Source organism: Triticum aestivum, chromosome 3D (assembly GCF_018294505.1).
Source record: "Triticum aestivum cultivar Chinese Spring chromosome 3D, IWGSC CS RefSeq v2.1, whole genome shotgun sequence".
Classification (NCBI taxonomy): Eukaryota; Viridiplantae; Streptophyta; class Magnoliopsida; order Poales; family Poaceae; genus Triticum; species Triticum aestivum.
Window position 1 is genome coordinate 313099909 of NC_057802.1, and position 144179 is coordinate 313244087.

The 144179-nt window shown below is 44.5% G+C and overlaps 3 protein-coding genes across 5 annotated transcripts; 1 reads left to right on the top strand and 2 right to left on the bottom strand.

The window, feature by feature from the left end:
- The first annotated feature begins 44852 nt into the window (after positions 1–44852).
- On the top strand, positions 44853–50511 carry LOC123078598 (uncharacterized). Of its 3 annotated transcripts, none has more exons than XM_044501158.1 (3): positions 44853–45123; positions 47079–47145; positions 48065–50511. In XM_044501158.1, the coding sequence occupies exon 3, from the start codon at positions 48328–48330 to the stop codon at positions 50218–50220; it is 1893 nt and encodes a 630-aa protein (XP_044357093.1). In that variant the 5' UTR covers positions 44853–45123; positions 47079–47145; positions 48065–48327; the 3' UTR covers positions 50221–50511. The 3 variants fall into 3 exon arrangements, with proteins under 3 accessions (XP_044357093.1, XP_044357092.1, XP_044357091.1); XM_044501157.1 differs by having other exon boundaries at positions 44856–45123; positions 47079–47183; positions 48068–50511; XM_044501156.1 differs by having other exon boundaries at positions 44856–45123; positions 48068–50511.
- A 1389-nt stretch (positions 50512–51900) lies between these two features.
- On the bottom strand, positions 51901–59822 carry LOC123078600 (uncharacterized). The gene is made up of 14 exons (XM_044501159.1): positions 59170–59822; positions 59002–59088; positions 57528–57637; positions 57327–57377; positions 57032–57203; positions 56600–56920; positions 56293–56493; positions 55705–56187; positions 55405–55614; positions 54589–54777; positions 54153–54316; positions 53508–53666; positions 52896–52974; positions 51901–52668 (listed from the first exon to the last, which is right to left on the bottom strand). The coding sequence occupies exons 1-14, from the start codon at positions 59644–59646 to the stop codon at positions 52228–52230; spliced, it is 3144 nt and encodes a 1047-aa protein (XP_044357094.1). The 5' UTR covers positions 59647–59822; the 3' UTR covers positions 51901–52227.
- A 13632-nt stretch (positions 59823–73454) lies between these two features.
- On the bottom strand, positions 73455–77689 carry LOC123078601 (uroporphyrinogen decarboxylase 1, chloroplastic). Its single transcript, XM_044501160.1, has 5 exons — positions 77438–77689; positions 76966–77354; positions 75444–75728; positions 74586–74821; positions 73455–73860 (listed from the first exon to the last, which is right to left on the bottom strand). Exons 1-5 carry the CDS (start codon positions 77568–77570, stop codon positions 73692–73694), a joined length of 1212 nt encoding a protein of 403 aa, XP_044357095.1. The 5' UTR covers positions 77571–77689; the 3' UTR covers positions 73455–73691.
- Between the last annotated feature and the right edge of the window lie 66490 nt (positions 77690–144179).

Below are 144179 nucleotides of genomic sequence, written 5' to 3' on the forward strand. Positions count from 1 at the left end.
TACACACAATTTACCAAACTAGGTGGGACCGATTCATAGAACTCGGTCGGACCGATTTGGTTCATAATGTGACCGTTAGCGTTATCGGTGGGACCGACATGTCAACTCGGTGTGACCGATGTCACTAGGGTTAGGGCATAACGTAATCTCGGTGAGACCGATTACTCAAACTCGATGGGACCGATTTTGGTAATAGACAAACAGAGAGTTGGTCAGGCAAACTCGGTGGGACCGATTCGCTCATCTCAGTTGGACCAAAATGTTACGAAAGGGTGACAGAGAGTTTGCATTGCAATCTCTGTGGGACCGATTGGATATTTCGGTTAGACCAAAATTATTGCAATAGGCACCAGAGAGTTTGCAATCCCATCTCGGTGAGACCGAGATCCCTATCGGTGAGACCGAAATGATTAGGGTTTGTGGCAGTGGCTATGTCAAGTGAACTCGATGCGCCGGATAGATCAAATCGGTGGGGCCGAGTTTGACTTTTTGTTTGGGACATATGTGGATGTGAGAAAGTGGTTGAGGGATTTGGAGCATATCATTAAGCATTTTGAGCAAGAACCTCATTAAGCAACACCTCACCCCCTCTTAATAGTATTGGCTTTTCCTATGGACTCAATGTGATCTTGGATCACTAAAAATGAAATGTAGAGTCTTGTGCTTTGAGCTTGAGCCAATCCTTTTGTTCTTAGCATTTAGAAGGGGTTCCACATCTTCTTGTCCATGCCACTCCATTGTTGAACTTATCTGAAATATACTAGGTGAAAACATTAGTCCAACAAGAGATATGTTGACATTAATTACCAAAATCACCCAGGGAGCACTTGTGCTTTCAATCTCCCCCTTTTTGGTAATTGATGACAACATACATCAAAGCTTTAGATAAAGATATAGAGAATAACAAGTAAAGCTTTGGAAAGACATGTAACATGCATAGGCACCCCCTACATGTATGCAATCATGTGAATATGGAACATAAGAGCATATGAGTGCATAATAATGACAGAGCAAGCAATGAGTTACATGTATCTTGGCTATATGCATCAGAGCAAATGGTGTGAATATAGGAAATGTACCTTCATGCTCATGAGTCCTTCTTGCAAACAGTATGTACATCAGGAACATATCCTCATGCACATGCGTGTGATGCATATACTTACCTTGTGGTCTTGAGTTGGCTTAGAAAGGGATGAACCTGAGTAAACAAGGTTAGATAACACAGATACATCTACTAGCCAGAGCAAACAAAAGGAACCACAAGAGTACCAAGATTGGGATGACATGTAGAGTGTGAGCACTGGATACTCTATTAGATATAGACATGTCCCCAAAGGTAAAGATATGCAATGAATTCGAAGATTTTCTTCCCTTAGATGTCTTGCTCCCCCTGAATCTTATATGGGATACTGGGAGAAGATAGGGAACAGAAAATCAGAGCAAAGAAAATACACAAACAACATGAACATGTCTGTCCCCTCTAAAGACATGCGACTTCTCTCCTCTTGAACACCAAGCATCTGGGGTATGTAATTCTTCTCTCCCCTTGTTTGAAGCATTATCTCCCCTTTTTGAAGGATTAAGCTTTGATGTGAACTCTCTCTCCCCCTTTGACATCAATTTCCACGAAGGGATCCTCTGGAGTGTGAGTCAAAATAGGTTTGGTCCTTGAGTCACAGAGCAAAGCAGCGTATAAAATTTGATGCTGGTAGAGGACAAGAATCATTGAGTGGAGCTGGAGCAAAAAGGAATGCAGGATCAAGTGGCAAGTTGTTTTGTCTGCAGTGAAATCGGTGGCACCGAGTTGTGTGCTTCGGTTACACCGAAAGGATTCGGTTGGACCGAAAGCAACAGATCGGTGTGACCGAGTTCATCACAGAGAAAGCACTTGTCACCTCAGCTCAATAGGCAAATAAGATCTCACAAAGATTTGCAATGAATTAACTGAAAAATTGCAAGGAATTGGATGCAGGGAATCCAAAACATAATAGAGAAAATAAAATCTAGATGAAGTTTTTTTTGAAAGGGGAAACAAACATGCATGAGACAAATGCAAGAACACGGAGAAACACAAGGGAACTTCATCTAGAAATGGGCGGTGACAAAGTCACCTATGTTAGAGTATATTGACTTAGGAGTCAAGTGAGGGCACTTGATCATGGGTCATACTCATCGTTTAAGCTCAAAATGGGGTTACCATTTTTCGTTTAAGCATTTTGATGTATTCACATCTTGTTGAGTTGCTTTGACCTATGACTTGAGGTAAAGCTTCTCTAAGATGGAATGACATACCTTGGGTGGTGGTGTTGATCTTAGTCATGTAGTGGAACTTGTGTGGGTTGCTCGAGGTTGATGTAGCTCATCAAGAGTTGGGAGCACCACTTGGAAGTGAGTTCATCTACCTACATGGGTTAGTTTTGCAAGGAAGAGCACTTGTGTATCCAAAATGACAATCATGAAATTTGATACCAAAAGAAATTTGATATATAGAATTTGTCAAAGGATATGTTGAAGGGTTTCGTGCTTCCTTGTCATCAACCACCGTTTTGTAGAGACTTGGTGATGTAGAGATTGCTCAAGATGTGAGTGAGTTGCAATCTCATAGATTTAGATTCATCCAAGTACCTACAAGGGTTAGATAACATGCAAGGGTGCAAATATATCCAAGACATATGAATATCATCATAAGAGAAATATCAAGGATTAGTCATAGATTCATGCCTTGCATGTATCCAAAATGGAGTTCCTACTCCAAGTTTGAAGCATCAATGATGTTCAATTCACCTCTCAACCGGCAAAATACTTTCTCATCAAGCAGTTTGGTGAATATATCCGCCAATTGCTTATCGGTAGGAACATGCTTAAGATCAATGTCTCCTTTAGCAACATGATCTCGAATGAAATGATGACGAACTTCAATATGCTTAGTTCGAGAATGTTGCACGGGATTGTGAGCAATCTTAATAGCACTCTCATTGTCACAAAGCAATGGAACATGTTTCACATATATCCCATAATCCTTAAGAGTTTGGGTCATCCAAAGTAATTGAGCACAACATGAACCAGTGGCAATGTATTCTGCTTCGGCGGTGGATAAGGATACTGAGTTTTGTTTCTTGGAGGACCAAGACACAAGAGATCTACCAAGAAATTGACAAGTACCCGAAGTGGACTTTCTATCAACCTTGTCTCTGGCATAGTCCGAATCGGAGTAGCCGACAAGATTGAAAGAAGACCTCTTAGGATACCAAATGCCAAAATTTGGTGTATGTATTAAATATCTCACTATCCTTTTCACAGCCTTAAGATGACATTCTTTGGGGGGCGCTTGATATCGTGCACACATGCACACACTTAGCATATGTCGGGACGAGAGGCACATAGATATAACAATGAACCGATCATAGAGCGGTAAACTTTTTGATCAACCGGTTCACCATCCTTAGTCAAGTCAAGATGTCCACTAGTAGGCATGGGTGTACTCATACCTTTGCATTCTTGCATATTAAACTTCTTGAATAAGTCCTTGTACTTTGTTTGAGAAACAAAGGTACCTTCCTTAGTTTTCTTGATTTGCAAACCAACAAAGAATTTGAGTTCACTCATCATAGACATCTCAAACTTCTTCGACATTAGCTTTCCAAACTTCTCACTAAAATGAGGGTTAGTCGAACCAAATATAATATCATCAACATAAATTTGGCACACAAATAGTTCTCCATTAACCCTTTTAGTAAAAAGAGTAGAATCTATTTTTCCAATTTCAACCCCTTTTTAATAAGGAACTTGGTCAAGCATTTATACCACGCTCTAGGAGCTTGTTTAAGACCATAAAGAGCTTTGTGAAGTTTGTAAACATGATTAGGTTTCTTAGGATTGACAAAGCCGGGAGGTTGCTTAACATAAACTTCCTCCTCAATTCACCATTTAGAAAAGCACTTTTAATGTCCATTTGGTACAAGGTGATATCATGGTGATTATCATAAGCAAGTAAGATGCGAATGGACTCAAGTCTAGCAACGGGGGCATATGTCTCACCATAGTCCATACCTTAGACTTGAGCATAGCCTTGGGCGACTAGACAAGCTTTGTTGCGGACGACTTGACCATCTTCATCTTGCTTGTTGCGAAACACCCATTTGGTACCGATGATGTTGTGGTTGTTGTCGGGCTTTTCAACCAATGTCCACACTTGATTTCCCTCAAAAGTTGTGTAGCTCTTCATGCATGGCATTTATCCAATCCGGATCTTCCAATGCTTCTTCAACCTTCATAGGTTAAATGCTAGAGATGAATGAATAATGTTCACAAAAGTTAGCCAAACGAGTTTTAGAGCAAGTGATTCTACCGGTTTGGATATCATTGTAGATTTGTTCGACGGGATGGTCTCTGGTGACTCTTGCTCGAACTCGTGGGAGCTTTTGCTTTGTTCGGGGTGGAACATCTTCTTCATCTTGTTCTTCTTCTTGGCCTTCTTCATTGTTGACATTGTCGTTCTCTTGTCGTGGTGGAGAGGGAGGTTGATGAGGTTCATCTTGGTGTACGTCCTCGTTTTCTTTGTTTTGGTGTGTCCCACTCGTGGATGCTTCCATGTCAACTCTCGGTTCACCTTGTCGTGAGGTAGAGGCTTCCACTTGGACGGACGAGGTACTCTCCTTCACCTCCGTTGGACGAACCTTGCCAATAGACAAGTCTTGGATTGCTTCCGAAGGGTCTTTGTCTCCTACATCAATTGGCAATTGCTCTACTTGCGAGCCGTTAGATTCATCAAACTTCACATCTACCGTCTCTTCAACCTTTCGGGTGAAATTGTTGTAGACACGGTAAGTGTGAGAGTTTGAGCCATAACCAAGTAGGAAACCTTCATGAGATTTAGGAGCAAATTTAGAACGATGATGCTTATCAAGAATGTAGCACTTTGAGCCGAATACTCGAAAGTATCCAACTTGGGGTTTGTTACCGGTGAGGAGCTCGTAAGCCGTCTTGCCGAGTAGCTTGTGAAGATACAAGCGATTTGTTGCATGACAAGCTGTCTCAACCGCTTCCGCCCAAAAGTGTTTTGGAGTCTTGTACTCATCAAGCATCATTCTCGCCATCTCAATAAGAGTTTGGTTCTTCCTCTCAATGACACCATTTTGTTGAGGCGTGTACGTAGCCTAGAACTCATGTGAAATCCCTTCTTCGTCAAGAAAGGTATCCACATTTGCGTTCTTGAACTCCGTTCCGTTGTCGCTCCGAACCTTCTTGATCTTCACTTCAAATTGGTTTTGGGCCTTCCTAGCGAAATTTTGAAGATCTTTTGGACCTGCGATTTATCATCAAGAAAGAACACCCACGTAAATCTTGAAAAATCATCAACTATGACTAGACCAAATGAGTTACCACCGAGACTCTTGTAGGCATTGGGACCAAAGAGATCCATATGAAGTAGCTCGAGCGGTCTTCTTGTGGTCATAATGTTCTTCACGGGGTGGCTTCCTCCAACTTGTTTTCCTGCTTGACAAGCACTACAAAGTCTATCCTTGCCAAATATAACATCTTTTACTCCAAGGATATGATCACCCTTAATAAGCTTATCAAGATTTCGCATGCCCACATGACCTAGCCTTCTATGCCACAACCAGCCTTTAGAAGATTTAGCAATTAAGCAAGTTCTAGGTTGAGCCTTTTTAGTGAAATCAACAATGTAAAGATCACCTCTACGGATACCGGTAAAGACCATTTTATGATTATCTCTACGAAACACTTGGCAATCTACTTTAGTAAATAGGACGTTGAAACCAAAGTCAGCAAGTCTAGATACGGAAAGTAAATTGTACCAAGCGATTCAACGAGCATAACATTTTGTATGGAGCTGTCATGTGAGATGGCCACCTTACCAAGGCCAACCACCTTACCCTTTGAGTTATCACCGAAAGTGACATACTTTCGAGGGCCGCCATTTTCAGCAATCTCACGAAACATATCTTTGTCTCTGGTCATATGATCGGTACATCCACTATCAAGGACCCATTCCTTTCCTCCAGCCATGTAGCCGCGAAGATTAGCCATAAGACCAAAGTGTCTCATCGCATCATCAAGATCATAGTCACTATCATCATCCCATCATAGTATCCATGTTCAACATCATCTTGTATTTGATCAATTCCTAGAGAGGGTAATTCATTAGATGAATGATCATCACAATGGTCATCTTTATGAATTCTGATAGCTTCGGAGATGATATTGCTAATGATTCCAACATATCCTTTGGCACGCATGAGATTGGTAAGCTCAAATAGACAATCACCAAACATAGGATCACTGGAATTCATCTTACTCAAGGCAATAGACTTATGGAGAATTTCGTCTAAGTTTTGCAAGGAATAGTTTGGAAATCTTTCCTCAAGAAATCTCCATATAGTGTAGGCACAATCAAGAGTAGGCAAACATCCAATCAAGTTTCTAGGCAAGCCTCTACTGATAAGATCGATAGTTCTAAGATTGCGAATCATGTCAAGATCCTCATCGGGTGTGGGATGCAAAGGATCAATATGAGGTGCACAAGGGCTAGTAATGTACTTGTTCAAATGATATTCATTGAAAATCTCAAGCATCTCATTTTTTCACTCATGAAAGAACTCTCCATCAAGAATAGGCACTCTATGTCTAAGACTCCCCAACGTAGACTCATCCATCTTCCTCCAATGGTGATTAAACCAAAGTAATGGAGACCAAAGCTCTAATACCAATTGAAAGGATCGAGAAGAGGTGTCTAGAGGGGGGTGAATAGACTCTTAACAATAAAAGTTACAGTTTTTAAATTCCTTAAGTTGGAGTGGAATTTTAGCACAGGTTCACACATTTACAATACATGTCAAGCAAGCATGATAAGAGTATAAGAGCAGCGGAAAGTAAAGCATGCAAGTTACAAGAATGTAAAGGGATGGGATTGGAGTGTGCAAACGCAATTTGGAGACACGGAGATTTTTTTATCCGTGGTTCCGATAGGTGGTGCTATCGTACATCCACGTTGTTGGAGACTTCAACCCACGAAGGGTAACGGTTGCACGAGTCCATGGAGGGCTCCACCCACGAAGGGTCCACGAAGAATCAACCTTGTCTATCCCACCATGGTCGTCGCCCACGAAGGGCTTACCTCACTCGGGTAGATCTTCACGAAGTAGGCGATCTCCTTGCCCTTACAAACTCCTTGGTTCAACTCCACAATCTTGACGGAGGCTCCCAAGTGACACATAACCAATCTAGGAGACACCACTCTCCAAGAGGTAATAGATGGTGTGTTGATGATGAATTCCTTGCTGCTGTGCTTCAAATGATAGTCTCCCCAACACTCAACTCTCTCTCATAGGATAGGATTTGGTGGAAAGATGATTTGAGTGGAAAGCAACTTGGGGAAGGCTAGAGATCAAGATTTATGTGGTTGGAATGGAATATCTTGACCTCAACACAAGTGTAGGTGGTTCTCTCTCAGAAAATGTATGTTGGAAGTGCAGGCATGTTCTGATGGCTCTCTCCACGAATGAAGAGTGGGTGGAGGGGTATATATAGCCTCCACACAAAATCTAACCGTTACACACAATTTACCAAACTAGGTGGGACCGATTCATAGAACTCGGTCGGACCGATTTGGTTCATAATGTGACCGTTAGCGTTATCGGTGGGACCGACATGTCAACTCGGTGTGACCGATGTCATTAGGGTTAGGGCATAACGTAATCTCGGTGAGACCGATTACTCAAACTCGGTGGGACCGATTTTGGTAATAGACAAACAGAGAGTTGGTCAGGCAAACTCGGTGGGACCGATTCGCTCATCTCAGTTGGACCAAAATGTTACGAAAGGGTGACAGAGAGTTTGCATTGCAATCTCTGTGGGACCGATTGCATATTTCGGTTAGACCAAAATTATTGCAATAGGCACCAGAGAATTTGCAGTCCCATCTCGGTGAGACCGAGATCCCTATCGGTGAGACCGAAATGATTAGGGTTTGTGGCAGTGGCTATGTCAAGTGAACTCGGTGCGCCGGATAGATCAAATCGGTGGGGCCGAGTTTGACTTTTTGTTTGGGACATATGTGGATGTGAGAAAGTGGTTGAGGGATTTGGAGCATATCATTAAGCATTTTGAGCAAGAACCTCATTAAGCAACACCTCACCCCCTCTTAATAGTATTGGCTTTTCCTATGGACTCAATGTGATCTTGGATCACTAAAAATGAAATGTAGAGTCTTGTGCTTTGAGCTTGAGCCAATCCTTTTGTTCTTAGCATTTAGAAGGGGTTCCACATCTTCTTGTCCATGCCACTCCATTGTTGAACTTATCTGAAATATACTAGGTGAAAACATTAGTCCAACAAGAGATATGTTGACATTAATTACCAAAATCACCCAGGGAGCACTTGTGCTTTCACCACGGTCTACATCTCCTGCTCGACTATGTGATGGTGTCCTCATTAGGGGGTCTCTCACCATGTCGTTTCCCGGCCAGGTGATTAATTCCTTTGGTGATCCGGAAATGGAGTAGGAAGGATTATCGCCTTTTTCCCCATAGGTGATACTGAATTATCAAACCCACTAGAGGAAGGTGCCCTTTAAGTTAGGGTCTCAAACAAACTTTTGCTAGAGAATTAAATGCCAGCTTTTGACCGGATCGTAAATCAAGCTCACATAAAACACATATAATAAAAATAGGCATGAGTATGAGGGCTTATGCTTACAACCATATATTTGTGTCGGGACCACCATGATCTTAATTTGTGCTCTGGAAGTCATCCATCAAGATGTGCTTACTACATATCGAAGTGGGGGATGTGTCCAAATTTCGTCTTGACCGACACACGTCCTGCATCAAGAGTCAGTTGTCCAACCGAAGGTCCTATCCATCGCGCGGGTTTGCCCCGGTAATTAAGATTGCAGTAATTAGACAAAAACATTGGGCATTTAATTGCTACACCTCTTCAATCCCAAAGGATAGGATCCGTGTTACTGTCCTAAACCTTTATGTCACCAGTGTTTAGAATAACACTTCGTGGTCTCCTTGTCCTTAGCCTCTTCGTGACTCGCCCTCCATGATACTCGGCACCCGCAGGAGTGAAGATGCGAACGAGACAACAGACAACTATGGAACAATTTTACATTACACATATGAGACATTAATTCAAAGTACTTCCATTGATCCCTCCAACAAATACATCGGATTGCAAGGACCTTGCCTCAACCCATGACCTTAATGATGTAAGTGCATCAAGTGCCCCCTTAGTGGTTTTGGAGTATTGAAGACAAATTGGTTAAGGGACTAATGTGTTTGTGAGTGTACACAGGAGATATAGTCCCTGGAGATTTGGTTTAACCGAAGAAAGACGACCCCTAAAAATGTATTTCTTCAAGTGAAGAATTTGATGGCCTGTGAGGAAATTGACGTGAAGACTTGGAAGCTTGACGACTTTGTTTTTGTAGTTCATTTTTCTTCTTATTTGAGTCATGGAAAAACCCGTACTATTAAAGGAGGTATAGGTGATACATATATCATATTTCCAATGTGATGCTCAACCCTATACACACTCTTGCCGCTTCAAGTGAAGCATTTGGAAATCTTTGGCAGGGCTAACGAATTTGCTAGCGACAGTGACATAGTTCATCTGGCCGCTCATGAATTTGGTCAGACTGAGGAGTTAGGATTTCGCCAGTGCAATCTTCCAATCGTGAGGAAATTGAGTGCCTCGACGAAACTGAGAGTTTAATCTTCCGACTGTTGCTGCGCCGCATGCCAGCTGTCGAGTGGATCCTTATCCTGACAACGGTCATGTCCGAGGGGCACTTGTGACAATTCATGTCGGGTTGCCCTGGCTATAAATAGCCTCCCCCTACAACCACTTGTTGGTTGGCTACTCTAGAGAGAACTTGACAATTGTAATTTGAGAGCAACCCTTCCTTTGACGACTTCGGGAGAAACCCAAGTGAGGAAAAACCCAACAAGAAGCTCTTTATCACTTGCCGAAGGCGTTACAGACCCGACAACATTGGAGGCACTCGCTTGCTGATACGTCTCCGTCGTATCTATAATTTTTGATAGTTTCATGCCAATATTATACCACTTTCACATACTTTTGGCAACTTTTTACATGATTTATTGGACTAACCTATTGATCCAGTGCCCAGTGCCAGTTCCTGTTTTCTGCATGTTTTTTGTATCGAAGAGTATACATATCAAACGAAGTCCAAATGCAATAAAAAAATATGGAGATTTATTTTGGAATATTTGTGATTTTTGGGAGTTGGAATCACTGCAAATGGAGGCCCACACAGGGCACGATACACCAGCGCACGGGCCAGGTGCCTGGCACGCGGTGGTGGGTTGTACCCACCTTGTACATCGGTTGGAGCTGTACTTCGGGCGCAAGGAAGCTTATATCCGGAAAAAATCATGTTAAAATCTCAGCTCAATCGGAGTTACGGATCTCCGGGAATATAAGAAATGGTTTTCGGCTAGATCTGGGGGCTCGAAACATAAGAGAACAGAGAGGGAGATCCGCCGCCATGGAGACCATGGACCAGAGGGGGAACCCTCCTCCCATCTAGTGGGGAGTCCAAGGAAGAAGAAGAAGGAGGGGGCTCTCTCCCCCTCGCTTCCGGTGGCGCCGGAGTGCCGCCGGGGCAACAATTGTGACGGCAATCTACATCAACAACCTTGCTACCGTCAACACCAACTTTCTCCCCCTCTATGCAGCGGTGTAACACCTCTTCTCCCTGCTGTAATCTCTACTTAAACATGGTGCTCAACACCATATATTATTTCCCAATGATCTATGGTTATCCTATGATGTTTGAGTAGATCTATTTTGTCCTGTGGGTTAATCGTGATCTTGGTTGGTATGATTGTATATTTTATTTATGGTGTTGTCCTACGGTGCCCTCTGTCTCGCGCAAACATGAGGGGCCCTGCTGTAGGGTGTTGCAATATGTTCATGATTTGCTTATTGTCAGTGTTGCGAGAGTGACAGAAACTTAAACGCGGATAGGTGGGTTATGGCGTATGGGAGTAAAGAGGACTTGATACTTAATGCTATGGTTGGGTTTCACGACCTTAATGATCTTTAGTAGTTGCGGATGCTTGCTAGAGTTCCAATCATAAGTGCATATGATCCAAGTAGAGAAAGTATGCTAGCTCATGCCTCTCCCTCATATAAAATTACAAGAATGATTACCGGTACTTGTTATCGATTGCCTAGGGACAAATGACTTTCTTATTGGCAAAAGCTATCCTCTTTTATTACCTTGCAATTTTTTCCGTAGTTTTATTCTCGTAAAGTACTCGTAGTTTTATTCTTGCCAAATAGTTTCATACTTGTTTCCGGTAAAGCAAACATCAAGCGTGCGTAGAGTTGTATCGGTGGTTGAAAGAACTTGAGGGAATCTTTGTTCTACCTTTAGCTCCTCGTCAGGCGACACTCTTATTTATCGAAAAAGGCTACAAACGATCCCCTATACTTGTGGGTTATCACTTGCCAAGAAGCTCTTTCTCTGGCGTTGGATCTCACTCTGTCACATGTGATAATAGTGTCGAATTGTCAGGAGGTCGTCAAGACAATGCAGGAGGTTTGTATGGAAGTATTATCAAGGAGATCATAGCTACTTCATCTTAGATTACAACATGTCCTTTCATCTTTGAAGGACGTGAGACAAACATTGAGGCTCATAGCCTCGCTAAGCACGCTTTAGGCCTTTCTTTGGCATGCCATCTGTGGCTCCTTCATCCTCCAGACCTCAATTGTATTCCAATGTATTTGGCCTACGATAATTAATAAAGTGTGTTTAGACCCAAAAAACTACATATTGCTAATTACTAGGACCTGGTAAAGGGTTTTCGCGATCGTTGGGGTCTGGCCCTTGCCCATCCCCCTGGCTCCGCCACTGCATGGACCCATAGCTCTAGTCGGGGGGCTATAATCACCCCCTAAGCTCTCTAACCAACTTGTGTTTTGACTACGTGTCTGGATTCCCTAGCTACCACTATTGTCCTACTCCATAGCACCGCTAGCTCAGTTGGGGCCTGACCTCGGAAGCACTCCAACGAAAGCCCTCTTTTGCCAAGGCGGTTGATGCAGTACAATAGAGATAAGTATTTTCCTCAGTTAAGAACCAAGGTTATCAATCAAGTAGGAGAACTGCGCGAAACCTCATTAGCAGCACCTACACACAAAAGAGCAAACACTTGCACCCAACACAATCAAGGGGGTTGTTAATCCTCTTGGCGGTTATTTGCAAGGATCAAATCTGATAGTGATAGATAGATAAATAAAAACACAAAATTAACGATAAATAAATTGCAGCAAGGTATTTTTGGATTTAATATATGATAAAGGTACACCCGGGTCCATAGTTTTTACTCGAGGCTTCTCTCTCGAACAGAAAGAATACAGTGGGTAAACAAATTACTGTTGGGCAATTGATAGAAAAGTGCCTAGTTATGACGATATTCAAGGCAATGATCATGTATATAGGCATCACGTCCAAGACAACTATACCGACTCCTGCCTGCATCTACTACTATTACTCCACCCATCGACCGCTATCCAACATGCATCTAGAGTATTCAATTCATGAAAAACGGAGTAACGCCTTAAGCAAGATGACATGATGTATACAAACTAAATCCAACCAATATAAATAAACCCCGGTGTTTTCCCCTAAATGGCAACAATACAAATACGTGTCTTGTCCTCTTCTGTCACTGGGATATAGATCACCGCAAGATTGAACCCATTACAAAGCACCTCTCCCATTGCAAGATAAATCAATCTAGTTGGCCAAACCAAATGGATGGATCAGAGAGAAATACAAAGCTATAATAATCATGCATAAAAGAATTCAGAGAATACTCAATTAATATTCATCAATAATCTCATCATAAACCCACAATTTATGATCCCAACAAACACACCACAAAAGAAGATTATTATTACGTCTCCATCGTATCTACATTTTTTGATTGTTTCATGCCAATATTCTACAACTTTTATATACTTTTGGCAACATTTTATATTATTTTTTGTACTAACATATTGATCCAGTGCCCAGTGCCAGTTCCTGTTTGTTGCATGTTTTTTGTTTTGCAGAATATCCATATCAAACAAAGTCCAAACACGATAAAAACTTATGGAGATTTATTTTGGAATAGATGTGAATTTTTGGAAGAAGAATCAACGCAAGAAGGTGCTCAAGGGGCCCACTACCTATCAGGGCGTGCCTAGAGGGGCAGGCGCGCCCAAGTGGGTAGTGGGCACCTCGTCAGGCGGTTGCTTCCCTTCTTTCGCCGCAATAAAGATAATTTATGAAATCCCCTCAAAATTTCAGCCCAATCGGAGTTACCGATCTCTGGGAATTTAAGAAACGGTGAACGGCCAGAAAACAAGAAAGCGAAACACAAGAGAACAGAGAGAGAGATCCAATCTTGGAGGGGCTCCTACCCCTCCGCCGCCATGGCGGGCCATGAACCAGAGGCGGAACTCTCCTCCCATCTAGGGGGGGAGGCCATGGACCAGAGGGGAAATCCTCCTCCCATCTAGGTGGGAGGCCAAGGAAGAAGAAGAAGGAGGGGGCTCTCTCCCCTTCTCTCTCCCGGTGGTGCCGGAACGCCGCCGGGGCAATCATCTGTTGGAAATATGCCCTAGAGGCAATAATAAATTGGTTATTATTATATTTCCTTGTTCATGATAATTATCTATTGTTCATACTATTAATTGTATTAACCGGAAACCGTAATACATGTGTGAATACATAGATCGTAATATGTCCCTAGTAAGCCTCTAGTTGACTAGCTCGTTGATCAATAGATGGTCGTGGTTTCCTAACCATGGACATTGGATGTCATTGATAACGGGATCACATCATTGGGAGAATGATGTGATAGACAAGACCCAATCCTAAGCGTAGCACAAGATCGTGTAGTTCGTTTGCTAAAGCTTTTATAATGTCAAGTATCATTTCCTTAGACCATGAGATTGTGCAACTCCCGGATACCGTAGGAATGCTTTGGGTGTACCAAACGTCACAACGTAACTGGGTGGCTATAAAGGTGCACTACAGGTATCTCCAAAAATGTCTGTTGGGTTGGCACGAATCGAGACTGGGATTTGTCACTCCGTATGACAGAGAGCTATCTCTGGGCCCACTCGGTAATGCATCATCATAATGAGCTCAATGTGACTAAGGAGTTAGCCACGAGAACATGCGTTATGGAACGAGTAAAGAGACTTGCCGGTAACGAGATTGAATGAGGTATGGGCATACCGGCGATCGAATCTCGGGCAAGTAACATACCGATAGGCAAAGGGAATTGCATACGGGATTGATTGAATCCCCGACATCGTGGTTCATCCGATAAGATCATCGAGGAACATGTGGGAGCCAACATGGGTATCCAGATCCCGTTGTTGGTTATTGACCGGAGAGATGTCTCGGTCATGTCTACATGTCTCCCGAACCCGTAGGGTCTACACACTTAAGGTTAAATGACGCTAGGGTTATAGGGAAAGTATGTATGTGGTTACCGAATGTTGTTCGGAGTCCCGGATGAGATCCCGGACGTCACAAGGAGTTTCGGAATGGTTTGGACGTAAAGAATGATATATAGGAAGTGAGGATTTGGACACCGAAAGTGTTGCGGGCATCACCGGTAATGTACTGGGACCACCGGAAGGGTTTCGGGGTCCACCGGGAGGGGCCACCAGCCCCGGAGGCTTGCATGGGCCAAGAGTGGGAAGGGACTAGCCCCTGAGTGGGCTGGTGCGCCTCCCACCAAGGCCCAAGGTGCAGCAAAAGGGGAGAAGGGGGAAACCCTAGGCGCAGATGGGCCTAAGGCCCACCCTAGGGCGCGCCCCCCCTCTCTCCCCCTCTTGGCCGCCCCCCTCCATCCCATCTAGGGCTGCCGCCCCTTCTAGGGTGGGAACTCTAGAGGGGGCGCAGCCCCCTCCCCTCCTCCTATATATAGTGGGGGTTTTGGGGCTGCCATACACGAAAGTCTCTCTCTCTCTCTCTCTCGACGCAGCCCTACCTCTCCACCTCCTCATCTTTCGTAGTGCTTGGCGAAGCCCTGCTGGAGAACCACGCTGCTCCACCACCACCACGCCGTCGTGCTTCTGCTGGAGTTGTCTTCCCCAACCTCTCCCTCCTCCTTGCTGGATCAAGGCGCGGGATATGTCACCGGGTTGTACGTGTGTTGAACGCGGAGGCGCCGTCCGTTCGGCGCTAGATCAGATCTTCCGCGATTTGAATCGCCGCGAGTACGACTACATCATCCGCGTTCTTTGTAACGTTTCCGCTTAGCGATCTTCAAGGGTATGAAGATGCTCTCCCTCTCACGCGTTGCTAGCATCTCCTAGATTGATCTTGGTGATTCGTAGGAATTTTTTTGATTTACTACTACGTCCCCCAACAGTGGTATCATGAGCTAGGTCTATGCGTAGATTCTATGCACGAGTAGAACACAAAGTAGTTGTGGGCGATGATTTGTTCAATTTGCTTACCGTTACTAGTCTTATCTTGATTCGGCAGCATTGTGGGATGAACCGGCCCGGACCAACCTTACACGTACGCTTACGTGAGACTGGTTCCACCGACCGACCTGCACTTGATGCATAAGGTGGCTAGCGGGTGTCTGTCTCTCCCACTTTAGTCGGATCAGATTCGATGAAGCGGGTCCTTATGAAGGGTAAATAGCAATTGGTATATCACCGTTGTGGCTTTTGCGTAGGTAAGAAACGTTCTTGCTAGAAACCCATAGCAGCCACGTAAAATCATGCAACAACAATTAGAGGACGTCTAACTTGTTTTTGCAGGGTATGTTATGTGATGTGATATGGACAAAAGGATGTGATGAATTATATATGTGATGTATGAGATTGATCATGTTCTTGTAATAGGAATCACAACTTGCATGCCGATGAGTATGACAACCGGCAGGAGCCATAGGAGTTGTCTTAATTTATTTATGACCTGCGAGTCAACATAAACGCCATGTAATTAATTTACTTTGTTGCTAACCGTTAGCCATAGTAGTAGAAGTAATAATTGGCGAGACAACTTCATGAAGACACGATGATGGAGATCATGGTGTCATGCCGGTGACGATGGTGATCATGCCGTGCCTCGTAGATGGAGATCAAAAAGGCGCAAGATCATATTGGCCATATCATGTCACTTGATGAATTGCATGTGATGTTTATCATGTTTGCATCTTATTTGCTTAGAACGACGGTAGCATAAATAAGATGATACCTCACTAAAATTTCAAGAAATGTGTTCCCCCTAACTGTGCCCCGTTGCGAAGGTTCGTTGTTTCGAAGCACCACGTGATGATCGGGTGTGATAGATTCCAACGTTCGCATACAACGGGTGTAAGCCAGATTTACACATGCGAAACACTTAGGTTGACTTGACGAGCCTAGCATGTACAGACATGGCCTCAGAACACAAGAGACCGAAAGGTCGAACATGAGTCGTATAGTAGATACGATCAACATGGAGATGTTCACCGTTGATGACTAGTCTGTCTCACATGATGATCGGACATGGCCTAGTCGATTTGGATCATGTATCACTTAGATGACTAGAGGGATGTCTATCTGAGTGGGAGTTCATTAAATAATTTGATTAGATGAACTTAATTATCATGAACTTAGTCAAAAATATCTTTACAATATGTCATGTAGATCAAATGGCCCACGCTAATGTTGCCCTCAACTTCAACGCGTTCCTAGAGAAAACCAAGCTGAAAGACGACGGTAGCAACTATACAGATTGGGTCCGTAACTTGAGGATCATCCTCATAGCTGCCAAGAAAGCATATGTCCTTGAAGCACCCATTTTCCCAGCAACTCAAGACGTTATGAACGCCTGGCAGTCGCGTAGTGATGATTACTCCCTGGTTCAGTGCGGCATGCTTTACAGCTTAGAACCGGGACTCCAAAAGCGTTTTGAGCAGCACGGAGCATATGAGATGTTCCAAGAGCTGAAAATGGTTTTGCAAGCTCATGCCCGGGTCGAGAGATATGAAGTCTCCGAAAAGTTCTACAATTGTAAGATGGAGGAAAACAGTTCTATCAGTGAGCATGTACTCAAAATGTCTGGGTTGCACAACTGCTTGTCTCAGCTGGGAGTTAACTCTCGGATGACTCGATCATTGACAGGATCCTCCAGTCGCTTCCACCTAGCTACAAGAGTTTTGTGATGAACTACAATATGCAAGGGATGGAGAAGTCCATTCCTGAGTTATATTCAATGCTGAAATCAGCGGAGGTGGAGATAAAAAGGAACATCAAGTGTTGATGGTGAATAAGGCCACTCGTTTCAAGAAGGGCAAGGGTAAGAAGAACTTCAAGAAGGACGGCAAGGGAGTTGCCGCGCCCGGTAAATCAGTTGCCGGGAAGAAGCCAAAGAATGGGCCCCAAGCCCGAGACTCGGTGCTTTTATTGCAAGGGAAATGGTCACTGGAAGTGGAACTGCCCCAAGTACTTAGCGGATAAGAAGGCCGGCAATACCAAAGGTATATATGATATACATGTTATTGATGTGTACCTTACCAGCACTCGTAGTAGCTCCTGGGTATTTGATACCAGTGCGGTTGCTTATATTTCTAACTCAAAACAGGAGCTGCGGAATAAGCGGAGACTGGCGAAGGATGAGGTGACGATGCGCGTCGGGAATGGTTCCAAGATCGATGTGATCGCCGTCGGCACGCTACCTCTACATTTACCTACGGGATTAGTTTTAAACCTCAATAATTGTTATTTAGTGCCAGCTTTGAGCATGAACATTGTATCTGGATCTCATTTAATGCGAGATGGCTACTCATTTAAATCTGAGAATAATGGTTGTTCTACTTATATGAGAGATATGTTTTATGGTCATGCCCCGCTGGTCAATGGTTTATTTTTGTTAATCTCGAACATGATTTTACACATATTCATAGTGTGAATGCCAAAAGATGTAAGGTTGATAATGATAGTCCCACATACTTGTGGCACTGCCGCCTTGGTCACATTGGTGTCAAATGCATGAAGAAACTCCATGCAGATGAACTTTTGGAGTCTCTTGATTACGAATCATTTGACACGTGCGAACCATGCCTCATGGGCAAAATGACCAAGACTCCGTTCTCCGGAACAATGGAGCGAGCAACCAACTTATTGGAAATCATACATACTAATGTGTGTGGTCCAATGAGCGTCGAGGCTCGCGGTGGCTATCGTTATGTTCTCACCCTCACTGATGAGTTAAGTAGATATGGGTATGTCTACTTAATGAAACACAAGTCTGAGACCTTTGAAAAGTTCAAGGAATTTCAGAGTGAGGTAGAGAATCAATGTGACAGGAAAATAAAGTTCCTACGATCAGATCGTGGAGGAGAATACTTGAGTCATGAGTTTGGCACGCACCTAAAGAAATGTGGAATTGTTTCACAACTCACGCCGCCTGGAACACCTCAGCGTAATGGTGTGTCCGAACGTCGTAATCGCACTCTATTGGATATGGTGCGATCTATGATGTCTCTTACCGATCTACCGCTATCATTTTGGGGTTATGCTTTAGAGACTGCCGCATTCACTTTAAATAGGGCTCCATCAAAATCCGTTGAGACAACACCGCATGAATTATGGTTTGTGAAGAAACCTAAGCTGTCGTTTCTGAAAGTTTGGGGATGCGATGCTTATGTCAAGAAACTTCAACCTGAAAAGCTCGAACCCAAGTCGGAAAAATGCGTCTTCATAGGATACCCTAAAGAAACTATTGGGTATACCTTCTACCTCAGATCCGAAGGCAAGATCTTTGTTGCCAAGAATGGATCCTTTCTAGAGAAAGAGTTTCTCTCGAAAGAAGTATGTGGGAGGAAAGTATAACTTGATGAAGTACTAACTCTTGAACCAGAAAGTAGCGCAGCTCAGGAAGATGTTTTTGTGGTGCCTGCACCGACTAGAGAGGAAGTTAATGATGATGATCATCAAACTTCGGATCAAGGTACTACTGAACTTTGTAGGTCCACGAGGACACGTTCCGCACCAGAGTGGTACGGCAACCCTGTCCTGGAAATCATGTTGTTGGACAACGGTGAACCTTCAAACTATGAAGAAGCGATGGCGGGCCCGGATTCCAACAAATGGCTTGAAGCCATGAAATCCGAGATAGGATCCATGTATGAAAACGAAGTATGGACTTTGACAGACTTGCCCGATGATTAGCAAGCCATAGAGAATAAATGGATCTTTAAGAAAAAGACTGACGCAGATGGTAATGTGACCATCTATAAGGCTCGGCTTGTCGCTAAGGGTTATCGACAAGTTCAAGGGGTTGACTATGATGAGACCTTCTCACCCGTAGTGAAGCTAAAGTCCGTCCGAATCATGTTAGCAATTGTCGCATTCTATGATTATGAGATATGGCAAGTGGACGTCAAAACGGCATTCCTTAATGGTTTCCTTAAGGAAGAATTGTATATGATGCAGCCGGAAGGTTTTGTCGATCCTAAGAATGTTGACAAGGTATGCAAGCTCCAGCACTCAATCTATGGGCTGGTGCAAGCATCTCGGAGTTGGAACATCCGCTTTGATGAGATGATCAAAGCGTTTGGGTTTACGCAGACTTATGGAGAAGCCTGTGTTTACAAGAAAGTGAATGGGATGTAACATCCCAAATTTTCAATTTGGAATGTTATACATAGATCATCATTGCATATCATGTTTTATTGCATTTTGACAAATCCTCGATAAATCCTAAGCAACTCAAGGACCCTCGGAGAGAGTTGGGGATTTTTCTTAAATTTTCATATTTGATTTTCGTCAAATAATAAGACGAGGATTTTGGTTTTAATTATTTTCTCTCCAGAAAAATATTTCATTTTAAATAAACGAGAGGAGAAAACATGACTTCTCCAAAACAATTGAAATACTGGAGGAAAAATGTTAAAATCATTATTTGGAATTTATTTGCAATTTTTATTGCATTAAAAATATTGCATGTTTTCAAAATATTTATTTTGATTTAAAAAAATGTTCACCCTATTCTAGATTTTCTAACTAGACGGGGAAATTTTATTTCATATTTTTCTGATTTTTATTTATTTTTCTACGTATTATTTTCCGCGGAACTTATTTTCAAAAAAAACTGCGCCCGCGCGCCGAATGGGCCAAAGGCCCAGCCCCGCCGCCCCGTCGTCTCCGTCCCGGAGACGGGATCGCCGCCCGGCGCCCCCTTCCCCAAGCCTCGGACCCCCCCTCCTATATATATAGCCCCCCCTCTCTCTCTCCCTCAACCCGCAAGCCGCCGCCGCCGCCCGCATCGCGCCGTTCGCCGCCGCCGCCGCTAGCCGCGCCGCCGCCGCCGGGAGCCGCCGCCCTCGCCGAGCCCCGCACCCCGCCGCCGGAGTCGCCGCCCCGCCGGAGCCCCTCGCCGGAGCCCGACGAGGTACTGCCCGCCGCCTGTTGACTTTGCCGGTTTTCGTTTAAAAAAAACCCTTCGTTAAAAAAAACCCTAGATCGGTTTTTTTTTGTTTTATTATTTTGCGAGCGTTCACCGAACCGTTCGTTTTAACGAACGCGTTCGTCGGTTTTCTCTGATTAACGAACGTCCGTTATTTAACCGTTCGACCGTTTTTCTTTTCGTCGGATTTTCTCGTTATTTTCTCAGATTCGATTTCTGATCAAATCTTCGATTCTGTTTAATTTCTCGCTCGTTTATCGGAATCAGGCGATTCAAGCGCCTAGAGTTTCGTCTCAAAATTCTCTTTCCGTTTAACCTACTCAAACAAGTTTTTGCTACAGTAAAATTTGACCTAGATCCAGATTAGCAAACGAAGTTTCTTTCTTTCGCCGTTTGACTTTCGTTGCTTCTTTCGAGTTGATTCTTTTTGCAAACCGGAGTTCTTAAGTTGAACTTTCTGGTTGGATCTTTCATTCGAGTTTTACCTGTGCATTAGATGAGTACTGATTGTATGCTTGTTTGTTTGCGATAGAGTACCCGGAGTGTGCCGCTTGTTACTTCGACTCGCTAGGTTTTGCGGATCATCAGCAAGGCAAGTAACACTTTGATCATACCCCGTTCATACCCAGTTTTATTGCATTAGATCTGTTTTCCTCAAACACTTGCATGATTAGGATCTAATTAAATTGTGGGAATTGGGAAGTAGTTGAGGTAGTACCTATTACCTGTTTTATCTATCAAACCCTTGGGAGTTACTTCTACGTTGCTATTATATTGCCATGCTATGCTCGTAGACGTGGATTGGGTTTGAGTGATATCCATGACAGATGTGAGATGTTTATTAATGGTTCAACTTAAGGTGGCAACTAAAACTCACATCTGGGTGGATTGAGGCACCTGGAGAACCCAATGTTGTCTGTTTGTATAAGGTCCGCCACCCAGGCTCAAAGGGATCATAAGATTTTTCATGCTAGAAACTTCCGTGTGCAGCCACAAGCTATTATGGGCTCTAGCATAGCTGAGTAGGTTACAGGATCTCTTGAAGAGGTGGACTAGCAGATGTAGGGGAAAGTAGGTGTACCAGTCCATCCAGAGTAAAGAGTGATTGTTTCTGAAAGACTGTGTCTCGGTCATCCGTTTCTCAAACATCATGCAGTGCGAGAATCAAGCGGAGGCGATCGAGTCTTGTGGGGAAAAGTGCGCAAACCTCTGCAGAGTGTACAAACTAATCATGATTAGCCGTGTCCCCGGTTATGGACAACTTGAGTATCTAGTACCTGGATTATCATTTGAATCTCATCACCATGTTACTTATAATTAATTTTGTTGGGTTAACGATGACACTTAATTGGGATTGAGTTGGAGGTACCTTCTCAATGTTTCACAACCACCATGATAGTTAAATAAAATTTATTCCTTTGAAGTAGGATAAAATTGGCTTTTCGCAAAAACTGTAACCATAGAGCTTTCCACCAGCCATATATGCATATAGTATAGCATTATCATTGTTCATTATTCTCTATGTGTTACATTGCCAGCATATCCTATGTGCTGACCCGTTTTCGGGCTGCAACGTTTCATGTTGCAGACTTTTCAGACAACGAGTAAGGTGCTTTAGGTCGTGGTCTTATACTCAGTGATGCCGTTGGAGTGATGGACTCACTTATCTTCCAAGTCTTCCGCTGTTATCGTTGTTAGATGGCCTTAAGCCATGTTTATTATACTTTATCTCTTCAGAGATATTCGATGTAATAAGTGTGTGATTGCTACTCTGTTATAAATCCTCCATTTGTACTGTGCGTGTCAGCATTACTGATCCAGGGATGACACTGGTGCACAGCAGCACAGGCCATTTGAGGTCTGGTCGCTACATGGGAGCTCTGTAGCATTTCTCATATTATGTCTGGATGACATACTATTGATGGGAAATGATATAGAACTTTTGGAAAGCATAAAGGCCTACTTGAATAAGTATTTTTCAATGAAGGACCTTGGAGAAGCTGCTTACATATTGGGCATCAAGATCTATAGAGATAGATCGAGACGCCTCATTGGTCTTTCACAAAGCACATACCTTGACAAGATATTGAAGAAGTTCAATATGGATCAGTCCAAGAAGGGGTTCTTGCCTATATTGCAAGGTGTGAGATTGATCACGGCTCAATGCCCGACCTCGGCAGAAGATAGAGAAAAGATTAGTGTCATCCCCTATGCCTCAGCCATAGGGTCTATTATGTATGCATGTTGTGTACCAGACCTGAAGTGAACCTTGCCATAAGTTTGGTAGGAAGGTACCAAAGTAATCCCGGCATGGAACACTGGACAGCGGTCAAGAATATCCTAAAGTACCTGAAAAGGACTAAGGACATGTTTCTCGTTTATGGAGGTGACGAAGAGCTCGTCGTAAAGGGTTATGTCGATGCTAGCTTCGACACAGATCTGGATGACTCCAAGTCACAAACCGGATACGTGTATATTTTGAATGGTGGGGCAGTCAGCTGGTGCAGTTGCAAGCAAAGCGTTGTGGCGGGATCTACATGTGAAGCGGAGTACATAGCAGCCTCGGAGGCAGCACAAGAAGTAATCTGGATGAAGGAGTTCATCACCGACCTAGGAGTTATTCCCAGTGCGTCGGGCCCGATGACTCTCTTCTGTGACAACAATGGAGCTATTGCCCTTGCCAAGGAGCCCAGGTTTCACAAGAAGACCAGGCATATCAAGCATCGCTTCAACTCCATTCATGAATATATTCAGGATGGAGACATAGATATTTGTAAAGTGCATACGGATCTGAATGTTGCAGATTCGTTGACTAAACCTCTTCCACGAGGAAAACATGATCAACACCAGAACTCTATGGGTGTTCAATTCATCACAATGTAACTTTATTATTGACTCTAGTGCAAGTGGGAGACTGTTGGAAATATGCCCTAGCGGCAATAATAAATTGGTGTTTATTATATTTCCTTATTCATGATAATTGTCTATTGTTCATACCATAATTGTATTAACTGGAAACCGTAATACAGGTGTGAATACATAGATCGTAATATGTCCCTAGTAAGCGTCTAGTTGACTAGCTCGTTGATCAATAGATGGCCGTGGTTTCCTGACCATGGACATTGGATGTCATTGATAACGGGATCACATCATTGGGAGAATGATGTGATGGACAAGACCCAATCCTAAGCGTAGCACAAGATCGTGTAGTTCGTTTGCTAAAGCTTTTCTAATGTCAAGTATCATTTCCTCATACCATGAGATTGTGTAACTCCCGGATACCGTAGGAATGCTTTGGGTGTACCAAACGTCACAACGTAACTGGGTGGCTATAAAGGTGCACTACAGGTATCTCCGAAAGTGTCTGTTGGGTTGGCACGAATCGAGACTGGGATTTGTCACTCCGTATGACAGAGAGGTATCTCTGGGCCCACTCGGTAATGCATCATCATAATGAGCTCAATGTGACTAAGGAGTTAGCCACGAGATCATGCGTTATGGAACGAGTAAAGAGACTTGCCGGTAACGAGATTGAACGAGGTATGGGGATACCGGTGATCGAATCTCGGGCAAGTAACATACCGATAGGCAAAGGGAATTGCATACGGGATTGATTGAATCCCCGACATCGTGGTTCATCTGATAAGATCATCGAGGAACATGTGGGATCCAACATGGGTATCTAAATCCTGCTGTTGGTTAATGACCGGAGAGATGTCTCGGTCATGTCTACATGTCTTCCGAACCCGTAGGGTCTACACACTTAAGGTTCAATGACGCTAGGGTTATAGGGAAAGTATGTACGTGGTTAACGAATGTTGTTCGGAGTCCCGGATGAGATCCTGGACGTCACGAGGAGTTCCGGAATGGTCCGGAGGTAAAGAATGATATATAGGAAGTGAGGATTTGGACACCGAAAGTGTTTCGAGCATCACCGGTAATGTACCGGGACCATCGGAAGGGTTTCGGGGTCCACCGGGAGGGGCCACCAGCCCCGGAGGCTTGCGTGGGCCAAGAGTGGGAAGGGACCAGCCCCTGAGTGGGCTGGTGCGCCTCCCACCAAGGCCCAAGGCGCAGCAAAAGGGGAGAAGGGGGAAACCCTAGGTGCAGATGGGCCTAAGGCCCACCCTAGGGCGCGCCCCCCTCTCTCCCCCTCTTGGCCGCCCCCTTCCATCCCATCTAGGGTTGCCGCCCCTCCTAGGGTGGGAACCCTAGAGGGGGCGCAGCCCCCTCCCCTCCTCCTATATATAGTGGGGGTTTGGGGGCTGCCATACATGAAAGTCTCTCTCTCTCTCGGCGCAGCCCTACCTCTCCACCTCCTCGTCTTTCGTAGTGCTTGGCGAAGCCCTGCTAGAGAACCACGCTGCTCCACCACCACCACGCCGTCGTGCTGCTGCTGGAGTTGTCTTCCCCAACCTCTCCCTCCTCCTTGCTGGATCAAGGTGCGGGAGACGTCACCGGGCTGTACGTGTGTTGAGCGCGGAGGCGCCGTCCGTTCGGCGCTAGATCGGATCTTCCACGATTTGAATCGTCGCGAGTACGACTCCATCATCCGCGTTCTTTGTGACGCTTCCGCTTAGCGATCTTCAAGGGTATGAAGATGCTCTCCCCCTCACTCGTTGCTAGCATCTCCTAGATTGATCTTGGTGATTCATAGGAATTTTTTTGATTTACTACTACGTTCCCCAACATCATCATGACGGCGATCTACACCAACAACTTTGTCGCTGTCATCACCAACTCTCTCCCCCTCTATGCAGTGGTGTAACACCTATTCTCCCTACTATGGAAATCAAGGCAAATGGAGACCAAAGCTCTGATACCACTTGTAGGATCAAAAGTATGTCTAGAGGGGGGTGATTAGACTACTTGACCAAATAAAAGTCCAACCTTTTCCCAATTTAAGTTGTGGACAGATTTTAGCAATTTGCATAAGTCAAGCAATCAACCTACACATGTAATTCTAGGAGTGCATATGAAGGTAAAGGGAAGGGTTTGGAGAAGGTAAACGCAATGGAGACACGGAGATTTTTGGCGTGGTTCTGATAGGTGGTGCTATCGTACATCCACGTTGATGGAGACTTCAACCCATGAAGGGTAACGGCTGCGCGAGTCCACGGAGGGGTCCACGAAGGAAGCAACCTTCTCTATCCCACCATGGCCATCGCCCACGAAGGACTTGCCTCACTCAGGTAGATCTTCATGAAGTAGGCGATCTCCTTGCCGTTACAAACTTGTTTGTTCAACTCCACATCTTGATGGAGGCTCCTAAGCGACACCTAACCAATCTAGGAGACACCACTCTCCAAAAGGTAATAGATGGTGTGTTGATGATGAACTCCTTGCTCTTGTGCTTCAAAAGATAGTCTCCCCAACACTCAACTCTCTCTCACAGATCTGGCTATGGTGGAAAGATGATTTGAGTGGAAAGCAACTTGGGGAAGGCTAGAAATCAAGATTTTTGTGGTAGGATTGGAATATCTTGATCTCAACACATGAGTACGTGTTTTTTTCTCAGAAAATGTATGGTGGAAGTATAGGTACATTCTGATGGCTCTCTCACAGATGGAGAAGGGGGTTGAGGGGTATATATAGCCTCCACATAAAATCCAACCATTACACACATTTGACTCATCTCAGTGCGACCGAATAGCTAAACTCGGTGAGACCGATATGTTAAAAAATGTGAACATTGCGAATCTCGGTGGGACCGACTGGAACAACTTGGTGAGACCGATGTGCTAGGGCTTAGGGTAAACATCATCTCGGTGGCACCGAATGCATCAACACGGTGAGACCGAAGTGAAGCAATAAGGCAACAGAGAGAATGTCAAGCCAACTCGGTGAGACCGATTGCGTAACTTGGTGAGACCGAAATAAATGCAGCAAGTCACAGAGCGTTGGCAAGGCCATCTCTGTGAGACTGAACTGTTAGGGTTTCTGGCAGTGGCTATGTCATATGAACTCGGTGGTGCCGGATAGAAAGATCGGTGGGGCCGAGTTGGAGTTTAGGATTTTGACACGTTTGGATGAAGAAAGTGGCTGAGGGTTTTGGAGCAATGTCACTAAGCATTTGTGCAAGCAAGCCATTAAGCAACACCTCATCCCCATTTAATAGTATTAGCTCTCCTATGGAATCAATGTGATCTTGGATCAAGAAAATAAAGATGGAGAGTCTTGAGCTTTTGCTAATATATGTCCTTAGCATTTTGAGTTGTCCACATCTCTAGTCCATGCCATGCCAATCATTGAACTTCTTGAAATATTTATCTTGAATGGATATTAGTTCAATGAGCTATATGTTGTTATCAATTACCAAAACCATGCAGGGATTAGTTGCACTTTCACACTAACGAGATTGAACTAGGTATGGAGGTACCGAGGATCGAATCTTGGGCAAGTAACATACCGACAGACAAAGGGAACTGTGTATGTTGTCATAAAGGTTCGACCGATAAAGATCTTCGTAGAATATGTAGGAACCAATATGGGCATCCACGTCCCTCTATTGGTTATTGACCGGAGAAGCGTCTCGGTCATGTCTACATCATTCTCGAACCCGTAGGGTCCGCACGCTTAACGTTCGTTGACGATATAGTACTATATGAGTTATGTATGTTGGTGACCGGGTGTTGTTCGGTGATACGTCCATTTTGCATAATGTTTTCTTACTGTTATTTATAATGTTTTTATCCATAATAATGCTTTTTGGAGTAATTCTAATGCCTTTTTCTCTCATAATTTGCAAGGTACACACCAAGAGGGAGAATTCCGGCAGCTGGAAATCTGGACCTGAAAAAGCTACGTCAGGCCACCTATTCTGCACAACTCCAAATGAGTTGAAACACCACGAGGACTTTTTATGGAATATTTGAAAAATATTGGAGCCAATAAACACCATAGGGGGCCACCAGGTGGGCACAACCCACCTGGGCGCGCCAGGCCCCCTGGCGCGCCCTGGTGGGTTGTGGCCTCCTCGGCCCAATTCCGGTGCCCATCTTCTGGTATATAAGTGGTTTTGACCTAGAAAAAATAAAGAGAAGACTTTCGGGACGGAGTGTCGCCGTCTCGAGGCGGAACCTGGGCAGGAGCACTTTTGCCCTTCGGTGGAGCGATTCTGCCGGGGGAACTTCCCTCCCGGAGGGGGAAATCATCTTCATCATCATCACCAACAACTCTCCCATCTTGGGGAGGGCAATCTACATCAACATCTTCACCAGCACCATCTCATCTCAAACCCTAGTTCATCTCTTGTATTCAATCTTGTTGCCGGAACCATAGATTGTTGCTAGGGGTGACTAGTAGTGTTCATTACATCTTGTAGTTGATTACTATATGGTTTATTTGGTGGAAGATTATATGTTCAGATCCATTATGCATATTAATACCCCTCTGATCATGAGCATGTTGGTTGTTTGAGAGTAGTTACTTTTGTTCTTGAGGTCACGGGATAAATCATGTTGCAAATAATCATGTGAACCTGATATGTGTTCGATATTTTGATAGTATGTATGTTGTGATTCCCTTAGTGGTGTCATGTGAACGTCTACTACATGACACTTCACCATATTTGGGCCTAAGATAATGCATTATGGAGTAGTAAATAGATGGTGGGTTGCGAGAGTGACAGAAACTTAAACCCCAGTTTATGCACTACTCCGTAAGGGACCGATTGGATCCTAGAGTTTAATGCTATGGTTAGGATTTATCCTTAATACTTTTCTCGTAGTTGCGGATGCTTGTGGGAGGGTTAATCATAAGTAGGAGGTTTGTTCAAGTAAGAACATCCAAGCACCGGTCCACCCACATATCAAATTATCAAAGTAGCGAACACAAATCAAACCAACATGATGAAAGTGACAAGATGAAATTCCCGTGTACCCTCAAGAACGCTTTGCTTATCATAAGAGACCGTTTTGGCCTGTCCTTTTCCTCAAAAGGATTGGGATACCTTGCTGCATACTTATTGCTACTACCGTTACTTGCTCGTTACAAATTATCTTGCTATCAAACTACTCGCTACTTACGGTTTCAGCACTTGCAGACATTACCTTACTGAAAACTACTTGTCATTTCCTTCTGCTCCTTGTTGGGTTCGACACTCTTACTTATTGAAAAGAGCTAAAATTGATACCCTGTACTTGTGGGTCATCAAGGCAATTTTCTGGCGCCGTTGCCGGGGAGTGAAGCGCCTTTGGTAAGTGGAATTCGGTAAGGAAACATTTATATAGTGTGCCCAAAATTTATTGTCACTGGCTACTATGGAAAACAATCATTTGAGGGGTTTGTTCGGGGTACCTTCACCTCATCCGGAACCACAATTAATTTCCCCTCAACCTACTGCACCTACTGAAAATATTGAATATGAAATTCCTTTGGGTGTGATAGAACAACTGCTAGCTAATCCTTATGCAGGAGATGGAACCGAACATCCTGATATGCACTTGATACATGTAGAACAAATTTGTGGATTGTTCAAGCTTGCAGGTTTGCCCGAAGATGAGGAAAAAGGTTTTCCCTTTATCTTTGAAGGGAAAGGCATTGGCATGGTATAGGCTATGCGATGATATTGGATCATGGAATTGGAACCGTTTAAGATTGGAGTTTCACCAAAAAAATATCCTATGCATCTAGTTCATCGTGATCGGAATTATATATATAATTTTTGGCCTCGTGAAGGAGAAAGTATCGCTCTAGCTTGGGGGAGGCCTAAGTCAATGTTATATTCATGCCCCAATCATGAGCTCTCAAGAGAAATTATTATTCAAAAATTTTATGCTAGGCTTTCTCGTAATGATCAAACCATGCTGGATACTTCTTGTGTTGGTTCTTTTATGAAGAAAAATATTGAATTCCGGTGAGATCTTTTGGAAAGAATTAAACGCAACTCTGAAGATTGGGAACTCGATGAAGGTAAAGAGTCAGGTATAAAGCTTAAGTATGATTGTGTTAAATCTTTTATGGATACCGATGCTTTTCAAAAGTTTAGCACTAAATATGGACTTGACTCTGAGATAGTAGCCTTCTTTTGTGAATCATTTGCTACTCATGTTGAACTCCCTCAAGAGAAGTGGTTTAAATATCACCCACCTATTAAAGATGAAAATAAAGAACTAGTACCAGTTAAAGAAGAAACTATACTTTATAATGTTGTTCCAGTTGTCCCTACTGCTTATATTGAAAAAAAACCTTTTCCTGTTAGGATAAAGGAACATGCTAAAGTTTCAACTATGGTTAACAAAAGCTATGTTAGAACACCTAAACCAGATGAACAAATTAGAGTTGAACCTAATATTGCTATGGTTAAAGATCTCTTACAAGAAGATGTGGATGGGCATGTTATCTACTTCTGTGAAGAAGCTGCTAGAATTGCCAAACCTGAAAAAGGGTAAAAATAGACCAGTAGTTGGCCTGCCTATCATCTCAGTTAAAATAGGAGATCACTATTATCATGGTTTATGTGACATGGGTGCTAGTGCGAGTGCTATTCCTCACAAGTTATATCAAGAAATTAGGGAAGACATAGCACCTGTTGAGTTAGAAAACATAGATGTTACTATTAAACTTGCCAATAGAGACACCATATCACCAATTGGGATTGTTAGAGATGTTGAAGTCTTGTGTGGGAAGGTAAAATACCCTACTGATTTTCTTGTCCTTGATTCCCCACAAGATGACTTCTGTACCATTATCTTTGGTAGACCTTTCTTGAACACAGTTAGTGCTAAGATAGACTGCTAGAGACAAACTGTGGGTGTTAGCTTTGGTGATGAGTATCATGAGTTTAATTTTTCCAAGTTTAGTAGAAATCATCATGAAAAAGAATTTCCTAGTAAGGATGAATTCATTGGTCTTGCTTCTATTGTTGTGCCACCTACTGATCCTTTAGAACAATACTTGCTAGACCATGAAAATGATTTACATATGCATGAAAGAAATGAAATAGATAATATTTTCTTTGAACAACGTCCTCTTCTTAAACACAATTTGCCTGTTGAAACTCTAGGAGGTCCTCCTCCACCCAAGGGTGATCCAGTGTTTGAATTAAAACAATTGCCACACACCTTGAAATATGCTTATCTTGATGAAAAGAAAATATATCCTGTTATTATCAGTGCTAACCTTTCAGAGCATGAAGAAGAAAGATTATTGAAAGTTCTAAGGAAGCACCGAGCTGCTATTGGATATACTCTTGATGATTTAAAGGACATTAGTCCCACTCTATGTCAGCACAAAATTAATATGGAACCTGATGTTAAACCAGTTGTTGATCACCAACGTCGGTTAAATCCGAAGATGAAAGAAGTGGTAAGAACGGAAATATTTAAACTTCTGGAAGCAGGCATAATCTATCCTATAGTTGATAGTAGATGGGTAATTCCTGTTCATTGTGTCCCTAAGAAAGGAGGTATTACTGTTGTTCCTAATGATAAGAATGAACTTATTCCACAATGAATTGTTACAGGGTATAGAATGGTAATTGATTTCAGAAAATTGAATAAAGCTACTAGAAAAGATCATTACCCTTTGCCTTTTATTGATCAAATGCTTGAAAGATTATCTAAGCACACACACTTTTGCTTCCTTGATGGATATTCTGGCTTTTCACAAATACCTGTTTCTCAACCTGATCAAGAAAAGACCACTTTTACTTGTCCTTTTGGAACCTATGCTTATAGACGTATGCCTTTTGGTTTATGTAATGCTCCTGCTACCTTTCAAATATGCATGATGGCTATATTCTCTGACTTTTGTGAAAAGATTGTTGAGGTTTTCATGGATGACTTCTCTGTTTATGGGAAGTCTTTTGATGATTGTTTAAGCAATCTTGATCGAGTTTTGCAGAGATGTGAACAAACAAATCTTGTCTTCAATTGGAAGAAGTGCCACTTTATGGTTAACGAAGGCATTGTCTTGGGTCATAAAATTTCTGAAAAAGGTATTGAAGTGGACCAAGCTAAGGTTGATGCTATTGAGAAAATGCCATGTCCCAAGGACATCAAAGGTATTCGTAGTTTCCTAGGCCTTGTTGGTTTCTATAGGAGGTTTATTAAAGACTTCTCTAAAATTTCTAGGCCTCTCACTAATCTTTTGCAAAAGGATATTCCTTTTGTTTTTTATGATGATTGCTTAGAAGCCTTTGAAACACTCAAGAAAGCCTTAATCACTGCACCTATAGTTCAACCACCTGATTGGAATTTGCCTTTTGAAATTATGTGTGATGCTAGTGATTATGCTGTGGGTTCTGTTCTAGGACAAAGAGTTGATAAGAAATTGAATGCTATTCATTATGCTAGTAAAACTCTAGACAGTGCTCAAAGAAATTATGCTACAACTGAAAAAGAATTCTTAGCAGTGGTGTTTGCTTGTCATCAGTTTAGACCTTATATTGTTGGTTCCAAAGTAACTGTTCACACACACCATGTTGCTATTAAATATCTTATGGAAAAGAAAGATGCTAAACCTAGACTTATTCATTGGGTTCTCTTGTTACAAGAATTTGATTTGCATATTATTGATAGAAAAGGAGTTGAGAACCCCGTAGCTGATAACTTGTCTAGGCTTTAAAATGTGCTTGATGACCCACTTCCTATTGATGATAGTTTTCCTGATGAGCAGTTAGCTGGAATAAATGTTGCTAATAGTACTCTTTGGTATGCTGACTATGCTAATTACATTGTTGCTAAATATTTGCCACCTAGCTTTACTTACCAACAAAAGAAAAAAATCTTCTATGATTTAAGACATTACTTTTGGGATGACCCACATCTTTATAAAGAAGGAGTAGATGGTATTATTAGACGTTGTGTACCTGCATGAACAGGGACAAATCCTACGGAAATGTCACTCCGAACCATATGGAGGGCATCATGCTAGAGATAGAACTGCCCACAAGGTATTGCAGTCTGGATTTTATTGGCCTACTCTCTTCAAGGATGCTCGTAAGTATGTCTCATCTCGTGATGAATGCCAAAGAATAGGTAATATTGGTAAGCGTCAAGAAATGCCTATGAACTATTCTCTTGCTTTCGAACCATTTGATGTTTGGGGATTTGATTATATGGGACCTTTTCCTTCCTCTAATGGGTATACACATATTTTGGTTGCTGTTGATTATGTTACTAAATGGGTAGAAGCTATTCCAACAAGTAGTGTTGATCACAACACCTCTATTAAAATGCTCAAGGAAGTTATTTTCCAAGGTTTGGAGTCCCTAGATATTTAATGACTGATGGTGGTTCACACTTATTCATGGTGCTTTTCGTAAGATGCTTGCTAAGTATGACGTTAACCATAGATTTGCATCACCCTATCATCCTCAGTCTAGTGGTCAAGTTGAACTTAGCAATAGAGAAATAAAATTAATTTTGTAAAAGACTGTCAATAGGCCCAGGAAGAATTGGTCTAAGAAATTAGATGATGCACTTTGGGCTTATAGAACAACATATAAAAATCCTATGGGTATGTCTCCTTATAAAATGGTTTATGGAAAAGCTTGTCATTTGCCTCTTGAGTTAGAACATAAAGCATATTGGGCAGTTAAAGAACTCAACTATTATTTCAAACTTGCTGGTGAAAAGAGATAAGCTCATTAGATGAATGGAGAACCCAAGCTTATGAAAATGCAAATTTATTCAAAGAAAAGGTTAAAAGATGGCATGACAAAAGAATTCAAAAACGTGAGTTTAAAGTTGGAGAATATGTTCTTTTGTACAACTCTTATTTTAGATTCTTTGCAGACAAACTCCTCTCCAAATGGGAAGGCCCCTATGTCATCGAGGAGGTTTACCGGTCTGGAGCCATCAAAATAAATAATTCCGAAGGCACTAACCCGAAGGTTGTCAATGGGCAACGAATAAAGCACTATATCTCAGGTACGCCTATTAATGTTGAAACTAATATTATCCAAACTCTAACACCGGAAGAATACATAAAAGAATCCTTCCGGAACACTCTAGAATCATCAAAATAAGGAGGTATGTAGTACGGTAAGTAAACAGACTCCGAAAAATCTGCAAAAATATTTTTTGTCAGTTTTGGAATAATTTAGAATTTTGGGAATAAAGAAACCTCTAGGAAGCGTTCCCTGGTGGGCACAATACACCAGGGCGCGCGAGGGGTGCGCCTAGGTGGGTTGTGCCCGCCTGGGACACCTCCCGTACTCCGTTTTTCTTCCTTGTACTTGTCCTGCAAGATAAGATTTCTATATATACTTCCCTAACCTGTTAACCACCGTATCGCGAAGAGATCCTCTGTTCTCTTTTCTTGCTGCTTCTGGTCAGATTTATCAAGCTAGGCATCATGTTTTCCTACTCCTCCAACCACATGGAAGAACATGTTTGGCTGATGAAGATCGATACGAAGCGGGAGGAGCCTATAGACACCACCAAAGGAGAATTGAGTATCGAGTATGGGCACTCCCCTTGGCTTCCGCCAAGCTTGGGGGAGGTGCCCCGGTATCGTATCATCCACTATCTTTTTGCTTTTTCTTATCTTAGTTCAATCTTCTGTTTAGATGAATAAAATTTAGCTTGATCTTTTCTTCTTTGAGAATTTGCTTAGTAATCTATAATTATTATCATGTGTAAGTTATATAATAAAGTTTAGCTTGAGTTTTGCTTTGTTTACTTTCATGTTGCAAATAAAGAAAATAAAATGAGAAAGAAAGCAAATGGAAGAAAGGAAATAAATCAATAAGAGCATATACTAATCCTATGGTAGGTGACAGCACCACATAAGGAAAAGTATAAGTAAGAAATTTTATTAGAGATTGACGAACATAGCATTGGTCAATGATGCAACTCATGAAAGAATTGATAAGGGAAGGGAAGATTCACATATAAATATACTATCCTAGAAATCTTTTGTGATTGTGAGCCCTCATCAAAATATTATATGCCAAAATTGTTGCCGTTGGACAAGGAAGACAACGTAATGGTTTATGTATGTTTATATTCACATAGAAGTCATATTGTCATAGATCCTTTAACATGTGATGCTTGCCCCTATCTTTGCTAGCCAAAAATTCCGCACTAAGTAGAGATACTACTTGTGCATCCAAAAACCCTTAAACCCAAATCTTTTTCAAATGTCCACCATACCTACCTAGGGATTGAATAAGATCCCTCAAGTAAGTTGTCATCAGTGCAAAAAGGCAATAAAAATTGCTTCTAAATATGTGAGATCTTTTAGTGTAAGAGAAAATTGAGCGTTGAACGAACTTGGATGACAAAGAATAAAAGCGACAGACTGCATAATAAAGGTTGTCATCTTAAGGGGCAATGTAACGTGACGTTCTTTTGCACTAAAGGGTTGATCATGCAAACAAATAAGTGCATGGCAACCTCTGCTTCCCTCTGCGAAGGGCTATATTTTACTTTTATGTATTTACTATTATGCAAAGAGTCAAAGTTTTCCTCCTACTCCTTTTATTTTTCTCATTTGGCAAGCATCACGTGGTGAGGAAAGATCTAGGCACATATGTCCAGTTTAATATAGATAACATGAGTTATTATTGTTGACATCACCCTTGAGGTGAGTATGTTGGGAGGCGAAACTATAAGCCCCTATCTTTCTATGTATCCGGTTGAAATGTTTTGCTCATGTGTACTCGGTGAGTGTTAGCAATCATAGAAGACTATATGATGGTTGAGTATGTGGACTTGCCTAAAGGCTCCGACACGTGACCCTTCCTGAAAAGATGATGAATTGTAGTTGCAAGGTTGACTGAGAACATAGTTTGTTGGTTTCTAATAGAGTTTTTACTTTATACTTCGATTATGTGATGAACTATTACTTATTCATGGGAAGTATATGATGAAAGTTCTATGATAAAAGTCCTATGTTTAATTTTGTTGCTGTTATAATAATCAACACGATGCTTCTATGTTCGTGTTTTGTTTTTATCGACACATCTCTCTCAAAGCATGTGGACATGTTTTTCAATTTTGGTTTTCGCTTGAGGACAAGCGAGGTCTAAGCTTGCGGGAGTTGATACGTCCATTTTGCATCATGTTTTCTTACTGTTATTTATAATGTTTTTATCCATAATAATGCTTTTTGGAGTAATTCTAATGCCTTTTCTCTCGTAATTTGCAAGGTACACACCAAGAGGGAGAATTTCGGCAGCTGGAAATCTCGACCTGAAAAAGCTACGTCAGGTCACCTATTCTGCACAACTCCAAATGAGCTGAAACTCCATGAGGATTTTTTATGGAATATTTGAGAAATATTGGAGCCAATAAACACCAGAGGGGGCCACCAGGTGGGCACAACCCACCTGGGCGCGCCAGGGGGGCCTGGCGTGCCCTGGTGGGTTGTGGCCTCCTCGGCCCACCTCCGGTGCCCATCTTCTGGTATATAAGTGGTTTTGACCTAGAAAAAATAAAGAGAAGACTTTCGGGACGGAGCGCCACTGTCTCGAGGCAGAACCTGGGCAGGAGCACTTTTGCCCTCTGGTGGAGCGATTCTGCCGGGGGAACTTCCCTCCCGGAGGGGGAAATCATCGTCATCATCATCACCAACAACTCTCCCATCTTGGGGAGGGCAATCTCCATCAACATCTTCACCGGCACCATCTCATCTCAAACCCTAGTTCATCTCTTGTATTCAATCTTGTTACCGGAACCATAGATTGTTGCTAGGGGGTGACTAGTAGTGTTGATTACATCTTGTAGTTGATTACTATATGGTTTATTTGGTGGAAGATTATATGTTCAGATCCATTATGCATATTAATACCCCTCTGATCATGAGCATGTTTGTTCTTTGTGAGTAGTTACTTTTGTTCTTGAGGTCACGGGATAAATCATGTTGCAAGTAATCATGTGAACGTGATATGTGTTCGATATTTTGATAGTATGTATGTTGTGATTCCCTTAGTGGTGTCATGTGAACATCGACTACATGATACTTCACCATATTTGGGCCTAAGGGAATGCATTGCGGAGTAGTAAATAGATGGTGGGTTGCGAGAGTGACAGAAACTTAAACCCCAGTTTATGCACTATTCTGTAAGGGATCAATTGGATCCTAGAGTTTAATGCTATGGTTAGAATTTATCCTTAATACTTTTCTCGTAGTTGCGGATGCTTGCGGGAGGGTTAATCATAAGTAGGAGGTTTGTTCAAGTAAGAACAACACCTAAGCACCGGTCCACCCACATATCAAATTATCAAAGTAGCGAACACAAATCAAACCAACATGATGAAAGTGACTAGATGAAATTCCCGTGTACCCTCAAGAACGCTTTGATTATCATAAGAGACCATTTTGGCCTGTCCTTTGCCTCAAAAGGATTGGGCTACCTTACTGCATACTTATTGCTACTATCATTACTTGCTCGTTACAAATTATCTTGCTATCAAACTACTCGCTACTTACGGTTTCAGCACTTGCAGACATTACCGTACTGAAAACTACTTATCATTTCCTTCTGCTCCTCGTTGGGTTCGACACTCTTACTTATCGAAAAGAGCTACAATTGATCCCCTATACTTGTGGGTCATCATTCGGAGTCACAGATGAGATCACGGGCATGACGAGGAGCTCCGGAATGGTCCGGAGGTAAAGATTGATATATAGGATGAAGATATTCGGGTTTCAGAAAGGTTTCGGAATGCACCGGTTTACCATCGGACTGCCGAAAGGGGTCCCGGGAGGCCACCGGTAGGTTATACCTACTTGGTAGGCCTCATGGGCCAAGGAGGGAGGCACACCATCCCACAAGGGGGCTGGGCGCGCTCCACCTCCCCTGCACACGCACTAGAAGGAAGGTGGGGCGCCCTAGGGTATCCGGCCCCCCTTTCCTTCCCCCATGCACCCCCTCTCCTCTAGTTCGTTCTCCGCTCTAAACCGTTGTGCTTGGCGAAGCCCTGCGGAAATAGTTTTCACCACCACCGTCACCACGCCGTTGTGCTGCCGGAACTCATCCACTATTTCGCCTCTCTTGCTGGATCGGGAAGGCGAGGACGTCATCGAGTTGAACGTGTGCTGAACGCGGATGTGTTGTGCGTTCGGTGCTTGATCGGTATGGATCATGAAGTTGTATGACTACATCAACCGCGTTGATAAACGCTTCCGCTTAGCGATCTGCAAGGGTATGTAGATGCTCTCCCCCTCTCGTAGCTATGCATCTTCATGGATAGATCTTGCGTGTGCGTAGAATTTTGTTTTTGTTTTTCATGCAATGTTCCCCAACATATATATACGTCCGTATGTGGTCCATAGTGAAATATCTACATAGACTTATATTTAGGAATGCAGGGAGTAATTGTCATATTCAGTTTTGACGGGATTTTGCCATGCTTCTAAAGGAAATTATCATCCTCGCGACAACATAAATAGCCATAAAACGTTCCGTTTACCATCCTTTAATATATGATGTCAGATTTTCAACATTATCGGTTTTATTTTAAAGGACCGCATGGGACATGTGAGAAGCAATCCAAACTACTCCAAAAAACAAAAAGGTTTATTTTAGAGGCACGACGCACACACTAACAACTGATATACTCGAAAAGAGAAAATATATATTGTTGGAAGCCCCAAAAGAAAATTAGCAGTGGACAAACAAGAACACAATCCTTTATCCATCTCTTTTACAAGGAGTCGTTCCAAATCGTCCGGGTCAGTTCGTTTGGGGGTAAATGGACATATGAGACGGTCCAACACGTAACCCCATCAGCAAAAAGTGTTTGTTTTTGTCCGGCTCGCCCCATCCTCGGCGCAAATTTATCTGGCTTTGCATAAACGGACCCAGACGGACGATTTCCGCATCGTCCTCGTCCGGCCGTGTCCTTTGCATGTGAGCCCTCAGCCACTTGTCACCCTCTCTCCTCTTTTCTCTCCCATGGCCCACCATGCCCACCCATCATCCTCTCTCTCTTCTGCTCCACCCACCCACCCATGCCGGTGCACACCACCTCCGCCTACTACATGCCCCTACTACATGCACTGCCGCGGCACGCAGTAGCTCCTCGACGAGCCCGACAGCTGCTGTGGGCGAGCTCGGCTGAGCAGGCGTGGCGCAGGGGAGCGCGGGAGAGCGGCGAGTGTGTGGGTGAGGGGTAGCGCGACACGGCGAGCAGGCGGGGCCACGGGTAGGCAATCGCGGCGGCGGAGGCAGACAGGGCGAGAGCGCGGCGGGCGCGTGAGCGAGCGCGGAGGGAGAGGCGGTCTAGTGTTGGAGAAAATTCAAACGCGGATGTCTGTTTTTCTGCTTCAAACGGACAAAATCCAAACAAAACGTACATACGGGTCTAGCGTTGGAGTTTCCTAAGAGCATCTCTAGTAGACCCTGCATCCCGTCGGCCCGCAAAACGCGTTTACAGTTCGCGGAAAAACGGCTTTGCGGGCCCGCACGGATGGCCGCAGAGGCAGACCCCCCCAAACGGACCCGTATAAAAGGATATTCGCGGAATATACTTTTTTACGGGTCGGCTTTGCGGGGTCTGCTCTTGCGCCGCTGCATCCCGCATCCCGCCGGCCCGCAAATATCAACATCACACCACAAAAATAAACAAACATCCACACTACAAAATAATTATTCAAATCACGGAAGCAAACTAAATAATTATTCAATACCAACATAATACAACAATCATCCACATTACAAATAATTATTCAAATCACCGAAGCAAACTAGATAATGCAATACAAAACTTGTCCCGAATACAAATACAAATGAATAGATAAATGAGTTTGTTACTGTCCAGCCCTTTGCCAATGGTGCTCAATGAGATCCTCCTGAAGTTGAAAGTGGGTGTTTACATTTTCAATCTCTTTGTAGGTCTTAAGAAAAGCTCTAATGCGGTAAGGGTCTCTAGCTGGTTTGACACGGCTACCCACATTGTCGTAGAAGAACTCCAAGTTCATTCCTCTCCCATCTTCGAGAATCATATTGTGAAGGACAACACAACATGTCATGATATTTTTCAAGGTCCTCTTGTCCCAAAAACGAGCAGGACCACGAACAACGGCAAACCTAGATTGCAAAACCCCAAATGCTCTTTCAATGCCTTTTCAGGCTGCCGCTTGCACCCTTGTGAATTCACAATGTTTTCTAGTTTTGGGATCTTTGATGCTCTTGACAAAGGTGCACCAAGGAGGGTATATACCATCTGCAAGATAGTACCCTTTTGTGTATTCGTGCCCATTGATAGTGTAGTTTCCAGAAGGAGCATCACCACTAGCAAGCCTGGCAAACAAATGAGACCGTTGCAACACATTGATATCATTGAGAGTGTCCGGCATACCAAAGAAGCAATGCCGAATCCATAAATCCTCGGATGCTACGGCCTCTAGCACAATTGTTGCATCACAAGATTTGCCACAATACATTCCCTGCCATGCCTTCGGGCAATTTTTCCAAGTCCAATGCATTCAATCAATGCTACCTAGCTGTTGGGAAACGTAGCATGCAATTTAAAAAAAATTCCAACACTCACGCAAGATCTATCTAGGAGATGCATAGCAATGAGAGGGGAAGAGTGTGTCCACGTACCCTCCTAGACCGAAAGTGGAAGCATTTGACAACGCGGTTGATATAGTCGAACTTCATCTTGTTCCGACCGATCAAGCACCAAACGTACGGCACCTCCGAGTTCTGCACACGTTCAGTTCGATGACGTCCCTCGAACTCTTGATCCAGCAAAGTGTCGAGGGAGAGTTTCGTCAGTACTATGGCGTGGTGACGGTGATGGTGAAGTGATCCGCGCAGGGCTTCGCCTAAGCACTACGTGAATATGACCGGAGGCGTAAGCTGTGGAGGGGGGCGCCGCACATGGCTTGGAACAATTGATGTGTGTTGTAGGCGCCCCCCCCCCCATGTATAGAAAGGAGGGAGGGGAGGAGGCCGGTCCTAGGTGCGCCCAAGTAGCAGGAATCCTACTTGGGCTCCTAGTTGGATTCGCCCCCCCCCCCTTTCCTTTTACCGGAGGGGGAAAGGGGGAAAGAGAGAGGGGGAGAAGGAAAGGGGGGGCCCGCCCCCTCCCCTAGTCCAATTCGGCCTCCTTCCCCGTGGGGGGCGCGCTACCCCTTTGTGGGCTGGTGTGCCTCCCTCCAATGGCCCATATGGCCCATATCTTCCCCCAGGGGGTTCCAGTAACCCCCTCGGTACTCCGATATGTACCCGATACAATTCGGAACACTTCCGGTGTCCGAATACTATCATCCAATATATCAATCTTTACCTCTCGACCATTTCTAGACTCCTCGTCATGTCCGTGATCTCATCCAGAACTCCGAACAACATTCGGTCACTAAATCACATAACTCATATAATACAAATCATCATCGAACGTTAAGCGTGCGGACCCTACGGGTTCGAGAACTATGTAGACATGACCGAGACACCTCTCCGGTTAATAATCAATAGCGGAACCTGGATGCTCATATTGGCTCCCACATATTCTACGAAGATCTTTATCAGTCGAACCGCAATGACAACATACGTTATTCCGTTTGTCATCGGTATGTTCCTTGCCCGAGATTCGATCGTCGGTATCTTCATACCTAGTTCAATCCGGCAAGTCTCTTTACTCGTTCCGTAATGCATCATCCCGCAACTAAATCATTAGTCACATTGCTTGCAAGGCTTATTATGATGTGCATTACCGAGAGGGCCCAGAGATACCTCTCTGATACTCGGAGTGACAAATCCTAATCTCGATCTATGCCAACCCAACAAACACCTTCGGAGATACCTGTAGAGCATCTTTATAATCACCCAGTTACGTTGTGACGTTTGATAACACACAACGTATTCCTCCGATATTCGGGAGTTGCATAATCTCATAGTCAAAGGAATATGTATAAGTCATGAAGAAAGCAATAGCAATAAAACTTAACAATCATTATGCTAATCTAACGGATGGGTCTTGTCCATCACATCATTCTTGATGTGATCCCGTTCATCAAATGATAACACATGTCTATGGTTAGGAAACTTAACCATCTTTGATTAACGAGCTAGTCTAGTAGAGGCTTACTAGGAACACTGTGTTTTGTCTATGTGTCCACACATGTATCAAATTTCCGGTTAATACAATTCTAGCATGAATAATAAACATTTATCATGAAACAAGGAAATATAAATAACAACTTTATTATTGCCTCTAGGGCATATTTCCTTCACTAGCATGTCAGGCCAACCTCTCCTCTCATTAGATGTCATCAATTTCTTTGTGTCATCCTCGTTGGGTGCCCGAGGATATTTAGGACCAAAGACACGGATGATCACTTTGGCGAATCTACGCACTGACTCAATTGTGGTATCTTCACCAATGCGAAGGTACTCATCGGCATAGTCAGCCGGAGCGCCATATGCAATCACCCGCATAGCTGCGGAGATTTTTTGATATGCACTAAATCCCTTTAAGCCGCAGCATTTCTTCTTTGAGTAAAATACCGACAATTTGCCTCGCAAGCTTGAACAATTTTCACAAAGAGGGATCGACGCATTCGGTACCTTCTCCGGAAGAGGTGCGATGGATATGTTGGATTCTCCGCGAAGTAGTCTTGCATCAACATCTCGTTCTCGAGATGGCGATTCCGAGGAATGCAAAGACCGACGATCGATCCTCGCCGCCTCTTTCGGTTCTCGTTTTCGTGCTCCTTCACGGCAAGTGCCATCACTAATGTCTGCTGCCGAAAGGTTGCAAGCATCGTCTCAACATCCGAGTCGTTCGAATCGGACGAATCGGAGAGCAAGAACTTCTATTCCATCTACATGGACAAGAATCGTACGTCGCGTCAATCAACTAGGCATACCGCTCGGCACAAAGCACAAAACAAACACTAAGACGAGGCATACCGACGGCTCGTGTGGCTGGTGATCCCGGGCGGCGACGAGGGGCGGGCTCGAGGGCGGTCGATCCCCGGCGGCGACAACGACGAGGGGCGGCTCTTCTCGCCGGATCCGGGGGGGCGATGCAGCGCATCGGTGCTGGAGGGTGGGGGACGCCCCCGCAGCGCGATCCCGCCCGCAGATTTGGCCGGAATCGCCAGCGGCGGACGGCCGGAACCAAGGGCGGGTGGCGGCGAAAGGAGATGGGGAAAGGGTGCGGGCTGAAATGTCCCTCCTGCCAACCGCTTCACTGCGATACGGGGCACCGTAGGGGCGAGGCGAAAACCCGCATATTCGCGGGTTGGGGTCGAGATTTCGCCGCGCCCCTCAAATTTTTTTACAGGCCGGCCGCATTTGCGTGGTTTGTTCGGGCGAGATTTTCCACGCCGACCCGTATTTTGACGATTATTTTATGTGTTGGGTTTTTTACGGGATCTGCTAGAGTTGCTCTAACCCGGTCGTTGAGCGGGCAGAACGCGGAGGCGACGGCAAACGAGAATAGAAAAAGAAAAAAAAAGGAAAAATGGCGCAAGGAGGCCACGAGCTCGGCCAGTGTGGGCCCCCGCGCCCGCCGCTCGGAGGGAGAGGCGCACCACGGACGGTGGCGAGGCGCTGCGCTGCCGCCCACCCACGCGGGGGGCCCTCCCGAGCTCTGACGCCGCGCGTGACGTCGGGCCCGAGGCCGCGCGTGCCCCGGCCTGGCGCCGCGGAGGACACGTGTCGTGCCGCCAGAGGCGGAAACCAGGCCCTGGTGGGCGGGTAACGTGCGGGCACACGCGGCTGCTCGACGGCTTTTGGTTGTGAGGGAACGTAAAGAAAAAAACGGGTAGCGTCACCCCGGCGTGCGACCCAAGCGGCGCCGCACCGCCGAGTAGGCTCTGCCGCCCCCTCTACGTCTGCGCTGCGTGCACCCGGCCGAGTGCACCTGGATGGCTCGTCTGGTCGTTGGACGGACGAAACGTGTACAGGTGCAATGAACTATGGACTTTTCCTCCAACTCCATCTTGTTGGAGGCCTCGTCGGCGGATTAGACGGCATCGGTGTGTTTGGAGCCACTCTACATCCTCCTTCCCCCACTTGAGCATGCCACATGTTAATCCGACTTTTAAATTCCCTATTACTCCCTCCTTTCACAGATATAGGATGTTTTAAATATTTTAATACGGACTATGATCGTGTTGAAATGAATGAACAAACACACTAAAATGTGTCTATATACATTTAATTTAGAAAAAAGTTAGAACATGTTATATCATATGCTTAGTTAATAGCCCGATTAATGACAAACCTTATGTAAATTTGCACACAGTAGTATTTTTGTAACCATGCGGCATTCTCTCCCTCATCATTTTATTTAAAGATTGACCCGTGACATCCTCTAAACCTTAAAATTGCTTATAAAAAAGTATTGAAAACCCGATGTCAGATTTTTAACCATGTGAAATCTAACGCTCGAGACGACAAATTACATTGTTACGAGCATGACAAATTTTCTTCAACAGCCTTGCTAAACATCCTAGCAGAAAAAAAAGCGTGACAAGGATTCTCCATGCTTGCTAAAAAAAATGCAATGCTCGCGATAACATAATTTGTCATTTAGAGCGTCAGATTTACCATATTAAAAAATCCGACGTCAGATTTGTAGCTAAATCCTATAAATAAACACCACTTGAACCTTTCCAAACCAAAGATAATGAACGAACCAACTCATTCGAAATGTGCACCTCCATTTCAATAAATATGTTTGGTACAACCATGTGACCAATCAGCCCAACAATTCAAAAAATATATAATATCAGAATTATTGTACTATGATCGGAAACAACAAATATATCAAGTACTATATCCTATTCATTTAGCACACCGCAAAATGCATCCCTGATGATGCCCTTTGTCAACTAAAAAAGCATTTTTGAGTTCTGAAATTTTACTAGTCGTACTAGTAAATGTAAGATGTTATGGATATTTCAATATGCACTACATACGGAATGATCGATTGTGGATTTTGCTTTCCATCATTTTCCATAGTAGTGAATATGCTCTTGTCTCGACACGGCTTGTTCTGTTCGTTCTGATACGACTGGAACGGATGAACAAACATGCTAGAATGTGTCTATACACATTCAATTAAAAATATATTAAAATATCTTATTCTACCAGTAGTACTACTATTGTATTTGTAGAAGCCAATTTAAGATGAATGTTTGTACTACTCCCTCTGTTCATTTTCATAAGACCTTGAAGACATTTCAGACAATGTACTCCCTCCGTTCGAAAAAGCTTGCTAGATACATTCATTTGAGGAACAAGCTTTTCCAGACAGAGGGAGTACAAAACAGCCCATTTTAAAGAAGAGAACGGAGGGAGTAGTAAAAAATGGTAGCGGTGGGAGTAGAAGCAAGCAAGAGAAGCGGTCGTACCTGGACAAGATGCCAAACCAGGTGGAAAGGGCAGGCACGAGTGCATTGCCTTTTGCCCGCTTTCCAATTCCCCTCGCCCTCATCACCTCACCTCACGGGGTGGCCACAGCGATTTACCTGTGTCGCCCCGCCCCGCCCCACTCCCCTCTCTCTTTTATAGCACCCCCTGCCCGCCTGCGTCCTCGGTTTTTCTCCGCTGAGCTTTCCTTCAACCCCGCTCAACTCCCGTCCTTCCTTCCCTCCTACAAATCTGGTCTGCTGGCCGCTGTTCGCCGCGGCCGCCGGGTCTCTCGCGCTCGCGCTACTACCTCAAAACCCTAGCCACCCTCGCGACCCAGTCGATTGGATCGCCCGCTTCCTCCTCGTCCTCCACCCAGACCCAGGTGCGTCGGCTGCCGGATTCTCCTCGCCCTCCCTACCCGCTTCCATGTCTGTATGTATGTATATGTCGTTTGCCTTCACCGTCGTTGCCGGGAAGCGCTTCCTCCCGTCTGCTATCGTCTCCGATGCGCGCCGGGGTTTCCTGCCCGCTTTCCGCCCATCGTTTTGCGCCGATTCGTGCCAGATTCACGACTCTCTGAAACCTGTTTTTTTAGATATCTCTCTCTGACTGTGTACGTGCTTCTTCTTTCATGGCTCTTGTGATTCTGTGATGTGCAGAGAAAGTCATGGCAGGCCTGTTTGTTGGTTTTCCTCTGAGATAAGAAATTTTTGGCGGCTTTCATTTATGCGCTCTTTTCTTTCCTCTCCTTTCCTTTAGCATGTAGCCTTTTGCGCCCCCTTTTTTGTTGCTTTCTGTTCAGGGTGAGCAATCTGGTGATACAAACAGCCGCCGCTGGAATTTGTTTCTTTACTCCTTTTTCTCATACCAGGTCGTTAGGGATTATGGCTCCGATTTCTAGCTTTTCATGGGCCATTCCTCAGACATGTGGGCGTGTTTGCCTCAGATTTGTCTTCTCTGTTTCGGTTGCCCTTGTTTATTAGATGACGGACATGGAAGATCGTTTCGGTGGACCTTTTTATCACCTGTCACTATTCGTGCTTCGTTAAATTATGGCTGGGTTGATGCGCAAAACTTTAGATTCTGGCGAATGCTAATTACAGAATTAGAGTTATAATAATAATAAACGTCTTATCGCTTAGCAAAGTGATCGTTTGCTCTGTTTTCTTGGGTATGCAATCCCTTCAGGGGTATGATACAATTCCATTTCTCAACTTTTCGAAAAAAAAATCCATTTCTCAAGCGAAGTAAAAAGGTGAAGACTCACGGCGTTTCCTCACGAACTTAGTGAAAACCTGTCATAATATTGTCCAATTGCCCGGTTTGGGTTGGCGTCGAGGTTTTGGGAATTAAGACTCGGCCAGTTGCCATGGATAACAAGGCTGGCTCTCTCACGAGTAATTACTTATTGATGTCAATGTTTGATCTGAAAAGCAAATCATAGCTGATGGGATCGTTGTATCTTTATTGATTGGAGGCTCCTCCAAAAGCAATGGCACTAATCCTATGACGAAAAAAATGCAACAATATTAAATCTAGGGTAACTACTGCCAGACTGCCAAAAATTGTGGCTTGTCGCAAAGAAATTGGTCACTATAGCTTTTGCAATGTTTAGCAGAAGCCTCCTTTTATCAGCCTGGCTGGATGCTAAGGAAGTGCAGCATCCTTAGTTGTGGTAGTGAGACACATAAGAGCCGTACACGAAGTGCCATACTTGTGGCAAAGTTTGGTTATGCAATTATTGATTGAGGCGTCGTCTAGTTTTAGGTTGTCCCAACTTGTAAGGGCATGCACAAGAATCTGATGCGCACGCTAAGCATATGAAGAATTGAACACCTTACTATAACTCTTTTAGTTGTGAGTGAAACTACCTTTTTCCTTCTTTTTGAGAAACTGGTCATACAATCATCTCCTGGCACGTACTCCCTCCGTCCGAAATACTTGTCATCAAAACGGATAAAAAAGGATGTATCTAGAACTAAAATATGTCTGGATACATCTTTTTTATCCATTTTGATGACAAGTATTTCCGGACGGAGGGAGTAACACATACTGAACTTCAAAAAATACTGTAGAAGGGATGAGCTAGTAGTAAGTGAATGGGATCACCATGAAGTTGGTGCTATTCTGATAACCCTGTGATTGGTACTTCCTATAATGTGTTTTGCAAAAGGAACATGACATAATTTAGCTATAATATGTGGGCTACAGTGTCAGCAACTTTAACATTTTCCTTCTGATGTGCACTAAAAATAGACAAGTGAAACATGTATTTAGCATGATCTACAATCTCTTATCCACCACATAAATTTTAACAAGACTACGTTATTTTTGCAGGGACCGCTGATTTCACTCCTCTGTGTTTTCAACTCACTTGGGCTCTGCGAGAGTGCTGCTATACTGGGTATAATTCAGCATCTTTGATATCTTCTTTATTATAAGGTCCTACATATCGACATTTTTCTGCCTTGCTACTGCACCTTATGAAGTGTACTTGTTGTTGGTCATCTTATGCAAATCAAAGATGTAACTGCATTACTTGTTAAGCAAAAGGTGTCATGCTGTTCAACTTCATTACTTGTTATAAGATAATGTGGTGCTGGTATTCAAATAAACAACAGATGGCAAATGTTTAATACAGTTGGAACTGCAATATTGAATTACACCTGGCCATCTATAGGTTCTGAGATTTGTTGTCCCCTCAGCTGATATAGTACATGTGTAATCAATCTTTCTGATCTTTGATCTGTGTAGGCACTTACAGATCAACAAATAAAAACGGTACATATAGACTCATCTCAAAACAATGCTATGCAATGTTATAATCTTATACTTCCTCCGTCCCGAATTACTTGTCTTACATTTGTCTAGATACGAATGTATCTAGACAGGTTTTAGTGTTAGATACATCCGTATCTAGACAAATCTAAGACAGGTAATTTGGGACGGAGGTACTAATATCTTGAGAGAATATGATTATAAAAGCTAACTATTGAAGTCACTACAAAATTATAAACAGAGTCTGTTAAATTTACAAGTTGAAAGATTTAGCATTAGTGTAAACCAACATTATTTTGTTTTGAATTATAAAGGCACCGACAATTCTAAGATCTCTTGATCATGACAGAAGTGGACATGTCATGACTGTGCTCTCCTTTTAGTAGATAGCTGCTCCTGGTTGTGGTCTTCTTTTCCCTTTGTATGCAATTTTTATGACCCTTTAATGTTAAGTAGCCTTTTATGGATCTCTTTTTACTTTTGCTGCATGAGCTTTGTAGTTGAGACTTCCTATGTTCTCATCTCATATATTTTTTGCTAATCAGCAGGATCATCACCTTCTGTTTGGCCTGAACTGTGGAAGTTTCTAAGTAGAAACTGAGGGTCAGTTCAAAACTTCATCCCACTCACCCCATACATACTGGCGAGAAATGGACCGTGATGATGTATCTGGCTTTGTTAGCGGGGGTTGCAAGCTGTTCTGAGTTTTCTAACCTAGTAGAAGTTCATAAATAAAGTTATGATACCAGGAAGTCAGTCAACTGGTGGTTCTTTTCATTTACTAATTGGTTGATGTTTCCGAATTGGAATGGACAAAACTTCTCATGGCCTTGGATTTGGTGATAGCATCAACTCGTTAAACACTTCTCAGTACCAGAGTTCAGTCCAACATACTGCTCAGCATAGAGACACTACACTTGATTCCACATCATACTCCAGCTTTTCATTCACTAACACAAAAGCCCTGAAAAGGAAGTGGGGTACTATGGCGGGAGCAGAAGGTACTGGGGATGCATTACTCACTCTGGGTTTAGGCCGTTCACCAAGTTCATCTGACGATAGCAAAGTAAGCTCTGCCACAGCTTGTGCAATGTCTCCATGCTCGCTAAAGGAGGCTGATGAGGAGTCATCTGTTGATCTTAGCTTGAATTTTGAGCTTTCCCTTGGCAATGATGTTGCACACTTCCAACGGAAATCCTCTGCTGGTTTGGTGGCCAAATCTCCTAAACTGGATCTTCAGTTGAGTTTATCCACTGGCTCACCTGAATCTGCTGTCACTTGTACAAATATGGTGTCACCAAATATTCATGATGGCTTGGACATACCAGTGACCTATTCATTACCAGCCATTATAGGGAATGGGTCAGCACCGTCTAGTTGGGGTTTTGAGCACTCTGTGGTTTCATCATCATATGCGTCTGAAGCAACATATGCCTTTCCATTTTCGAAGATACCCAGACAAGAGAATGGTACTTTGTCTTCGCCAGTCATATCGTCAACTATGCCAGCAAGTGTGAAGAGCTCGGTTGCCTGTACTTCGGTGGTAACTAACCCTCAGCAGCGCAATCTTAACACTAAAACCTGCCAATTCCCTGGATGTGGGAAAGGGGCAAGAGGTGCATCAGGGCATTGCATAGCCCATGGTGGTGGCAGGCGATGCCAGAAACCTGGTTGCCAGAAGGGTGCTGAAGGAAGGACCATATATTGCAAGGCCCATGGTGGAGGGAGGAGATGTGAGTTTCTTGGATGTACAAAGAGCGCTGAAGGGCGCACCGACCACTGCATTGCCCATGGCGGTGGCCGCCGGTGCAGTAATGATGGCTGCTCCCGTGCTGCCCGAGGAAGATCTGGCTTATGCATCAGGCATGGAGGTGGAAAAAGATGTCAGCAGGAGAAGTGCACCAAGAGCGCAGAAGGTCATTCTGGCCTCTGCATCTCTCATGGGGGTGGGAGGCGTTGCCAGTTTCCAGAATGTGCAAAGGGTGCACAGGGAAGCACAAAGTTCTGCAAGGCGCATGGTGGAGGCAAGCGCTGCACTTTCTTGGGCTGTACCAAAGGAGCTGAAGGCAGCACCCCTTACTGCAAGGGCCACGGAGGAGGCAAGCGCTGCTTATTTGAGGGTGGTGGAGTGTGCCCGAAGAGTGTGCATGGCGGGACGCAGTACTGTGTTGCGCACGGTGGTGGGAAGAGGTGCGCTATTTCTGATTGCACTAAGAGTGCTAGAGGGCGGACGGAGTACTGTGTGCGCCATGGTGGTGGCAAGAGATGCAGGTTCGACGGCTGTGTGAAGAGTGCACAGGGGAGCACTGATTTCTGCAAGGCGCACGGGGGAGGCAAGCGCTGCTCATGGGGCCTGCCGGACTCGAGCTTCGGTATTGGCACAGAGCAGTGTGATAAATTTGCTCGCAGCAAGACTGGCCTCTGTTCAGCTCACACCGCTCTAGTCCAGGACCACTGTGTTCATGGTGGTGGTACATTAGGCCCTGTGATCCACCACTTCGCCACAGATGTTAAACCCGACGAGATGGAAGTTGCTGCAGCAGTGAAGGTTGATCCTGTTTCGATGCAGTCGGAGCCTCCATTGCCGGAGGGCAGGGTGCATGGCGGCGGGCTGCTGGCGCTGCTTTCTCGCGGCGGAAACCACACAGGCCCTGTTGGTAACTTGGAGAACGGCGCCTCTGTCATGATGGCGTGGATGTGAGTGGGCGGACATTCTCATCAAGAATTGGTTGCTTCAAGTTTTGATCTGTTTCCAGAGCTAATGCTGTGGCGGGATGAAGTTCCACATTTCACCAATTGTTGTCCTAGTTGTTTGGAAGTGGTAGGACATATATCCTCCGTGTAGAATAAATAAGGGAGAGCGTTGTGGGCTTCTCTGTTATTGTAATTAATTAATTAATGTCGTCAAACTGCCCTTGCTTTGTGTTTATTACAGTTTGTGTAATCTGATACTATTTCACACTTCCTACTTGGATGTCATCTCTTCGCTGTTTGCTTTGCTTTGTGTTTCTGGTAATAGTGCAGCATGTAGTACGATATTTTTGGTGGGTAGAAGTCTGTCTTATATTGATCGGATGAGGGTTATTTTGTTATCGATTATTCATCAGATAATTCTTCTTTTTGCCGAGTCATCAGATAATTCTCAGTCGCGTCAAGAGATGAATGTTGATGCATATATCATTTCTAGAAACTCTCTAGATTTAGTACCATGAATGTCAAGAGAAGAATGTTGATGCGCATATCATTGCTAGAATCTCTCTAGATTTTTTTGGAACTTGTGGCACACTCAAATCAAGTACTTGTTACATCACTGACAAGTTCAGCTAGGATAATCTACGAAGGATCACCCTCATCCTCCCAAGAAACTACATAACTATAATCATAGGAAATCCTAGCAAGCTTGTGTGCCACCTTGTTCCCCTAAGTGAGAGGAAAATACCCAATACTTTGAGCTAAATGAAAACACTTCGTTCAGAGTAGTAGAATAAAATGAAACTCTAGATTTAGTACCATGAACATCAAGAGATGAATGTTGATGCCCATGTCATTGCTAGAATTTTCTCAACAACAAAAAAATCGTTGCTAGAAACTCTCTAGATTTAGTACCAGACCGCCATGTATGGCTTTTGAGGCCCGGGCTACGTAAAATATGTTATCATTGATCAATAAAGCTTGGGAGTTACGCTAAAAAAGAAGAGATGTGAGGCAGGTTCCAGGGAAGCTTGTGGTCAGGCACTAGCCAGGGTACCAAATGTTACAATTGTGTCGAATTATTGGGCTAGAGTTAGACTTGGAGTATACGAAGGGTTAGATGTTTGAGTCTAACACGTGTTACAGGTCACTGTGGATAGCAGAAATAAACGACATAAGATCAGGCCTGCCATGGCAAGGATGGCCGGAGCGCTGTTTGGTAGCCTTATCGTCAATCTGTATCATGTGATACATGATGATATGTGCCTTGTAATTATGCTCCAGGGATTGGCCGCGATGGTGAACCTCATTAACAAAACATCACGTGTTCACATCTACCCCTTCCGTTCCTAAATATAAGTCTTTCAGAGATTCCATCTGTTTCTAAATATAAGTTTTTCAAAGATTTCAATGAAGACTACAAACGGAGCAAAATGAGTGAATCTACACTCTAAACTATGTCTATATACATATGTATGTAGTCCCTATTAGAATATCTAGAAAAACTTATATTTAGGAACAGAGGGAGTACTTTTCTGCAATGATCTATCACGTATTTTCTGATACCAACGACCCTGGGAATCTGACTTCCAGGTGGTGGTTTCCTCCAGAAATTCCATATAGGCGTCCTGCACCAGTGTCAAACGCAACTGGTTCTTCCTTAACCAACACGCAACATGAATGATCCCCGAAAAGGAAAAGGAGATGTTATGCAGTTAACTCAAGAGTAAAGGCAATGCACAGTACGCTCAGTACAATGTTCCAAGAGAATCAGTTACCGTGGCTACGAAGGAGAAAGTCAACTGGGTCAACAGAAGCTCCATCGCAAAGCCAAATTTACACCTACGAACCTACGATCGCAACTCGATGGCCTAGTTATGTTACAGGGCAAAACTGGACAAAAATAATCACACCCACCTGGGAGCAACCAGTTAGGAGATTAGCAGAAAACAAAGAATGAACAAAATTTCCTGAAGAATGAATAACTGTCCTAAGTATGTGGTTAAGCGCTACTCAATCAACTGTCCGTCCTTGTGTCGTTTAAGCGACCGGCATCATCTGACGGTGGCTTTATGTACCTCCCTATGGTTTTTTGCCGAGCCCTCTTCTTCATTCTCTGGATCTTGTCTTTGGTCTGTTGCTTCCTCCGCTCCTTCTCCTGCTGCCGCATGGTCCTCTCCCGCTCGTACAGACCTTGCCACACAACTTCGCCAGTTTGTGGCCAGAGCCACCTTCTGTCAGGGTGGTCCGCATCAGCCTCTTCTGCCAAGTCTTCGTCCATGCTCTTCAGGGTAGCGTAGGAGAACCACTGGATTGACATCTGACCTCTCCTGCCCTCCAGCGGATGCTGCTCCTGCATTGCACCAGTCTCTGGGTTTACATAGACCATCCGCCGTGCACTGTGGAACGCCCAAACGTTTACAATCAACTCGAGAACACCAGAGTAGCAGTGCTTGTCCTGTACATGTACATATCAACAAGAGAGCAACGGTCACAGGTTTTCGAGGTGGAAATAGCATAACTATCGTATATCACAAACATATAGGTCAGATTTCATTTCCTGTAAAAGTGATCAGCTGTTCTTTTGTTCCAGCCACAAGTGTTCGAATGTTCTATATCAGTATATCACTGTGACAGGACTAGGAAGGGTATTAACTATTGTCAATAGGTGATAGAGGCGCTCACCCTGTGGAGACTCAAGATGCAATGCCCAGTTTGATGATGCTTGTCGTACATCTGTGCATCCAGCGCATCTACAAACATCCTACAAAACAGCATCTCTGTAAAATACCAACCGAGTATATACAAGAAAGAATTTGAACCATAAAACGCAGGACTTAAAACAAACCAAGTCCTCTTTGGACCTTAGCCCAATGTCTACACATGCAACAACAAGGCTATATACTTAAACAGTAAAAAATACACACATACTCCCTCCGTCCAGAAAAGCTTGTCCCTTAAATGGCTCAAATGGATGTATCTAGCACTAACTTGGTGCTACATACATCCATTTGAGGGACAAGCTTTTTCGGACGGAGGGAGTACAACTTTAACCATCGCTGGGCGTTATTGGAGACGGTATATACACAGGCTATGAAATTCTTACAGTAGTAGATCACTTTTTCATAGCCTGTGTATACGCAGGAGTACTTTTTTATGTTCACGGTAGTAGATCACTTGAAATGCATATAGTACAAGGCAACGACCAACTAGCCAGTGCACCAGGATTTCCATATCTAGTTAAAAAGAGTACTAGCTATATGGTTTGGCTATAATAATACTTTAAAAAAATGTTACCTTGAGAACATTACAAATTCCAGGAACGATCTCGTAGGCATAACCCAGCTTTGCATCACAGACCACGTGTCTCCGTCATTAGGCATACGTGGCAGAGAATTCAAATCTCCATCAAGCTGCAAGCCATACATCCTTTGAAAAGCCTCCAAAACAGCTAACCTTCAGGACAGAACTATGAAGAAAATTAGTTTGTTGTAAAACAAAGCAATTCAGTTTGGCACCACAGCCAAAAATTCTACTTTAAACAGTTCGTGAAATAGCAACTTTAGTTCTGTAAACATGGTAGGCCAGAAAGGGCAGTAAGATTCTCTAAAATGTTAGTATATAAGAGCATTCAGGTCACTACTTTAATGATCTAAGCGTTCTTATGTTTCTTCACGGAGGGAGTACACTGTAAGAAATGATGGTTGGTAACATGTTTTTAGAACAACTTATTGCCCAATCCAATACAATATCTGTTAAAACTAGAACATTCACAAAACTACATGCAACAGTGCAACCTACTCCCTCCGTCCGAAAATACTTGTCATCAAAATGGATTAAAAGGGATGTACCTAGAACTAAAATACATCTAGATACACCCCCTTTTATTCATTTTGATGACAACTATTTCCGGACGGAGGGAGACATGGTTAGATAGATGACCTGCAGTTCCCAGCATTAATCGCATCACAGAGGGACCAGAAATCTTGATTAGCATGATTTCTTGGATCTTGGTCCATACGAACCCAAAAGTAGAAGGCATCTCCATGCTTTTGAGTTTGAATAGCTTCCAACATTGCAGATTCAGCATTTTTTGACAAGTTCGCCTGCTTAGGAAATGGGATGGTAAGTATAGATAAGATGCTAAAAATTATGCACGACCTGGATAACTAATCTACATTGCATCATCAAAAGGAAAATTCATATCTACAGCTTGACAACGTATTAGGCAGTGACATCCAATGCACAGGTTCTGTACAAAGAATAATGCCCAAATCATTCTTATATCTATCATATTCATTGAGAATCAGTGGTACCCCAAAATAAAAATAATCAAAATACAAAGACCTCTTTGATATCAAAACAAAAATCATTTTACCTTTCTTGCAGTCACCCTCCAGGATTGAAATCCTATCCAAGAATTCTTGTGTATCCGGTCAATTCTGTTAGCCAGAGCAAAGAAAGCTCCAAATTCGCCAAGGATATCTCTGTAGTACCCACTGTTGAGCAGCGGGAGACGAGAAGAAGCATCAATGTCATCTGCTCCGAATCTTCGACCTTTTGAAGACTAATGGAAAACAAACTTCATGTGATCAATTTAAGCCATTGAAATATTTCTTAAGAGTGGCCAAATATATTCTGGCTAGCCACATACCAAAATCGGTTCCATTAGTATTAATTCAGTGATAAAAAATAATTTAAAACAAAGAAGAAATACGTATTTATTTATTTTAGTGGAAGAAGAAATAACTAATATACACATATTTGCATCTACATGTAAAGTCACCAGTCACCACATGGGTTGTTGGATTAAGTTTAGTTCGATCAGATATCTCCTCAGGTGACTAAATCTGAGCAATCCAAATCTGACTCAATGGTATACATGGCAGTTATATATGTTAACACCTAGATGAGTTTGCATTAGTTGTATGCAGGAAGCAATGCAAATCTTAGTTCCATCAAAAGTTGTGTTCACTGTCACACTCCCCATTTAACATGTACAACCAGCCATGGTACAAGGAATATGACATTTATATAAGGTCGGCTACAGATTTTAGATCTCATGATAAATTTTAGTGATTTATTGGTTTATAACATCAGAGATGGTTTTTAAATGTGTACATTTGGAGCATTCAGGCTGACCATTTAACATTCTGAACAACTTGGTTAGTGCTAAGAGGTGAAAACAGCTTACCAGGCCAATTCCACGATACAGAGAGCTCTGATGCAGAAAGGGCCAAGTTCCCTCCCCATAGAAGGGTTCGTATATACAGAGTGGCTGACCTGTCCGTTCAAGCTCCTTTTCATCTCTTTCATGCAATTCATTTTTCATCCTATCCACCCTTTTGACATTTCTATACACTTCCTCCCATGTTCCACGAGGTTGGTCACTCCTCTCCTTCAACTGCATAACAATCCAATCAAATTACTTAGCATGCATTGTTAAAACGATGAAAAATGATGTGTTAAATATCAAATTTACGTCAATACTTACATACTCTTCTTCCAATTTCATTTTGGCGCTCATAATCCGATTTGCTCTTTCTTCCTTCCATGCAATAGCAGAGAACGTTTCATCAATCTTTGGTGTAATACTGTGAGGATCATTCTTTCTGTTCCTGTGCCAATCCATTTTCTTGAGCATCTTGCAGTCAGCCAAACTTTCATTCACATTGTATAAGTGCTTCACATCCTCAAATAGATGCCATTTCCACTCTTGTTTCAAAGGCAAAGGTATCTCCCCAGCAGTTAACGGGGTCAGTGTTTCGGAAGGAAACTTGATAACATTTTCCAATAGTACAGCATAGCCTTCAATGGCTTCAGAAGCCATCAGATCCTTCGCACGGGCTTTACCAACTGATGCAATATTTTTCCCTAGATCGGATAGTTCCCCATTTGATACCACTTGCAGTAGGACTTGACTTAACATGGCAATATTCTTTCTTGGAAAAAGGAGTCCATTTATCCCATCATCAATCTAAGCCATCAAGATAACAGTGTTAGCTTATGATAAGATGTGCAATGGTAAGGTATTGTGTTGATAAATGCAATGCCAATAAAATTTGAGACATCATGAGCATACATATTTTGTGATCATTCCAAGGTCCGGAGCTATAACCAGCTTCTCAAGAATCATAGCTTCAACTAGCACACTGGGGAAGGATTGCTCATCAAGGCAAGAACAGTATATGACAAGGTTAGCTATAGCAAGGAGATTGTCAGTATCTTCAACAGCAACATGCTCCACTGCACCTCTTGAGAAGCCAACATTTAAAGCAATGGCCTATGATGATTAGAGCAATACCAAGCAGTTAGATGCAATTTAAAGGTTTATGACCTCTAAATAGTGAATTCAAACGATGAAAGACAGCATGGTTGTACATCCTAACCTCAAGGGCTATCCTATGCTTATCAGTTTGGTTTCCTGTTAAGATTCTCACTTTCAGTTCAGTCTGTGTGCTATTCTCAGAAGGATACTGCTGTAAAAGAGGTCCTACTGCTTGCAAGACAAGTGCCTCTTCCATCAAAAGCCCATCATATGAAAACTGACTACCAACCATAGCAATTACAAAATCTCTTGGACCTAAACTCAGGCTGATTCTCACATCTTTGTCATAATTTTTCGCAATGAATCTATCAGCTTGAAATGCTGGTGCAGGAGAACCTGGAATCACGAAATAGTTACCAGAATCAAATGCAGCATACATCACCTGCAGGAAATGAATATAATAAAATAATCTTATGTCAGGCTGGGGGATCTACATAAAAACGCAAACATTATTAATTCGTCAAATTTAGTAGTATGAGAATAGCTTAAATACCGGCAATATGTAGTTGGGAAAAACTATAACATTTGCCCTGCTAAAGACTTCTTGCCAACCACCTAGGATTTGAGTCATTCCACTAGACTTATATTCCCTAATACAATGAGCGAGGGAAGTCTCGTGCACAGTCCAAATGACAGGTACGGATTTGAAAGGCTCCTGCAAAAGACTGCAGCAAGACACATTAACTTTGAGTAAACATTTGGAAGCGGTCAAAATTAAACACCTGACTTTGTGCAAACACCTTAGAATAATCTGAAATATGTAGTCATAGTCCTTGTTTCATAACTACCTTGAAAATACTGGCCTTGCTTCAATTGAGTTTACAAGCATGCCATCATAGCTGCAGAAATACAAATAAACCTGGTGAGGAAATGATTAGGATGTGAGGCTGAGGCCACATACTATTTTCAAGTTAAAAATGCTACATTATGAGACAATACGCAGTAAGTAATATAAGCAAAGAACTGGCAAGATATACTTTAAAACTTACTCTAGCCAATCTATAGAAGTGAGTAACTTTGTGTCCACAGGTAAGATCTCAACTGGTATGCCAATAGTACTCCAAATACTACTACATGGGCCATCCTCAAATGAGAAAACCTGCATTGAAAATTTGCAAAGCGGATTAATAACAACATACAGACAGGGAGTTTATGACATTTCAATCATGCGCGTCCATTTTGGTTTGGGTACTTGTGCAGTTCAAGTTTTGTGCAAAAGACCATAGATACACACTATGATAAGAGTGATTCAAGTAATCTATGCCTCAGTACTTGGGTTTTGGCTAGACATCTCAACTTGAATAGTTGGACTAGACAAGCAACTTGTTGACTAGACGTGACTCGTCAATGACAACTAGTGGCTCGACTAATTGTGCAACCCACTATAAGACTGAGCTCATGTTAGACCGAGACCACTCCAAAAGAGATGTACTTCCTAGTAAGCTCAAAGTATCAACCTAGCTCCCTGCCTCTGATAACCTAATACTTATAGCAAGATGTTGTGCTGGTTCAGAAAGTGGCCATGTATTTCTGGCTCCCACTCCCTTCAAATTTTGCAGTGTAGTCAACTAGTTAGGCCCCACTTGGATTGTCGATTGGCTCCTAAATACCCCCGTAACCGATACAGACCTCCAGCCATCGTGTTTATTCCAGGTGGAAATCACGCTGCAACCGGTAATATACACCTGTAAATTAAATCCCGGTCTATAAGCTTACACCGATTCCAAGCAGGGTCTAATGTGGTATTTGTAGCAAGCATGGCCACTAGTCTATGCATCGCACCCCGGCAAAAAGACTCGACTCTTCGGCTCATAAACTTAACACAGCACTTTAGAACCTATGCACATGCAAAAGTTTCTGCAACATAATGATCATGCACCATACAAAGAAGACAAAACAATAGAAATGAATAATCCATGCATATAGTACAGATTTTATTTCAACAAAGATCCTATTTCATCTCTAAGTGCTCATGAACTAGCAGTAATCAAAATATTAAACTTGCTGAAAAAGCGCAAAGGTAGAAGGAGGGTTCAGGGGGGGAACACCAACCATCGTTCAAGCATACCACAGTCCACAGAGTTCCATAATAAGACCATAACGCACATAGGGGTAATTAGGATACATATACGCGTGATATACTCCATTAGTCTAACAAAATATCACTAAGACTTGCACTGCATAAATTAGATTTGATTGTTGCCACCTCGGAAAGTAGGAGGTACTGACAGTGATACCTCATGCTACCTCTCGTGGAACTGCTATACTAGGAAGTGTGAACATCGAAATTAGAACTAAGAGATTAGTTGCATTACCGAATAGTACATCAGATACGGAATCTGAACTTGCTGTGTATACCATCAAGGAATATCACTTGACGAAGCAAACCAACTAATGAAGGAAACAATAAAGAGACGGCAACACGCGTTCCGGTATTCAGAAGAAAGCAGTTGAGGCACGCACCTTCATTTCGTAGCCCATCGCCTCCAGCACAGAGGCGACGCTGATCATCTGAAGCTGCATTGCGTCGGGAGAGAGATCCCCAAACACCTAAACGAAGTGCAATGAAAAAAATCAGAGCCGGAATCGCGAGAAAACAGAACTCAAACACCGCCCAGCTCAACAACTCACCAAGGCGAGGCGCGGCTTCCGGGCCCCGACCCTCTTGACGGGTCTCCCGAGCTCCGCCAAGCTCTGAGCATCCTGACTCCGCTCCCTCGCCCACTTGTCCCGCAGCCTCGTGGGCTCGAACGTGAGGCCCTCGCCGTTCTCCAGCCCGCCGAGACCGCGAGGCAGCACGGCTTCGGTCCCGCCCCGCCCCCATCCCCCGCTGGCGCGTCGCGAAGGGAGCTGCATCGTCGGGTTCTCGACGACGACCGATCCGGGGAGGAAGGTGTACACGAGAATGGTGACGAGGAAGAAGGCGGCAGCGGTGCCGATCCACTGAAGGAAGTCCACCTTGTCGACGAGCACGAACCGCGCGAGCCTGGATCTCACGCCCGGCCTCCGCGCCGCGCCTCCGCCGCCCGCCGGGGCGCGCGGCACCGGCGCCGGTGCCGCCGCGCGCTTGTAGCTCCCCGACCCGGCGGCGCTGTCGAGGGAGCCCATCGGCGCTCGGCCTAGGGTTTCGGGGCGGCCGCGGCCGCAGAGAGCATGGCGAGCGAGCGAGCGATTAGAAGCGGAGCAGTTGAGGAGAGCTGGGGACTGTGGAAGACTCGTGAGTCGTATTTAGCGAAGGAGGCGTTGCGCTGCCCCTGTTTTGTTCGTTTGGTCTGAGAGGGATGGGGGCGACTGGCGAGGACGAAGGGGCCTGGTGTGGTTTAAGGCGACGCTGGCAAGGCGACGTCCAGACGTCGGATCTCGATCGGACGGCGGGGTTTCGGGGGTTTAGCCTCGCGGTCGCGGGGCATGGGGCCGCGTGTTTCGGGAACCGGATGGAGTTACCACGTCTCGGGCTGCGTGTCATGCTGCCGCCACGCCGTCATGGCTGTTACAGGGCATGACAGGTGGGTCTACTTCTTTCGGGCCCGCGTGGCAGCCTCGAGGGTCGGCCGTTTACCGGGTGAGCATCGATCTGTTTTGCAGTCTCTAGCGACATGTTTTTTCTCGTGCGCCGCACCGCTACTTGCCTGGGACGGAAATAATTAATCAGAATATGAAGGAAAGCACGCAGGGGGGAAAGTGGCAGGGAAAAGGGAGAGCGGTGATTCGTCGTTCGACCGTAAAGTCTGGGCACGGTGGGGTGGGGTACATGCTTGTTAACTCAACTGGGGAAGGGAGGCTAGAGGGGAGCGGGAGAAAGCCGGGCGGCTCCGTGGCCGAAAGCTCCAGCCGTGGCGGCGACGAAGCGGGCGTTGCGGGGCAGTTTGGTTCATGTCCTGAACTCCATGCCTGGGAAATTTTGCTGCCTGGCCAGGCGTGAGAATCTGAAAAAAAGTTGCCTGGTCAGGCTAGCATATGGAAGGAGTGTTTGGTTCATAGCCTGGCCTAGTGGATTTTAACCCGTCGCTGTTTGCTCCCTGTTTGCCTCGTTTTCTGCACCACATCAATTAATATATGTAATTACTTTCAGGCTGCTGCACCAGGCTGTCCAGGCATCCAAAAAAGGACGCCTTGGACCAGGCTAATCATCTTGCCTTGTTTTCCACCAGGCTAACTAGGTTGTTTCGTTGTCCAGGCCAGGCGTACTTCCTCTTTTCGTGGACATCAATCAAACATGCAGCAGGAAATTCCAGGCAGCCCCCAGGCCAGGCGTCACCCGCTGTGGACACGAACCAAACTGCCCCGCGTCCGGCCAGAGGAGAAGATATGCCGCCCGGTTCACTGACGGCTGACGCAACGCAGCGCGTGTATGCGGCTGAGAAACGTGTTGCTGTGTAAACCGTGAGTTGTAGCTAGATATACGAGTGGAATGCAAAAAGAAAAATATCACTTTACAATTCGCAAAAATTACCGTATCAAAAAACATAAGGCAGATAATTGTCTGCCTTTTACATTAAAAAAAACGCTTCAAAAATTGACAGCGGTAAAAAGCATTGAGTTTTTTTTCAAAAAGGGGTCAGGCCCCGGCCTCTGCATCAGAATGATGCATGCGGCCATATTATTAATAAATAAGCAAAATGTTCAACAAAAGTCACTACTGGAATCAGCTTCTTTGTCGTTGGTTAAAAAGGGTTTTCATTGAGATTTCGTGGTATCACTACTGGCCGCATGCATCATTCTGATACATAGCTAGGCAACACTGGGAAGCTGCCACGTGTCTAGCTATGCCATCCGCCAGCCGACGGCAAAGAGGTTTGAATCTTTGTCGTCTGCTGGCGGACGGCATAGCTGGTCACTTTGTCGTCTGCCAGCAGACGGCAAAATGACCAAATAGGCAGCCAGTGTTCCCAGTTTGCACAGGTGACTGCCACGTGTCCTCTTTGTCGTCCCCTGTTTTTATTTAAATCCAATTAATTAGACATGGTTTCAAACACAGATATACATGCATACATATCCAACATATCCAACAGCATGTCCAACAACATATTTCATCAAATCCAACAACATAGTTCAACAAAGTCCAACATATCCATATATACATGACCAGAAACAAGTTTCCAACAACATATCCATATAGACATACATATCCAAACAAGTTTTCATAAACAACAAGGAAGCACCAGAAGAATAGTACACTCCATGAATCCAAGCTTCCTCATGTAAAGCAAATCTGCAAATTGGGAAAGATGAAAGTTAGAAAAGAAGAAGAAGAAGACTAGTTAAAAGAAGAAGAAGAAGAAGAAGAAGAAGAAGATTTTTTTTTCTTCTCTTTCTTTTTCTCCTCTCCTCTTCTTTATCTTCTTCTTCTTCTAACTAAGGTAGATAAAAATGCCATTTTATTGCTAAGCTAGGTAAAAATGTTAAGTGTAGGTCATTTTAGAGCTAAGCTAGGTAAATAGGTCATTTTGAATCTTAGTAAGGTTATTATGTCATTTTCGAGGAAAATAAGGTAAGTCTATATCATTTTGGAGGTAACAAAGATTATCATGACATTTTTGACCTAAGTATGCTAAGTATGTCATAAATGAACTGAATAAGCTAAGTATAGCTCATTTTTATCTACTTAGGTAATTATGCCATTTAGGAGGAAAATAAGCTAAGTATCCATTTGTAAAGCAAAACACTAGAGAAAACTTACCCTTATCACAACAAATGTGAGGAAGATCACAAATAAGGTAACAATTGATCTAACGGCATAATGATACCAAGCCTCATTGTCAATGGCATATTTTCTAATCTTCTTAAGCTTCAGGCGCATTGCATCCATCTTCAAGCACATTGCATTCATCTTCATCTTGTGATCATCGATGACATCGGCAACATACAACTCCAATGTCATCTTCTATTCTTCAATTCTTTTAATTTTTTCTTTCAAATACTCATTTTCTTTTTCAACTAAATTTAACTTCCCGACAGGAGGGTCAGTTTCAAATTCCGGTTCACATACCTTCTAGATTAAAATATCTCTATGTCAACTTGATGGCCATAATTGTCATAAATGCGAAATGCAACAAATAGTTATGAAAGAGAATTTACCACATCCGAATCATAAAGCGGGCGAGGGCCGACGGGGACGGACATCAAGACCATGGCACTATGTATAAGAAACAATCATACAAAGTAAGAAAATTATACATACCAACTATATAAATCATACAATCATACAAATAACTATATAAATCAAGTACATCATAAAAATTTGAATACCTAATAATCACTATCGGTAATGACGTGCTCATCATCATCATTAATAAATCCATCATCATCATCACTATCGGCAATGACGTGCTCATCATCATCATTAATAAATGCATCATCATGTGGAAGGCCACCTTTACGTAATCGTTCAAGCATTGACAGGTCATCTGTAGCAGTAACTTCTTCTTCCGGCTCTTCTTGTTCCAGCTCAGGGGTGAAGTCGGATTCACTATCGTTGTCTACTTCAATGTTCTGGGGTGGAGTAGAGCGGTTCTTGAAACGTTTTTTGGAAAGACGTGTTTCTTGGAAGAATTCTCCTTCGTCATATGTGTCTTGGTTAATGTGAGGTTCATAATCCTCTTCATTGGGGGGAGGTGGTCTAACATGTGGCGGCACTTCATAAACGACATCCCTACCATTGAGATTTGGATCACTTTGACAGGCCCACGGTAGATAGAAAACTTGGGTTGCCTGTTGAGCCGTAATATAGACATCAGGAACATCCAAATGGGTGCTTTGTTTGATTTCGACTAGCCCTATATGTTCATGAGTCCTTCTAGTCTCCCTCGGCTAGAACCAATAACATCTGAAGACTACGACGTTTGATGGGTTTTCACCATAGAATTGAAGTTCATAAATTGCTTCAACTCTTCCATAATACTCGATACCTCCTTCGCCGATAGCAGAGACACAACAATTTGTAGACTTTCAGTCGGCCATAGATAGCTCTTTGCCATAGGTACGAAAGCGATACCCGTTGATGTCGTATTTGTCAAATGAACGGATTTTATAGTCAAAACCATTAGCTACTTGTCTCAATTCGGCATCCATAATCTCTGAATTAGCCTACAAGTTTAATACGAAAGGATTGTTGCATTAGTCGCAAATTAGCCAAAGAAATGAAAGGGCCTAATGGAAATTACCTTTTTTTGAACCAAGAGATGAAACCGGGATATTCGGCACCTTGCTTTGCCAGAAGCTCATACTCTTCGACGGAATCCTTTTGGATCACTGCTCCATACGAGAATATGCCGACGTATCGACTGCATCAAATATCCAGGAATAAGAGCAATTCAAAGGAATTAGAAGTTGCAAAACAATGTACCGAGATCTTACTCGATGTACGGCCGCACTTCTGTTAGGTTGTTGAAGAGATACAGCGAAATGGTCCACCATTCTTCAACATCCAATGATACTGGTTTCCAACCACTGGCTGGTGCGAGATTCCCTTTGAATAGGCTGAGGTTGGATTGACCCTTTTCAGGGTCGTCAGCATTGTACCGAGGCTTCGGATTATGCAAATGACGATTTTTGGCTTCGTAGTGTGCTGTCACGAAGTTTGCCGCCTCCTCAGTGATGAATGCCTCGGCCATCGATGCTTCTATTCTATGTTTATTTTTACATTTTGCTCGAAGCGTCTTCTGCATCCTCTTAGTTGAGTAGCACCAACGATTTTGCAAGGGCCCCCCCCAATCGTGCCTTGGTCGGGAGATGCAAAATCAAGTGTTGCATTGGATTAAAGAAGCTTGACGGAAAGATCATCTCTAACTTGCAGATCAACTCCGGCACCAACTGTTCCATTTCTTCTATGAGGCCAGGCGATAGTTCTTTCGCACAAATAACACGGAAGAAATAGCTCAGCTCTGCCGGTACTAGCCATTCATCCTCAGGGATGAAGCCACGCAACATCACCGGCATTATCCGCTCAATCCATATGTGCCAATCATGACTTTTTAGACCAAATATTTTAAAAAATTTAAGACTCACTCCCCTCTTTAGATTTGCTGCATACCCATCGGGGAACATCAACTGCATTTTCACCCACAAAATAATTTCCTTCATAGCTGGCCTTCCAAGATTGAACCATGCCTTTCGCTTCGTCCAGTTCCCCTTTCGTTTCGGTTCTTTCATGTTTTGTAACGGTCTATCACATAGCTCCTCTTGATCGACTCTAGCCTTAGTATTATCCTTTGATTTCCCCTTTATGCCGAACAATGTACCAAAAATGGCTTCAGCGATATTCTTTTCAGTGTGCATCACGTCGATGTTGTGTGGGCAAAGGAGGTTTTGAAGTAAGGCAGATCCCAGAAGCATGTCTTGTGAGTCCAGGCGTGTTCCTTATTATACCCCTTGAAATACCCTGGACGCTCTGGATCTGGCTTGAGAGTGTTTAACCGATCTAGGGTCTGTTGGCCTGTCAATGCAGGTGGTGCAGAGTGTTTGACAACTCTACCTTTGATGAAATTCTTCTTGTCTTTCCTGAACTTATGGCGAGGATGTAGAAACGGTCTATGCAAGTCGAAGCAACTATACTTTTGCCCTGCCGTCAGCCAACGAAACTCAAGAGCTCCCTTGCATGTGGGGCACGGGAACCTTCCATGCACACACCAGCCAATGAATAACGGATACGCCGACAAGTCATGCGTCGAGTACATGTACCAGGCACGCATTATGAAGTTCTCTTTGCTAAAGGCGTCGTATGTCTTGAACCCATTATCCCAAGCTTCTTGCAATTCGTCCTTAAACAGCTGCATGTACACATTCATATTCTTCCCCCGATAGTTGGGCCCTAGAATTATCAACGTCAGGAAAATGTTCTTTCTTTGCATAATCTGCCCGGGGGGGAGATTGAGTGGAATGACAAACACGGGCCAACAGCTGTATGGGGTTGCCATCTGACCAAACACACTGAACCCATCTATGCTGACGGCGACTCGACAAAGCTCAGTGTGCTTGTGGAGAGGACGTTTTGAGGACTCCAACATTTCAGTGAAGGCCTTTGAAGATTCCTCCATCTCCTCGTCCGAGTCCCGATCATCGTCAAAGTCTTGCACCATGTCTGCGGTCCCGGTACCATGCTCGTCGGTGCAACGACGAACCACCTCGGCTCTAGCACGTTGGGCAGACTCACCATGTAATGTCCAGACCGTGTAACCAAGTGTAAAACCAAACTTCTGCAGGTCATTACTCATTTCAAGCTCGTCCCTCTTTTTATAGTTGTCGCAACGGGCACAGGGGCACCAGCTTAATTCCTGGCCATTTGCAAATGCGGCTCTAACAAACCCCTTGGTTTTTGTTAACCATTCCTCGGTCCAAACTTCCTGACTAGTGTAACCGGTGTATATCCACGCACGATCACTCATATTGACTTCCTACTGGACACACAAGAAATATATACATAATTAAGCAAACCATATCCATCAGTTTATGGAGTTTGTCAGTTTTATTACGTCCATGCAACCTACACGCTAATAGGTAAAGATAGGTCCTAATCCCACCCGAGTATGTGTAGATTGGGATCGTCTTCCCATGCTCTACTCCGGAGCCGACGCAAAATTTCGGCAGCACCTCCCCGCTGTTCTCCTGATACACGTCCCGGCAATAAGCAGAGAGGATGTGTACCCGAAGAACAACAGGGAGGCACTGACGAAATTCTGCATCGGATCCGGAGCAGAGCATATGGGAAAACGAACCCAATCTATACATACTCGGGCTGTCCATGGATAACGTTGGACAATTTGAAAGAATCACAATTATAAATATGCAAATGCATGCATATTTATAGATGTAACCCTTTCGAACGGGAGACGCATAGTGGTTACGCATACTGATGATTGACACCTATAGCTAGCAAGTTTCATCGGCACGAAGACCGGAACAGAGCAAATGAAGGGGGGAGGAGGAGATGTCATTTGTGCTCACCAACGAACGCAGGGGCGGAGCTCGTCGAACACTAGACCCTCGCAGCGACGAAATAACTGCACATTTAAATCCAAAGATGAGTAACATAGCGACCACCTAACCCGCTCGTCCCCGGGTAAACTAAATAGCGACTACCATCGGTGCAAGTTACATGACGCGGTCGGCGTTGAACACTAGATCCACATCCCACAAGTGAAGCCGGTGCCCAGCGTCCCGCAACAATAGTTCTGGTGGCCGATCACGGTCGAACACCTTGGCGAATTTGCCTGGCAGCCTCTGCGATGAGGATTAAAGCCAAGTTTTGAAATTTCAAACAACCAAACCGACTTGAGTTAGTTTGGGTGTTTCAAGTTTCAACACTTAGCTTTCAATCGTCATCTCTGAGGCTGCCAGACAAATTCGCAATGGTGTTCGACCGCCATCGACGCCGAGAACTGTTGCTGCTGGACGCAGGACCCCTGTGTCACTTGTGGGACATGGATGAAGTATTTGACACCGACGGCCACATGTACCTCGCACTGACGATACATGCAATTTAGGGTACCATCGATACCGAGGAACCCCCTAACCTGCTCGTCCCCGGGTAAACTAAATAGCAACTACCATCGGTGCAAGTTACATGAGGCGGTCGGCGTTGAACACTAGATCCACATCCCACAAGTGAAGCCGGCGCCCGGCGTCCCGCAACAATAGTTCTGGTGGCCGATGACGGTCGAACACCTTCGCGAATTTGTCTAGGAGCCTCTGCGATGAGGATTAAAGCCAAGTTTTGAAATTTCAAACAACCAAACCGACTTGAGTCAGTTTGGGTGTTTCAAGTTTCAACACTTGCCTTTTGATCGTCATCGCAGAGGCTGCCAGGCAAATTCGCGATGGTGTTCGATCGCCATCGACGCCGGGAACAGTTGCTTTGGGACGCCGGACGTCGGCGTCACTTGTGGGACGTGGATGTAGTGTTCGACACCGAGGACCATATGTATCTCGCACCGACGATATTTTCTATTTAGGGTTCTATCGACACCGACGAACCCCTGGCTCCACCATCTATCCCCTCGGCAACCCTCTTCCTTTTTCCCTTTTTCCTCTTCTTCTACTTATTCTTCTTTTTTTCAATTTTCTTCTTCTTCTAATTATCTAAACCTAAATCTGGCGTGGTGTCAGGGTGTCGGGGTGTGGTCCCCTCCCTCCTCCTCCTCCTCCTCCTCATCCTCCTCCTCTTCCTCCCTCCTCCTCCTCCTTCTACTATTCTTCTTCTTCTAAACTAAAACTAAAACTAATCTAAAATAAACTAAACTAAACTAAACTAAAACTAAACTGAAACTAAAACTAAACTAAAACTAAAACTAAAACAGAAACTAAACTAAACTAAAAGAAACTAAAAAACTAAACTAAAAAGGGGGGAGAACTCACCTGCAGGGGATCGCCGGTGGAGGAGGCGCGGGGCGACCGGTGGATGGGAGGGCAGCCGCTGGAGGAGGCGGCGACCCGGTGGAGGGGGAGGCCGGACAGCCGTGGCAGGACGGGGCGGGGGGCGACGCAGGGGAGGGGGCGGGGCGGCTGGGCGAGGGGGCGGCGACGGCGCGGTGGAGGTCGGGGCGCCGCAGGGGAGGGGTGCGGGGCGACGGGCGACGGGGCGAGGGGCGACGGAGCAAGGGGGCGGCGGCGGCTGGCAAGGTGGCAGTGGCGGCGTGGTGGAGGTCGGGGCGCCGCAGGGGAGGGGTGCGGGGCGACGGGCGATGGGGCGAGGGGCGACGGGGCAAGGGGCGGCGGCGGCTGGGCAAGGTGGCAGTGGCGGCGTGGTGGAGGTCGGGGCGCCGCAGGGGAGGGGTGCGGGGCGACGGAGCGAGGGGCGACGGAGCGAGGGGCGACGGGGCAAGGGGGCGGCGGCGGGTCGTCGGGGAGAGAGGACGAGAGAAACAGAGAGAGAGAGAGGGGCGACTGGGGTGGGGCTCGGCCCGTTAGTTAGGCCAACTCTTTGCCATCAGCCATCCTTTGTCGTCCGCTTTTTTTCTCTTTGCCGTCTGCTAGCAGATGACAAAGAGGGGGACCGTTAGGTTTTTTCTATGCAGCTCGTTAGTGGGGCCCACCTCTCTCTTTGCCGTCCGCCAGCTGACATCAAAGATTCTTTGCCGTCCGCCGCTAGCGGACGGCAAAGACCTTCTTTGCCATCGGCTAGTTCTTTGTCATCCGTTTTCTATAAGCGGACGACAAAGACCTTCTTTGCTGCCAGCCAACAGACGACAAATAAGCTAATTCCAGTAGTGTATGCTGGCGGCTCTTTGGCGCACTTCTACTTCCTGAGGAGTTCTCAATGGTGTCTCCGGTGATCCTATTCTGGTAGGGGTCTTCGATAGGGTGACCCACTATCGCCATTGTTGTTCGTCCTTGCTATTGACCCGCTTCAGGAGATTTTAGATATGGTAACAGCACGTGGAGATCTACCCAGATTATCGCATGAGTGCGTACCTTCGCACCTCCTTATATGTTGACGATGCAGTCATTTTTCTTGGCACCTCTGAAGGAAGACATTGACATGCTTCTGAGCATCCTCCAGAGCTTTGTGACGTAACCGGCCTAGTTACGAATGTGCAAAAGAGCGTGGTAGCCCAGATTAGATGTTCGAACGTTGATCCATATGTCATTCTTGATGCTTTCCCGACAGTGCATGCCCATTTTCCTATTCGGTACCTTGACCTCCTCCTCTCGGTGCCATGGACTTCCAATACCTTCTTGACAAGATCACGCAGGAAGATCATGTGTGGTATGGGCAAATACATTATGATAGCAGGGAGAAGCACTTGGATTCGTTTGTTTATCGCTTCACAAGTCATTTACCGTCCCAGGTCTCTCATGGTGCCCAAAGGAACATTGAACTCAATTATTAAGCTTCAGCATGCCTTCTTGTGGGGTGCAGATCGAGTGACTCGCGGAAAAATGTAAAATTAAATGGACCTTTGTTTACAAGCCGAAGGCTATGGGTATGCTTGGCATTCTGGAGACGGAGAAGTTCGTGAGAGATTTGCCCCTTCGCTGGTAGTGGCTTGCTTGTAAGGGTCCGGAGCGTGCTTGGGTGGGTCTTGGGCAACCTTGCGACGAGACCGATAGGAATCTTTTCTGTGAGTGTACCACCATCACTGTTGGTAATGGCATGAAGGAACCCTTCGCAAGCCTAAGGACATGACACCATCAATCTTTGCAATTTCTAAGCTAAAAAAACAAATTGTTCAAAGGGCCTTGGAGAATGATTGATGGGCCAATTGCAGGAATGTTACCTTCAGCCTCTCGGTCCATCACATATTGGAGTTCTACGAGCTTTGGTCCAGCCTTCATGAGGCGATTGAGGGCGAGATCTGTTGGAAGCACCATTTGAGGAATACTCGGCTTCCTCGGCCTACTCTGCTCAACTTGAGCATTAGCTGCTTCACAAATGAAATCGACGGTGTGGAGCAATTGGGCATCTTCAATGCATTTTTTTTGCATGGCTCAACATTCAAGATCGTGTTTGGACGGCAAATCGACTTCAATGAAGAGGATGAACAAATTGTGCATTATGTCAATTATGTAAAAGAAAGTCGGAATCCGCGACACGCATCCTATTCAAATGTAGATATTCGAATCGCATTTGGAATGAGGTAAAAGCTTAGCTTGAGTTGATGCACATCGACATCGACGCTTGGAGTAACTTCAACTCCGCCAAAGATTGGTGGCCTTCCATGATCATCGTCAACGGTAAGGAGGGAAGGGCATGGCATCATTCCTTATTCTAGTCTCATGGGTAACTTGGAATGAGAGAAATGCTAGACTTCTAGAGGAGTTTCCTCAATGTCAACCATAATCGCTGGTAGGGTAAAGGTAGGGGCCAATCTTTGGGGTTTGGCGAGACCTAAGCATTTGAGATATGTGATGCCGCGCGAGTAGTCTTGTTGTCTCCGACTATTATCAGACGCCTTTGTAACTTGTAAGCTCTTCTTAATTAATGAGACGAGACAAAGTTTTTGCCTCCTTTTCAGAAAAAAGTGTATTCAAAAGAAAGTTGTCTAGACACATCCGTTTGGTATCGAGAATGTTCATGACTTTTGGATTCCAAGAGGGATCCAAAAAGACTCCTGCATTTGGCACACATGACTTGTTGACATTAATATCCGAAAAAAGACTTGTTTCGCAGGGGACATACCTTAAAAAGTTAGTATGATATTATTACGGAAGAAAATGATTCCAAGATTTGTGTGGGTTTTACATTTTCTTTGAAATCAGAGGTGTTAAAGATTCCCACCACTTTCCTCCTCTTGCCTCATACCTGCTACTCCCTCCAGTCGAATTTGTAAGTCTTGGGCATAGGTTTTTAGGTCTTTGATTGGACTAATAAAACATTTATAGCATACCAAAAATTATATGGTTAGAAACTTCATTTGACAACCCGCGCCTGACTTATACATACATACATATATATATTCGTAAAAAACAAAAAAATACATATATAAATATAATACATGTTTTCCTAGTCAAATTCAAGACCTAAAAACCCGTGCCTAACTTATAAACCCCATCGTTGTGAATACTAGGATTACCAGAAATTGTAAAATTCATAACATGAATATAATCTTCTAGCTGCCATCCGCGCACTACAATTATGAATTGATGTATCTTTGTCGCAATGTAAAAAACAAAAGCTAGAAAAGTATTTTAAACTTGGGACATAAACAAAAATGTTAATCAATAGGTCTAATCAAGGCTTTATAATCATGGTCGGCCTAGCATAGCAATTTCGACATTTATATCTTAATGTTTGTTTCAACTTTCAACACACATTGTGTACTAATGCTATAAGATTCCTAATTTATATGTGGGATCACCCTCACATGGAAAGAAAAGATGGGACCACATATCATCATTCAGATGAAAAACAGTAAGAGTGAAGCATGAGGAAAAAAATGGTACTCCCTCCGTAAACTAATATAAGAGTGTTTAGAACACTACTTTAGTAATCTAAATGCTCTTATATTAGTTTACAGAGGGAGTATATTCTACCAAGCACCAACTCTCACCAACCATGTGTGCACGCTATAACAAAGTTACTACAAGCTTGGACTCTTTTCCCGTTTGACAAAGTCCAACATTGTAGACACTTAAAAAGTTTCAGTGGTTCTGTTATGCCCCGTTGGATAGAATTAGCAGTTGATCCAAAAGCTTGCTTCTCTCTTAATCATACTAACCCGCCAGACAAGTAGCTTGGTCTAACCCTTTTTTTTACCTATTATAGTCTTTGTATGTATGACTTGCACTTGCATATTTTCGTGGCTAATTTTCTACAACATATTATGACACAAGCGCTCCGTACCACAGTAAATCAACCGTAAATTGAGTCCTAGTAGTTTCGTCAGGTTTAACTGCTTTCATGGTAAATAATGAATAGAAGTTGCTAAACCGAGAACTATGATCACAAGCAATTTGGAATGCTACCTTGAGAGAAATAATCTGCAATTTGCCTATTTGCGTGTTCACAAATGACCGATGTTTTGCACTAACATCCCCTACCGCAAAAAAAGTATATATGGGCTATATCTGTCAAAAGAGAGAAGAGCTTAAAAGATAAAACCAACGAGATAAGAGAGAAAGCCACGCCTACAACCTCTTCAGTTCATGGATTGGACATGGCCCGAGTGAGTGTGCATACAAAGAGGCATTGTGTCAGCCGTACAGGGCTGCTGAAATTTCACTTTGCTTGCCTTCTTTTTTTCTCTAACCTGGCAGTTCAATCAAAGCTAGGGAATGTCATGACCTATAAGATATATATCAGATCTGCTGACATAGTAATCCTCTGGTCACATGCCGAGAAATCCGATCATCTCGCTTTGCAATCAAGCAAACAAACGATTTAATCATTGCACTCCCAAAACAACAATAAATCCAAAGAGATGTCTACATCATGTAGCATAAAACAATCAACTCATCAATTCAGTCATACGCTACCACTTACAGAAAATGGAAACTTTATTACACTACGCGCCATCCATCATTGAACCGAGATCATTTTTTGTACTGTATTGCGCGGAGAAAAGTGCTGCTAATGCAAGGTTGGAAAGCTTCTACAGTGATGAACGGATATATTAGAGCAGACCAATGCCCCACTCGAGTACTAAGCATCATACAGTCCATTGTGCTGTGTCAGTAAAGGCACTCATGTCTGATTGATCAAGACATTAAAAAGTTGCTGACACTTTACATTTCTTACTCAAGTTACCCTACCAGGTAAGCAGATCCATTCATTTGCATTCACAAACTTCAGACAACATACAGATCTCGCAATAAGTTACTTAGGACCACATTTTACATTTCAACTGCGTTAAGGCAGAAGAAAAGAGAGAAAACCTAAGACTCAGCACCATCATCAATAGTGGTATAGTTCAGTAACATCATAAGCACAAGACATGATAGAAGGTACAGTACCAGTTTATAAGCGTTAAAGGGATATATATGATCCAGTGCATAGGAAACAATGTTGTTCAAATAACAGATGAGCAAGTGGAGTTAAGAAAACAGAGGACCTCAATTCGATGCCGCGTTTATTAATAAGGCAAGTGCCGCAGTTTTTTCTTTCTGAAGGGTGGTAACATTTATTGCTGCACCATCCATTTTCACCCAGAGAGTTGACCAAAACGAGCAATACAGAAATGTTAAAACCTAGTAGACAGCAGGTCAGCACATGGGCTAACCTCCCACTGCAACAAATAATTTCCGAAATGGGTGGCACTGATTCAATTTAAAGCACTGCAGCCTGGTAGGTCATGGCACCCAACTGGCACCTAAAATATTGGTACCAGACCAGATCATGGCACCTAAAACATGATGCTCAGTTGCTCATTAACATACGCAAAAGAGGACAAGGTATAAGACTGCAATACCTGCAACATGTTCGTTCTAAGCTGGAATGATAACCAATGCAAGGAATAAAAAGAAAGGGTTGAACAACCCACTTGAATAAACTCCAGCTCCCTTCTAAAAGAAGGAGGCACGCCTTTTCTTTGCTGAGTAGATGAATGACTGAAATACACAGATGCATAATGAACAAAATTGAGTTGATTTGGCCATGGTGTCTCTACAAGGAACAGCTCCAGCAAAAGGGAATGAACTCTAATAAGTAATAATGTAGAAGGTGTTGAGCTGAGAACAGTAAGACCAAAAAAAAAATATGGCAAGGCTACTGGCCATCATCAAGCAACAGGTTGCAATTCTTCAGTAAGATGACCCTGGAAAAGAGTGTCATATCTCAAGCTCCTTGTGACATCAAAGAAATGTGCCACGGCTTCTTCTGGTGTTTTTTGAAGAACACCATGGCCCAGGTTAAGTATATGACCTTTCGGACCAGCTGCTTTCACAACCCTACATAGTATAACATGAGGGGAAACAATCATTAGCAATACCTACAAATGTATTTTGAAAATAGTGAGTGAATTGTGCAACCCAGTTAGATCATCAACTGATACAAAGTCCTATGACATAATACAAACCCCCTAAAATTGCAGCACTTAGAAGTTAAAGCTAATGTATCCCTGCCAAAAGAGAATGAAACACCCTGTGATCATGTGATGTGATAATCTATTTATTCTTTTACAACCAGAAGTTGGAAGACATTTAAAGATGGAACACTGCAAAATACAAATAGCTTACTTGGTACGAAATTGAAGGAATCAGAAATGAAATCAGTTGCACAAGTGGCACAGTTGCACTGAGATGAACTAAGAAGGCCTTAACAGGCCATACAACATAGGGTCAATGACAGTAGCGAAGCCTACTTCAAGCTGTGTGGAGAATTGACCACACAGCATTTTTGCAAAACCCTTAAGCACTAGTAAAATTTATGCAAAAGATAGTATAAATTTGTAGACACTAATGTATTTGACATCACAAATTTAAATTGACATCACATGCTTGAATTCCTTGCACAGCCACTGGTTGATGAGTGAAGACTTAATATGAATAACTGATGACAGAACATATAAAACAAATAAAGAAGTTTGTAGGCCTCACTGATAAACTGTTCGGTGTGTATTTATATAAAAACTAATACTAACATAAAATAAGTGCACGATGAAGTATTGACTAACCTATGAATTTCATGAGTCAATACTGGTAATGGGGAAAATAGATATGCTGGGTCCACATTCCCTTGTACACTAATTCCATCACCAACGCGCCTCCTTCCATCTGCCATATCCACTGTCCAGTCAAGCCCAATAACATCAACTCCTATGTCCTTCATGCGCTCGAGCAAGCCTCCATTTCCATTTATATACAGCACAAGTGGTATGTGAGGGCATTCTGTCTTAATCTTGGCCACAATCTGCCAATGAAATAGTTTCATAAAGATCAAAAGAACATAATCAACAGAACTCTTTTAACTTTTGCTAACCTTACAAACTATGTACTCGAAGGTTTAAATTGAACTCTTTAGGTTGCATTAGATATTCATTTTAAAGTGATAGGGCTCAAAAGAAATCACCATTTATGACCAAAATAAGTCATCGGTATGCGCCAATGGCGTTTTACCTCCTTGCAGATATGTAAAGTCAAGTATAGCACAATACAGTATCCAAATGCATGCATATAAGAACATGTTGCTGACATGAACATGGTTTCCGACTGTTTGTATTGATTCTTGCATGCTCGTTGTGTGTTCCTTATCGGATTATAGAAGAACTTGCAATCATAACCGTACAGTTTCATAAAGTGGGTACAGTATACCAGCAGTTACAAAGAGTTTAAAGAAGCACATCATATAAGAAGTATTTGAGTATAAACACAACGAAAGATATTTTACAATACATGTTGAACTTGGGAACATAACACTGACAATCATTAATGCTCTATTATACAGTGCAGCTCCAACCTGGTCGACAGTAGACACACCATCCACCATGTCATAAGGAAATAGATAAGAGCGAGAGAAAGGAAGGAACAGGTACCTGTCTGATATATGGTTTTGACCATTGCTCCCATACATGAGGTGGAAGTTGCCCACCCCATGAATCAAATATCTGTATACACTGAGCACCAGAGTTTACTTGGTAAATGATGTAGTCAGATATAGCTTCTGCGAGGTGAGAGAGAAGGCCCCTCAAGACATTTGGTGCTGTGTGGCACATGCGCTTTATATTTGTGTAAGTGTTGGTCATCCCTCCTTCAACAACATAAGTTGCAATTGTCCATGGGGCCCCCACGAATCCTAGCAAAGCAGCTTCTCCATCAATCTAGCAGGTAGTGGAAACAGAGGCGCATGAGTGTCAGAAGAAAATCCAGTGCAAGTGCATAGATAAAGCAGATTTAGTTCAATTCTTTATATAAAGGGCTACTTATAAAGCTTATTAGTGCTGATGAGAATACTATGCGATGAGTGTATAACAATAAACATTAGAACGCTGAAAACAAAAATCAAGTAAGATATGATGATCTTAGTTTGTACTCCCTCCGTTTCTAAATATAAGTCTTTTTAGAGATTCCAATATGGAGCAAAATGAGTGAATCTACACTCTAAAGTATGTCTATATACATCTGTATGTAGTCCATCTTGAAATCTCTAAAAAGACTTATTTAGGAACGGAGGGAGTAATATACAAATATCATCATACTCATGTTTGACTACAAGCTGCTGGAAGATTTAAATTTTGAATTGGACCAGAGAATTGAAACAAGCATTAGCATCATCATTTATTTCAAAGCATGTAAAAGAGGAGAGCATGTGGTAATAGCTATAGTATACATAATCAATGTTTAGAATGCCAAAAAGGCATCGGCATAAGCCTGCCCACTAACATCCAAATGCTTGGAAACCCAACAAGTTCCACAGTCTCCTTTCTTTTGCAGCCTCCAGTTTACATTCCCAACGTTGTGAACTGTGGAGTATACGCCGGCTAACCAGAATGTATCAGTTTTTTGTCATCCACACGTTACATATCACTATTTCTTTCTGAGATTTATATCAGCTAGCAGTCAGGCATAGAGGCAGAAATAGTCCCGAAGCTACCAAATTACACCATCAGTTTTGGTTTTACTGACTCTACACTGTGAGCTTGATGTCAACCATGCAGCCATTGTTTGAAATCACTTTAGTCAATGATAAAAACAAGCTGCAAGCAAATACACGTAATGTTCATCACCTGTTGGACCGACAGAATCACGACAACTTCTGTGAGTTCACTGGCAATTCTCCTATGAGACCCTCCTCTATGAGTCACGATAACTGCAGTACAATAGCTCTATTCAGCAACGATTTCTAGGTTTCGTCGTACACCTAATTGGTAACCAACAATTTCATCCCACAGTACCATTTTCATAACGCAAAACCACACCACTACTTGATTCCTATGATGCCTATACAAGGTCTCTAAACACCAATTCACCACAAACCACCAATGCTAATTTATTACAACAAAAAACAACGGCAATTTTAACCTTTCATAGCTAAGCACGCAAATGTATCGGCGTTACCTCGCTGCGCAGAATCTTGAGCGACTCCCCAACGAACTGGAGCTTATCGAGATCTATGGGAACGAGCTCCCTGACCTGTTCCTCCGTCCGCACGGGCGACTGGATCACCGGCCCCTTGGATTCCGAGATATCGAACGGCACCCCGATGGCCGGCAGGGGCGTGAGTATGTCCGAGAACAGGATGACGCCGTCGGGTGCGAAGGCGTGCCACGGCTGTAGCGTGATTTCGACGATGAGGTCGGTGGTCTCCGACCGCTCCCGGAACGAAGGGTGGCGCTTGGACAGCGCCTGGTACGACGCCATGTACCGCCCAGCCTGCCGCATCATCCACGCCGGCGGCCTAGGCAGCCCATCCTCGCCCCTCGCCGCACGTATGAGCAGCGGTTCTTCTGGCGATGCGATGGGTGCTGGTCAGATTGGGGCGGAAATGTCGGGGAGGGAGAGTAAGGAATACTAGAGCGGTTGGTTTTACCGGACGAGAGGGAGGCGGAGATAGCAGCGCGACGGCTACGCCGGCGGTGGGTAGAGGATGAGGAGGCAGGCGCCGCGGAGAGGAAGGCGGCGGCCGTGGCCGTAGCCGCGGCGGCGGTCGTCGGGGACATCATGGCGCTCGCGAGGTCGCGCTGCTTTGCTTATCTGATTTTGGGTTGGGGGTGGGAGTTCGGGTTTGGGTGCGATGGAGGGCAGAACAGGGGTCCCAACAACTGACGAACGTCTTCAGGCCATTTCTTTCGTGGTTTATTTGAGCCTTTGGAAAGAAGCTGCGTTCTAGAAGCCGAATCTATAAACTTTTAAAATAAAATTTTGGATTGGGCTAGAAAGAACTTGGCCTTTGAGTATATGACAAAAACTAGAACCGCAATCCGTCAAAACCAAAACAGCCCGTAGTTATGTGATTAGAGCATCTCCAGCCGCGCCCCCAACAGGTCCCTCAGGCCACTTTTTCGGCGTCGGCGTCAAAAAAACGCCCCAGTCGCGGCCCTAGGACGCCGAAAATCGCCGGTTCGGCCTTTTTTCCGCCCGGCGGTCACAGGCCGAACCCGGCACACTGGGGGGCAATTGGGGGCTCCGGCGCAAGGGAAAAGCGCGGCTGGCCCACACCGTTAGGGGAAAGTCAAGGTTTTCTTCCCCGACTCGCCTCCCACCCCTGCGCCCTCGACCGCCACTAGCTATATCCCGGCGCCGCCCGCCGCCCTTCACCGCTAGATAGCCATTCCCCGCCGGAAAAATAGCAGAGCTTCACCGCGGCAGCCCCTCCAACAGCAGCTGGGCGTTTCCGGCCGCCGTTTCCGGCCGCGGAGGGGCAGTTTAGCGGCGGGTACACGCCCACCGGGCGCAAGGTGTTCGGCGATTTGCCTGCCTCGGCGATAGACTCGGATGACGAGGAAGTGCTCGCCGCGCTGCTGGAGGAGGAAGCCGAGGCCGACGTCCAGGAAGAAGAGCATCTCATGGTGCTCGCCGCCCTCGCCCAGCTGCTGGCGAGCAATGAAAAGCCGCGACGAGGTGGGTCGGCGTGAAAGCAAAGAACCGGCATCGTCTCGAAGGCTACTGCATGCTCTACTCCGACTACTTCGCCGATGCTCCACTTCACGGCGAGAAAACATTTCGGCGCCGTTATCGGATGAGCCAAAAGCTCTTCTTCAGGATTGTGAATTCCATCCGGGAGTTCGACAACTACTTCAAGTGCAAGATGGATTGCACCGGCGCCCTTGGATTCACCTCCATCCAGAAGTGCACGACAGCGATGAGGATGCTTGCATACGGAGCTCCCGGTGATGCACTCGACGACTATGGGCGCATGGCCGAGTCCACCAGCATAGAGTGTTTCTACAAGTTCTGTCGGGCAGTGGTGGCAGTGTTTGGACCGCAATACTTGAGAACACCCAATGCGGAAGACATTGCTCTGATCCTAGCACAGAATACAGCAAGAGGATTTCCTGGGATGCTTGGAAGCATCGACTGCATGCATTGGAAATGGAAGAATTGCCCATTTGCTTGGCAGGGGATGTACAAAGGCGCCAAAGGCGGTTGCAGTGTGGTACTTGAGGCGGTGGCCACACAGGACCTCTGGATTTGGCACTCCTTCTTTGGTATGCCAGGAACTCACAATGACATCAACGTGCTGCAGTGCTCTCCTGTCTTTGCCAAGCTTGTTGAAGGTCATTCTCCTCCGGTGAACTTCGAGATCAATGGGCGGCACTACAACAAGGGGTACTATCTAGCTGATGGCATCTATCCGAGATAGTCGGCATTTGTGAAGACGATCTCAAACCCTGTGGCAGGAGGCAAGAACGTCTGGTTTGCGAAGATTCAGGAGGCTTGCAGGAAGGATGTCGAGCGGGCATTTGGTGTGCTTCAATCTCGATTTGCTGTTGTCCGGTACCCCGCTCAGACCTGTTCCAAAGATCAAACGTGGGAGATTATGACTTGTTGTGTCATCTTGCACCACATGATCATCAAGAGCGAGCAAGAAGACCCAGTGTTCGACACTGAACCATACTATAGGCAGGGTCCTCTAGCCGAAGTTGATCACCAGTTACCGGCAACCTGGACTGCCTATCTCAGTATGCGTTACGAGATCCGAGACCCACAGGTGCATCATCAACTGCAGAAAGATCTGATTGAGCACCTATGGAGGCTCAAGGGGGACGCCGTGTGATGAAATATGAGTTTTTATTTGTTGAACTATATAATTTGTATTGAACTATTTGTTGTTGTACTATTTTGTTGAAGTATTTGATTTTTTTGTGATGAAATATGTGATAAGAAAAAATTGTGTTGATAATTGAACGCCGAGACACGGCGAACCACGCCGAATATGGGCCTATTCTCGCCCATATGGGCCCTTTATTCGCCAAAATGGGGCTGAAAAGTGGGCCAATTTCGGCGCCTGGGGGCGACGACTGGGCGCAAAACCGCCCCAGCACCGATTGTATCGCCGGCTCGCCCCCAGGGGGCGATTTTTATGTGTCCTGGGGGGCAACGGCTGGAGATGCTCTTACTATGCATACTTGTGTAACTTTAAAAATTATGAAAAATTAAGACGTAACAAAGAACTCATATGACCGTACTTTGTGAAAAATTCAGAAATTGATCATCAAATAATTAATTCAAATACTAGAGGCAAACGTTTTTGTTTCAGCACAAAACTTATAACAAACTTACAATTGCAACATCCCAAAGGCTATTCTTGACACATTATTAAAAACAAAGATATAAATATGACCACGTCAGTAGCAATAATCATATTGACACACAAAAAACAAGAAAGAAAATATTGGGTTGCCTCCCAACAAGCACTTTACTTAATGCCTTTTAGCTAGGCATGATACTATGCATGTCTTTTTTCATTATTCAAAGATAGAACATTAATAATACTCCCATTTTTAATGGGTTCTCTCATCATTCCAAGTTTACGTTAACCAGGTTTAACCTCATCGTTACGTACTTCTATATCCTCATTAACAATTTTTACCACATTATCAAGTTTTTCAACTAAGATTATGTTACCGCCTTTTGAGTCTAGTAACCAGCTAACTTTTGTTCTATACCCTCAATTTTCCTAGACTAAAGGACCACATTAGAATTAACTTATTTGCAATATTGTATAGTCCTTTGAAATTAATGTACATCCTAACTTTGATCTCATTCAACTGATGGGATTCGTTGCATGGAAAATAATTTTTTTGTTGCATGGAAAACAAATTTGTTTTTCTAAGAGAGAACGAATTCACACAAGATCTAATCTACTAGATGCTAGCAACGAGCGGGAAAAATTCTACATACCCTTGTTGACGGAGAGCGGACACGTCCTAACAAACGTGGTTGGTGTAGTCGTACTTTCTTCACGATCCAATCTGATCAAGCACCGCACGAACGGCACCTCCGAGATATGCATACATACGGCTCAGTGACGTCTCGTTCTTCTTGATCCAGCAAGCAAGAGGGAGAGGTGGATGGGATCTAGGCCAGTAGCACAACGGCGTGGTGGTGGAAGTATGGTGAAAATCAGGCACAACTTCGCTAAGAACTGTGTGGACGAGGGATGTATGAAACGAGAGGGAGGCGGCCAGCAACCGGGGTGTGAGGTGCCGCGACAAGCTCCTCCCTCCTGTATTTGTAGGCATGGGGGTAGGCTTGGCCCCTCCTCCTAGCCTGTAAGGGCTGCACACCAAAGAGGGGAAGGAAATCCCCTCCTTCCTTCCCCACCAATCGTGATCCCTCCTTTCTAAGGATCTTGATCTTATCTCTTCGTAATTTGATCATATTCCTTTTAGGGGGGATTGGTGCGCATGGACTAGAGCTGTGTCACCTTGGGCCACTACCCACACCCCTATGGGTCCCTCCACGCAGGTGGGCCCCACTCCGAAAGCTTTTAGAACCTTCCTCGTACAATACCGAAAAATCCCAAACTTTTTTACTTTCCAAGTTTCCATGTATGTTTTCTTTGTCTCCGGACCATTTCGAAGCTCCTGGTGATGTCTAGGATCCCATCCGAGACTCCGAATCAAAATTCGATAAACCATCTTATTATCTCATCGAACCCTAGCGACACCAAACATTAAGTGTGTGACCCTACGGGTTCAAGAATATGTGGACATGATCAAGACTCCTCTTCGATCAATAACCAATAGCAGGACCATGGATGCCCATAATGATTCACACATATGCCACGAAGATATTTCATAGGTTGAACCACGATGTCAAGGATTCAGATAATCCCATATACAATTCCCTTTGTCCGGCGATATGTTACTTGCCCGAGATTCGATCGCCGGTATCACCATACCTAGTTCAATCTCGTTGCTGGCAAGTTCTCTTTACTCGTTCCATAATACAATCTCCCCATGACCAAACACTTTAATCACATGCTTGCAAGCTACCGATGTCGCTTGAACTACGTCGGTATTTCCCCAAAGAGGAAGGGATGATGCAACACAGCTACGGTAGGTATTTCCCTTAGTGATGAAACCAAGGTTATCGAACTAGTAGGAGAATCACGCAACACTATGTAAACGGTACCTGCACACAAAGAACAAATACTTGCAACCCGACGCGTAAGAGGGGTTGTCAATCCCTCCCGGCTAAAAAAATAGATAAATTTGTAGTAGATTGGATAAATTGATCTCTCGATAAAACAAAATAAAATAAATAAAGAAAAAGTGCAGTAAGGTATTTTTGGGTTTTTGGAATAATAGATCTGAAAATAAAAGTGAATAAAAATATATCTCGAAGGCAAATATGATAAAGAATAGAGCCGGGTACCGTAGATTTCACTAGTGGTTTCTCTCGAGAAAAATAGCATACGGTGGGTAAACAAATTACTATTGGGCAATTGATAGAACTACAAATAATTATGACGATATCCAGGCAATGATCATTGTACAGGCATCACGTCCAAGATTAGTAGACCGACTCCTGCCTGCATCTACTACTATTACTCCATACATCGACCGCTATCAAGCATGCATCTAGTGTATTAAGTTCATGGAGAAACTGAGTAATGCAATAAGAACGATGACATGATGTAGACAAGATCTATTCATGTAGGAATAGACCCCATCTTGTTATCCTTAATAGCAATGATACATACGTGTCATGTCCCCTTCTGTCACTGGGATTGAGCACCGTAAAATCGAACCCGTCACAAAGCACTTCTTCCTGTGGCAAGAAAAATCGATCTAGTCGGCTACCTAAATCAAAGATTCAAAGAAGAAATATGAGGCTATAAGTAATCATGCATATAAGAGATCAAAAGAATACTCAAATAACTTTCATGGATAAAATAGATCTGATCATAAACTCAAAGTTCATCGGATCCCAACAAACACACCGCAAAAAGAGTTGCATCAAATAGATCTCCAAGAGACCATTGTACTGAGAATCAAGAGAGAGAGAGAGAGGAAGCCATCTCGCTACTAACTACGGACCCGAAGGTCTACAATGAACTACTCACGCATCATCGGGGAGGCACCAATGAGGATGATGAACCCCTCCGTTATGGTGTCTAGATTGGGTCTCGTGGTTCTGGAACTTGCGGCGTCTGGAATTATGTTTCGTCGACTCCCCTAGGGTTTTTGGATTTTCGGGGTATTTATAGAGCAAAGAGGCGGTGCGGGGCCACCGAGGTGGGCACAACCCACCAGGGCGCGCCTGGGCCCCCGAGCGCGCCCAGGTGGGTTATGCCCCACTCGGGGAAACCCTCTGGTACTTCTTCGGCCCATATTGTGTCTTCTAGTCCAGAAAAAATCTCCAAAAAGTTCCGCTGCATTTGGACTCCGTTTGTATTGTTTTTCTGCGAAGTAAAAAACAAGCAAAAAACAACAACTGACACTGGGCACTATGTCAATAGGTTAGTCCCAAAAAAATGATATAAAGTTGCTATAAAATGATTGTAAAACATCCAAGAATGATAATATAACAGCATGGAACAATCAAAAATTATAGTTACGTTGGAGACGTATCAGCTACTTAGGATGTTGTGTCACCGAGAGGGCCCAGAGATATCTCTCCGTCGCATGGAGTGACAAGTCCCAGTCTTGATCCATGCAACCCAACTAGTACCTTCTGATATACCTAAAGAGCACCTTTATGATCACCCAATTACTAAGTGGCGTTTGATACCCACAAAGCATTCTTCCAATATTAGGGATGTTGGAAATATGCCCTAGAGGCAATAATAAATTGGTTATTATTATATTTCCTTGTTCATGATAATTATCTATTGTTCATGCTATAATTGTATTAACCGGAAATCGTAATACATGTGTGAATACATAGATCGTAAAATGTCCCTAGTAAGCCTCTAGTTGACTAGCTTGTTGATCAATAGATGGTCGTGGTTTCCTGACCATGGACATTGGATGTCATTGATAACGGGATCACATCATTGGGAGAATGATGTGACGGACAAGACCCAATCTTAAGCATAGCACAAGATCGTGTAGTTCGTTTGCTAAAGTTTTTCTAATGTCAAGTATCATTTCCTTAGACCATGAGATATTGCAACTCCCGATACCATAGGAATGCTTTGGGTGTACCAAACTTCACAATGTAACCGGGTGGCTATGAAGGTGCACTACAGGTATCTCCGAAAGTGTCTGTTGAGTTGGCACGAATCGAGACTGGGATTTGTCACTCCGTATGACGGAGAGGTATCTCTGGGCCCACTCGGTAATGCATCATCATAATGAGCTCAATGTGACTAAGGAGTTGGTCACGGGATCATGCATTATGGAACGAGTAAAGAGACCTGCCGGTAACGAGATTGAACGAGGTATGGGGATATCGGCGATCGAATCTCGGGCAAGTAACATACCGATAGGCAAAGGTGTACCCAACAGTCTCTTTTGGGTATCCTATGAAGACGCATTTCTCCGTTTTGGGTTTGAGGTTATTAGGTTGAAACTTTTTCACATAAGCATCGCAGCATCAAATTTTAAGAAACGACAACTTTGGTTTCTTGCCAAACCATAGTTCATATAGTGTCGTCTCAACGGATTTTAGATGGTGCCCTATTTAACGTGAATGCAGCTGTCTCTAATGCATAACCCCAAAACGATAGTGGCAAATCGGTAAGAGACATCATAGATTGCACTATATCTAATAAAGTACGGTTACGATGTTCGGACACACCATTACGCTATGGTGTTCCAGGTGGCATGAGTTGCGAAATTATTCCGCAAATGAAGACCAAACTCGTAACTCAAATATTCTCCTCCACGATCAGATCATAGAAACTTTATTTTCTTGTTACGATGATTTTCTAGTTCACTCTGAAATTATATGAACTTTTCAAATGTTTCAGACTTATGTTTCATCAAGAAGATATACCCATATCTGCTCAAATCATCTGTGAAGGTTAGAAAATAACGATACCCGCCGCGAGCCTCAACACTCATCGGATCGCATACATCAGTATGTATTATTTCCAATAAGTCAGTTGCTCGCTCCATTGTTCCGGAGAACGGAGTCTTAGTCATCTTGCCCATAAGGCATGGTTCGCAAGCATCAAGTGATTCCAAAATCCATCGCATGGAGTTTCTTCACGCGCTTTACACCAATATGACCTAAACGGCAGTGCCACAAATAAGTTGCACTATCTTTATTAACTTTGCATCTTTTGGCTTCAATATTATGAATATGTGTATCACTGCGATCGAGATCCAAGAAGCCCAGGTTTCACAAGAAGACCAGGCATATCAAGCGTCGCTTCAACTCCATTCGTGAATATATTCAAGATGGAGACATAGATATTTGTAAAGTGCATACGGATCTGAATGTCGCAGATCCGTTGACTAAACCTCTTCCACGAGGAAAACATGATCAACACCAGAACTCTATGGGTGTTCGATTCATCACAATGTAACTAGATTATTGACTCTAGTGCAAGTGGGAGACTGTTGGAAATATGCCCTTGAGGCAACCATAAATTGGTTATTATTATATTTCCTTGTTCATGATAATTGTCTATTGTTCATGCTATAATTGTATTAACCGGAAACCGTAACACATGTGTGAACACATAGATCGTAATATGTCCCTAGTAAGCCTCTAGTTGACTAGCTCGTTGATCAATAGATGGTCGTGGTTTCCAGACCATGGACATTGGATGCCATTGATAACGGGATCACATCATTGGGAGAATGATGTGATGAACAAGAACCAATCTTAAGCATAGCACAAGATCGTGTAGTTCGTTTGCTAAAGCTTTTCTAATGCCAAGTATCATTTCCTTAGACCATGAGATTATGCAACTCCGGATACCATAGGAATGCTTTGGGTGTACCAAACTTCACAACGTAACTGGGTGGCTATGAAGGTGCACTACATGTGACGCCCCCGATTTGACCGTACACTAATCATGCACGCAAATGTGTACGGTCAAGATCAGGGACTCATGGGAAGATATCACAACACAACTCTAAAACATAAATAAGTCATACAAGCATCATAATACAAGCCAGGGGCCTCAAGGGCTCGAATACAAGTGCTCGATTATAGACGAGTCACCAGAAGCAACAATATCTGAGTACAGACATAAGTTAAACAAGTTTGCCTTAAGAAGGCTAGCACAAAAGTAGCAACGATCGAAAAGGCAAGGCCTCCTGCCTGGGACCTCCTAACTACTCCTCGAAGCCGAACTCCATGTAGAATCATCCTCGGGATCTCTAGCTCCTGGACTCCAGCATCTGGTTGCAACAACCAGGTATAGAAAGGGGAAAAGAGGGAGAAAAGCAACCGTGAGTACTCATCCAAAGTACTCGCAAGCAAGGAGCTACACTACATATGCAAGGGTATATGTGTAAAGGGCCATATCGGTGGTCTGAACTACAGAATGCCAGAATAAGAGGGGGATAGCTAATCCTGTCGAAGACTACGCTTCTGGCCACCTCCATCTTGCAGCATGTAGAAGAGAGTAGATGGTAAGTTCACCAAGTAGCATCGCATAGCATAATCCTACCCGGGGATCCCCTCCTCGTCGCCCTGTTAGAGAGCGATCACCGGGTTATATCTGGCACTTGGAAGGGTGTGTTTTATTAAGTATCCGGTTCTAGTTGTCATAAGGTCAAGGTACAACTCCGGGTCGTCCTTTTACCGAGGGACACGGCTATTCGAATAGATAAACTTCCCTGCAGGGGGTGCACCACATAACCCAACACGCTCGATCCCATTTGGCCGGACACACTTTTCTGGGTCATGCCCGGCCTCGGAAGATCAACACGTTGCAGCCCCACCTAGGCACAACAGAGAGGTCAGCACGCCGGTCTAAATCCTATGGCGCAGGGGTCTGGGCCCATCGCCCATTGCACACCTGCACGTTGTGAACGCGGTCGGAAGCAGACCTAGCCTAGTGGCGTTCCAGTCCAATCCGGCGCGCGCCACTCAGTCGCTGACGTCACGAAGGCTTCGGCTGATACCACGATGTCGAGTGCCCATAACTGTTCCCGCGTAGTTGGTTAGTGCGTATAGACCAAATGGCCAGACTCAGATCAAATACCAAGATCTCGTTAAGCGTGTTAAGTATCCGCGAACGCCGACTAGGGCCAGGCCCACCTCTCTCCTAGGTGGTCTCAACCTGCCCTGTCGCTCCGCCACAAAGTAACAGTCGGGGGCCGTCGGGAACCCAGGCCCACCTCTACCGGGATGGAGCCACCTGTCCTTTCAGCCCCCTCATCAGAATCACTTGCGAGTACTCAACGAGCCGACCCGACTTTAGTCACCACATGTGTCATGTATATAAAGTATATAGTATATACCCGTGATCACCTCCCGAAGTGATCATGGCCCAGTAGTATAGCATGGCAGACGGACAAGAGTGTAGGGCCACTGATGGAACACTAGCATCCTATACTAAGCAGTAGGATAGCAGGTAAGGGTAACAACTGTAGCAACAATGACAGGCTATGCATCAGGATAGGATTAACGGAAAGCAGTAACATGCTACACTACTCTAATGCAAGCAGTATAGAGAAGAATAGGCGATATCTGGTGATCAAGGGCGGGCTTGCCTGATTGCTCTAGCAAGAAGGAGGGGTCGTCAACAGCGTAGTCGGTCGGGGCACCAGTAGCGGCGTCGGTCTCGTAGTCTACCGGAGAGAAGAGGGGGAAGAAACAATAAATACAATGCAAACAAATGCATGACATGACAAAGCGTGATGCTAGGCGTGCCCAATCACGGTAGTAGGTGATACCGGCGAAGGGGGGAAACATCCGGGAAAGTATTCCCGGTGTTTCGCGTTTTCGGACAGATGAACCGGAGGGGGAAAGTTGCGAGTTCGATAGGTTAGGGATGTATGGCGGATGAACGGGCTGCGTATTCGGATTCGTCTCGTCGTTCTGAGCAACTTTCATGTATAAAACTTTTTCATTCGAGCTACGGATTAATTTATATGATTTTATAAAGATTAAAGTATTTTCTGGAATTATTCAAAATAACAGAAATGGAATATGACGTCAGCATGATGTCAGCTGAGGTCACCAGGTCAACCGCGGCTGTTCAGGTCAAACCTGGCAGCTGGGTCCCACCTGTCATAGACAGTGGGGCTAACAGCAGTGTAATTTAGCTAAACAGAGTTAATTAGTGGTTGGGCCCCACATGTCAATGACTAATTAGATTAACTAATTAATTTTAGTTAAAAACGTTTTAATTAACTTAAAAACTATGGGGCCCGCATGTCAATGACACTGGGTTGTCCAGTAGCATGTTGACTGGGTCAACCCAGTCAATTGGGCCTGTGGGGCCCACTGGTAGTGGCCCGGAGGTGGGGCCAGGCCAGCCACGTCGGCGTGGCCGGCAGTGAAGCTCCGGCGACGTAGATCGCGGCGGCGCAGCTCGGGACTTCGCCGGAAAAGCGCCACAGGGGGCCGTTTCGAGCTAGGCCGGGCTCGTTCGAACGCGGGAGGAGCGGCGCATCCAACTGCGGCCTTAGCTCAGGCAGGGGCGGGCTGCAACAACGACGGCGTCGAGCGGGGCGGACGGCCGAAACAGGCGTTGGCGGGGATCGGGCTACGGGGCTTGGCGAGAGCAGCGGACGCGCGCGTTGGGCCCTTGGGAACCCCAGGAGCACGATGCGGCGCTCGGCCGCATGTGAAGGCGACCATGGCCACGGCGCCGAGCTCGTCGGCGGCAACGCGCTCGGGCGACGGCGGGCGAGCTAGCTAGGAGGCGCGCGAGAGCGAAAGGAGAGGGGGAGGAGGAGGAGAAGCTCACGGCGAGGCTGTAGGGGGACGGCAGCGTGCTCGGGGAGGTCTCGGTGCAGTGAATCGAGGCGGCGGAGGTCGGCGATCGAGAGATGGGGAAGACGGCGTCGACGGCGATCCCGAGCCCCCGAGCGCGAATAGTGGCGCGTAGATGACGCGGAGGACGACGACGGTCCACCTGTGCACGGGTGGACGGCGAGGAGGGCACGGCGGCTGCGTGGGCGAGCTCGTTCATGGCGGCGCAGCTCGGGTGCGCTCTATGGGGAGGAGAACGAGAGAGAGGGGGGGGAAACTGAGGGGCGTCTAGGGTGAGGGTTCGATCGGGGGCGTCGTCGGGGACTTGAGGTCACCGCGGTGCTGCCGGATGGTCGATCCGTGGCCGATCCGAGCTGTGGACGACGCACGGGCGTCCACCGTGCTCCTGTGAACAGGAGGTAGGTGATGACCCGGTTAGCGGGCTGGGCCGGCCACTTTGTTGGCAGGCCTAAGTGCACAGAGCACTTTGCCCCTTTTCTTTTCCTCCTTTTCCATTTCCTTTTTCTGTTTTTGCTTTTATTTTTAACAGAGAGAGAAAGGGAATTATTTGGTCAACTATTTCACTTAGGAAAAATTGGGGAGGTGTCCCATTAAATCCCTGGTGATTATAGACAGTGCCATAAATATTTTGGAGACCAGAGGAATTCATTTGTATTTTTCAAAAATAGGATAGCATTAAAAATGTTGAATTGGTGCTGTTATTATTGCTAAAGCTCATCTCTGCAAGAAAGTGATGTGGTGTTCCTTAACAAATAATTGTTATGGGTTTTAGACAAATGATGAACATTTTGCCAGCAACTTTTGATCAACTTCAAACTTCACTTGAATTTGAATTGACTAGAATTTCAAATGGGATATAGAACAAAGGTGATTAAGCACTGTTGGAAAAAAATGATTAGCTTAATCACGGAGGGTTTCTGTAGCATGGCATTGGGGGTGTTACAAATCTCCTCCACTACAAGAAATCTCGTCCCGAGATTTAAGTCCGGAAGTAAAGAGTAACTTCGGGAGAACTGACCCTTATAGGGTTAATTATCTGGTGAACAATTCAGGGACTGTGGCAGAAGTATCTCTCGAGTAGAAACTTAAGAAAACATCGAGAGCAAAATATGAAGGTACAATAGGAAGTTTCAAGTGGATAGGTAATGGTTCGATGTCTGAAACCAAGTGCGAAAAGGGTCTAGAGCAACGAGATTAAGTATTGCGTCTGTTACGAAAATAGATCACTAGGAAGGTGGCCCGTGAATTACATACGAGTCCACGCGCGAGGAACAACCTTGGGAACAGGGGGTGTACAGGAGAGTCAGGTTTCGATCCTGTGGAACTGTGGGTTATGGGCCCACCATGTGGTTAAAGTAGGAAGGGCGGTGACATCTTGCATGATCATGATAGCAAGGCATGTCAGAGGGTAGCCTGTCAGTTATATGTTAGCAACATCGTCGGTACCAAGGGCGAGGGACGAAGAGAACCATTTTCCTGCTCGTTGAACGAGGCGGACCAATAGGCAAGGTTCTCGTCCATCGGTGGTACCGGAATGTCATCAACAATAGTAACAGGGTCTTATTGACAGAGTAGTACACCGAGGTGTTTACATAAGCAGTGAATTATTACTGCTTAGATCATATAGATCACAAGAGAGATTAAATAAAATAATGGAAAGGAAAAGGGTGATCATCAGATTAAATAGAACAATGGAAAGGAAAATGTGTTTAAACACATATTTCAAGGGTATATCCTTCCCAAGGACAAGCTGAGCATGATATCCATGACAGGATATAATGTAGAAAACTCTTTAGGTAGGCATGACATTACCCATACAACGGTGTTTGAATAATTGATAACGAAAATTTAGCATTGTGCTTCAAATGTTTTTATTGAAGATCGGAGTACCACAGACATGCTTCGAGATAGCATTGATATGGCCTTCAAGCAAAGGTCGGACTTGGATAAACAAAGGATCCATTTTAGAATAAGTCTTACAATTTCCTCATGAAAGAATGGATAACCTTGCAGAAAAGGAAACTATAACGATAGGTCCTCCGCCCAGGTGTACCGGGCATGACATCACCTTACCGGGTCATGTGAAGACCAATGTTATAACTCTTCGAAATATGTCCCTACCATCATATCTGACCGAGATCCAGATCTGATTGGCGTCGGGATACCGCAGACTCGGGATGCCTGAGAAGAGAGGTGCAACACAAATTGTCGAGAAGACATTGTAAGATTCTCGGGAAATGAACGATCGAAGCGAGTTCCGAAACAAGAGTTCATCATTAAATCAAGGAGAGGTGAGAAGGTGACTGATTGACTCAGCGACAACCCATTGAGCCAAAAGATGGATTTCCACAACTATGTGAACAAGGAGATAACATTAGCTAGATCGAATGACTTAATGATGTATGCTCGAGGAAAACATACACAGTTAAACATTGGTTGAAATGTGCACCCGAAATATGGGCTAGGTAGCACGATCAATGGCCGAATGATGATTCAATAAGCCATAGACGTAGAATGAAACTATAGACCAATAACTTCAAAGCAATAGGGTTGCTAGGAGTTTAGAATTTACACATCACAGACCATTTGTCGGTATTTCGTTTAGAAACAACACGGGGACCAAGAAAGAATGGTGATGGTGAGAAGTATCACTGTACCAAGAATTCTTAAGAGGTGGAGTAATGCTCACGACAGTCTTGACATCAAAGATGGTAATACTCCACGGTAGAACATAACATAAGTTGGATAGCAGGGAAATCAAGATACAACACAAAATATGAACAAGTTTGTGCTGAGGGGAGGCAAGAATGTTGTCGATGATAACACAATTCATCGAGGGGCAAGGATGGTATTTCTCATCCTGAATTTCGACACATAACTTGGAAGAAGTCAAATTGTTGACAATGATCACGACAAATTTGTCGAGAGGTTTTCAAGAAGATGTAATTGATCGACGATGACATCCAGCCAAAGGAATGATGAAAGCGAAAGGTTATTGGAACCACCGTTAGGACACAAACTCGAAATCAAGTTTGCTGTTCAAGGAGAAGTGATATGACGAGGAAGATCGATTGTAAGATTAGCTCACCGTCGCAATTTGTGCTCCGGGAAGAAGGACCCGGTAGCATAGTTAAAATTTAGCACGATAATGATATAGCCAATCAGGCTAGGAATGACGTGATCGAGTACAAACTCGCAAGTAAAGGAGATTACTAAGAGTTGTTTAATCACGACGCGGACTCGATTCAGTTATCGATGTCCTTGAGTGTTTAATAACTCGAAGCCCGTGAAAAACTGTAATCAGTGAGAATGTAGTACTTGATGAAGAACTCATAAGAAGTTATGCAGTTCCGTGATAATCTCGAGATACCAGGGGGTAATACTCGACGACAAACCAAAGTAGAGGTTGGACTGGGGTATTGCTCTGCAGAAGACAAGTGCTTAACTTGTACGAGAAATGGTATTTAAAGGAGAACATGGTCGGAACCACGATTGCAAAAGGCCAGATCCCAGATATAAGATGAACTTATACCAAGGGAATAATTAATTTAAGAGAAGCTTTTAATGATAAGATCTACATCGTGTCCATGGGCATGAACACAAAGTTCAAGGTCGACTCCCACTTCTCCAATGCATAACCTTTCATTCACTTCTTGCATTCGATGAAGTTGTATGGTAGAAAATTATCTGGTAAAATACCAGAAGGGTATGGCTTGTGAAAACCTTCGGGTTCATACGGTTTTTTGGGAAGGTGTAGGTTCAATCCATCGGGGCATCTTAGAAACATATACCTCAAACTTCAAGAGTAAAATCACCAGCTCAAAAGTAGAGTATGGTTATCAAGCAGAGGATACAAATTACCAAAGGCATTATATATCCATGGAAATGATCACAAGGTTATTGAATATGAAGGACACTGTCGGATAATAACCCAAGAAGGGGTCTTGTGGTCTACAACGGAGCTGATGCGAGTATCGGTACTCTATCAGAGGAAGAAGGAACGAAAGGGCATCGGACTATAAAAGCAACTGAGTAATTCAAAGCTCAAATGCAAAGGAATTATCATTTCCAAATCAAGGGATCAGAAGCCAATGGTCTGATTAAGAATGGATAAGTTGAATAGACTTAGGGGTACAATCGACGACAATTTGATTGGTCGATAACCAGTTCACGTTTCAAAAGACGTCTGAGCCGGAAGGATGAATTCTAGGCTCTGATTGAGGATTGCGAGCATTCGCAACAAAATTGAATCAACGGACTCAAAATGATAAGGACAAGAGATGCCAATAAGATTACGAGACTTAAGATTAATCATAATGCAAGTAAGCAAGAATTTCAGGAGCAAAAGGCTCCTGAGGATTTTCGAAAGATCGAATGGTATTTTGAACACTTTTGTGAAATACTTGAATCAACTGGGGATGAGCGGATACTCGGTAAGTGCGAGAATTATCCGTAGGGGTATTCAGGTGACAAAGAACAGCAAGGTAGTAAGCTCAAAGGATTCTCGGAGCAACAGAGAGAATTTCGGGGTATCTTGTAATAACAAGATCAACTGGGAAACATTGTATGAATGGCGAGTATACGTGGTTATCCATAGAAGTTCATCGATGAAAGGGAATTGCAAAAGCGATGAACACAAGTTCTTGGGTTATCAGCGGAGAGTATCTTCCGGGTCTTCACGTGCAGCAGACGATCATCAGTAATAAGGGGCTCTCCGGGTGAAAGTGATAACGAGATCCTAATGTTAGATTTAGTAAAATCATTTAACCCGAATAGAAGAGATATCAGAGTCCAGAGTAAGGATCGAGGAGTAAAAGATCCTAATACCACCCAATGGTGACGTGGGCCCGTAAGCCACACAGCCATGTTAGTAAAAGTTTTTCAATGACTAGACTCGACTTCGGCCAAGGAGGGTGGAAAGGGGATTCCTACAGGCAGTTGGCTCTGATACCAACTTGTGACGCCCCCGATTTGACCGTACACTAATCATGCACGCAAATGTGTACGATCAAGATCAGGGACTCACGGGAAGATATCACAACACAACTCTAAAACATAAATAAGTCATACAAGCATCATAATACAAGCCAGGGGCCTCGAGGGCTCGAATCCAAGTGCTCGATCATAGACGAGTCAGCAGAAGCAACAATATCTGAGTACAGACAAGTTAAACAAGTTTGCCTTAAGAAGGCTAGCACAAAAGTAGCAACGATCGAAAAGGCAAGGCCTCCTGCCTGGGACCTCCTAACTACTCCTCGAAGCCGAACTCCATGTAGAATCATCCTCGGGATCTCTAGCTCCTGGACTCCAGCATCTGGTTGCGACAACCAGGTATAGAAAGGGGAAAAGAGGGAGAAAAGCAACCGTGAGTACTCATCCAAAGTACTCGCAAGCAAGGAGCTACACTACATATGCAAGGGTATATGTGTAAAGGACCATATCGGTGGTCTGAACTGCAGAATGCCAGAATAAGAGGGGGATAGCTAATCCTGTCGAAGACTACGCTTCTGGCCACCTCCATCTTGCAGCATGTAGAAGAGAGTAGATGGTAAGTTCACCAAGTAGCATCGCATAGCATAATCCTACCCGGCGATCCCCTCCTCGTCGCCCTGTTAGAGAGCGATCACCGGGTTATATCTGGCACTTGGAAGGGTGTGTTTTATTAAGTATCCGGTTCTAGTTGTCATAAGGTCAAGGTACAACTCCGGGTCGTCCTTTTACCGAGGGACACGGCTATTCAAATAGATAAACTTCCCTGCAGGGGGTGCACCACATAACCCAACACGCTCGATCCCATTTGGCCGGACACACTTTTCTGGGTCATGCCCGGCCTCGGAAGATCAACACGTCGCAGCCCCACCTAGGCACAACAGAGAGGTCAGCACGCCGGTCTAAATCCTATGGCGCAAGGGTCTGGGCCCATCGCCCATTGCACACCTGCACGTTGCGAACGCGGCCGGAAGCAGACCTAGCCTAGTGGCGTTCCAGTCCAATCCGGCGCGCGCCACTCAGTCGCTGACGTCACGAAGGCTTCGGCTGATACCACGACGTCGAGTGCCCATAACTATTCCCGTGTAGTTGGTTAGTGCGTATAGACCAAATGGCCAGACTCAGATCAAATACCAAGATCTCGTTAAGCGTGTTAAGTATCCGCGAACGCCGACCAGGGCCAGGCCCACCTCTCTCCTAGGTGGTCTCAACCTGCCCTGTCGCTCCACCACAAAGTAACAGTCGGGGGTCGTCGGGAACCCAGGCCCACCTCTACCGGGATGGAGCCACCTGTCCTTTCAGCCCCCTCATCAGAATCACTTGCGGGTACTCAACGAGCCGACCCGACTTTAGTCACCACATGTGTCATGTATATAAAGTATATAGTATATACCCGTGATCACCTCCCGAAGTGATCACGGCCCAGTAGTATAGCATGGCAGACGGACAAGAGTGTAGGGTCACTGATGGAACACTAGCATCCTATACTAAGCAGTAGGATAGCAGGTAAGGGTAACAACTGTAGCAACAATGACAGGCTATGCATCAGGATAGGATTAACGGAAAGCAGTAACATGCTACACTACTCTAATGCAAGCAGTATAGAGAAGAATAGGCGATATCTGGTGATCAAGGGCGGGCTTGCCTGATTGCTCTGGCAAGAAGGAGGGGTCGTCAACAGCGTAGTCGGTCGGGGCACCAGCAGCGGCGTCGGTCTCGTAGTCTACCGGAGAGAAGAGGGGGAAGAAACAATAAATACAATGCAAACAAATGCATGACGATGCATGACATGACAAAGCGTGATGCTAGGCGTGCCCAATCACGGTAGTAGGTGATACCGGCGAAGGGGGGAAACATCCGGGAAAGTATTCCCGGTGTTTTGCGTTTTCGGACAGATGAACCGGAGGGGGAAAGTTGCGAGTTCGATAGGTTAGGGATGTATGGCGGACGAACGGGCTGCGTATTCGGATTCGTCTCGTCGTTCTGAGCAACTTTCATGTATAAAACTTTTTCATCCGAGCTACGGATTAGTTTATATGATTTTCTAAAGATTAAAGTATTTTCTGGAATTATTCAAAATAACAGAAATGGAATATGACGTCAGCATGATGTCAGCTGAGGTCAACAGGTCAACCGCGGCTGTTCAGGTCAAACCTGGCAGCTGGGTCCCACCTGTCATAGACAGTGGGGCTAACAGCAGTGTAATTTAGCTAAACATAGTTAATTAGTGGTTGGGCCCCACATGTCAATGACTAATTAGATTAACTAATTAATTTTAGTTAAAAAAACGTTTTAATTAACTTAAAAACTGTGGGGCCCGCATGTCAATGACACTGGGTTGTCCAGTAGCATGTTGACTGGGTCAACCCAGTCAACTGGGCCCGCGGGGCCCACTGGCAGTGGCCCGGAGGTGGGGCCAGGCCAGCCATGTCGGCGTGGCCGGCAGTGAAGCTCCGGCGACGCAGATCGCGGCAGCGCAGCTCGGAACTTCGCCGGAAAAGCGCCACAGGGGGCCGTTTCGAGCTCGGCCGGGCTCGTTCGAACGCGGGAGGAGCGGCGCATCCAACTGCGGCCTTAGCTCAGGCGGGGGCGGGCTGCAACGACGACGGCGTCGAGCGGGGCGGACGGCCAAAACGGGCGTTGGCGGGGATCGGGCTACGGGGCTTGGCGAGAGAGCGGACACGCGCGTTGGGCCCCTAGGAACCCCAGGAGCACGATGCGGCGCTCGGCCGCATGTGAAGGCGACCATGGCCACGGCGCCGATCTCGTCGGCGGCAACGCGCTCGGGCGACGTCAGGCGAGCTAGCTAGGAGGCGCGCGAGAGCGAAAGGAAAGGGGGAGGAGGAGGAGAAGCTCACGGCGAGGCTGTAGGGGGACGGCAGCGTGCTCGGGGAGGTCTCGGTGCAGTGAATCGAGGCGGCGGAGGTCGGCGATCGAGAGATGGGGAAGACGGCGTCGACGGCGATCCCGAGCCCCCGAGCGCGAATAGTGGCGCGTAGATGACACGGAGGACGACGGCGGTCCACCTGTGCACGGGTGGACGGCGAGGAGGGCACGGCGGCTGCGTGGGCGAGCTCGTTCATGGCGGCGCAGCTCGGGTGCGCTCTATGGGGAGGAGAACGAGAGAGAGAGGGGGGAACTGAGGGGCGTCTAGGGTGAGGGTTCGATCGGGGGCGTTGTCGGGGACTTGAGGTCACCGCGGTGCTGCCGGATGGTCGACCCGTGGCCGATCCGAGCTGTGGACGACGCACAGGCGTCCACCATGCTCCTGTGAACAGGAGGTAGGTGATGACCCGGTTAGCGGGCTGGGCCGGCCACTTTGTTGGCAGGCCTAAGTGCACAGAGCACTTTGCCCCTTTTCTTTTCCTCCTTTTCCATTTCCTTTTTCTGTTTTTGCTTTTATTTTTAACAGAGAGAGAAAGGGAATTATTTGGTCAACTATTTCACTTAGGAAAAATTGGGGAGGTGTCCCATTAAATCCCTGGTGATTATAGACAGTGCCATAAATATTTTGGAGACCAGAGGAATTCATTTGTATTTTTCAAAAATAGGATAGCATTAAAAATGCTGAATTGGTGTTGTTATTATTGCTAAAGCTCATCTCTGCAGGAAAGTGATGTGGTGTTCCTTAACAAATAATTGTTATGGGTTTTAGACAAATGATGAACATTTTGCGAGCAACTTTTGATCAACTTCAAACTTCACTTGAATTTGAATTGACTGGAATTTCAAATGGGAGATAGAACAAAGGTGATTAAGCACTGTTGGAAAAAAATGATTAGCTTAATCACGGAGGGTTTCTGTAGCATGGCATTGGGGGTGTTACACTACAGGTATCTCCGAAAGTGTCTGTTGAGTTGGCACGAATCGAGACTGGGATTTGTCACTCCGTATGACGGAGAGGTATCTCTGGGCCCACTCGATAATGCATCATTATAATGAGCTCAATGTGACTAAGGAGTTGGTCACGGGATCGTGCGTTACAGAACGAGTAAAGAGACCTGCCGGTAACGAGATTGAACGAGGTATGGGGGTACCGGCGATCGAATCTCGGGCAAGTAACATACCAATAGCCAAAGGGAATGGCATACGGGATTGATTGAATCCCCGACATCATGGTTCATCTGATAAGACCATCGTGGAACATGTGGGAGCCAACATGGGTATCCAGATCCCGCTGTTGGTTATTGACCGGAGAGATGTCTCGGTCATGTCTACATGCCTCCCGAACCCGTAGGGTCTACACACTTAAGGTTCGATGACGCTAGGGTTATAGGGAAAGTATGTACGTGGTTACCGAATGTTGTTCGGAGTCCCGGATGAGATCCCGGATGTCACGAGGAGTTCCGGAATGGTCGGGAGGTAAAGAATGATATATAGGAAGTGAGGATTTGGACACCAGAAGTGTTCCGGGCATCACCGGTAATGTACCGGGACCACCGGAAGGGTTTCAGGGGCCACCGGGTGGGGCCACCAGCCCCGGAGGCTTGCATGGGCCAAGAGTGGGAAGGGACCAACCCCTGAGTGGGCTGGTGCGCCTCCCACCAAGGCCCAAGGCGCAGCAAAAGGGGAGAGGGGGGAACCCTAGGCGCAGATGGGCCTAAGGCCCACCCTAGGGCGCACCCCCCTCTCTCCCCCTCTTGGCCGCCCCCTCCATCTCATCTAGGGCTGTCGCCCCCTAGGGTGGGAACCCTAGAGGGGGCGCAATCCCCTCCCCTCCTCCTATATATAGTGGGGGTTTTGGGGCTGCCATACAAAAAAGTCTCTCTCTCTCTCGGCGCAGCCATACCTCTCCACCTCCTCGTGTTTCGTAGTGCTTGGAGAAGCCCTGCTGTAGAACCACGCTGCTCCACCACCACCACGCCGTCGTGCTGCTGCTGGAGTTGTCTTCCCCAACCTCCCCCTCCTCCTTGCTGGATCAAGGCGCGGGAGACGTCACCGGGCTGCACGTGTGTTGAACGCGGAGGCGCCGTTGTTCGGCGCTTAGATCGGAATCGACTGCGATCTGAATCGCTGCGTGTACGACTCCACCAACCGTGTTCTTGTTGTTGGGGACCGTATTAATTTCAAAAAAATTCCTACGCACACGCAAGATCATGGTGATGCATAGCAACGAGAGGGGAGAGTGTCGTCCACGTACCCTCGTAGACCATTAAGCAGAAGCGTTATGACAACGCGGTTGATGTAGTCGTACGTCTTCACGATCGACCGATCCTCAGTACCGAACGTACGACACCTCCGCGTTCAGCACACGTTCAGCTCGGTGACGTCCCGCGAACTCACGATCCTTTAGAGCTCGAGGGAGAGTTTCGTCAGCACGACAGCGTGGTGACGATGTTGATGAAAAGGGTCTTTCCCACTTTAGTCGGACCGGATCCGATGAAAAGGGTCCTTATGAAGGGTAAATAGCAATTGGCATATCACCGTTGTGGTTTTGCGTAGGTAAGAAACGTTCTTGCTAGAAACCCATAGCAGCCACGTAAAACATGCAACAACAATTAGAGGACATCTAACTTGTTTTTGCAGGGTATGCTATGTGATGTGATATGGCCAAAAGGATGTAATGAATGATATATGTGATGTATGAGATTGATCATGTTCTTGTAATAGGTATCACGACTTGCATGTCGATGAGTATGACAACCGGCAGGAGCCGTTGGAGTTGTCTTAATTTATTGTATGACCTGCGTGTCAATGAAAACGCCATGTAATTACTGTACTTTATTGCTAACCGTTAGGCATAGTAGTAGAAGTAGTAGTTGGCGAGACAACTTCATGAAGACACGATGATGGAGATCATGATGATGGAGATCATGGTGTCATGCCGGTGACGAAGGTGATCATGCCGCGCCTCGAAGATGGAGATCAAAAAGGCGCAAGATGATATTGGCCATATCATGTCACTTTATGATTTGCATGTGATGTTGTCATGTTTACATCTTATTTGCTTAGAATGACGGTAGCATAAATAAGATGATCCCTCACTAAAATTTCAAGAAAGTGTTCCCCCTAACTGTGCACCGTTGCGAAGGTTCGTTGTTTCGAAGCACCACGTGATGATCGGGTGTGATAGATTCTAACGTTCGCATACAACGGGTGTAAGCCAGATTTACACATGCAAAACACTTAGGTTGACTTGACGAGCCTAGCATGTACAGACATGGCCTCAGAACACGAGAGACCGAAAGGTCGAACATGAGTCGTATAGTAGATACGATCAACATGGAGATGTTCACCATTGATGACTAGTCCGTCTCACGTGATGATCGGACACGGCCTAGTCGATTTGGATCATGTATCACTTGGATGACTAGAGGGATGTCTGTCTGAGTGGGAGTTCATTAAATAATTTGATTAGATGAACTTAATTATCATGAACTTAGTCTAAAATGTCTTTACAATATGTCTTGTAGATCAAATGGCCCACGCTAATGTTGCCCTCAACTTCAATGCGTTCCTAGAGAAAACCTAGCTAAAAGACGATGGTAGCAACTATACGGATTGGATCCGTAACTTGAGGATCATCCTCATAGCTGCCAAGAAAGCATATGTCCTTGAAGCACCGCTAGGTGAAGCACCTATTTTCCCAGCAACTCAAGACGTTATGAACGCCTCGCAGTCGCGTAGTGATGATTACTCGCTGGTTCAGTGCGGCATGCTTTACAGCTTAGAACCGGGGCTCCAAAAGCGTTTTGAGCAGCACAGAGCATATGAGATGTTCCAAGAGCTGAAAATGGTTTTCCAAGCTCATGCCCGGGTCAAGAGATATGAAGTCTCCGACAAGTTCTATAGTCGTAAGATGGAGGAAAACAGTTCTGTCAGCGAGCATATACTCAAAATGTCTGGGTTGCACAACCGCTTGTCTCAGCTGGGAGTTAATCTTCCAGATGACTCGGTCATTGACAGGATCCTCCAGTCGCTTCCACCTAGCTACAAGAGCTTTGTGATGAACTACAATATGCAATGGATGGAGAAGTCCATTCCTGAGTTATATTCAATGCTGAAATCAGCGGAGGTGGAGATCAAAAAGGAACATCAAGTGTTGATGGTGAATAAGACCACTGGTTTCAAGAAGGGCAAGGGTAAGAAGAACTTCAAGAAGGACGGCAAGGGAGTTGCCGCGCCCGGTAAATCAGTTGCCGGGAAGAAGCCAAAGAATGGACCCAAGCCCGAGACTCAGTGCTTTTATTGCAAGGGAAATGGTCACTGGAAGCGGAACTGCCCCAAGTACTTAGCGGATAAGAAGGCCGGCAATACCAAAGGTATATATGATATACATGTTATTGATGTGTACCTTACCAGCACTCACAGTAGCTCCTGGGTATTTGATACCGGTGCGGTTGCTCATATTTGTAACTCAAAACAGGAGTTGCGGAATAAGCGGAGACTGGCGAAGGACGAGGTGACGATGCGCGTCGGGAATGGTTCCAAGGTTGATGTGGTCGCCGTCGGCACGCTACCTCTACATTTACCTACGGGATTAGTTTTAAACCTCAATAATTGTTATTTAGTGCCAGCTTTGAGCATGAACATTGTATCTGGATCTCGTTTAATGCGAGATGGCTACTCATTTAAATCTGAGAATAATAGTTGTTCTATTTATATGAGAGATATGTTTTATGGTCATGCCCCGCTGGTCAATGGTTTATTCTTATTGAATCTCGAACGTGATGTTACACATATTCATAGTGTGAATGCCAAAAGATGTAAGGTTGATAATGATAGTCCCACATACTTGTGGCACTGCCGCCTTGGTCACATTGGTGTCAAACGCATGAAGAAACTCCATGCAGATGGACTTTTGGAGTCTCTTGATTATGAATCATTTGACACGTGCGAACCATGCCTCATGGGCAAAATGACCAAGACTCCGTTCTCCGAAACAATGGAGCGAGCAACCAACTTATTGGAAATCATACATACTAATGTGTGCGGTTCAATGAGCATTGAGGCTCGTGGTGGCTATCGTTATGTTCTCACCCTCACTGATGACTTAAGTAGATATGGGTATGTCTACTTAATGAAGCACAAGTCTGAGACCTTTGAAAGGTTCAAGGAATTTCAGAGTGAGGTAGAGAATTAACGTGATAGGAAAATAAAGTTCTTACGATCAGATCATGGAGGAGAATACTTGAGTCACGAGTTTGGCACGCACTTAAGGAAATGTGGAATTGTTTCACAACTCACGCCGCCTGGAACACCTCAGCGAAATGGTGTGTCCGAACGTCGTAATCACACTCTATTGGATATGGTGCGATCTATGATGTCTCTTACCGATCTACCGCTATCATTTTGGGGTTATGCTTTAGAGACTGCCGCATTCACTTTAGATAGGGATCCATCGAAATCCGTTGAGACGACACCGTATGAATTATGGTTTGGAAAGAAACCTAAACTGTCATTTCTGAAAGTTTGGGGATGCGATGCTTATGTCAAGAAACTTCAACCAGAAAAGCTCGAACCCAAGTCAGAAAAATGCGTCTTCATAGGATACCATAAGGAAACTATCGGGTATACCTTCTACCTCAGATCCAAAGGAAAGATCTTTGTTGCCAAGAATGAATCCTTTCTAGAGAAAGAGTTTCTCTCGAAAGAAGTAAGTGGGAGGAAAGTAGAACTTGATGAGGTACTACCTCTTGAACCGGAAAGTAGCGCAGCTCAGGAAGATGTTTCTGTGGTGCCTGCACCGACTAGAGAGGAAGTTGTTGATGATGATCATGAAACTTCAAATCAAGTTGCTACTGAACTTCGTAGGTCCACGAGGACACATTCCGCACCAGAGTGGTACGGCAACCCTGTCCTGGAAGTCATGTTGTTAGACAACGGTGAACCTTCGAACTATGAAGAAGCGATGGCGGGCCCGGATTCCAACAAATGGCTTGAAGCCATGAAATCCGAGATAGGATCCATGTATGAAAACGAAGTATGGACTTTGACAGACTTGCCCGATGATGGGCAAGCCATAGAAAATAAATGGATCTTTAAGAAGAAGACTGACGCGGATGGTAACGTGACCATCTATAAGGCTCGGCTTGTCGCTAAGGGTTATCGACAAGTTCAAGGGGTTGACTACGATGAGACCTTCTCACCCGTAGCGAAGCTGAAGTCCGTCCGAATCATGTTAGCAATTGCCGCATTCTATGATTATGAGATATGGCAAATGGACGTCAAAACGACATTCCTTAATGGTTTCCTTAAGGAAGAATTGTATATGATGCAGCCGGAAGGTTTTGTCGATCCTAAGAATCCTGACAAGGTATGCAAGCTCCAGCGCTCAATCTATGGGCTGGTGCAAGCATCTCGGAGTTGGAACATTCGCTTTGATGAGATGATCAAAGTGTTTGGGTTTACGCAGACTTATGGAGAAGCCTGCGTTTACAAGAAAGTGAGTGGGAGCTCTGTAGCGTTTCTCATATTATATGTGGATGACATACTATTGATGGGAAATGATATAGAATTTTGGAAAGCATAAAGGCCTACTTGAATAAGTGTTTTTCATTGAAGGACCTTGGAGAAGCTGCTTACATATTAGGCATCAAGATCTATAGAGATAGACCGAGATGCCTCATTGGTCTTTCACAAAGCACATACCTTGACAAGATATTGAAAAAGTTCAATATGGATCAGTCCAAGAAGGGTTTCTTGCCTGTATTGCAAGGTGTGAAATTGAGCACGGCTCAATGCCCGACCTCGACAGAAGATAGAGAAAAGATGAGTGTCATCCCCTATGCCTCAGCCATAGGGTCTATTATGTATGCCATGCTGTGTACCAGACCTGATGTGAACCTTGCCGTAAGTTTGGTAGGGAGGTACCAAAGTAATCCCGGCATGGAACACTGGACAGCGGTCAAGAATATCCTAAAGTACCTGAAAAGGACAAAGGATATGTTTCTCGTTTATGGAGGTGACGAAGAGCTCGTCGTAAAGGGTTACGTCGATGCTAGCTTCGACACAGATCTGGATGACTCTAAGTCACAAACCAGATACGTGTACATTTTGAATGGTGGGGCAGTCAGCTGGTGCAGTTGCAAGCAAAGCGTCGTGGCGAGATCTACATGTGAAGCAGAGTACATAGCAGCCTCGGAGGCAGCACAAGAAGCAGTCTGGATGAATGAGTTCATCACCGACCTAGGAGTTATTCCTAATGCGTTGGGCCCAATGACACTCTTCTGTGACAACACTGGAGCTATTGCCCTTGCCAAGAAGCCCAGGTTTCACAAGAAGACCAGGCATATCAAGCGTCGCTTCAACTCCATTCGTGAATATATTCAAGATGGAGACATAGATATTTGTAAAGTGCATACGGATCTGAATGTCGCAGATCCGTTGACTAAACCTCTTCCACGAGGAAAACATGATCAACACCAGAACTCTATGGGTGTTCGATTCATCACAATGTAACTAGATTATTGACTCTAGTGCAAGTGGGAGACTGTTGGAAATATGCCCTAGAGGCAATCATAAATTGGTTATTATTATATTTCCTTGTTCATGATAATTGTCTATTGTTCATGCTATAATTGTATTAACCGGAAACCGTAATACATGTGTGAACACATAGATCGTAATATGTCCCTAGTAAGCCTCTAGTTGACTAGCTCGTTGATCAATAGATGGTCGTGGTTTCCAGACCATGGACATTGGATGCCATTGATAACGGGATCACATCATTGGGAGAATGATGTGATGAACAAGAACCAATCTTAAGCATAGCACAAGATCGTGTAGTTCGTTTGCTAAAGCTTTTCTAATGTCAACTATCATTTCCTTAGACCATGAGATTGTGCAACTCCCGGATACCATAGCAATGCTTTGGGTGTACCAAATTTCACAACATAACTGGGTGGCTATGAAGGTGCACTACAGGTATCTCCGAAAGTGTCTGTTGAGTTGGCACGAATCGAGACTGGGATTTGTCACTCCGTATGACGGAGAGGTATCTCTGGGCCCACTCGGTAATGCATCATCATAATGAGCTCAATGTGACTAAGGAGTTGGTCACGGGATCATGCGTTACGGAACGAGTAAAGAGACTTGCCGGTAACGAGATTGAACGAGGTATGGGGATACCGACGATCGAATCTCGGGCAAGTAACATACTGATAGGCAAAGGGAATGGCATACGGGATTGATTGAATCCCCGACATCATGGTTCATCCGATAAGATCATTGTGGAACATGTGGGAGCCAACATGGGTATCCAGATCCCGCTGTTGGTTATTGACCGGAGAGATGTCTCGGTCATGTCTACATGCCTCCCGAACCCGTAGGGTCTACACACTTAAGGTTCGATGACGCTAGGGTTATAGGGAAAGTATGTACGTGGTTACCAAATGTTGTTCAGACTCCCGGATGAGATCCCGGACGTCACGGGGAGTTCCGGAATGGTCCGGAGGTAAAGAATGATATATAGGAAGTGAGGATTTGGACACCAGAAGTGTTCCGGGCATCACCGGTAATGTACCGGGACCACGGGAAGGGTTTCAGGGGCCACCGGGAGGGCCACCAGCCCCGGAGGCTTGCATGGGCCAAGAGTGGGAAGGGACCAGCCCCTGAGTGGGCTGGTGCGCCTCCCACCAAGGCCCAAGGCGCAGCAAAAGGGGAGAGGGGGGAAACCCTAGGCGCAGATGGGCCTAAGGCCGACCCTAGGGCGCGCCCCCCTCTCCCCCTCTTGGCCGCCCCCCTCCATCCCATCTAGGGTTGTCGCCCCCTAGGGTGGGAACCCTAGAGGGGGCGCAGTCCCCTCCCCTCCTCCTATATATAGTGGGGGTTTTGGGGCTGCCATACAAAAAAGTCTCTCTCTCGGCGCAGCCCTACCTCTCCACCTCCTCGTCTTTCGTAGTGCTTGGCGAAGCCCTGCTGTAGAACCACGCTGCTCCACCACCACCATGCCGTCGTGCTGCTGCTGGAGTTGTCTTCCCCAACCTCCCCCTCCTCCTTGCTGGATCAAGGCGCGGGAGATGTCACCGGGCTGCACGTGTGTTGAACGCGGAGGCGCCGTTGTTCGGCGCTTAGATCGGAATCGACTGCGATCTGAATCGCTGCGTGTACGACTCCACCAACCGCGTTCTTGTTGTTGGGGAACATAGTAATTTCAAAAAAAATCCTACGCACACGCAAGATCATGGTGATGCATAGCAACGAGAGGGGAGAGTGTCGTCCACGTACCCTCGTAGACCGTTAAGCAGAAGCGTTATGACAACGCGGTTGATGTAGTCGTACATCTTCACGATCGACCAATCCTCTGTACCGAATGTACGACACCTCCGCGTTCAGCACACGTTCAGCTCGGTGACGTCCCGCGAACTCACGATCCTTTAGAGCTCGAGGGAGAGTTTCGTCAGCACGACAGCGTGGTGACGATGTTGATGAAGCTACCGTCGTAGGGCTTCGCCTAAGCACCGCTACGATATGACCGAGATGGATTATGGTGGAGGGGGGCACCGCACACGGCTGGGAGAGATCAATGTTCAACTTGTGTGTTCTAGGGTGCCCCCTGCCCTCGTATATAAAGGAGCAAGGGGGGAGGCCGGCCGGCCCCTGTAGGGCGCACCAGGAGGAGGAGTCCTCCTCCTAGTAGGAGTAGGACTCCCCTTTCCTACTCCTACTAGGAGGAGGAAAGGAAGTAGGAGAGGGAGAAGGAAGGAGAGGGAGGAAAAGGAGGAAAAGGGGGCTGACCCCCTAGTCCAATTCGGTTTGGGCTAGGGGGGCCGCGCGCCCCTCCTCCTCTCTTCCACCACTTGGCCCATGAGGCCCATTACTTCTTCCTCGTATTCCCGTAACTTCCCGGTACCAAAAAAATACACGAATCACTCTGAACCTTTCCGATGTCCGAATATAGTCGTACAATATATCAATCTTTACGTCTCGACCATTTCGAGACTCCTCGTCATGTCCCCAATCTCATCTAGGACTCCGAACTACCTTCGGTACATCAAATCACATAAACTCATAATACCGATCGTCACAGAACTTTACGCGTGCGGACCCTACGGGTTCGAGAACTATGTAGGCATGACCGAGACACGTCTCCGGTCAATAACCAATAGTGGAACCTGGATGCTCATATTGGCTCCCACATATTCTACGAAGATCTTTAACGGTCAAACCGCATAATAGCATACGTTGTTCCCTTTGTCATCGGTATGTTACTTGCCCGAGATTTGATCGTCGGTATTTCAATACCTAGCTCAATCTCGTTACCGGCAAGTCTCTTTACTCGTTCCGTAGTGCATCATCCTGTAACTAACTCATTAGTCACATTGCTTGCAAGGCTTATAGTGATGTGCATTACCGAGAGGGCCCAGAGATACCTCTCCGACAATCGGAGTGACAAATCCTATTCTCGATCTATGCCAACTCAACGAACATCATCGGAGACACCTGTAGAGCACACAAAGTGTTCCTCCGGTATTCGGGAGTTGCATAATCTCAGTCATAGGAACATGTATAAGTCATGGAGAAAGCAATAGCAGTAAACTAAACGATCAAGTGCTAAGCTAACGAAATGGGTCAAGTCAATCACATCATTCTCCTAATGATGTGACCCCGTTAATCAAATGACAACTCATGTCTATGGCTAGGAAACTCAACCATCTTTGATCAATGAGCTAGTCAAGTAGAGGCATACTAGTGACACTATGTTTGTCTATGTATTCACACATGTATTATGTTTCCGGTTAATACAATTCTAGCATGAATAATAAACATTTATCATGATATGAGGAAAAATAATAACTTTATTATTGGCTTTTGGGCATATTTCCTTCAGTCTCCCACTTGCACTAGAGTCAATAATCTAGTTCACATCGCCATGTGATTTAACACCAATAGTTCACATCACCATGTGATTAACACCCATATTTCACATCGTCATGTGACCAACACCCAAAGGGTTTACTAGAGTCAGTAATCTAGTTCACATCGCTATGTGATTAACACCCAAAGAGTACTAAGGTGTAATCATGTTTTGCTTGTGAGAGAAGTTTAGTCAATGGGTCTGCCACATTCAGATCGTATGTATCTTGCAAATTTCTATGTCAACAATGCTCTGTACAGAGCTACTCTAGCTAATTGCTCCTACTTTCAATATGTATCCAGATTGAGACTTAGAGTCATCTGGATCAGTGTCAAAACTTGCATCGACGTAACCCTTTACGATGAACCTTTTGTCACCTCCATAATCGAGAAACATATCCTTATTCCACTAAGGGTAATTTTGACTGCTGTCCAGTGATCTACTATCACTATTGTACTCTCTTGCTAAACTCAGTGTAGGGTGTACAATAGATCTGGTACACAGCATGGCATAGTTTATAGAACCTGTGGCTGAGGCATAGGGAATGACTTTCATTCTCTTTCTATCTTTTTCCGTGGTCGGGCTTTGAGTCTTACTCAATTTCACACCTTGTAACATAGGCAAGAACTCTTTCTTTGACTGTTCCATTTTGAAATACTTCAAAATCTTGTCAAGGTATGTACTCATTGAAAAAACTTATCAAGCGTCCTGATCTATCTCTATAGATCTTGATGCTCGATATGTAAGCAGCTTCACCGACGTCTTTCTTTGAGAAACTCCTTTCAAATACTCCTTCATGCTTTCCAGAAAATTCTACATTATTTCCGATCAACAATATGTCATTCACATATATTCATCAGAAATGTTGTAGTGCTCGCACTCACTTTCTTGTAAATACAGGCTTCACCGCAAGTCTGTATAAAACTATAAGCTTTGATCAACTCATCAAAGCGTATATTCCAACTCCGAGATGGTTGCACCAGTCCATAGATGGATCGCTGGAGCTTGCTCATTTTTTTAGCACCTTTAGGATTGACAAAACCTTCTGGTTGTATCATATACAACCCTTCTTTAAGAAATCCATTAAAAAAATGTAGTTTTGATATCCATTTGCCAGATTTCACAAAATGTGGCAATTTGCTAGCATGATTTGGACAGACTTAAGCATCGCTACGAGTGAGAAAATCTCATCATAGTCAACACCTTGAACTTTGTCAAAAACCTTTTTCAACAAGTCTAGCTTTGTAGATAGTAACACTACTATCAGCGTCCGTCTTCCTCTTGAAGATCCATTTTCTATGGCTTGCCGATCATCGGGCAAGTCAACCAAAGTCCACACTTTGTTCTCATACATGGATCCCATCTCAGATTTCATGGCCTCAAGCCATTTCACGGAATCTGGGCTCATCATCGCTTCCTCATAGTTCGTACGTTTGTCATGGTCAAGTAACATGACCTCCAGAATAGTATTACCGTACCACTCTGGTGCGGATCTCACTCTGGTTGACCTACGAGGTTTGGTAGTAACTTGATCTGAAGTTACATGATCATCATCATTAGCTTCCTCACTAATTGGTGTAGGAGTCACAGGAATAGATTTCTGTGATGAACTACTTTCCAATAAGGGAGCAGGTACAGTTACCTCATCAAGTTCTACTTTCCTCCCACTCACTTCTTTCGAGAGAAACTCCTTCTCCAGAAAGGATCCATTCTTAGCAACAAAGATATTGCCTTCGGATCTGTGATAGAAGGTGTACCCAACAGTCTCTTTTGGGTATCCTATGAAGACACATTTCTACGATTTGGGTTTGAGCTTATTAGGTTGAAACTTTTTCACATAAGCATCACAGCCTCAAATTTTAAGAAACGGCAACTTTGGTTTCTTGCCAAACCATAGTTCATATAGTGTCGTCTCAACGGATTTTAGATGGTGCCCTATTTAACGTGAATGCAACTGTCTCTAATGCATAACCCCAAAACGATAGTGGTAAATCGGTAAGAGACATCATAGATTGCACTATATCTAATAAAGTACGGTTACGATGTTCGGACACACCATTACGCTATGGTGTTCCAGGTGGCGTGAGTTGCGAAACTATTCCGCAAATGAAGACCAAAATCGTAACTCAAATATTCTCCTCCATGATCAGATCGTAGAAACTTTATTTTCTTGTTACGATGATTTTCTACTTCACTCTGAAATTATATGAACTTTTCAAATGTTTCAGACTTATGTTTCATCAAGAAGATATACCCATATCTGCTCAAATCATCTGTGAAGGTTAGAAAATAACGATACCCGCCGCGAGCCTCAACACTCATCGGATCGCATACATCAGTATGTATTATTTCCAATAAGTCAGTTGCTCGCTCCATTGTTCCGGAGAACGGAGTCTTAGTCATCTTGCCCATAAGGCATGGTTCGCAAGCATCAAGTGATTCCAAAATCCCATCGCATGGAGTTTCTTCATGCGCTTTACACCAATATGACCTAAACGGCAGTGCCACAAATAAGTTGCACTATCTTTATTAACTTTGCATCTTTTGGCTTCAATATTATGAATATGTGTATCACTACGATCGAGATCCAACAAACCATTTTCATTGGGTGTATGACCATAGAAGGTTTTATTCATGTAAACAGAACAACAATTATTCTTTAACTTAAATGAATAACCATATTGCAATAAACATGATCAAATCATATTCATGCTCAACGCAAACACCAAATAACACTTATTTAGGTTCAACACTAATCCCGAAAGTATAGTGAGTGTGCGATGATGATCATATCAATCTTGGAACCACTTCCAACACACATCGTCACTTCACCCTTAACTAGTCTCTGTTCATTCTGCAACTCCCGTTTCGAGTTACTTATCTTAGCAACTAAACTAGTATCAAATACTGAGGGGTTGCTATAAACACTAGTAAAGTACACATCAATAACATGTATATCAAATATACCTTTGTTCACTTTGCCATCCTTCTTATCCGCCAAATATCTAGGGCAGTTCCACTTCCAGTGACCATTTCCTTTGTAGTAGAAGCACTTAGTTTCAGGCTTGGGTCTAGCTTTGGGCTTCTTCATGGGAGCAGCAACTTGCTTGCTGTTCTTTTGAAGTTCCCCTTTTTCCCTTTGCCCTTTTCTTGAAACTAGTGGTCTTGTCAGTCATCAACACTTGATGCTTTTCTTGATTTCTACCTTCGTCGATTTCAGCATCATGAAGAGCTTGGGAATCGTTTCCGTTATCCCTTGCATATTATAGTTCTTCATGAAGTTCTAGTAACTTGGTGATAGTGACTAGAGAACTTTGTCAATTACTATCTTATCTGGCAGATTAACTCCCACTTGATTCAAGCAATTGTAGTACCCAGACAATCTGAGCACATGCTCGCTGGTTGAGCCATTCTCCTTCATTTTTGTAGGCAAAGTACTGTCAGAGGTCTCATACCTCTCGACACGGGCATGAGTATGAAATACCAATTTAAACTCTTGGAACATCTTATATGCTCCATGGCGTTCAAAACATTTTTGAAGTCCCGGTTCTAAGCCGTAAATCATGGTGCACTAAACTATCAAGTAGTCATCATACTGAGCTTTGTCAAACGTTCATAACGTCTGCATTTGCTCCTGCAATTGGTCGGTCACCTAGCGGTGCATCAAGGACATAATTTTTCTGTGCAGCAATGAGGAAAAACCTCAGATCACGGATCCAATCCGCATCATTGCTACTAACATCTTTCAACTTAGTTTTCTCTAGGAACATATCAAAAATAAAACAGGGGAACTAAACACGAGCTATTGATCTACAACATAGATATGCTAATACTACCAGGACTAAGTTCATGATAAATTAAAGTTCAATTAATCATATTACTTAAGAACTCCCGCTTAGATAGACATCCCTCTAATCATCTAAGTGATCACGTGATCCATATCAACTAAACCATGTCCGATCATCACGTGAGATGGAGTAGTTTTCAATGGTGAACATCACTATGTTGATCATATCTACTATATTATTCACGCTCGACCTTTCGGTCTCAGTGTTCCGAGGCCATATCTGCATATGCTAGGCTCGTCAAGTTTAACGCAAGTATTCTGCGTGTGCAAAACTGGCTTACATCCATTATATTTGAACGTAGAGCTTATCACACCCGATCATCACGTGGTGTCTCGGCACGACGAACTTTCGCAACGGTGCATACTCAGGGAGAACACTTATACCTTGAAATTTAGTGAGAGATCATCTTATAATGCTACCGTCAATCAAAGCAGAATAAGATGCATAAAGGATAAACATCACATGCAATCAATATAAGTGATATGATATGGCCATCATCATCTTGTGCCTTTGATCTCCATCTCCAAAGCACTGTCATGATCACCATCATCACCGGCACGACACATTGATCTCCATCGTAGCATCGTTGTCGTCTCGCCAACTATTGCTTCTACGACTATCGCTACCGCTTAGTGATAAAGTAAAGCAATTACAAGGCGATTGCATTGCATACAATAAAGCGACAACCATATGGCTCCTGCAAGTAGCCGATAACTCCGTTACAAAACATGATCATCTCATACAATAAAATATAGCATCATGTCTTGACCATATCAAATCACAATATGCCCTGCAAAAACAAGTTAGACGTCCTCTACTTTGTTGTTGCAAGTTTTACGTGGCTGCTACGAGCTGAGCAAGAACCGTTCTTACCGACGCATCAAAACCACAACGATAGTTCATCAAGTTAGTGTTGTTTTAACCTTCTCAAGGACCTGGCGTAGCCACACTCGGTTCAACGAAAGTTGGAGAAACTGACACCCGCCGGCCACCTATGTGCAAAGCACGTCGGTAGAACCAGTCTCGCGTAAGCGTACGCGTAATGTCGGTCCGGGCCGCTTCATCCAACAATACCACCGAACCAAAGTATGACATGCTGGTAAGCAGTATGACTTGTATCACCCACAAGTCACTTGTGTTCTACTCGTGCATATAACATCTACGCATAAACCAGGCTCGCATGACACTGTTGGGGAACGTAGTAATTTCAAAAAAAATCCTACGCACACGCAAGATCATGGTGATGCAAAGCAACGAGAGGTTAGAGTGTCGTCCACGTACCCTCGTAGACCGTTAAGCGGAATCCTTATGACAACATGGTTGATGTAGTCATACGTCTTCACGATCGACCGATCCTCAGTACCGAACGTACGACACCTCCGCGTTCAGCACACGTTCAGCTCGGTGACGTCCCACGAACTCACGATCCAGTAGAGCTCGAGGGAGAGTTTCGCCAGCACGACGGCGTGGTGACGATGTTGATGAAGCTACCGTCGCAGGGCTTCGCCTAAGCACCGCTACGATATGACCGAGATGGATTATGGTGGAGGGGGGCACCGCACACGGCTGGGAGAGATCAATGACCAGCTTGTGTGTTCTAGGGTGCCCCCTGCCCCCGTATATAAAGGAGCAAGGGGGGAGGCCGGCCGGCCCCTGTAGGGCGCGCCAGGAGGAGGAGTCCTCCTCCTGGTAGGAGTAGGACTCTCCTTTCCTACTCCTACTAGGAGGAGGAAAGGAAGTAGGAGAGGGAGAAGGAAGGAGAGGGAGGAAAAGGGGGCCGGCCCCTAGTCCAATTTGGTTTGGGCTAGGGGGGCCGCGCGCCCTGCCTCCTGTCTTCCACCACTTGGCCCATGAGGCCCATTACTTCTTCCTCGTATTCCCATAACTCCCCGGTACCCCAAAAAATACCCGAATCACTCGGAACCTTTCCGATGTCCGAATATAGTCGTCCAATATATCGATCTTTACGTCTCGACCATTTAGAGACTCCTCGTCATGTCCCCGATCTCATCCGGGACTCCGAACTACCGTCGGTACATCAAATCACATAAACTCATAATACCGATCGTCACAGAATTTTAAGCGTGCGAACCCTACGGGTTCGAGAACTATGTAGACATGACCGAGACACGTCTCCGGTCAATAACCAATAGTGGAACCTGGATGCTCATATTGGCTCCCACATATTCTACGAAGATGTTTATCGGTCAAACCACATAACAGCATACGTTGTTCCCTTTGTCATCGGTATGTTACTTGCCCGAGATTCGATCGTCGGTATTTCAATACCTAGCTCAATCTCGTTACCGGCAAGTGCCTTTACTCATTCCGTAGTGCATCATCTCGTAACTAACTCATTAGTCACATTGCTTGCAAGGCTTATAGTGATGTGCATTACCGAGAGGGCCCAGAGATACCTCTGCGACAATAGGAGTGACAAATCCTATTCTCGATCTATGCCAACTCAACGAACATCATCGGAGACACCTGTAGAGCACCTTTATAATCACCCAGTTACGTTGTGACGTTTGGTAGCACACAAAGTGTTCCTCTGGTATTCGGGAGTTGCATAATCTCATAGTCATAGGAACATGTATAAGTCATGGAGAAAGCAATAGCAGTAAACTAAACGATCAAGTGCTAAGCTAACGAAATGGGTCAAGTCAATCACATCATTCTCCTAAATGATGTGATCCCGTTAATCAAATGACAACTCATGTCTATGGCTAGGAAACTCAACCATCTTTGATCAACGAGCTAGTCAAGTAGAGGCATACTAGTGACACTATGTTTGTCTATGTATTCACACATGTATTATGTTTCCGGTTAATACAATTCTAGAATGAATAATAAACATTTATCATGATATGAGGAAATAAATAATAACTTTATTATTGCCTCTAGGGCATATTTTCTTCACTTGTAACGCTTCCGCTTAGCGATCTTCAAGGGTAATAAGATGCACTCCCTCTCTCTAGTTGCTAGCATCTCCTAGATTGATCTTGGTGACACGTAGGAAAAATATTGAATTATTGCTACGTTCCCCTACAGTGGTATCAGAGCTAGGTCTATGCGTAGATTCTATGCACGAGTAGAACACAAAGTAGTTGTGGGCGATGATTTGTTCAATTTGCTTACCGTTACTAGTCTTATCTTGATTCGGCGGCATTGTGGGATGAAGCGGGCCGGACCGACCTTACACGTACGCTTACGTGAGACTGGTTCCACCGACTGACATCCACTTGATGCATAAGGTGGCTAGCGGGTGTCTGTCCCTCCCACTTTAGTCGGACCGGATTCGATGAAAAGGGTCCTTATGAAGGGTAAATAGCAATTGGCATATCACAGTGTGGTTTTTCGTAGGTAAGAAACGTTCTTGCTAGAAACCCATAGCAGCCACGTGAAACATGCAACAACAATTAGAGGACGTCTAACTTGTTTTTGCAGGGTATGCTATGTGATGTGATATGGCCAAAAGGATGTGATGAATGATATATGTGATGTATGAGATTGATCATATTCTTGTAATAGGAATCACGACTTGCATGTCGATGAGTATGAAAACCGGCAGGAGCCATTGGACTTTTCTTAATTTATTGTATGACCAGCGTGTCTAGGAAAACGCCATGTAATTACTTTACTTTATTGCTAACCGTTAGGCATAGTAGTAGAAGTAATAGTTGGCGAGACAACATCATGAAGACACGATGATGGAGATCATGGTGTCATGCCGGTGAGGAAGGTGATCATGCCGCGCCCCGAAGATGGAGATCAAAAAGGCGCACGATGATATTGGCCATATCATGTCACTTTTTGATTTGCATGTGATGTTGTCATGTTTACATCTTATTTGCTTAGAACGACGGTAGCATAAATAAGATGATCCCTCACTAAAATTTCAAGAAAGTGTTCCCCCTAACTGTGCACCGTTGCGAAGGTTCGTTGTTTCGAAGCACCACGTGATGATCGGGTGTGATAGATTCTAACGTTCGCATACAACGGGTGTAAGCCAGATTTACACATGCAAAACACTTAGGTTGACTTGACGAGCCTAGCATGTACAGACATGGCCTCGGAACACGAGAGACCAAAAGGTCGAACATGAGTCGTATAGTAGATACGATCAACATGGAGATGTTCACCGTTGATGACTAGTCCGTCTCACGTGATGATCGGACATGGCCTAGTCGATTCGGATCATGTATCACTTGGATGACTAGATGGATGTCTGTCTGAGTGGGAGTTCATTAAATAATTTGATTAGATGAACTTAATTATCATGAACTTAGTCTAAAATGTCTTTACAATATGTCTTGTAGATCAAATGGCCCATGCTAATGTTGCCCTCAACTTCAATGCGTTCCTAGAGAAAACCTAGCTAAAAGACGATGGTAGCAACTATACGGATTGGGTCCGTAACTTGAGGATCATCCTCATAGCTGCCAAGAAAGCATATGTCCTTGAAGCACCGCTAGGTGAAGCACCTATTTTCCCAGCAACTCAAGACGTTATGAACGCCTCGCAGTCGTGTAGTGATGATTACTCGCTGGTTCAGTGCGGCATGCTTTACAGCTTAGAACCGGGGCTCCAAAAGCGTTTTGAGCAGCACAGAGCATATGAGATGTTCCGAGAGCTGAAAATGGTTTTCCAAGCTCATGCCCGGGTCGAGAGATATGAAGTCTCCGACAAGTTCTATAGTCGTAAGATGGAGGAAAACAGTTCTGTCAGCGAGCATATACTCAAAATGTCTGGGTTGCACAACCGCTTGTCTCAGCTGGGAGTTAATCTTCCAGATGACTCGGTCATTGACAGGATCCTCCAGTCGCTTCCACCTAGCTACAAGAGCTTTGTGATGAACTACAATATGCAAGGGATGGAGAAGTCCATTCCTGAGTTATATTCAATGCTGAAATCAGCGGAGGTGGAGATCAAAAGGAACATCAAGTGTTGATGGTGAATAAGACCACTGGTTTCAAGAAGGGCAAGGGTGAGAAGAACTTCAAGAAGGATGGCAAGGGAGTTGCCGCGCCCGGTAAATCAGTTGCCTGGAAGAAGCCAAAGAATGGACCCAAGCCCGAGACTCAGTGCTTTTATTGCAAGGGAAATGGTCACTGGAAGGGGAACTGCCCCAAGTACTTAGCGGATAAGAAGGCCGGCAATACCAGAGGTATATATGATATACATGTTATTGATGTGTACCTTACCAGCACTCGCAGTAGCTCCTGGGTATTTGATTCCGGTGCGGTTGCTCATATTTGTAACTCAAAACAGGAGTTGCGGAATAAGCGGAGACTGGCGAAGGACGAGGTGACGATGCGCGTCAGGAATGGTTCCAAGGTTGATGTGGTCGCCGTCGGCACGCTACCTCTACATTTACCTACGGGATTAGTTTTAAACCTCAATAATTGTTATTTAGTGCCAGCTTTGAGCATGAACATTGTATCTGGATCTCGTTTAATGCGAGATGGCTACTCATTTAAATCTGAGAATAATAGTTGTTCTATTTATATGAGAGATATGTTTTATGGTCATGCCCCGCTGGTAAATGGTTTATTCTTATTGAATCTCGAACGTGATGTTACACATATTCATAGTGTGAATGCCAAAAGATGTAAGGTTGATAATGGTAGTCCCACATACTTGTGGCACTGCCGCCTTGGTCACATTGGTGTCAAACGCATGAAGAAACTCCATGCAGATGGACTTTTGGAGTCTCTTGATTATGAATCATTTGACACGTGCGAACCATGCCTCATGGGCAAAATGACCAAGACTCCGTTCTCCGGAACAATGGAGCGAGCAACCAACTTATTGGAAATCATACATACTGATGTGTGCGGTCCAATGAGCGTTGAGGCTCGCGGTGGCTATCGTTATGTTCTCACCCTCACTGATGACTTAAGTAGATATGGGTATGTCTACTTAATGAAACACAAGTCTGAGACCTTTGAAAAGTTCAAGGAATTTCAGAGTGAGGTAGAGAATCAACGTGATAGGAAAATAAAGTTCTTACGATCAGATCGTGGAGGAGAATACTTGAGTCACGATTTTGGCACGCACTTAAGGAAATGTGGAATTGTTTCACAACTCACGCCGCCTGGAACACCTCAGCGAAATGGTGTGTCCGAACGTCGTAATCACACTCTATTGGATATGGTGCGATCTATGATGTCTCTTACCGATCTACCGCTATCATTTTGGGGTTATGCTTTAGAGACTGCCGCATTCACTTTAAATAGGGCTCCATCGAAATCCGTTGAGATGACACCGTATGAATTATGGTTTGGAAAGAAACCTAAGCTGTCATTTCTGAAAGTTTGGGGATGCGATGCTTATGTCAAGAAACTTCAACCTGGAAAGCTCGAACCCAAGTCGGAAAAATGCGTCTTCATAGGATACCCTAAGGAAACTATTGGGTATACCTTCTACCTCAGATCCGAAGGCAAGATCTTTGTTGCCAAGAATGGATCCTTTCTAGAGAAAGAGTTTCTCTCGAAAGAAGTAAGTGGGAGGAAAGTAGAACTTGATGAGGTACTGCCTCTTGAACCGGAAAGTAGCGCAGCTCAGGAAGATGTTTCTGTGGTGCCTGCACCGACTAGAGAGGAAGTTAATGATGATGATCATGAAACTTCAGATCAAGTTGCTACTGAACTTCGTAGGTCCACGAGGACACATTCTGCACCAGAGTGGTACGGCAACCCTGTCCTGGAAATCATGTTGTTAGACAACGGTGAACCTTCGAACTATGAAGAAGCGATGGCGGGCCCGGATTCCAACAAATGGCTTGAAGCCATGAAATCCGAGATAGGATCCATGTATGAAAACAAAGTATGGACTTTGACAGACTTGCCCGATGATGGGCAAGCCATAGAAAATAAATGGATCTTTAAGAAGAAGACCGACGCGGATGGTAACGTGACCATCTATAAGGCTCGGCTTGTCGCTAAGGGTTATCGACAAGTTCAAGGGGTTGACTTCGATGAGACCTTCTCACCCGTAGCGAAGCTGAAGTCCGTCCGAATCATGTTAGCAATTGCCGCATTCTATGATTATGAGATATGGCAAATGGACGTCAAAACGACATTCCTTAATGGTTTCCTTAAGGAAGAATTATATATGATGCAGCCAGAAGGTTTTGTCAATCCTAAGAATCCTGACAAGGTATGCAAGCTCCAACGCTCAATCTATGGGCTGGTGCAAGCATCTCGGAGTTGGAACATTCGCTTTGATGAGATGATCAAAGTGTTTGGGTTTACGCAGACTTATGGAGAAGCCTGCATTTATAAGAAAGTGAGTGGGAGCTCTGTAGCATTTCTCATATTATATGTGGATGACATACTATTGACGGGAAATGATATAGAATTTTTGGAAAGCATAAAGGTCTACTTGAATAAGTGTTTTTCATTGAAGGACCTTGGAGAAGCTGCTTACATATTAGGCATCAAGATCTATAGAGATAGACCGAGATGCCTCATTGGTCTTTCACAAAGCACATACCTTGACAAGATATTGAAGAAGTTCAATATGGATCAGTCCAAGAAGGGTTTCTTGCCTGTATTGCAAGGTGTGAAATTGAGCACGGCTCAATGCCCGACCTCGACAGAAGATAGAGAAAAGATGAGTGTCATCCCCTATGCCTCAGCCATAGGGTCTATTATGTATGCCATGCTGTGTACCAGACCTGATGTGAACCTTGCCGTAAGTTTGGTAGGGAGGTACCAAAGTAATCCCGACATGGAACACTGGACAGCGGTCAAGAATATCCTAAAGTACCTGAAAAGGACTAAGGATATGTTTCTCGTTTATGGAGGTGACGAAGAGCTCGTCGTAAAGGGTTACGTCGATGCTAGCTTCGACACAGATCTGGATGACTCCAAGTCACAAACCAGATACGTGTACATTTTGAATGGTGGGGCAGTCAGCTGGTGCAGTTGCAAGCAAAGCGTCGTGGCGGGATCTACATGTGAAGCAGGAGTACATAGCAGCCTCGGAGGCAGCACAAGAAGCAGTCTGGATGAAGGAGTTCATCACCGACCTAGGAGTTATTCCCAATGCGTCGGGCCCAATGACTCTCTTCTGTGACAACACTGGAGCTATTGCCCTTGCCAAGGAGCCCAGGTTTCACAAGAAGACCAGGCATATCAAGCGTCGCTTCAACTCCATTCGTGAATATATTCAAGATGGAGACATAGATATTTGTAAAGTGCATACGGATCTGAATGTCGCAGATCCGTTGACTAAACCTCTTCCACGAGGAAAACATGATCAACACCAGAACTCTATGGGTGTTCGATTCATCACAATGTAACTAGATTATTGACTCTAGTGCAAGTGGGAGACTGTTGGAAATATGCCCTAGAGGCAATAATAAATTGGTTATTATTATATTTCCTTGTTCATGATAATTGTCTATTGTTCATGCTATAATTGTATTAACCGGAAACCGTAATACATGTGTGAATACATAGATCGTAATATGTCCCTAGTAAGCCTCTAGTTGACTAGCTCGTTGATCAATAGATGGTCGTGGTTTCCAGACCATGGACATTGGATGCCATTGATAACGGGATCACATCATTGGGAGAATGATGTGATGAACAAGAACCAATCTTAAGCATAGCACAAGATCGTGTAGTTCGTTTGCTAAAGCTTTTCTAATGTCAACTATCATTTCCTTAGACCATGAGATTGTGCAACTCCCGGATACCATAGCAATGCTTTGGGTGTACCAAATTTCACAACATAACTGGGTGGCTATGAAGGTGCACTACAGGTATCTCCGAAAGTGTCTGTTGAGTTGGCACGAATCAAGACTGGGATTTGTCACTCCGTATGACGGAGAGGTATCTCTGGGCCCACTCGGTAATGCATCATCATAATGAGCTCAATGTGACTAAGGAGTTGGTCACGGGATCATGCGTTACGGAACGAGTAAAGAGACCTGCCGGTAACGAGATTGAACGAGGTATGGGGATACCGACGATCGAATCTCGGGGAAGTAACATACCGATAGGCAAAGGGAATGGCATACGGGATTGATTGAATCCCCGACATCATGGTTCATCCGATAAGATCATCGTGGAACATGTGGGAGCCAACATGGGTATCCAGATCCCGTTGTTGGTTATTGACCGGAGAGATGTCTCGGTCATGTCTACATGCCTCCCGAACCCGTAGGGTCTACACACTTAAGGTTCGATGATGCTAGGGTTATAGGGAAATTATGTACGTGGTTACCGAATGTTGTTCGGAGTCCCGGATGAGATCCCGGACATCATGAGGAGTTCCAGAATGGTCCGGAGGTAAAGAATGATATATAGGAAGTGAGGATTTGGACACCAGAAGTGTTCCGGGCATCACCGGTAATGTACCGGGACCAGCGAAAGGGTTTCAGGGTCACCGGGAGGGGCCACCAGCCCCGGAGGCTTGCATGGGCCAAGAGTGGGAAGGGACCAGCCCCTGAGTGGGCTGGTGCGCCTCCCACCAAGGCGCAAGGCGCAGTAAAAGGGGAGAGGGGGGAAACCCTAGGCGCAGATGGGCCTAAGGCCCACCCTAGGGCGCGCCCCCCTCTCTCCCGCTCTTGGCCGCCCCCTCCATCCCATCTAGGGCTGCCGCCCCCTAGGGTGGGAACCCTAGAGGGGGCGCAGCCCCCTCCCCTCCTCCTATATATAGTGCGGTTTTTGGGGCTGCCATACAAAAAAGTCTCTCTCTCTCAGCGCAGCCCTACCTCTCCACCTCCTCGTCTTTCGTAGTGCTTGGCGAAGCCCTGCTGGAGAACCACGCTGCCACCACCACCACGCTGTCGTGCTGCTGCTGGAGTTGTCTTCCCCAACCTCTCCCTCCTCCTTGCTGGATCAAGGCGCGGGAGACGTCACCAGGCTGCACGTGTGTTGAACGCGGAGGCGCCGTTGTTCGGCGCTTAGATCGGAATCGACTGCGATCTGAATCGCCGCGTGTACGACTCCACCAAACGCGTTCTTGTAACGCTTCCACTTAGCGATCTTCAAGGGTATGAAGATGCACTCCCTCTCTCTCGTTGCTAGCATCTCCTAGATTGATCTTGGTGACACGTAGGAATTTTTTTGAATTATTGCTACGTTCCCCTACAAGGGAGTGGCACGATCTCATGGTCTAAGGAACATACACTTGACATTTAGAAAGTTATAGCAAATTAGACTAAGTGACATGATCAGATGCTAGGCTTATGATTGGGTTTGTCCATCACATCATTCTCCTAATGATATGACCTCGTTATTAAATGAGAACTCATGTCCATGGTTAGGAAAGGATAACCATCTTTAATCAACGAGCTAGTCTAGTAGAGGCTCACTAGGGACACAATGTTTGTTGTATCCACACATGTATTCGAGTTTCTAGTTAATACAATTATAGCATGGAGAATAAACACTTATCAAGAACAAGGAAATATGATAATAAAAACTTTATTATTGCCTCTAGGGCATATTTCCAACGGTCTCCCACTTGCACTAGAGTCAATAATCTAGTTTACATTGTTAAAAAATCCAACACCCATGGAGTTCTAGTGTTGATCACGTTTTGCTCATGGGAGAGGTTTAGTCAATAGGTTTGCAACACTCAGATTTGTATGAACTTTGCAAATCTCTATGTCTCCTTCCTTGACGTAGTCACTAATGGAGTTAAAGCGGCGTTCGATATGTTTGATTTTCTTGTGAAACCTTGGTTCCTTGGCAATGCCTATGGCACCAGTGTTGTCACAAAAGATAGTCATGGGATCTGATGCATTAGGAACCACACTTGGTTCGGATATGAACCCCTTCATCCAGACTCCTTTCTGCACCGCTTCTGAAGCATCTATATATTCCACTTCAGTTGTTGATGTTGCTACAACGCTCTGCTTGGAGCTACTCCAGCTGACTGCCCCACCATTCAAAATAGATACATATCCGGATTGAGACTTTGAGTCATCCAGGTTAGTGTCAAAGCTAGCATCGACATAACCCTTTATGATGAGCTCTTCATCACCTCCATAAACGAGAAACATTTCCTTATTCCTCTTTAGGTACTTAAGGATATTTTTGACCGATGTCCAGTGTTCCACTCCTGGATCACTCTGATACCTACCAGCCATACTAATGGCAAGGCACACATTAGGTCTAGTGCACAACCTGACATATATGATAGAGCCCATGGCTGAGGCGCTCCGGCTGACGAGCCGCTTCATTGCCAGCGTCAGTGAGAGGTCACGTCCGCTCTGAGCCGGCATCGTCAATGCGAAGCTGTCGATCTAGAGCAGCATGAATGCGGGCAACCACTTCAGGCAGGAAAGTGCGCGGGTGAGGGAGAGGTTTTTTGGGTGGGCCAGGGTTATCGGACGCGTGCGTGGCAGCGGTTCGGATACCTGCAAAGCCCCTGGATTTGCTTCTGGTTTGCAAGAAAAAGGACGCCCAGACTGGCCCACGGACGGATACATAACCATGTTGGATGGCAAAACACGTCTAGACCGCGTGGTCCGGATAGATGGGGCGGTTGAAGGCTCGCATTGGAGATGCCCTAATATTTTAAAGCATCTATAACCAGCCCCCTCAAATCATCCTGAAACATCTGTGTACACGACCAGTCAGTGTCCAGACAAAAGAGAGAGGAAAAAAGTGACACAACCAAACCCTTCATATCATCCTTATACGTCTGTGCTGTCCACAAAGGCTCATATGCATATCATACACGTGAGGAGGAGGATATGAGGGTCCACAAACATTTGAGGGGCCAAATTTGCCACGTCCGGCTATACATGCCCTTAGGATTAATACGATGAACGCCATCCTTTCCCATTTAACACTTGCAAAACTATCACCCGGCGTGTGATTTCCCGCATATTATTATTTTAGCATACTCGTAGAGAGACTAATTGTGCTGTCCATGATTTAGCCAAACTAGTTAGAAGTAAGATGTATGCGGGGTGGATGGAAGATCCACGCGTAGAGACTGTTGATAGTCTGGTAAAAGATACTATGGTGACAAAGGTCCATTCTAAATATTGAATTGTGGTTCTCCCCCCTCCCCTCCTGCGTCGCTTGTCACACCCTGATTTTTGGCTCTTTCTTTTTCTTTTGATTTTCTGAGGTTTTTGCTTGAGTTTTCTTTTTCCGTGGCTATGTGGTCTGGAAACTGAAGAAGATGACCTCTTCTTTCTTTCCAGAGTGTCTTGTCATCCCCATATCCATCCCAAGACCTTGCCATTTTCATCCTAGCCCAACCCCAATATTCTTTCCTTGGGAATATTTCTTTTTCTATTAAAGGAATAATCCTTTTTGCCCTAGGTTGTGAAGCAACCTATATTTCCATCACTCCTAAAATTCCAAAATATTCCTCATAAATTGTTTGGGTCATATAGTCCTCAAATATGGCAAAATATTTCATTTGCCATGTTCCTCATCATGCTCAATTAATTCCTTTCCTATACTGTCCTAAATGGCAGTTTGTGAAGCAAGTGCTATTTACCTTTGCCCAACTGACCCCAAACTTTTTGGACACCTTTTCATGTCCATATAATTGCCCCATGCCAAAATTCAACTTAATTTGCCTAGTGAATATTCCTGAGCAATTTTTCAAAGTTCCTGTCTAAGGGAATTGTTTGTGAAGGAAGTACTAGCTAGGATGGTCCAAATGAGTTGAACTTTTGCATGGTCTTTCATATCATCAAATAAAAGCTCTCCACAAGATTTGAGCTCATGCAATGCATCCATGTGAGCACAGCTTCAAATCTTTGTTTCTGTCCAAATTTTCAGTTAGTGAAGCAAGTATATTTTATATTGCTCCATTATTGCTGAAAATTTTCTAGGGCCTTCTCCTACCCATATAACCTATCTCCACAAGATTTGGGCTCATTTCATCTAGCCATTTTCCCTCAGAAGTTTTCCTAAGTTTCTGTCCAGAGAAGTGTTGTATGAAGGAACTACCATTTTGGCTTGGCCAAATGGCATGAAATTTTTATGGCACTCTCATATGCCCAAATCATCCTTCCATGTTCATTTTCAGCTCAAGTCATCACTCCTAGTGAGTGCTTCTTCCTGTTTTTAATTCTGGACCAAATTAAGTAGTTGTAAAGCAACTATATTAACTAGTGGTCCAAATCCCTTCATAATTCGCAGGACTCTTGTCCCTTCTACCCTAAACCTCCCAAACATGAGCTCTGTCCCTTATCTCTTCTCTGCTCGCCACAACATCATGCAATAGTTTGCAACAACAAACTTTCAGAGATGAATCCCATCGATCCATAGCTCTTTTCTTTGATCCACCACCTCTCTCTGACTCACTGATGCAGGGACTAATCACCAGACATATCACGGGAGCCCCTCTTGTCCTCGCCATGCCAGTCTGCGCGGTGACCATCGTTTTGGCATGTTGTGAGCGTGTCCAGGACGTGGCTTTGCTCTAGCCCGGCTCGTGATCGTCGCGTTCGCTCGCCCGTGCATGTCTAGCAGGTTCCCCGTGCTGTTGCCGTCCTCATGGAGCCATTCCCCCTTCGTTTGCTTCCCCGGCAAGCCGTCTCCGTCGTGAACAGAGCGTGTCACGGGCGAACTGTAGCCGATCGTCTTTGTTCGCGCCGCGGCGTCTTCCTCCCCGTGCCCCTTGGCTTGCTCTGCTCCGTGACCGCTGCGCCGCTGCCTCGTAGTGTCTCGTCCCTCCCCGTGATCGTTGAGCATCGTCAGGGCCTCGGCCGGACGCGAGCGGCGGCACCCGAGCTCGCCCTCCTCGCCGCGCCTATATATAGGCCTCCACCGTGCCCTTCGAGCACACCAGCAGGCCTCCCACTCTCCCAGCTCCCTCCCCGTCCTCTCCCCGAAGCTCGAGAGCCCCTCCTCGCCTCCCTCTGCCGGCATGGCCGCCGCCTCGGCCACCTTGAATTGGAGCAAGCCATGCTCTCTCCCCTCCTCCTCTCACCACCAGTAGATCCACCGAAGTATGCTGAGCCTCCCCACCCATTTGCCTCATCCCCGGAGCGGCCGTAGCCCCGCCCCCAATTCTGGCCGACGGCCTCCACCGCGGGCACCCAGGCCATCGTCGCCTCGACCTTCCCCGGCGCGCGGAGCCCCTAGATGGATGCGCCTCTCCACCCTGCGCAGTTTGGTAGCCGGAGCCTCACCGAAGGTGCCCGTAGCCGGCTAGGGTAGTCGCCGGCATCGCGCGGCCTCGCCCTCCTCTATTTTCCATCGGGAGGGAGAAGGAAGAAGGAAGGAGGAGAGAGAAAGCCCGGCGGGACCCACTTGGCAGCGAGACAAGCCCCAGCCCTGCCACTGCCAGCGTGGATAAGTGGAAGCACATTCTACGCTTTGGGAAAGCGTATTTTCCTGGAATGCGCGACCTGCCGAGCTGCCAGGGGCCTGTCTGTGAATATTTTATTTACAGAATAGTCCCTGGTCTTCAACCCTTCATAACTTTCTGCTTGTAACTTCGATTGAGGTGAATCCAAAGCCTACTTCTTCGTCTCGTCGAGCTCTATCTTTTGGTATCATTTTCACTATGGGTTGACATACTGTAAATGACCTTTATACCCTTGCCCCTAATCAGCCCCCTCTGGGAGAGGAACTTTTCCGGCAATTCCTTCCGCGATCTTTCCGCACTTCTTCCCGGTGGTTTCTTCATCTCCAAGCAAGCCACAACACCCACTTGCATGATGGCCATGCAGTAGCCATGGTTTTCAACTTGAATATTTAGTAAATGTCTGCTTGTTTTGATACAGTTATCGTTGTTTCAGTGAGGCTTATGGATTTGTGTTCACTTTCATGCTATGTTTTTATGCACTTGGTTATCATGTACTAGTTGCTAGTATTTCTGTCGTATGTCATGCTTGATAGTAGTAGTAGTGGTGTTCTTTCTGATGCATGTTTCCCGTCTGTTAGCAAGTACCGTTGATATGCATGTTACTTTGCATCCAGTTGGTTATGTGCTTACTTGGTAGTATTCTAGTTAAGTTCTTGCATGGAATTTATTTATGATGCTAGTGGTCATGATATGCTCATGTGTAATGTTATGCTCGTTAGTTTGCCATGCTCATTTGGTTAAATGTTTCATTGTGGTTATGCTCGATGATTATGTTGATATCATGCTCATGCATAGTAGTTGCATCATGTTGTTTTAATATGGCTCAGCTTATTGCATTCAAGTTTAACTGGACTTAAATGAACTTGAACAACTGTTGGCCGAGTCATGGTGCCACCATATCGAGCTGACCAGTGCAACCACATTTGCCTTTTATGGGAAGGCCCTAATGCAGTCTATTGTCATGCCTCTCGCCGGTGCCTCCAACGAGGGAAGGTTATGGGCGCGCGCTACCCTGATCAGGTAGGCGGACATAAGCCTTGTGTGCCCATTGTTGTTGTAAGGTACCTTGTCCCCGTTTGGGACCATTTAAGTTTTGCCACGACGGTGGCCGTTGGATGCCTTTGGTAGACATAGGGGCCACCCATGACTTAGCCCAAAGGGGAGTTGGTCGGAGTGGCTGGGAGAGTGTGATGGCAATAGATCGGTTTTGTCGGAATGCCGTGGTCCACTCGAGTGGGAGTGTGAGGCCATGGATTCCATGGTGTGGGTACAGTGTGCTAACCTCTGCAGAGTGTGTATTAAATCTATTGATAGCCGCCCCTGCGGATAAGGGCCCAGTTCGTAGTTGGTCACACTATGGGTCAACAGTAATAATAATAATGTGCTTAATAACAACCCTGGTTTGATGATGAGAAAGAGGTTGGTTGTGATCGTGAGAGGATCACCGTGGTATCGAGGATACCGAGTAGTTGGATATTTGTGGTGTTATGCGAGAATCACGGGTAAAGGTCAAGCTCCTTATGGTCATGTAATGATTACTACGATATGGTTATACCAAGCTTGATTGGATCCTGAGATGATTGTGTGATGTCCGTGATGGTAAGTTGATGTATGTGATGGTTACGAGGTAACCCGAGCAGAGTAAGTTGGTGCATGATAGCTTCATCATGTTGCATGTTAGTATCATCATGTTCACATGTTCATGCCATGCTCGTATTGTTCTAGCTGTATCATGTCATACATGCCATGTTGCTCTGATAGTATGATGTTCATCATTGCTAAGAAATATGTAATTGCCATGCTGTTGTTTGTCTTGATTGCTCTTGGTTGCTGTGAGCTTGTAAGTACATTCAATGTACTGACCTGGCGTGTCATGCCAGTTTGCAGGTCATGCCGGATTTGATTGCTTGTTTGCCGTGGATTCCTTGTTTGCGAGCTAGGATAAGCGTTCTAGCCAGAGTCCCTACGGACTGGAGTTCATCACCGTCGTCGTTGTTCCGCTGCTAGAGTTATTCCGCTGCTTCGTGTTGTTCTACTGCTTGCATGGAGCAACCGTGGCATGCGTAGTGTCGCCATGCTGATGTAATCCCCTCGTACCCATATAGACTATAATAAAGAGCTGATTTGTTCTATGCTAAGCAGTGCCGTATTCCAGAAGACTTCTCCTCGATCTCTGGGCTGGAATACGGGGCGTTCCGGTTTCCCTGAGCCGGGGTGCCACAGGCTTGGTATCAGAGTAGGTCTGGCTGTAGGACGCACTAGCCCACACGAGCATTAGAAAACGGTAGTACAGAGCCCAGTTGGTTTGTTTCACTTGATTGCTGCATTTGTTTGTTGCATAGCATGCATATAGATTAGTATCTGGTTGCTGATAGTAATCTTGCGTGTGTGATAACCCACAAGTATAGGGGATCAGTTGTAGCCTCTTTCGATAAGTAAGAGTGTCGAACCCAACGAGCAGCTAAAGGTAGAACAAATATTCCCTCAAGTTCTATCGACCACCGATACAACTCTACGCACGCCTAAAGTTCGCTTTACCTAGAACAAGTATGAAACTAGAAGTACTTTGTAGGTGTAACGGGATAGGTTTGCAAGAATATAAAGAGCACGTAAATAAAAACTAGGGGTTGTCTTAAGTAAAGAAGCAATAAAGTTAGTATAGCGAGTGCGGAAAAGTGGTGGTAGGAGTTGTGAAATTGTCCCTAAGCAATTGACTACTTTACTAGACCGATAGCAAGTTTTATGTGGGAGAGGCCACTGCTAGCATGTCATCCCTGACTTGGAATTCTATGCACTTATGGTTGGAACTATTAGCAAGCATCCACAACTACTAACGTTCATTAAGGTAAAATCCAACCATAGCATTAAGATATATTGGTCCCCCTTCAATCCCGTATGCATCAATTTCTATGCTAGGTTGAAGCTTCTGTCACTCTTGCCCTCCAATACATAGTCCTATCAACATACAACTAACCCTATAGTTTGATCCACGCGCGCGCTCATATGATGGGAACCAAAGGACAGCAACATAACCACAAGCAAATTAAACCAATCATAGCAATTCACCAATTACCGATAGGACAACGAAAATCTACTCAGATATCATAGGATGGCAACACATCATTGGATAATAATATGAAGCATAAAGCACCATGTTCAAGTAGAGGGTACAGCGGGTTGCGGGAGAGTGTACCGCTGTAGATAGATGGGGGAAGGTGATGGAGATGTTGGTGAAGATGACGGAGGTGTTGGTGTAGATTGCGGTGATGATGATGGCCCCGACGGCGTTCCGGCGCCACCGGGAGAGAGGGGGAGAGAGCCCCCCTTCTTCTTCTTCTTCTTCTTCTTCTTCCTTGACCTTCTCCCTAGATGGGAGAAGGGTTTCCCCTCTGGTCCATGGCCTACACGGCGTGGGAGGGGCGAGAGCCCCTCCGAGATTTGATCTGTCTCTCTGTCTCTCTCTTTTTCTGCGTTCCCAGATTATGCCCTTTCACCGTTTCTTATATTCCCGGAGATCCGTAACTCCGATTGGGCTGAAATTTGAACACGATTTCTATCCGGATATTGGCTTTCTTGCAGCAAAAGAAGGGCACCAACCGCCTTACGGAGTGGCCACGAGGGCCCAGGTCACGCCCCTCACCCTCGTGAGCCCCTCGGGCATCGTCTCGCGTTGATTCCACTTCCCAGAATTCACATATATTCCAAAAAAATCTTCGTCAGTTTTTATCCCGTTTGGACTCTGTTTGATATGGAATTTGTGCGAAACAAAAAACATGCAACAAACAGGAACTGATCCTTGGCTTCCATGGCATGGGAGGGGCGAGAGCCCCTCTGAGATTGGATCTGCCTCTGTGTCTCTCTCTGTTTCTGCGTTTCCAGATTTTGGCCTTTCACCGTTTCTTATATTCCCGGAGATCCGTAACTCCGATTGGGCTGAAATTTGGACACAATTTCTATCCGGATATTGGCTTTCTTGCGGCAAAGGAAGGGCACCAACCGCCTTACGGAGTGGCCACGAGGGCCCAGGGCGCGCCCCTCAACCTCGTGGGCCCCTCGGGCATCGTCTCGCGTTGATTCCACTTCCCAAAATTCACATATATTCCAAAAAAATCTCCGTCAGTTTTTATCCCATTTGGACTCCGTTTGATATGGATTTTCTGCGAAACAAAAAACATGCAACAAACAGGAACTGGCACTGGATCAATATGTTAGTCCCAAAAATAGCATAAAAAGTTGCCAAAAGTATGTAAAAGTTGTAGAATATTGGCATGGAACAATCGAAAATTATAGATACGACGGAGACGTATCAGCATCCCCAAGCTTAATTCCTGCTCGTCCTCGAGTACGTAAATGATGAAAAAGATAATTTTTGATGTGGAATGCTACCGAGCATAATCTTGATCTTGTAATCTAATCATGGCATGAATATTAAGACACGAGTGATTCAAAGCAATAGTCTATCATTTGACATTAAGACGATAATACTTAAGCATACTAATAAAGCAATCATGTCTTTTCAAAATAACATGGCCAAAGAAAGTTATCCCTACAAAATCATATGGTCTGGCTATGCTCCATCTTCATCACACAAAATATTCAAATCATGCACAACCCCGATGACAAGCCAAGCAATTGTTTCATAATTTTGACGTTCTCAAACCTTTTCAACTTTCACGCAATACATGAGCGTGAGCCATGGACATAACACCATAGGTGGAATAGAATATGATGGTGGAGGTTGTGTGGAGAAGACAAGAAGGAGAAAGTCTCACATCGACGCGCCTAATCAATGGGCTATGGAGATGCCCATCAATTGATGTCAATGTGAGGAGTAGAGATTGCCATGCAACAGATGCACTAGAGCTATAAGTGTATGGAAGCTCAAACTAAAACTAAGTGGGTGTGCATCCAACTTGCTTGCTCATGAAGACCTAGGGCATTTGAGGAAGCCCATCGTTGGAATATACAAGCCAAGTTCTATAATGAAAATTCCCACTAGTATATGAAAGTGATAACTCAAGAGACTCTCTATATGAAGAACATGGTGCTACTCTAAAGCACAAGTGTGGTAAAAGGATAGTAACATTGTCCCTTCTCTTTTTTTGTAGGCTTCTTTGGCCTCTGTCTCTTTTTTGGGGCTTCTTTGGTCACTTTTATTTTGATCATGGGAAAATGTTCTAATAATGATGATCATCACACTTTTATTTACTTACAACTCGATACTAGAACAAAATATGACTCTATATGAATGCCTCCGGCGGTGTACCGGGATGTGCAATGATCTAGCGTAGCAATGACATCAAAAAATGGACAAGCCATGAAAACATCATGCTAGCTATCTTACGATCATGCAAAGCAATATGACAATAAATGCTCAAGTCATGTATATAATGATGATGGAAGTTGCATGGCAATATATCTCGGAATGGCTATGGAAATGCCATGATAGGTAGGTATGGTGGCTGTATTGAGGAAGATATAAGGAGGCTTATGTGTGATAGAGCGTACCACGGGGTTTGGATGCACCGGCGAAGTTTGCACCAACTCTCGAGGTGAGAAAGGGCAATGCACGGTACCGAAGAGGCTAGCAATGATGGAAGGGTGAGAGTGCGTATAATCCATGGACTCAACATTAGTCATAAAGAACTCACATACTTATTGCAAAAATCTATTAGTCATCGAAACAAAGTACTACGTGCACGCTCCTAGGGGGATAGATTGGTAGGAAAAGACCATCGCTCGTCCCTGACCGCCACTCATAAGGAAGACAATCAATAAATACCTCATGCTCCAACTTCGCTACATAACGGTTCACAATACATGCATGCTACGGGAATCACAAACTTCAACACAAGTATTTCTACAATCCACGACTACCCACTAGCATGACTCTAATATCACCATCTTTATATCGCAAAACTATTGCAAGGAATCAAACATATCATATTCAGTGATCTACAAATTTTATGTAGGATTTTATGACTAACCATGTGAATGACCAATTCCTGTCATCTCTCTAAATAGATATAAGTGAAGCAAGAGAGTTTAGTTCTTTCTAAAAAAGATATGCCCATGCTCTAACAAATATAAGTGAAGCAAAAGAGCATTCTACAAATGGCGGGTTTCTATGTGAAGAGAAACAGGAAATCCAAACTTCAAATGATATAAGTGAAGCACATGAAGCATTGTATAAGGCCATACTCAAAAGATATAAGTGAAGTGCAAAGAGCATTCTATAAATCAACCATGGACTATCTCATACCAGCATGGTGCATAAAATAAAAGTGAAAACTAAATGCAAAAGATGCTCCAAGATTTTCACATATCGCATGAAAGAAACGAATCCGAAAACATACCGATACTTGTTGAAGAAAGATGGGATGCCTTCCGGAGCATCCCCAAGCTTAGACGCTTGAGTCTCCTTGATTATTTACTTGGGGTGCATTGGGAATCCCCAAGCTTTAGCTTTTGCCTCTCCTTCTTCTCCTCACATCGAGACATCCTCGATCTTCGAACACTTCATCCACACAGAACTCAACAGAAAGCTCGGTAAGATCCGTTAGTATAATAAAGCAAATCACTACTCTAAGTACTGTTGCAAACCAATTCATATTTTGTTTTTGCATTGTAGCTACTGTAATATAACTTTCCCATGGCTTAATCCACTGATAGAAATCGATAGTTTCATCAAAACAAGCAAACTACGCATCAAAAACAGAATCTGTCTTAAACAGGACAGTTTGTAGTAATCTGAATATTCACCATACTTCTCGTATTCCAAAAATTCTGAAAGAATTAGGAAAAATAAACAATTTGTATAGAAAGACAGTGCAAAAAGTTTCAGAACCGTTTGACGTTCCAGTAAAAAAATGTAAAATCATGCACTACAGCCAAAGTTTCTGTTTTGCACCGCACAAACCAACAAGCAATGTAAACATCCTAAAGGCAAATCTTGGCACATTATTTTTATGATACAATGGATTTGTACAAGGGGATAATTATTTTTGTTGAAAAGTTTCTGTAATCAAGATTCACAAAGTTTCCGTGAGCATGAACAAAGTTCAAGGCTAGCTCCCACTTTAACAATGCTCGTCTTTCTTACTTTCGCTTTTCTTTTTGAAAAAGTTTTAGGTTCCCCTCTTTATTTTTTTGTTTTTAAACTTTATAAAATCACACAACAGAAATAAATGACTCTCTAAAACTTCCGGGTTGTCTCCCTGGCAGCGGTTTCTTTAAAGCCATTAAGCTAGGCATATAGTGCTCAAGTAATGGATCCACCCGGATCCCAAGTTATATCAAAGCCAATTTTAATTAACAATGATTTGTGATTTAATAGTGAGCACAAAGTAACATATATCATGCAAAAACGAAGTCTAACTCTCTTCCTTTGCATCGGCATGTCATAAAAGAACAATTCATGCACACATAGTAAAGGCCAATGCATAGTATAAACAGTTTCTTGCAATTTTATCATATTGGAAACATGGAGAGGCGGAGATGTAGTTCCTCTCTCATAATAATTGCAAGTAGGAGAAGCATGCACATGCATATTATATCTATCAAACTCATCATGTGTAGTAGTGAAACACAACCCATAAATATAATCCTTAATAAGGGAAAACTTCTCCGATATAGTGTAGTACGGGAGAATTCAAAAAGATAATAGGACTATCATGTGTGGGTGCAATAGCAACAATTTCATGTTTAACATAAGGAACAATAGCAAGTTCATCTCCATAAGCATCATTCATATTGGCATCTTGGCCACAAGCATAGCAAGCATCATCAAAAAGGGATATTTCAAAAGAATCAACGGGATATTTCAAGCATACTAACTAAGCAATTATGTCCTCTCAAAATAACATGGCCAAAGAAAGTTCATCCCTACAAAATCATATAGTTTAGTCATGCTCCATTTTCGTCACACAAGAATGCTCTCATCATGCACAACCCCGATGACAAGCCAAGAAATTGTTTCATACTTTAGTAATCTCAAACTTTTTCAACCTTCACGCAATACATGAGCGTGAGCCATGGATATAGCACTATGGGTGGAATAGAATATGATGATGGGGGTTATGTGGAGAAGACAAAAAAGGAGAAAGTCTCACATCAACGAGGCTAATCAATGAGCTATGGAGATGCCCATCGATTGATGTTAATGCAAGGAGTAGGGATTGCCATGCAACGGATGCACTAGAGCTATAAGTGTATGAAAGCTCAAACTGAAAACTAAGTGGGTGTGCATCCAACTTGCTTGCTCATGAAGACCTAAGGCATTTGAGGAAGCCCATCGTTGGAATATACAAGCCAAGTTCTATAATGAAAATTCCCACTAGTATATGAAAGTGATAACTCAAGAGACTCTCTATATGAAGAACATGGTGCTACTCTGAAGCACAAGTGTGGAAAAAGGATAGTAGCATTGTCCCTTTTTTTTCTTTTTTTATTTGGCCTTTCCTGTTTTTTATATTTGGCCTTTCATTTTTTTATTTGGCCTTTCTTTTTTTTTCTTTTTCTTTTCGGGACAATGCTCTAATAATGATGATTATCACACTTTTATTTACTTACAACTAAATATTACAACTCGATACTAGAACAAAGATATGCCTCTATATGAATGCCTCCGGCGGTGTACCGGGATGTGCAATGATCTAGCATAGCAATGACATCAAAAAAGGGACAAGCCATGAAAACATCATGCTAGCTATCTTACGATCATGCAAAGCAATATGACGATAAATGCTCAAGTCATGTATATGATGATGATGGAAGTTGCATGGCAATATATCTTGGAATGGATATGGAAATGCCATGATAGGTAGGCATGGTGGCTGTTTTGAGGAAGATATAAGGAGGCTTATGTGTGATAGAGCGTATCGTATCAAGGGGTTTGGATGCACCAGCGAAGTTTGCACCAACTCTCGAGGTGAGAAAGGGCAATGCACGATACCGAAGAGGCTGGCAATGATGGAAGGGTGAGAGTGCGTATAATCCATGGACTCAACATTAGTCATAAAGAACTCACATACTTATTGCAAAAATCTATTAGTCATCGAAACTAAGTACTACGCGCATGCTCCTAGGGGGATAGATTGGTAGGAAAAGACCATCGCTCGTCCCCGACCGCCACTCATAAGGAAGACAATCAATAAATAAATCATGCTCCGACTTCGTTACATAACGGTTCACCATACGTGCATGCTAGGGGAATCACAAACCTCAACACAAGTATTTCTACAATCCACAACTACCCACTAGCATGACTCTAATATCACCATCTTTATATCGCAAAACTATTGCAAGGAATCAAACATATCATATTCAGTGATCTACAAGTTTTATGTAGGATTTTATGACTAACCATGTGAATGACCGATTCCTGTCATCTCTCTAAATAGATATAAGTGAAGCAAGAGAGTTTAATTCTTTCTACAAAAGATATGTCCACGCTCTAACAAATATAAGTGAAGCAAAAGAGCATTCTAAAATGGCGGTTTGCTATGTGAAGAGAAACAGGCAATCAAAACTTCAAATGATATAAGTGAAGCACATGAAGCATTCTATAAAGCCATACTCAAAAGATATAAGTGAAGTGCAATGAGCATTCTATAAATCAACCATGGACTATCTCATACTAGCATGGTGCATAAAATAAAAGTGAAAACTAAATGCAAAAGACGCTCCAAGATTTGCACGTATCACATGAACGAAATGAATCCGAAAACATACCTATACTTGTTGAAGAAAGATGGGATGCCTTCCGGGGCATCCCCAAGCTTAGACGCTTGAGTATCCTTGAATATTTACTTGGGGTGCCTTGGGCATCCCCAAGCTTGAGCTCTTGCCTCTCCTCCTTATCCTCATATCGATACATCCTCGATCTTCTAACACTTCATCCACACAAAACTCAACAGAAAGCTCGGTAAGATCCATTAGTATAATAAAGCAAATCACGACTCTAAGTACTGTTGCAAACCAATTCATATTTTGTTGTTGCATTGTAGCTACTGTAATATAACTTTTCCATGGCTTAATCCACTGATAGAAATTGATAGTTTCATCAAAAGAAGCAAACTATGCATCGAAAACAGAATCTGTCTTAAACAGGAGAGTCTGTAGTAATCTGAACATTCACCATACTTCTGGTACTAAAAAAATTCTGAAAAAATTAGAAAAAATAAACAATTTGTATAGAAAGACAGTTCAAAAAGTTTCGGAACCGTTTGATGTTCCAGTAAAAAAATGTAAAATCACGCACTACAGACAAAGTTTCTGTTTTGCACCGCACAAACCAAAAAGCAATGTAAACTTCCTAAAGGCAAATCTTGGCACATTATTTTTATTTTTAAACTTTATAAAAGCACACAACAGAAATAAATGACTCTCTAAAACTTCCGAGTTGTCTCCCTGGCAGCGCTTTCTTTAAAGCCATTAAGCTAGGCATATAGTGCTCAAGTAATGGATCCACCTAGATCCCAAGGTATATCAAAGCCAATTTTAATTAACAATGATTTGTGATTTAGTAGTGAGCACAAAGTGACATATATCATGCAACAACAAAGTCTAACTCTCTTCCTATGCATCGGCATGTCATAAAAGAACAATTCATGCACACAAAGTAAAGGCCAATGCATAGTATAAACAGTTTCTTGCAATTTTGTTGTGTTGGAAACATAGAGAGGTGGAGATATAGTTCCTCTCTCATAATAATTGCAAGTAGGAGCAGCAAGCACATGCATATTATATCCATCAAAATCATCATGTGTAGTAGTGAAACACAACCCATAAATATAATCCTTAATAAGGGCAAACTTCTCCGATATAGTGTAGTCGGGAGAATTCAAAAAGATAATAGGACTATCATGCGTGGGTGCAATAGCAACAATTTCATGTTTAACATAAGGAACTATAGCAAGTTCATCTCCATAAGCATAATTCATATTGGCATCTTGGCCACAAGCATAGCAAGCATCATCAAAAAGGGATATTTCAAAAGAATCAACGGGATCATAACAATCATCCTTCGGTAAGCACGAAGGGAAATTAAACAATGTATGAGTTGAAGAGTTACTCTCATTAGAAGGTGGGCACGGGTAGCTAATCTGATCTTCCTCCTTTTGTTCTTCGCTCTCCTCATCATCTTTTTCATCCAATGAGCTCACAGTTTCATCAATTTCTTCTTCCATAGACTCCTGCAAAATATTAATCTCTTCTCGGACAGCGGAGACTTTCTCAGTAAATTCATCAATTTCATAATTGTATTTATAATTCTCATAGCAATATTTAAGGATAGCTAAATTTTCAGGTCTATAAACCGAATCATCAAAATCTTCAAACTCTTTAAACAAAGATTCAATTTCACAAGCACCCTTAAAAGCATCAAATTCTTCTATTCATTCCACATCATAGTAATCATATATACCATTAGCATAAGAAGCTAAGGTTTCATTATCATTAAATTTGCTTGAAAAGGGAAGGTGTGGAGCCTTCATCCTAGAGCAACAAGTATAATCATATCTCAAGCATAGTTGCCTAGCATACCAATACAACATATAAATTTGATCCCATAAAAGTTTCCCTTTTTGAGTCAAGCGATAATCCCTAAAGTATTCACGTTGATCCAACGTGTCTCCCATAACATAATTGAATGGGGTTTTCTTAGAATTATTAAAGTAGTACATAATATCTTTCACATAATGAGCATCGAGGGTTTTAGGAGGTTCCCCATCTCCATGAGTAGCAAGTAAATATATTTTTTGGTATTTCGTGTTCCATATCCATAACTAAAGATAGAGAACAACTTAGAACAACAAATAAAAATTACTTAGTGATAAAGCAAACAAGCACACACGAGAATATTCACCCCACGCTATTGCTCCCTGGCAACGGCGCCAGAAAAAGGTCTTGATAACCCACAAGCATAGGGGATCAGTTGTAGCCTCTTTCGATAAGTAAGAGTGTCGAACCCAACGAGGAGCTAAAGGTATAACAAATATTCCCTCAAGTTCTATCGACCACCGATACAACTCTACGCATGCTTGACGTTCGCTTTACCTAAAACAAGTATGAAACTAGAAGTACTTTGTAGGTGTTGTTGGATAGGTTTGCAAGAATATAAAAGCGCATAATAAAAACTAGGGGCTGTTTTAGGTAAAGAAGCAATACATTTAGTATAGCGAGTGTGGAAAAGTGATGGTAGGAGTTGTGAAATTGTCCCTAAGCAATTGACTACTTTACTAGACCGATAGCAAGTTTTATGTGGGAGAGGCCACTGCTAGCATGTCATCCCTGACTTGGAATTCTATGCACTTATGATTGGAACTATTAGCAAGCATCCACAACTACTAACGTTCATTAAGGTAAAATCCAACCATAGCATTAAGATATATTGGTCCCCCTTCAATCCCGTATGCATCAATTTCTATGCTAGGTTGAAGCTTCTGTCACTCTTGCCCTCCAATACATAGTCCTATCAACATACAACTAACCCTATAGTTTGATCCACGCGCGCGCTCATATGATGGGCACCAAAGGACAGCAACATAACCACAAGCAAATTAAACCAATCATAGCAATTCACCAATTACCGATAGGACAACGAAAATCTACTCAGATATCATAGGATGGCAACACATCATTGGATAATAATATGAAGCATAAAGCACCATGTTCAAGTAGAGGGTACAGCGGGTTGCGGGAGAGTGGACCGCTGTAGATAGATGGGGGAAGGTGATGGAGATGTTGGTGAAGATGACGGAGGTGTTGGTGTAGATTGCGGTGATGATGATGGCCCCGACGGCGTTCCGGCGCCACCGGGAGAGAGGGGGAGAGTGCCCCCCTTCTTCTTCTTCTTCCTTGACCTTCTCCCTAGATGGGAGAAGGGTTTCCCCTCTGGTCCATGGCCTACATGGCGTGGGAGGGGCGAGAGCCCCTCCGAGATTTGATCTGTCTCTCTGTCTCTCTCTTTTTCTGCGTTCCCAGATTATGCCCTTTCACCGTTTCTTATATTCCCGGAGATCCGTAACTCCGATTGGGCTGAAATTTGAACACGGTTTCTATCCGGATATTGGCTTTCTTGCAACAAAAGAAGGGCACCAACTGCCTTACGGAGTGGCCACGAGGGCCCAGGTCACGCCCCTCACCCTCGTGAGCCCCTCGGGCATCGTCTCGCGTTGATTCCACTTCCCAGAATTCACATATATTCCAAAAGAATCTTCGTCAGTTTTTATCCCGTTTGGACTCTGTTTGATATGGAATTTGTGCGGAACAAAAAACATGCAACAAACAGGAACTGGCACTGGGCACTGGATCAATATGTTAATCCCAAAAATAGTATAAAAAGTTGACAAAAGTATATGAAAGTTGTATAATATTGGCATGGAACAATCAAAAATTATAGATACGACGGAGACGTATCATGCACAAGCACATGATACGTCAACATATCTATAATTTATGAAGTATTCATGCCATGTTTACAACAATTTTATATGGTTTTGGTATGATTTGATTAGAACTAACCCGGACTGACGCTGTTGATGCGGCTTGAACTACGCCGGTATTTCCCCAAAGAGGAAGGGATGATGCAGCACAACTATGGTAGGTATTTCCTTCAGTGATTAGACCAAGGTTATCCAACTAGTAGGAGAACCACGCAACACTATGTAAACGGTACCTGCACACAAAGAACAAATACTTGTAACCCGACATGTAAGAGGGGTTGTCAATCCCTCCCGGGTAAAAAGATAGATAAATTTGACGCAAAATAAAATAAATAATAAATAATTGCAGCAAGGTATTTTTGGGTTTTTGGATTAATAGATCTGAAAATAAAAGCAAATAAAAATAGATCTCCAAGGAAAATATGATAAGGAAGAGACCCGGGGGCCGTAGATTTCACTAGTGTCTTCTCTCGAGAAAAATAGCATGCGGTGGGTAAACAAATTACCGTTGGGCAATTGATAGAACTTTAAATAATTATGACAATATCCAGGCAATGATCATTATATAGGCATCACGTCCAAGATTATTAGACCAACTCCTGCCTACATCTACTACTATTACTCCACACATCGACCGCTATCCAGCATGCATCTAGTGTATTAAGTTCATGGAGAAACGGAGTAATGCAATAAGAACCATGTAGGAATAGACCCCATCTTGTTATCCTTAATAGCAATGGTACATACGTATCATGTCCCCTTCTGTCACTGGGATTGAGCACCGTAAGATCAAACCCATCACAAAGCACCTCTTCCCATGGCAAGAAAAACCGATCTAATCAGCCCAACTAAACCAAAGATTCGAAGAAGAAATACGAGGCTATAAGTAATCATGCATATAAGAGATCAAAACTCAAATAACTTTCATGGATAAAATAGATCTGATCATAAACTCAAAGTTCATCGAATGCCAACAAACACACCGCAAAACGAGTTACATCAAATAGATCTCTGAGACTATTGTATTAAGAATCAAAAGAGAAAGAGGAAACCATCTAGCTACTAACTACAGAGCCGTAGGTCTACAATGAACTACTCACGCATCATCGGAGAAGCACCAATGAGGATGATGACTCCTCCGTGATGGTGTCTAGATTGTATCTGTCGTTTCTGGAACTTGCGGTGGCTGAAATTGTGTTTCGTCGACTCCCCTAGGGTTTTCGGATTTTCAGGGTATTTATAGAGCTAAGAGGCGGTGCCGGAGGCGGCCAAGGTGGGCACAACCCACCAAGGCGCGCCTGGGCCCCCAGGCGTGCCCAGGTGGGTTGTGCTCCCCTTGGAGCCCCACTTTGGTATTTCCTTGGCCCATCGTGTGTCTCCTGTTCCAAAAAAATTCTCCAAAAAGTTTCGCTGCGTTTGGACTTCGTTTGGTATTGATTTTCTGCGAAGTAAAAAACAAGCAAAAAACAGCAACTGGCACTGGGCACTATGTCAATAGGTTAGTCCCAAAAAATGATATAAAGTTGCTATAAAATGATTGTAAAACATCCAAGAACGGAAATGCAATTTGGCTCTCGGGTGCATTTGCTCCTGAAATCTGGACCAGAAGTTCTCCTCCTGATGCGAGATAGGTGTTGTGTACTGAGCGTATTCAGTAGCATCGATTGATTTATGGAACAGTGCAAAGTTGCACCACTGCTGACATTTAATGCACCCACATGCGTCTCATAGTCCTTGGTCCAGACGGAGAGACGCCCTCATGTGCTATGTCGCCGTTACCAGCGCCGTCTTGCGGCTGTCCTGACGAGTACAGCCAGGTAGCTACCAAAATTGTCGCACACATCAGGACTCAATCCATATTCTGAGAAATCTACACCAATTGAAGGTACCCATCTTTTCAATTCTAAAATTAGACTCATTTTTTCAGAACAACTATGTAGCAAGCATGACGCAGTGCAGCACCTAAAAACAAGAAATTGTGTTTCTGTATTTTCAGACATGCATGTTTATTATTCAGAGATTTCATGAATTTTCAATTGAACTATACCACCACTCCCTTCTAGCTATCGACATTTACACTGATCTTCCACTATGTCAGCTTCGACCACAGCCCTTCACCATTATTCACTCATTCAGGCATAATCAACAACCTCCACATTTAGAGTATTTACAGCCTATCAGATATAGATTACTGATACCTCTCGTCCACCCACTATTGGGAAACGTTGCATGGAAAACAAAAAAAATTCTACGCGCACGCAATGATCTATCTACGGAGATGCATAGCAACGAGGGGGAGAGTATTTCTACGTACCCTTGTAGACCGTAAGTGGAAGCGTTTCACAACGCGGTTGATGTAGTCGAACTTTCTTCGCGCTTCAATCGATCAAGTACCGAATGCACGACACCTCCGTGTTCTGCACACGTTCAGCTCCGTGACGTTCCTCACCTTCTTGATCCAGCAACATGTCAAGGTAGTAGATGAGTTCTGTCAGCACGATGGCGTGGTGACGGTGATGGTGAAGTGATCTCCGCAGGGCTTCGCCTAGGCACTACGAAATTATGACCGGTGGAGTAAACGGTGGACGGGGGCGCCGCACACGGCTAACAATTGATGTTGTGTGCTTGTGAGGCACCCCCTCCCCACATACATATAGGTGGGAGGGAAGGGGAGGCAGCCAGGGCGCCCTATGGTTTGGCCGCCGCCCCCTAGGGGCCCTGCCATGCCCTGCGCCCCCCTTTCCTTGTGGAAGGGGGAAGGAAAAGGGGACACTACAAAAAGATACACTTCCGTGATGATACGTGTTTGTCATAGTAGGTCACGTTTTCTGTCATGCATGTACATCCATGACAATTTTATGGCAGAATCAAGATAGTCATACATGTGCTATCATAGAAGTGTTCCATGACATTACCAAAATCATCATCACGGAAGTGTCCATTTCCATGACGATAAATGGCGCGTCATGGAAGTGCTTTCGTCAAGGGTGACTGACACGTGGCATCCACAGTAACGGGTCGCCGTTAAGCTATCGGGTCCGGTTTTGGATCCGATAACCCGTTAACAGCCCGGACCAATGGGGATTTTCCACATGTAAAATTCTCATTGGCCAAAGGAAACACGTGTTGGCTCACCGCTGGGACAGATGTCATCCACTCACTGGACAGGAGGCGCCTATGATACGTCGACACGTGGCACGGCCCAACAGAGGCACATTCCGGTGAAAAGGCCGGCCCGTTTGACTTGGTCAAAGAGGTAGCGGGCCGGCCCACGGAAAGCCTGTTAACGACCTGTTAGCATATAGCCCATATACAGCCCGCTAGGTCACGACCCGTTACGGCTTACCCGAATTAGGCCCAGTAGCGTCATCTGGGCTGTCCAGTATGATTCCAGCCCGTCGTAACTTCCGGCCCATGTCTGGCCCATGACGTCTTTCTGCCCATATGAGGCCCTTTGTAAATCTTGGCCCATTAACGGCCCGTGGTGAAACTGGCCCGTAATGAACAGTCTATCGCTTTATACCCATTAACGACCCACTAGTCCTTCGGCCGTTTCCAGCCCGTGTTAACTTTTGGCCTTCTAAGGGCCCATTTATTCTTGGGCTCATTTCCAAAATTCGATTACTTACGGTCCGTTACTGGCCTGTTCAGCTTGTGGGCCAAAATCAGCCCGTGGTTACAGTCGACCTGCTTGTGGCTCGTTAACACGTTGGGCTGTTTCCGTAGCGTCATCAATTACGGCCTATTAACGGCCCGTTATGGTTGGGCAATAAAACAGATGATTTCCACTCTAGCCCGTTTACGGCCCATTTTGTGGTCCGTCATTGGTCCACGAATAGTACGACCCATGTTTGGTGAAATGATTATACGACCTGTAGAAGGCCTATAGATGAGAAGGCCCATGGATCCTACGACCCATAGAAGGCCCATGGATCCTACGGCCTGTAGAAGGCCCATGGATCCTATGGCCCATGGAAGGCCCATGGATCGTACAGCCCGTGGAGGGCCATGGTCACTACACAGGTAGCAGGACCATGGTCACAACAGTCCGTGTGTTGCCATGGTTATTATGGCCTAGTTTATTGTGGCCACTAGAAAAATGCGGAAAAAGAACTACAGTGACTACAAGCAAACAACTAAACAAGACAATAAGGAAATAAATAAGCAAGGAACTAACGCTAGGCTATTACGACTATTACACATATTACATCCACTGGGCATCAAAGTTCGCCACCAGTGCAAATATAGGGAACAAAGCAGCATATTACATACACTGGCCGTCTAAATTGGCCACCAGTGCAAATAAAACGCGGCAGCAAAACAAGTCCATAACTGAAACAACTTCAGAAGAGCTCAAGAAACGTTATCCTGGGTATCCACCATGCTGGCAATAAGCTTAGCAATCTTATTAGCTTTGTCCTATTTGGCACTAAAATCCTCCAACGCTTGTTGTTGCACCAGAAAGTATGCATCTGAATGCTCCAGGGACTTCCGCAGTCCTTCCGCTTCTTGTCGCAGAACAACTGATCGATGCCTTTCAGTTTGTAGTTGAGACTCAAGAAACCGAACTGATTCAGACAGTGAGTTTGTATAGCTTGTGCAAGCGGTAGTGGCCAATAACTCGAACACTAAACCAAGACAGGACTTTGGGGTTGTCTCACTGTCTTCAAGATAGTCTTCCTTAGCTATTTTATAAGCTTTGTTGGAGACCAACAAGGATGTCTCACTATCATGAACCTTATCTGCATTACTTCCTTTACCATTGCTTAATAAGGCGCTCTTCCCCAATATTCTGTCAGCATTCTAAAAGAAGAAACAAGCAGACACATAACAGGTTTAGTATGTACTAGTATATGAAACTCATTTCGGTGAACTAGTTCATTAGTAAGGTGGACATGATTAAACTACCAAGTCTTCTATTGCCAAGTAGTACATAATAAAAGCATCAAACAAACATATATCTATGTCCTATGGTCACTGCATTGTCTTGCCAAATCAAAATAGAGACACGGTTCAAATCATATCAGTTCAAGACAAAGCAGCAGTGAACGAATACAAAGTGTGGGAAACTACACGGCACAACAAGATTTC

Bases quoted from the DNA above. Each gene is read 5' to 3' on its own strand.
- LOC123078601 (XM_044501160.1), bottom strand. From the start codon at position 77,570: ATGATGTCCCCGACGACCGCCGCCGCGGCTACGGCCACGGCCGCCGCC. The intron at 77,355-77,437 runs GTAAAACCAACC...TCGCATCGCCAG, and splicing joins CTCCGCCTCCCTCTCGTCCG to AAGAACCGCTGCTCATACGT. The intron at 74,822-75,443 runs GTACCTGTTCCT...TTTCATTGGCAG, and splicing joins CAAAACCATATATCAGACAG to ATTGTGGCCAAGATTAAGAC.
- LOC123078600 (XM_044501159.1), bottom strand. From the start codon at position 59,646: ATGGGCTCCCTCGACAGCGCCGCCGGGTCGGGGAGCTACAAGCGCGCG. The intron at 57,638-59,001 runs GTGCGTGCCTCA...TTTTCAATGCAG, and splicing joins CGATGGGCTACGAAATGAAG to GTTTTCTCATTTGAGGATGG. The intron at 52,975-53,507 runs GTAACATTTTTT...GCTGTTTTGTAG, and splicing joins GAATTTGTAATGTTCTCAAG to GATGTTTGTAGATGCGCTGG.
- LOC123078598 (XM_044501158.1), top strand. From the start codon at position 48,328: ATGGACAAAACTTCTCATGGCCTTGGATTTGGTGATAGCATCAACTCG.